The sequence below is a fragment of the Pimephales promelas genome, chromosome 2 (assembly GCF_988280905.1).
Source record: "Pimephales promelas chromosome 2, fPimPro1.hap1.1, whole genome shotgun sequence".
NCBI lineage: Eukaryota > Metazoa > Chordata > Actinopteri > Cypriniformes > Leuciscidae > Pimephales > Pimephales promelas.
In genome coordinates, this window is record NC_142770.1 from 45,249,611 (window position 1) to 45,393,789 (window position 144,179).

General features: G+C 39.4%; 1 protein-coding gene and 1 long non-coding RNA gene across 4 annotated transcripts; both read right to left on the bottom strand.

Moving 5' to 3' along the window:
* Positions 1 to 10,851: 10,851 nt before the first annotated feature.
* Positions 10,852 to 24,292, bottom strand: LOC148997609 (uncharacterized). Its single transcript, XR_016147441.1, has 3 exons — positions 24,039 to 24,292; positions 11,369 to 11,512; positions 10,852 to 11,135 (listed from the first exon to the last, which is right to left on the bottom strand). It is a non-coding gene; the product is annotated as an uncharacterized LOC148997609 (long non-coding RNA).
* Positions 24,293 to 31,039: 6,747 nt separating this feature from the next.
* Positions 31,040 to 113,930, bottom strand: LOC120487552 (NACHT, LRR and PYD domains-containing protein 12-like). Of its 3 annotated transcripts, XM_089122966.1 has the most exons (16): positions 113,775 to 113,930; positions 113,142 to 113,246; positions 95,054 to 95,158; positions 94,798 to 94,882; positions 94,360 to 94,555; positions 92,348 to 94,265; positions 87,713 to 87,883; positions 70,240 to 70,413; positions 69,178 to 69,348; positions 56,427 to 56,600; positions 40,549 to 40,722; positions 39,912 to 40,085; positions 38,102 to 38,275; positions 37,721 to 37,894; positions 33,332 to 33,486; positions 31,040 to 31,952 (listed from the first exon to the last, which is right to left on the bottom strand). In XM_089122966.1, exons 1-16 carry the CDS (start codon positions 113,831 to 113,833, stop codon positions 31,939 to 31,941), a joined length of 4,023 nt encoding a protein of 1,340 aa, XP_088979092.1. In that variant the 5' UTR covers positions 113,834 to 113,930; the 3' UTR covers positions 31,040 to 31,938. The 3 variants fall into 3 exon arrangements, with proteins under 3 accessions (XP_088979092.1, XP_088979095.1, XP_088979096.1); XM_089122969.1 differs by lacking the exon at positions 39,912 to 40,085; XM_089122970.1 differs by lacking the exons at positions 31,040 to 31,952; positions 33,332 to 33,486; positions 37,721 to 37,894; ... (3 more) ...; positions 56,427 to 56,600; positions 69,178 to 69,348 and having other exon boundaries at positions 70,236 to 70,413; positions 113,775 to 113,929.
* Positions 113,931 to 144,179: the final 30,249 nt, after the last annotated feature.

The window sequence follows — 144,179 nt, forward strand, 5'->3', positions numbered from 1 at the left end:
TCATTAAACCGAGAAAAATTGATTTATATATATATATATATATATATATATATATATATATATATATATATATATATATATATATATATATATAGTTTCTTATATATATATATATATATATATATATAGGCCTATATATATATTATATATATATACATATATATAAGAAACTCCTGTAACTTCAGTGCCCAACCCGTATCACGACGAGACGTGAAATAATCACGTGGTCCAATTTGGAAAACGTGTAGATGTCACGGTTTAGTTTAAACTCAAAACCATAAATAGGGCTATACTGCCCTCTTGTGTCAAATTATATTTCTATATTTATTTTTCCAACAAATAAAACCAAACCTGCAATAAAACCGCGTCCAATACACTCTTGACCTCAACAGATGCAGTGGCTCAGTTGATAAAGCGTTGGGCTTTAATCAAGAAGACCTGAGTTCAAGTCCCATTCTTGCGTTATTTTGTTGTGATTATATCAAACAAAAGTGGCCTAAACTATATTTTTTTCAACCCGGTATCGTGACAAGACGTGAAATAATCAATTTGGTGCACTTTTGAAAACGCATAGATGTCACGGTTTAAACCCCCTCAAACGTGAAACTTACACTTAAACTGAAACTTACTTATTGGTTTTCATTAAACTGAGAAAAATGGAATTTTGTTTTATTGACGATCACTGAGAAATGGTCTAATATTTAAAATGCAAAAAACATTTATTATTTTCAAGGTGAACAGGGTTCACTTGCCTCGATCCACGCTGAAAAAAACGTCTAAATGACACATTTTTAATGAAGCAGCCTAAATAGTCCACTTTGGAAAATGTGTAGATGTCACGGTTTAACCCCCTCAAACGTGAAACCTACACGTTTGCGTTAACACGCTCCATTGGAGAGATATCCGGATGTTTATTCGCCTCTGCCATAACGACCTATTGGTTTTCATTAAATCGAGAAAATGGAATTTTGTTTTATTTACGATCACTGAAAAATTTTCTATTATTTAAAATGCAAAAAAAATAAATAAAATAATAATAATAATAATAATAATAATAATATATATATATATATATATATATATATTCTTTTCAAGGTGAAAAGGATTCATTTGCCTGGATCCACGCCGAAGAAAACGTCTAAATGTCACATTTTTAATGAAGCAGCCTAATGAGTAAAATATGAAACAAAGTGGCCTAAACAATATTTCTTCAACCCGGTATCGTGACAAGACGTGAAATAATCACGTTAGTCCACTTTTGAAAATGTGTAGATGTCACGGTTTAAATCCCCTCAAACGTGAAACTTACACTTAAAACCATCACGACCTATTGGTTTTCATTAAACCGAGAAAAATGGAATTTTCTTTTATTGACGATCACTGAGAAATGGTCTAATATAAAATGCAAAAAAAAAAAAAAGAAACATTTTTTTTATTATTATTTTCAAGGTGAAAAGGATTCATTTGCCTGGATCCACGCCGAAGAAAACGTCTAAATGTCACATTTTTAATGAAGCAGCCTAAATAGTCCACTTGGAAAATGTGTAGATGTCAGGTTTTCATTAAACCGAGAAAAATTGAATTTTGTTTTATTTACGATCACTGAGAAATGTTCTATTATTTAAAATGCAATATATATATATATATATATATAGGCTATATATATATAGGCTATATATATATATATATATATATATATATATATATATATATATATATATATAATTTTCAAGGTGAAAAGGATTCATTTGCCTGGATCCACCCCGAAGAAAGCGTCTTAATGTCAAGTTTTTAATGAAGCAGCCTAATGAGTAAAATGTCTATTTTTCCGGCGTCCCCCAGCTCCTCGTTTAAGCAAAAGGTACGCTAAAACAACGTATTACATCGACGTTAAACCACGTTAACCGTGTTAACCATAACCTTTTAAATACTCGACCTAGTTCCATTGCTTAGCAACGGGAAGAAACTCCTGTAACTTCAGTGCCCAACCCGTATCACGACAAGACGTGAAATAATCACGTTGGTCCAATTTGGAAAACGTGTAGATGTCACGGTTTAGTTTAAACTCAGAACCATAAATAGGGCTATACTGCCCTCTTGTGTCAAATTATATTTCTATATCTATTTTTCCAACAAATAAAACCAAACCTGCAATAATAAAACCGCGTCCATTACATCCTCGAACTCAACAGATGCAGTGGCTTGATAAAGCGTTGGGCTTTAATCAAGAAGACCTGAGTTCAAGTCCCATTCTTGCGTTATTTTGTTGTGATTATATCAAACAAAAGTGGCCTAAACTATATTTTTTCAACCCGGTATCGTGACAAGACGTGAAATACTCACTTTGGTGCTCCTTTGAAAACGCGTAGAGGTCACGGTTTAAACCCCCTCAAACGTGAAACTTACACTTAAACTGAAACTTACTTATTGGTTTTCATTAAACTGAGAAAAATTGAATTTTGTTTTATTGACGATCACTGAGAAATGGTCTAATATTTAAAATGCAAAAAACATTTATTATTTTCAAGGTGAACAGGATTCACTTGCCTCGATCCACGCTGAAAAAAACGTCTAAATGTCACATTTTTAATGAAGCAGCCTAAATAGTCCACTTTGGAAAATGTGTAGATGTCACGGTTTAACCCCCTCAAACGTGAAACTTACACGTTTGCGTTAACACGCTCCATTGGAGAGATATCCGGATGTTTATTCGCCTCTGCCATAACGACCTATTGGTTTTCATTAAATCGAGAAAATGGAATTTTGTTTTATTTACGATCACTGAAAAATTTTCTATTATTTAAAATGCAAAAAAAATAAATAAAATAATAATAATAATAATAATAATAATAATATATATATATATATATATATATATATTCTTTTCAAGGTGAAAAGGATTCATTTGCCTGGATCCACGCCGAAGAAAACGTCTAAATGTCACATTTTTAATGAAGCAGCCTAATGAGTAAAATATGAAACAAAGTGGCCTAAACAATATTTCTTCAACCCGGTATCGTGACAAGACGTGAAATAATCACGTTAGTCCACTTTTGAAAATGTGTAGATGTCACGGTTTAAATCCCCTCAAACGTGAAACTTACACTTAAAACCATCACGACCTATTGGTTTTCATTAAACCGAGAAAAATGGAATTTTCTTTTATTGACGATCACTGAGAAATGGTCTAATATAAAATGCAAAAAAAAAAAAAGAAACATTTTTTTTATTATTATTTTCAAGGTGAAAAGGATTCATTTGCCTGGATCCACGCCGAAGAAAACGTCTAAATGTCACATTTTTAATGAAGCAGCCTAAATAGTCCACTTGGAAAATGTGTAGATGTCAGGTTTTCATTAAACCGAGAAAAATTGAATTTTGTTTTATTTACGATCACTGAGAAATGTTCTATTATTTAAAATGCAATATATATATATATATATATATATAGGCTATATATATATAGGCTATATATATATATATATATATATATATATATATATATATATATATATATATATAATTTTCAAGGTGAAAAGGATTCATTTGCCTGGATCCACCCCGAAGAAAGCGTCTTAATGTCAAGTTTTTAATGAAGCAGCCTAATGAGTAAAATGTCTATTTTTCCGGCGTCCCCCAGCTCCTCGTTTAAGCAAAAGGTACGCTAAAACAACGTATTACATCGACGTTAAACCACGTTAACCGTGTTAACCATAACCTTTTAAATACTCGACCTAGTTCCATTGCTTAGCAACGGGAAGAAACTCCTGTAACTTCAGTGCCCAACCCGTATCACGACAAGACGTGAAATAATCACGTTGGTCCAATTTGGAAAACGTGTAGATGTCACGGTTTAGTTTAAACTCAGAACCATAAATAGGGCTATACTGCCCTCTTGTGTCAAATTATATTTCTATATCTATTTTTCCAACAAATAAAACCAAACCTGCAATAATAAAACCGCGTCCATTACATCCTCGAACTCAACAGATGCAGTGGCTTGATAAAGCGTTGGGCTTTAATCAAGAAGACCTGAGTTCAAGTCCCATTCTTGCGTTATTTTGTTGTGATTATATCAAACAAAAGTGGCCTAAACTATATTTTTTCAACCCGGTATCGTGACAAGACGTGAAATACTCACTTTGGTGCTCCTTTGAAAACGCGTAGAGGTCACGGTTTAAACCCCCTCAAACGTGAAACTTACACTTAAACTGAAACTTACTTATTGGTTTTCATTAAACTGAGAAAAATTGAATTTTGTTTTATTGACGATCACTGAGAAATGGTCTAATATTTAAAATGCAAAAAACATTTATTATTTTCAAGGTGAACAGGATTCACTTGCCTCGATCCACGCTGAAAAAAACGTCTAAATGTCACATTTTTAATGAAGCAGCCTAAATAGTCCACTTTGGAAAATGTGTAGATGTCACGGTTTAACCCCCTCAAACGTGAAACTTACACGTTTGCGTTAACACGCTCCATTGGAGAGATATCCGGATGTTTATTCGCCTCTGCCATAACGACCTATTGGTTTTCATTAAATCGAGAAAATGGAATTTTGTTTTATTTAGCCTACGATCACTGAAAAATTTTCTATTATTTAAAATGCAAAAAAAAAATATAATAATAATAATAATAATAATAATATATATATATATATATATATATATATTATTTTCAAGGTGAAAAGGATTCATTTGCCTGGATCCACGCCGAAGAAAACGTCTAAATGTCACATTTTTAATGAAGCAGCCTAAATAGTCCACTTTGGAAAATGTGTAGATGTCACGGTTTAACCCCCTCAAACGTGAAACTTACACGTTTGCGTTAACACGCTCCATTGGAGAGATATCCGGATGTTTATTCGCCTCTGCCATAACGACCTATTGGTTTTCATTAAATCGAGAAAATGGAATTTTGTTTTATTTAGCCTACGATCACTGAAAAATTTTCTATTATTTAAAATGCAAAAAAAAATATATAATAATAATAATAATAATATATATATATATATATATATATATATATATATATTATTTTCAAGGTGAAAAGGATTCATTTGCCTGGATCCACGCCGAAGAAAACGTCTAAATGTCACATTTTTAATGAAGCAGCCTAAACAGTCCACTTTGGAAAATGTGTAGATGTCACGGTTTAACCCCCTCAAAAGTGAAACTTACACGTTTGCGTTAACACGCTCCATTGGAGAGATATCCGGATGTTTATTCGCCTCTGCCATAACCAGCTATTGGTTTTCATTAAATCGAGAAAATGGAATTTTGTTTTATTTACGATCACTGAGAAATTTTCTATTATTTAAAATGCAAAAAAAAAAAAAATAATAATAATTATATATATATATATACTATATATATATTATTTTCAAGGTGAAAAGGATTCATTTGCCTGGATCCACGCCGAAGAAAACGTCTAAATGTCACATTTTTAATGAAGCAGCCTAATGAGTAAAATATGAAACAAAGTGGCCTAAACAATATTTCTTCAACCCGGTATCGTGACAAGACGTGAAATAATCACGTTAGTCCACTTTTGAAAATGTGTAGATGTCACGGTTTAAATCCCCTCAAACGTGAAACTTACACTTAAAACCATCACGACCTATTGGTTTTCATTAAACCGAGAAAAATGGAATTTTCTTTTATTGACGATCACTGAGAAATGGTCTAATATAAAATGCAAAAAAAAAAAAGAAACATTTTTTTTATTATTATTTTCAAGGTGAAAAGGATTCATTTGCCTGGATCCACGCCGAAGAAAACGTGTAAATGTCACATTTTTAATGAAGCAGCCTATAGTCCACTTTGGAAAATGTGTAGATGTCAGGTTTTCATTAAACCGAGAAAAATGGAATTTTGTTTTATTTACGATCACTGAGAAATGGTCTAATATTTAAAATGCAAAAAAACATTTATTATTTTCAAGGTGAACAGGATTCATTTGCCATAGGATTGGCAAAAAAGGATTGTATTTTTTCCCGAAATCTAAGCGTTTTTTATTTTTCGAGTTTTTCCATTCAATCCAGATTACTTCTTTTCAAAAAAATAAATAAATAATAATAATTTAAAAAAACAATAAACAACAATATGAGGAACTCTTTTGCTCATTTGTCTCATTTCTGACATTTTGCAATATTTATAAATAATAATAAGACCATAAGATGAGGCATTGCGTTTGGACATAAACACGGCCAGATAAGGCAATTTGGAAGGTGACAAATTCAACTGAATATATTCCTTCATATAGCCCGTGAGGGGGGAGGAGGGGGGTTGCCCTTTTTTCAGGTCAGAGCAACTGCCCCTCAAAATTCCTGTGCACGTCCCTGATTCTGATGATGTCCTGTAGAGGGAGACACGTGACTGCACGACAGGGTCAAAGGGCAATCTCAGGGTTACTTCAGATTTTTATTTTTATTTTCACGTTTATTTGTAAAGTCATTATACATACTGTGACACAGTAATGTCCACACATCAGAAATGTACAGATAACTCAATCATGCAGTTACAGTAGTTAACGGCACATATTCATTTAGACAGAAACAATGAACACATGAAGGATGATTACAGAATATTATCTTACAGTGTAATACAGTATTGTTCAGATTACAGTAGCCTATATAGATGATAATGAGTTGATTCATCAGCCAATCAGTAGTGAGATAATGTCATTTCCCTGCAGCTCTAGAGTCAGTCATGTGACATTTCCAGCTCAGGTGATTGAAAAAAAGGGTTATGTAGCATAGGGTTGTTTACTCAACTGCAAAGGACGTTTTATGCAAAAAAATGATGATAATGACAAGAAAGAACCCTTTTGGCACAAACGTTCTTATATATATATATATATATATATATGAAGAGTTCAGATGCAAAAGCCTCTAAGTGCCATTTGAAATTTTCTTCTAGAATGATCATTTTAATCAAGCATGTATATTTAAGTTCAGTGATTTCACTTAAATGGCAATGATAATTACCTATTAATTGTTATTTAAGTGAAATTACTGAACTTAAATATACAAGTTTGATAAAAGTCATCATTAAAGAAGAAAATTTCAAATGGCATTTAGAGGCTTTTGCATCTGAACTCTTCATATATATATATATATGTGTGTGTGTGTGTGTGCGTGGGTGTGTGTGTATTGCGATTCTGAAACGGGATTGGCTGATTTTAACAGTGTGCGAGCTAACTTACCTGAGGGCATAAGACACGCTCTTACGCCGTTTTTTCTTTCTTTCAAAACAACAATGACATTTTAAGCTACATTACCTCAGACATGAGGCTTGTTTAAGATGAGCAAAATCTGCGCAGAACCGATCACCGGTGATCAGCGCGAGATGCATGCCGGTTAGAAATGTGTCCGAGACAAGTGTGTAATCCTTCAGCCGGAAGTTGAAGCCTCGCGGGAGCCGCCATTGTAGCAGAGCATCTCCTGCTGTTAGCATCCCATTGACTCCCATTCATTTTGGCGTCACTTTGACAGTGAATAACTTTACTTAAAGCAAGGAAATGTTGCTCCCATAATGTAATGTAATAGTTGAATGACAGTGGATTATGAACTCGCCAAAATGGAAAAGAAAGCCCAACTGGACACAGGATCAGTTACTGCTGCTGACCCAGTTGGTGCTAGAAAAAAAAAACATAATAAAAGTGAAATTCGGCGCTGGGATATCAAGCAAAACTAAGCGTGAGACATGGAAGAGGATTTGTTTGCAGATGAATGCAGCATTCCCGCCTGTGTCGCGGACCTCGGACGACTGCGAGAGGAGCTGGTATGCGCTACAATCCTTTGTGAAAAGGTCTTAGTGAGTTAGGAGTCCTCTCGACTTCTTTTAAGCCGTCCCAGACTTACCCACATAGCAACATTGTTTCGGCCCAGATCCGGCCCACATCTGGCACTTGAGGGATGCGGATCTGGCCCACATGCAGCAATGAATGACGGCCCTTGGGTGGCCCACTCCTGTTTGCCAGATCTGGGCCACAAGCAGGCCATAGCAATGCCACATGTCAGCCAAGAGCAAAGAAATAAACCAGAACTGGACTTTATCTGAGCCACAAAATGAGTGTACGTATATTAAACATGGAGTCATCTCAACCTTAAGCCTGTTAACAAGAAGAATCACTGAAGGAAAGAAGAGAATGGAAAAAGAGACAAGCAGAACAACTACAACTGACTTTAGACACAGTCTTAGATGAAATCACCTGAGGAGAAAAGAAGACATTAAATCTCTGAAGATCTCAGCAGAGGAGGATTAAACAACTCCACAAACAGTATTACCAGCTTCACTTATTACTAACCAGACTGACTTTATTTCTGTCAGACTTCTACAGAAGTTTTCATTGAGAACTAACAGAGGTTTAACTCTGTGTTTCATTTGAAGTCACCATAACATCAGAATCTCTAAAGGAGAAAATCGTAATTGGTTACCATTATGGAGATCAGTGGTATCCAGAGTAGGGCTGGGCGATATATCGAACGATATTGAATGTGCATCTAATCAGTAAAGCCGGTTCCTTGATTAGCAGTAAATCACCTTCATCTGCTTTCAGATGGAGCGGCATTTATTACAAAGAGCCGTGGATCACTGACAAGCTGAGCCAAATCGCCAGCGATATTTAATGCGATATGGCTCAGCTGGTCAGGTAACTATGGCTCTTCATCATGACAAACTCTCCCGTGTTAAATTAACACATCTGGGAGTGTATGTAAGTCCACACTCAAGAGTGTTAAAGTTAATGAGATAATTAAGTGATTAATAATGATAATTAAGTGATGATTGAGCATTATTGAAGACACCTAAAGGAGAATCAGAAGAAACAAAATCTAAAATTTTAAGCCACCGTTATGGAGATGAGTGTTTGCTTTAGTTGGGCTCTTGACCCTTATAATATATATTTTATATTGTAATTTGCTGTTGCATCTGAGTTATATCTGTCAGATGAACAAAAATAAACAATAATAAACTGATGTTGGTCATATAATGACTTTCATCATTTGATATGTGTGTCCATAATTTGTTCTGTTGGTTAGTGTATAACTGAGATTCTGCATAAATGTCCAGAACGTTAAATATAATTATAATTTTCTCAAAAGTTCTTTAAAAAAAAACAATAAACTTTCCTTTAGGCACACGCAGACCTCAAGATTCAGTCAATGCTTCTCAACAACGGTGACGAGTAGAATATTCAAGTAGGAAAAGTAAATTACATAGACAGTTCAGATCGTAATTTATTCATACAGCAATGCATGATGGGAGCCATTAATGAGTTGTGATTGGTGGCAACAAGGATTAATTTAGTCACCACAATTGAGATACACAGGCTGATTATTGATATCTGTGTTTCTAAATAAAGATGAGAGTGATTTGATCAGAATATATATTAAAAATTTTAAGTTATAAGAAAAATACAAATATGCAATTCAACCACAAAACTGTTCCTAATAAATTAAAGCAAATCACCTGAATAGAAATAATTTTTCAGATCATGCATGATTATGTCTAAGCATAATCAACACTATCAGACCACAGCTGTCTTATTTGGCTGCTATAAATCAATAGCAGCAGACATGCAAAATTTAAAGTGAAAGTAAAAGTGTCAGGAGCCCAACTAAAGCAGACACTGATCTCCATAACGGTGAATTACAATTTGTGATTTTCTCCTTCAGCGATTCTGCTTGTGATCATCAGGTGTCTTCAATAATGCTCAATCATCACTAAATTAATCACTTAATTATCTCATTAACTTTAACACTCTTGGGGGTTAATTTATTTAACACTCATATCGTCCATCTGAAAGCATGTGAAGGTGATTTACTGCTAATCAAGTAACCGGCTTTACTGATTAGATGCGCATAACAATATCGTGCGATATATCACCCAGCCCTAATCCAGAATACACTGCAAAATGCTTTATAATTGTCAACATTATTGAGATTAACAGGCTGATTCTTGGTGTCTTTTTAAAATTAAGTTTTTATAAGAAATTATCTGCATTACATTGTAAAAGTTAAGATAATTATGATTATCAAGGACAGTGTTGTAACAATTAACAATGACATAAATTTATCTCAGAAATTGGGCTCTACTCAGGTCAAATGATCATGAAATAATGATAATGTTAAACAGCATCAAATCACCTTTTCTCTTTGTTCATTTAGCTGTTATAACAGAAGTACAATAGCCGAACAAATTCAAAAATAAATGTCTTTAGGCTCAAGAGCCCAACTAAAGCAAACACTGATCTCCATAATGGTAACCAATTATGATTTTCTCTTTTAGAGATTCTGATGTTATGGGGACTTCAAATGAAACACAGAGTTAAACCTCTCTTAGTTCTCAATGAAAACTTCTGTAGAAGTCTGACAGAAATAAAGTCAGTCTGGTTAGTAAATAAGTGAAGCTGGTAATACTGTTTGTGGAGTTGTTTAATCCTCCTCTGCTGAGATCTTCAGATATTTAATGTCTTCTTTTCTCTTCAGGTGATTTCATCTAAGACTGTGTCTAAAGTCAGTTGTAGTTGTTCTGCTCGTCTCTTTTTCCATTCTCTTCTTTCCTTCAGTGATTCTGTTTGTTAACAGGCTTATTAAGGTTGAGATGACTCCATGTTTAATATACACAGATTTTGTGGCTCAGATAAAGTCCAGTTCTGGTTTATTTCTTTGCTCTTGGCTGACATGTGGCATTGCTATGGCCTGCTTGTGGCCCAGATCTGGCAAACAGGAGTGGGCCACCCAAGGGCCGTCATTCATTGCTGCATGTGGGCCAGATCCGCATCCCTCAAGTGCCAGATGTGGGCCGGATCTGGGCCGAAACAATGTTGCTATGTGGGTAGGTGCTACTTTTAGGGCTAAAATGCTTCATGAATTACTCTTAGTGAAAAAAATTAGGAGTCTTAAAGTTAGGAGTGACACGCCCCTTATTTTTAGGAGTTTCTCCTAAATTCGCCAGTTACTTTTAGCCTTAAAATTCTTTGTGAATACGGCCCCAGGTCTTCAACTGCTGATGGATGTCAGTGATGATGATGATGATGATGAAGATGTCAGTGATGTGTGTTCTTGAGAACATGATGAAGGGTTTGATGAGAATCACTCTTTACAGGCTCATCTGGATCACAGGACACTAGAAAAATACACATATATGCACATTATCCTCATATACATTGCTTTGAATTTTTATATGTATTGTGATCTTGATCAATAACACAATCTGTAAATGTTTAATGACTGCAGAAAGTCAGTCTGATGAATTTGTCTGAATGTGACACTTTATGACAGGAGAGAAAACAACAGAAATCTAACAGTGAAACTAAAAAATGTGTCAAAAGACTATAAAGTTAATGATCAAACACTCACAGTCTGGCTTTAGTTTCTTCATACTGTCACATCTAACACGTCTCTGGTTTGTGTGTCATTTCTGTCCTCCGTGTTTCTCTCAGTCTTCTTGTTTTCTGCTGATCTGTGATTTCTGCTGATTTTCTTCCTCCTCTTCATTTGAACCTGTTCAATCACACAGACAGAGTTTCATTAAAGTGATATAACATCATATCATGAGACATCAGATTAATCCTTAAAGGGATACTCCACTTTTTTTGGAAATAGGCTCAAACACAACAATTATAATACAATGACACCTAATGGTTACTCCAAAATACTACATCCGGTGTCAGAGTTAAAGGGATACTCCACTTTTTTTGGAAATAGGCTCATTTTACAACTCCCCCAGAGTTAAACAGTTGAGTTTCACCGTTTTCAAATGAATTAAGACGATTTTCTGATATTTAGAAGAATATCTGTAGCCAGACAGTTTCTGGTCTCATTGACTACCATAGTCCCACATAGCAACATTGTTTCGGCCCAGATCCGGCCCACATCTGGCACTTGAGGGATGCGGATCTGGCCCACATGCAGCAATGAATGACGGCCCTTGGGTGGCCCACTCCTGTTTGCCAGATCTGGGCCACAAGCAGGCCATAGCAATGCCACATGTCAGCCAAGAGCAAAGAAATAAACCAGAACTGGACTTTATCTGAGCCACAAAATGAGTGTACGTATATTAAACATGGAGTCATCTCAACCTTAAGCCTGTTAACAAGAAGAATCACTGAAGGAAAGAAGAGAATGGAAAAAGAGACAAGCAGAACAACTACAACTGACTTTAGACACAGTCTTAGATGAAATCACCTGAGGAGAAAAGAAGACATTAAATCTCTGAAGATCTCAGCAGAGGAGGATTAAACAACTCCACAAACAGTATTACCAGCTTCACTTATTACTAACCAGACTGACTTTATTTCTGTCAGACTTCTACAGAAGTTTTCATTGAGAACTAACAGAGGTTTAACTCTGTATTTCATTTGAAGTCACCATAACATCAGAATCTCTAAAGGAGAAAATCGTAATTGGTTACCATTATGGAGATCAGTGGTATCCAGAGTAGGGCTGGGCGATATATCGAACGATATTGAATGTGCATCTAATCAGTAAAGCCGGTTCCTTGATTAGCAGTAAATCACCTTCATCTGCTTTCAGATGGAGCGGCATTTATTACAAAGAGCCGTGGATCACTGACAAGCTGAGCCAAATCGCCAGCGATATTTAATGCGATATGGCTCAGCTGGTCAGGTAACTATGGCTCTTCATCATGACAAACTCTCCCGTGTTAAATTAACACATCTGGGAGTGTATGTAAGTCCACACTCAAGAGTGTTAAAGTTAATGAGATAATTAAGTGATTAATAATGATAATTAAGTGATGATTGAGCATTATTGAAGACACCTAAAGGAGAATCAGAAGAAACAAAATCTAAAATTTTAAGCCACCGTTATGGAGATGAGTGTTTGCTTTAGTTGGGCTCTTGACCCTTATAATATATATTTTATATTGTAATTTGCTGTTGCATCTGAGTTATATCTGTCAGATGAACAAAAATAAACAATAATAAACTGATGTTGGTCATATAATGACTTTCATCATTTGATATGTGTGTCCATAATTTGTTCTGTTGGTTAGTGTATAACTGAGATTCTGCATAAATGTCCAGAACGTTAAATATAATTATAATTTTCTCAAAAGTTCTTTAAAAAAAAACAAAAAACTTTCCTTTAGGCACACGCAGACCTCAAGATTCAGTCAATGCTTCTCAACAACGGTGACGAGTAGAATATTCAAGTAGGAAAAGTAAATTACATAGACAGTTCAGATCGTAATTTATTCATACAGCAATGCATGATGGGAGCCATTAATGAGTTGTGATTGGTGGCAACAAGGATTAATTTAGTCACCACAATTGAGATACACAGGCTGATTATTGATATCTGTGTTTCTAAATAAAGATGAGAGTGATTTGATCAGAATATATATTAAAAATTTTAAGTTATAAGAAAAATACAAATATGCAATTCAACCACAAAACTGTTCCTAATAAATTAAAGCAAATCACCTGAATAGAAATAATTTTTCAGATCATGCATGATTATGTCTAAGCATAATCAACACTATCAGACCACAGCTGTCTTATTTGGCTGCTATAAATCAATAGCAGCAGACATGCAAAATTTAAAGTGAAAGTAAAAGTGTCAGGAGCCCAACTAAAGCAGACACTGATCTCCATAACGGTGAATTACAATTTGTGATTTTCTCCTTCAGCGATTCTGCTTGTGATCATCAGGTGTCTTCAATAATGCTCAATCATCACTAAATTAATCACTTAATTATCTCATTAACTTTAACACTCTTGGGGGTTAATTTATTTAACACTCATATCGTCCATCTGAAAGCATGTGAAGGTGATTTACTGCTAATCAAGTAACCGGCTTTACTGATTAGATGCGCATAACAATATCGTGCGATATATCACCCAGCCCTAATCCAGAATACACTGCAAAATGCTTTATAATTGTCAACATTATTGAGATTAACAGGCTGATTCTTGGTGTCTTTTTAAAATTAAGTTTTTATAAGAAATTATCTGCATTACATTGTAAAAGTTAAGATAATTATGATTATCAAGGACAGTGTTGTAACAATTAACAATGACATAAATTTATCTCAGAAATTGGGCTCTACTCAGGTCAAATGATCATGAAATAATGATAATGTTAAACAGCATCAAATCACCTTTTCTCTTTGTTCATTTAGCTGTTATAACAGAAGTACAATAGCCGAACAAATTCAAAAATAAATGTCTTTAGGCTCAAGAGCCCAACTAAAGCAAACACTGATCTCCATAATGGTAACCAATTATGATTTTCTCTTTTAGAGATTCTGATGTTATGGGGACTTCAAATGAAACACAGAGTTAAACCTCTCTTAGTTCTCAATGAAAACTTCTGTAGAAGTCTGACAGAAATAAAGTCAGTCTGGTTAGTAAATAAGTGAAGCTGGTAATACTGTTTGTGGAGTTGTTTAATCCTCCTCTGCTGAGATCTTCAGATATTTAATGTCTTCTTTTCTCTTCAGGTGATTTCATCTAAGACTGTGTCTAAAGTCAGTTGTAGTTGTTCTGCTCGTCTCTTTTTCCATTCTCTTCTTTCCTTCAGTGATTCTGTTTGTTAACAGGCTTATTAAGGTTGAGATGACTCCATGTTTAATATACACAGATTTTGTGGCTCAGATAAAGTCCAGTTCTGGTTTATTTCTTTGCTCTTGGCTGACATGTGGCATTGCTATGGCCTGCTTGTGGCCCAGATCTGGCAAACAGGAGTGGGCCACCCAAGGGCCGTCATTCATTGCTGCATGTGGGCCAGATCCGCATCCCTCAAGTGCCAGATGTGGGCCGGATCTGGGCCGAAACAATGTTGCTATGTGGGGTATATAGTAAAAATTCCCCTCAAATTACCTACTATATTTTGCCGAACACCGAGGTTCTGTGATAATACTAGTCCCGTGCGAATCGACATCTCTGTGATTTGGCCCGATCGTATATAATTTTTTCAAGGTTTTTGTTTCATCTGCGGAGAATAGAGGCTGAGTTCCCACATAGCAACATTGTTTCGGCCCAGATCCGGCCCACATCTGGCACTTGAGGGATGCGGATCTGGCCCACATGCAGCAATGAATGACGGCCCTTGGGTGGCCCACTCCTGTTTGCCAGATCTGGGCCACAAGCAGGCCATAGCAATGCCACATGTCAGCCAAGAGCAAAGAAATAAACCAGAACTGGACTTTATCTGAGCCACAAAATGAGTGTACGTATATTAAACATGGAGTCATCTCAACCTTAAGCCTGTTAACAAGAAGAATCACTGAAGGAAAGAAGAGAATGGAAAAAGAGACAAGCAGAACAACTACAACTGACTTTAGACACAGTCTTAGATGAAATCACCTGAGGAGAAAAGAAGACATTAAATCTCTGAAGATCTCAGCAGAGGAGGATTAAACAACTCCACAAACAGTATTACCAGCTTCACTTATTACTAACCAGACTGACTTTATTTCTGTCAGACTTCTACAGAAGTTTTCATTGAGAACTAACAGAGGTTTAACTCTGTGTTTCATTTGAAGTCACCATAACATCAGAATCTCTAAAGGAGAAAATCGTAATTGGTTACCATTATGGAGATCAGTGGTATCCAGAGTAGGGCTGGGCGATATATCGAACGATATTGAATGTGCATCTAATCAGTAAAGCCGGTTCCTTGATTAGCAGTAAATCACCTTCATCTGCTTTCAGATGGAGCGGCATTTATTACAAAGAGCCGTGGATCACTGACAAGCTGAGCCAAATCGCCAGCGATATTTAATGCGATATGGCTCAGCTGGTCAGGTAACTATGGCTCTTCATCATGACAAACTCTCCCGTGTTAAATTAACACATCTGGGAGTGTATGTAAGTCCACACTCAAGAGTGTTAAAGTTAATGAGATAATTAAGTGATTAATAATGATAATTAAGTGATGATTGAGCATTATTGAAGACACCTAAAGGAGAATCAGAAGAAACAAAATCTAAAATTTTAAGCCACCGTTATGGAGATGAGTGTTTGCTTTAGTTGGGCTCTTGACCCTTATAATATATATTTTATATTGTAATTTGCTGTTGCATCTGAGTTATATCTGTCAGATGAACAAAAATAAACAATAATAAACTGATGTTGGTCATATAATGACTTTCATCATTTGATATGTGTGTCCATAATTTGTTCTGTTGGTTAGTGTATAACTGAGATTCTGCATAAATGTCCAGAACGTTAAATATAATTATAATTTTCTCAAAAGTTCTTTAAAAAAAAACAAAAAACTTTCCTTTAGGCACACGCAGACCTCAAGATTCAGTCAATGCTTCTCAACAACGGTGACGAGTAGAATATTCAAGTAGGAAAAGTAAATTACATAGACAGTTCAGATCGTAATTTATTCATACAGCAATGCATGATGGGAGCCATTAATGAGTTGTGATTGGTGGCAACAAGGATTAATTTAGTCACCACAATTGAGATACACAGGCTGATTATTGATATCTGTGTTTCTAAATAAAGATGAGAGTGATTTGATCAGAATATATATTAAAAATTTTAAGTTATAAGAAAAATACAAATATGCAATTCAACCACAAAACTGTTCCTAATAAATTAAAGCAAATCACCTGAATAGAAATAATTTTTCAGATCATGCATGATTATGTCTAAGCATAATCAACACTATCAGACCACAGCTGTCTTATTTGGCTGCTATAAATCAATAGCAGCAGACATGCAAAATTTAAAGTGAAAGTAAAAGTGTCAGGAGCCCAACTAAAGCAGACACTGATCTCCATAACGGTGAATTACAATTTGTGATTTTCTCCTTCAGCGATTCTGCTTGTGATCATCAGGTGTCTTCAATAATGCTCAATCATCACTAAATTAATCACTTAATTATCTCATTAACTTTAACACTCTTGGGGGTTAATTTATTTAACACTCATATCGTCCATCTGAAAGCATGTGAAGGTGATTTACTGCTAATCAAGTAACCGGCTTTACTGATTAGATGCGCATAACAATATCGTGCGATATATCACCCAGCCCTAATCCAGAATACACTGCAAAATGCTTTATAATTGTCAACATTATTGAGATTAACAGGCTGATTCTTGGTGTCTTTTTAAAATTAAGTTTTTATAAGAAATTATCTGCATTACATTGTAAAAGTTAAGATAATTATGATTATCAAGGACAGTGTTGTAACAATTAACAATGACATAAATTTATCTCAGAAATTGGGCTCTACTCAGGTCAAATGATCATGAAATAATGATAATGTTAAACAGCATCAAATCACCTTTTCTCTTTGTTCATTTAGCTGTTATAACAGAAGTACAATAGCCGAACAAATTCAAAAATAAATGTCTTTAGGCTCAAGAGCCCAACTAAAGCAAACACTGATCTCCATAATGGTAACCAATTATGATTTTCTCTTTTAGAGATTCTGATGTTATGGGGACTTCAAATGAAACACAGAGTTAAACCTCTCTTAGTTCTCAATGAAAACTTCTGTAGAAGTCTGACAGAAATAAAGTCAGTCTGGTTAGTAAATAAGTGAAGCTGGTAATACTGTTTGTGGAGTTGTTTAATCCTCCTCTGCTGAGATCTTCAGATATTTAATGTCTTCTTTTCTCTTCAGGTGATTTCATCTAAGACTGTGTCTAAAGTCAGTTGTAGTTGTTCTGCTCGTCTCTTTTTCCATTCTCTTCTTTCCTTCAGTGATTCTGTTTGTTAACAGGCTTATTAAGGTTGAGATGACTCCATGTTTAATATACACAGATTTTGTGGCTCAGATAAAGTCCAGTTCTGGTTTATTTCTTTGCTCTTGGCTGACATGTGGCATTGCTATGGCCTGCTTGTGGCCCAGATCTGGCAAACAGGAGTGGGCCACCCAAGGGCCGTCATTCATTGCTGCATGTGGGCCAGATCCGCATCCCTCAAGTGCCAGATGTGGGCCGGATCTGGGCCGAAACAATGTTGCTATGTGGGTTGGAGTGTTTTGATAGTATTTTGGGTGCGGGGTCATTTCGCGAGTACAACTATACAATTTGCAGAAAGAGAAAGCTGAAAACCATCAGAAACAAGAAAACAAAAAGAATGATGAACGTTAGATAGAGATGAATGACATGTTTAGCAGCATACGGTAAGGACAATTCTTCTGTTTATCATATACAGCTAATAATAACGACTAGACATTTCAAAGCTATAGCCTAATGACATCATATCCGGGAGATAAGTCAGTAAATTCGAGTAAAATCACAGGCTTTGCTTATCCCGTGCGAATGCGCCACATGCAATTCAGATGTGGGTGTGTAATTTCAAATTCACACGTGGTCCCCAGGTAATACTAATCCCGTGCGAATAGGGCTGATATTTCGCCAAACACAGAGGTCCTGTGATAATTAGTCCCGTACGAATCGACATCTCTGTGATTTGGCCGGATCGTATATCATTTTTTCAAGGTTTTTGTTTCATCTGCGCCTTTTTATCCGTCTTTCGTGAAGAATAGAGGCTGAGTTGGAGTGTTTTGATAGTATTTTGGGTGCGGGGTCATATTTTCCGCACTATAAGTCTTTAATTTTCTCAAAAAACGACAATGCGCTTTATAATCCGGAGCGACATACACGAACAGACACACTGACCCCGGCGCTGCTCGCGCGTCACAGAATGTTCATAAAGCGCTCCCTGTTCACAGTAACCGGGTCGTCTCATTCAAAACAGCCAGCTATTGCTGTCAGCGAGCCGCCGCACATTGAATACTCATATGAGTCAGGCTGCGAATGTAAGTTACGTGCAAGCCCCAGCGCGCTCACGCTTACTAAATAAACGCCTCACCTCCGGCGCCACGCACTCGCTACATTCCCTTTAGCCTTAGCACATCTAGTGGATGCATAACGCAAACCCAGTCAAACGTTTGACTGCAGTATCTTATGCGCTTTATAATCCGGTATGCCCTATATATGAAAAAAACATATCCTTGAGGCAAGTCAGTAAATTCGAGTAAAATCAAAGGCTTTGCTTATCCCGTGCAAATGCGCCACATGAAATTCAGATGTGGGTGGGTAATTTTAAATTCAGGTAATACTAATCCTGTACGAATAAAACTTTAGAGACAGATATTAGAAAGGCATTGAGTAATAAAGAGATTGTGCTAGCTTTGGTGTGGAGAGAAGGGTTGCTACTGAAACTGGAAAGTAGGGGGGTAGGAGGGAGAATGTATAATTGGATCAAAGAATTTCTGGAAGATCATCAAGGTAAGAGTGCATGTCATCAAAAGGTATGACAGAGAATGGTACTCCTCATTGTTTTTTATAATCATGATAAATGATGTATTTAAGAGGGTGGAGAAAAATATTTGCAGATCTTTGTTTGCAGATGATGGAGCTTTATGGTTCAGAGGGGGGAATATAAGTACATGTTGTGAGGAGAATGCAAAATGTGTTAAAAAAAAGTGGAGAATGGTCACTAAAGTGGGGATTTAAATTCTCAGTGGAAAAATATTCAGGTAATGTTTTTCACTAATAAAAGAATTGACGATGAAATAAAAGTAAAATTGTATAATATCAATCTACTGTAGAACGTGTATCCACGTTCTTGGAATCTGGTTAGGTAGTCGACTCACATGAAAAGAGTGTAAAAGAGTGTGAAGAGATGTGTGTCTGGGGGGCAGATAGGCTGGCACTGAAAACTATGTATGTAATGTCAATTAGATCAGTAATCGATTATGGAAGCATAGTATATGGATCAGCAGCAAAAACTCACGTGGACAAACTAGAGCGAATTCAAGCAAAGGCATTTAGGATTTGTTGTGGAGCGTACCCTTCTTCATCTGTTTCAGCATTGCAGGTAGAAGTAGGAGATATGCCTCTCAAGTTAAAGGGTACATATCATGCTTTTAAATCATTCATTTTTACATATAAATCATACATTTGTGGTCTATATAAAACATAACTGCAATGCTTGGGTCTGAATTCCTCATTATTATAGCTCCACAAGCCCCTTTTCTGACGTGCGTCTGTGAGCAACTCGTTTTGGTGCGGCCCCTTTAAATAAAAAGGAGATGCGTCACACCCCGCCCGCTCTCCAGGTCGATGAGTTCACACAAGGTTCAACTCCACCCCATTCGGCCATTCTTGTTAGTAGGGTAGGAAGGGGGGGTTCACCTGCACCCGAAAGATATATATTTTTTAACATAGTTTTTTGTAATCCTTAAGGTGTCTAGAAAAGGAATTTTGATGTTCCCCGTGCAAATTTTTGTCCCATATGTGATTTTTTGTATCATCTTTTGTGTCCGTGCTTGATTTTTGGCTGCGGAAAATGAAAACTTTAAATCTACATAGAATCTGAACAAAACATCCTACAGACACAATCTACCCCATTTTCTCTTCGTCTTTGCATGAGGAATTGATAGATATGAGGATTGTCTTGATTAGATGATGCATAGTGCATAAAAACTCAAATAAACACCAAAAAATGTCAAAAAAGGGTGACATTGGATCACTGGAACTCCTCCCCTATGGACCCTTCTGATATATGTTTTCTAACTTTTGTATTTTTACAGTCTTTAAGATGTCTAAGAAGCAAATGTTGATGATCCCCATCTGAAATATTGTCACATGTATGTATTTTCTGGCTATATTGGTTGCCACCCTGGATATCCAAAAAAGCAAAAAAGAACATTTATAGGCAGTCTGTTTTTCTCCTTTAGTTTTCGATTTGATAGATCTCCTCCATTTTTCATAACTGGCTATAAATTATTGTTGAGCACATGTTGAGCTTGTTTCCAACATCAATTTTTGCACATTAAAAATATAACGTAGATATTTTAATTAAATAATACATTTTAAGATACAAAGTGTTCAAAAATATGCATTAATTAAAAATCACATCATGTAATTAGGATTCACTGGTAATGTGATGTTTATTTAACATACATTTTTAAACTAACTACACAAATACATAGCCTACATGATGCACCAACACACAATTAGAAAGATATTCTTGGTGAAGAGCATTTAGCATTATGGAAGCCCACATTAACTGGCAGATAATGGTCTCTCCAGGTTTCTGTTAAGTTGAAAAAATAATAAAAAAATTGTTTATTGCTTATTAATTAATTAATTATACTTTCCTTATTATTACTACTACTACTGGTGAGGGAATGTGTTTCATCTTGAGTGGGACAATCTGAACAAAATAACAACAAACATTCATGGCTCAAATGTGGTGAACTGGACCGGTGGGATCATGATACAGGAGGTGAAACCTGGATTTGATGCCCCCAACTCTCTGGAAATTCCACGAATGCTCCCACTCTACGAGTGGAACAAGACACGCTCTCTTATGGTTGGATGATTAGATGATGTATAAACACTCAAATGAACACCAAAAAATGTCAAAATAAATTGTGACATATGGATCACTGGAACTCCTGCCCATAGGACCCTATTGATATCTGTTTTCTAACTTTTGTACTTTTACAGTCTTTAGGATGACTAAGAAGCAAATGTTGATAATCCCCACATGAAATAACTCTAAATTTAAATCTATACATCATAAAAGTGCATCTATCCATCATGAAAGTGCATCTGTCCATCATAAAAGTGCATCTGTCCATCATAAATGTACATCTATGCATCATAAAAGTGCATCTATCCATCATAAAAGTGCATCTGTCCATCATAAAAGTGCATCTGTCCATCATAAATGTACATCTATGCATCATAAAAGTGCATCTATCCATCATAAAAGTGCATCCATCCATCATAAAAGTGCATCCATCCATCATAAAAGTGCATCCATCATAAAAGTGCATCCGTCCATCATAAATGTGCATCTATCCATCATAAAAGTGCTTCTGTCCATCATAAATGTGCATCTATCCATCATAAATGTGCATCTGTCCATCATAAAAGTGCATCTGTCCATCATAAAAGTGTATCTGTCCATCATAAAAGTGCATCTGTCCATCATAAATGTGCATCTGTCCATCATAAATGTGCATCTGTCCATCATAAATGTGCATCTGTCCATCATAAATGTGCATCTGTCCATCATAAATGTGCATCTATACATCATAAATGTGCATCTATACATCATAAATGTGCATCTGTCCATCATAAAAGTGCATCTATACATCATAAATGTGCATCTATCCATCATAAATGTGCATCTGTCCATCATAAATGTGCATCTGTCCATCATAAATGTGCATCTGTCCATCATAAATGTGCATCTATCCATCATAAATGTGCATCTGTCCATCATAAATGTGCATCTGTCCATCATAAATGTGCATCTGTCCATCATAAAAGTGCATCTATACATCATAAATGTGCATCTGTCCATCATAAATGTGCATCTGTCCATCATAAATGTGCATCTGTCCATCATAAATGTGCATCTGTCCATCATAAATGTGCATCTATACATCATAAATGTGCATCTATACATCATAAATGTGCATCTGTCCATCATAAAAGTGCATCTATACATCATAAATGTGCATCTATCCATCATAAATGTGCATCTGTCCATCATAAATGTGCATCTGTCCATCATAAATGTGCATCTGTCCATCATAAATGTGCATCTATACATCATAAATGTGCATCTATACATCATAAATGTGCATCTGTCCATCATAAAAGTGCATCTATACATCATAAATGTGCATCTATCCATCATAAATGTGCATCTATACATCATAAATGTGCATCTGTCCATCATAAATGTGCATCTGTCCATCATAAATGTGCATCTATACATCATAAATGTGCATCTATACATCATAAATGTGCATCTGTCCATCATAAAAGTGCATCTATACATCATAAATGTGCATCTATACATCATAAATGTGCATCTATACATCATAAATGTGCATCTGTCCATCATAAAAGTGCATCTGTCCATCATAAATGTGCATCTGTCCATCATAAAAGTGCATCTGTCCATCATAAATGTGCATCTATACATCATAAATGTGCATCTATACATCATAAATGTGCATCTGTCCATCATAAAAGTGCATCTATACATCATAAATGTGCATCTATCCATCATAAATGTGCATCTGTCCATCATAAATGTGCATCTGTCCATCATAAATGTGCATCTATCCATCATAAATGTGCATCTATCCATCATAAATGTGCATCTATCCATCATAAATGTGCATCTATCCATCATAAATGTGCATCATCATGGTTGAAAGCTCCAAGAAATACTTGACAGTGAATTCACAAAACAGGTTATTCACATATAATCGTTTGCCCTTTGGAGTTGCTTCAGCTCCTGCTATCTCCCAGAGAACAATGGAGGGATTGTTGCAAAGTATTCTTGAAGTACTTGTTTATCTGGATGATATATTGGTGATTGGCATAAGTCAAGAAAGTCACTTGAAGACACTGAATGAAGTGTGAAGTGGAGGTATAATGTTTTATTCTTTAAGTAATATTATAGGTATTTAACTTAAGAAGGACGGGATGTAGTATCTTGGAGTAACCACTAGGTGTCAGTCTATTACAGGTGTTGTCCTGGAAAACAGTTGAAGAAGATGGTAGAGGGAGAGAAGACATGGGAGGAATGGTGTGTTTATGTCTGTTGCAACAAATTAAGTAAAGTATTCACTTGAACTAGTCGGCTTCTTGAAAAGATACTACACCGGTCTATTATGTAAACGAGCAATGGAATGTAATTAAAATTACAACTCTGATGGAATAAACAAACCGCCAGATAATTAATGTGGAATTGGTCTAAAATCGTTGATTGTAATGGTAACATTATAATTTCAACAGTCCACGCCCTTACAAAAAATGACTGCAGTTTTCAGAAGTAATACTGTAGTTTTACTGCAATACAACTGAAGGTTTGCTGTGAAAACAATCCAAAAAATCTGGCATGTCAAGACACATCTTCCCTGTTGGTCCTGATCCCACTGGAAGCACTATCAGCACGAGCTACACGACTCTTCAACCGGGAAATCATGGGAAATAAATATGTGGGCTGCTAATAAACTTATAACTGAATGAAGGCATGCTTTATTTTCAGTTTCTTACCTTTGCTGCTGTGATTTCATCTGGACTGGTTTTTCCAGGAGACTTGCACTGGAGGAACGTTACTCATCAGCCTCTCATCCTAACATGTTCTTGAAAATACATGTTTAAAATATCCTCTGAGAGCCTGTTTACTGAATGATTGACAAAAGAAGATATCAAAAATGTATCAGCTTTAAAAAAAAAACATAAACCGCTGATCCTGCTCACGTATAATCCGTTTTCTTTCTACGTTCAACCGTTTCTACCGATCCTCATTAACAGTGCAGTGGGTGTGTCGTGAATTTCTACCTGAACCAGTGAGAAGGAGGTCTCTGCAGAGCAATAAAAGGCGTGCCTCAATTTTGGGCCTCAAAACTCTCTGCCTGGTTTGCTAAAACTTGAGTGGCCGATTCCCAATACTTGAATACGCTTTTCCCATCAGATATGAGTGCGAAAGCGGTGAAATAAGAAGAGAGGTCACCTGTCCTGTGTATGGATGTAAATGGATTTGTGTAAACTCTCATTTTACGTCAGTTAACATTAATTAGTTTGTGTAAATTTATTTGCAACATGATTAAGAAAAGCTCCAAGAGGTCTGCCACTTACAATCTATCGCTAACCATTATTTGAAAACATTGCTCGACCGATACAGGATTTTGAAGGCCGATACCGATACAAATATTTGTTGGTTTTAAAATCCGATATTCCGATATATTGGCCGATATATATATATTTTTTTTTTCAGGAATGCACAACAAAACATTAACAGATTTCCCTAACATTAGTTAGTTATGAAGTGACTTTGCTGTCACCCGGTGTCTTATTTTGGCTTATTTTAGAATGCTCTAAATTACAGTTTTTCCCCATTCATTTCTATGGGTGCCCATTTTTGACCCAAATACAAGATTAAGAAGGTTTTTTTTTTTCCACCCACTTAACATTGTAGAATTGAGTCAAAAAAAAAATATTGTGTGTGTTCAGGAGACAAACTTAGGAAAAGCAGCCAAGTCTTGTACCGCTCAGATCAAGGGAAGTATTTCTTAAAAATAAATCAAAACTATTTTGATTTGTCCAGAATATGGTTTTAGGGTTAAGACGAACATTTGTTTTTATCTGGACGCCCTCCTGTGGTGAACTGTGTGAATTACACTGCTGTCATTTTACCCATAAACATTTAAAGATTTGAGTCAGCGAAATAGATAAATCGACTCTGCAAGAATTCTGGTGTGTGTTCACGTGAAATGAAAAAAGTTCAAACGAATATTATTCTCTCCACGAGCCAAAGGTAACGTTAAGTTAGAGTATAATTTAATATTGAACCAAACATGAATGACGAGTCACGCAGGTCCTGTGCTACTCCGCAGCGGTAAGACCAGAACCAGTATAAAATAGTCCGAATATAAACGCTTATTATAGGTGTACCACAGTGATTCAGGATAAGACAAAGCACGATTTGGACAACTGATACATGTACCCGCTAAATATATACACCTTTGAACATTTTGAACACAAAAAGCTAAGCACTAAAACTTTAAAACAAGACAACTTAGCCAGTCGCCCTCCTGTGGTGAATTGTGTGAATTACACTGCTGCAACTTTACAGCTGTGACTGCAGTCAGAGGAAAACTTTGAGTTACAATATTTTATAACATTTAATAAATTGTTGGTTGCCATGTGACGCAGTAAAACATCTGGCAATTACCTTTCAAATTTTCTATAAATATATTTTGCATCCGCGATCAGGAGCGGTTCTAGGGTGAGTGGATATCTGGGGCTTAACCCAGAGAAATCCATGTATGTGTCACGATACAAGAAATAAAATCACAATGCCACGCACCCTCTTCTTTCCTTGCTGACTCATCTCAGACATGGTTAGCAAGCTCAGCTCTATTATTGTTTTAATAAATAGCATTTACTTAACAACATGATTTTTGTGAGAATAGATAAAAAGAGGTGACTAAAGAACCTCTATAATAACAACAAAAAAATCTTGACCCATTCTTCATGCACACATTACATTTTAAAGTCTAATAAGACTGCCTACCTTACCTTTTGTGTGTGCGCCGCGCGTGCACGTCCTATTGACTGTGCTGCACAAAGTGTTTGACGATCAAAATGTATATCTGACAATCTAAAGAAAGAAATCTAATACTTCGATTAAAAGTTACAGATACCTGCTGAAGCTGTTGTATCTTGTTTTAGTAATGGCTGGGGGTGTTTTAATTCCTTTTTTCTTTTTTTTCTTTTTTTTTTTTGGAAGAACTTTGATAGCATCCATTTTACTCGTTCATTACTAACTTCTTGCACATCAACAAACACCTGGCTCCAAAATATTTAATTTCATTGGCTGGATCGTACAAGACCGCCGAGCTTCTCATCGATGGTTGGCCAGTTTACATGTCAGTCAGAAGCACTAGCCTGAGTGGGCGGTTCTTGTCGGTTGTGAATGACAATGCGTATGTTGACGGACGCTGTGATGCGAGAGTCGAGAAATATACATTTAATTAATTAAATTCTCTCAGTGATGGTGTGTACAATGCAAGGAAATAAAAACATTCGGGGCTTTACTGAAAACAGCCCCCTTAGCCCACCCCTAGCGCCGCCCCTGTCTGCGATATCCTGTTGAAAATGGAGTTTAATCGCCCTCCTGTGGTGAACTGTGTGAATTACACTGCTGAACCGTATTCAGAGCGCCAGAGGAAAACTGCACTAAACTCTGCACTTACTTTGCATTTATTTCACATTGTTTGATAAATTATTAATTTAAAGCGCGCATAATAAAAAAAATCTAGAAAAGTTTGATTTTGTTTAATGGAAATATATTCTTATATCTGTAATATAAATTTAAAGACTCACGTCTAAACGCCCTCCTGTGGTGAATTGTGTGCATTACACTGCTGTTAATTATCTAATTAAAACCTTTTATTAAATTATTTGCATTGATTAAAATCCTTTGATAAATAATTGAAAACCTCTGGCAAACATGTAGTTTTAAAATGAAATATATTGTTGGATGTATAAACTAAGGGAAAATTATGAAAAATTGATTGTATCATTCTCTGTGTATTGTATACTGCCTCCCGATTTGTTAAAATAAACAAATACATTATGTAATTTTAAAAAGTCCAATGTCTTGATCGAACTGTGGTGAATTCATGTGAATTACACTCCTGTTAATTATTTCTACCTAAAAATGTCTACCTACTTCTAGTTAATTCAAGTCAAAGGAAAACTTTGCATTACATTATTTTACATTGATTTCGTGTTAAATAAATCGTTCGTTACCACATGAAACATATGACCCCTTTTATTTATGGTATAATAATTGTACGTACTTTTAAATTTGAATTGAAAACGCCCTCCTGTGGTAAAATGTATTAATTACACCACTGAAACATTTTTTCTACAGCAGTAGGCTAACTCTAGAGGAAAACTAGCTTGATTAAGAATTATTCTTATAAAGCCCCGCTGATTCAGACGTTTTAATAACAGACAAAAATATAAGCGCAACAGAATAAAAAATGCAGCGAGAACATTTTAATGTTATTTTGTGTTGAATGTATAACAAAATTTGGACTTTAATCCACGATGTAGTATTTGTTGGCAAATGTAAAACCTAAAGATGAAGTGACTTTGCTGTCACCCGGTGTCTTATTTTGGCTTATTTTAGAATGCTCTAAATTACAGTTTTTCCCCATTCATTTCTATGGGTGCCCATTTTTGACCCAAATACAAGATTAAGAAGGTTTTTTTCCACCCACTTAACATTGTAGAATTGAGTCAAAAAAAAAATATTGTGTGTGTTCAGGAGACAAACTTAGGAAAAACAGCCAAGTCTTGTACCGCTCAGATCAAGGGAAGTATTTTTAAAAATAAATCAAAACTATTTTGCCCACATTTGTCCAGAATACGGTTTTAGGGTTAAGACGAACATTTGTTTTTATCTGGACGCCCTCCTGTGGTGAACTGTGTGAATTACACTGCTGTCATTTTACCCATAAACATTTAAAGATTTGAGTCAGCGAAATAGATAAATCGACTCTGCAAGAATTCTGGTGTGTGTTCACGTGAAATGAAAAAAGTTCAAACGAATATTATTCTCTCCACGAGCCAAAGGTAACGTTAAGTTAGAGTATAATTTAATATTGAACCAAACATGAATGACGAGTCACGCAGGTCCTGTGCTACTCCGCAGCGGTAAGACCAGAACCAGTATAAAATAGTCCGAATATAAACACTTATTATAGGTGTACCACAGTGATTCAGGATAAGACAAAGCACGATTTGGACAACTGATACATGTACCCGCTCATTATATAAACCTTTGAACATTTTGAACACAAAAAGCTAAGCACTAAAGCCATCTCTATCATCTGGTTGAGGTGTATTATGCCAAAAAATCCACTAGATTTCACAGCGTCAATCAACAGCACTTGTCACAACACTTCTTCTAACATGGATGTCTAACACTTTTTCTAACATGAAACAAATAAATCACCCCAGCCATGTGAACTGTTTTTGGTGAAATTTTGCAAGCTAAGCATTACATATTCCACTGCAAGAGCCTTAACTTTACAAAATGATGTTACTTGGTGCTATGAAAAAACTTTAGGATATTTTTAATCATTTTTCAAAAACATGCTCAACCAAATGGTTAATTTGGCACATAACGGTTAACCATCACCCCCTTTTGAGAATGGACATTACAATGCACTATTAAAACTTGGTTGTAATTCAAGTATGCTTTGGAATAAAGACCTAAGTTTAGTCTTGTTTTAAAGAAAACACTCAGCAGATTATTGCTGAAGTAAAAACACTTCAAAAAATAAAAGTATGAAAAGGTTATGGAAGTTTTAAATGTACATTATTAAATCAAATATACTTTACTAAATATTTTTTTCTTTTATATAAAATATATATTTTACAAAATATTTTTTCCTATAAAATTACTATAAAATCAAAGCCATATATCTAACAAAGTTGTGATCCAAATTTGAAGTTGATATCACAAAAATTGAAGTTCTCATGAGATTTTGTTTAGGCGTAATACCAAAAATGACATAAATTCCATTGAATTTAATTGTATGCATTCTGCTGTAGCAAATTAATATATTTCTGTCCAAATATCACTTCTGTTACAAAATATTGAACCTTGAGACCTTTCTGATAATGTGTTTTGTCAAGATTAGAAAAGGTTTTGATCATAATTTGAAAAAGTATGGCAAAGTATGTGTTGAATTCCAGTACCATTTATTACCATTAAAAGGTTTGTTTTTACTTACAATTATTTTTTGCAACACTTTTTCATTAAAGAAAAACACCCTCAATGACATCATCGTCATAAACCGACAGTCTGTAGACTGGTGGTTGATCTAGAATACACATTTTATGGTAAAAAATTCTTACATGTAGTTCTGTTCACAACCTTTGGCGAACGGTCCTCTCACACAATCCTGACAACATCGCTGACTTTGAAATTAAATGCAGGCTTCTCTGTCTGTATCACCATACAAGTTTTGAAACACTTGAACCTCATTTGTGTTTTATGGCACAATATGGCTGCCGTCTGATCATCAATGGGGATGCTGCATACTGGTGGTGGTTGAGGAGATTACCCTCTCTATGTAAAGCGCTTTGAGTGCTGACAAAATCGCTATATAAATGTAATGAATTATTATTATTTACTCTGTCTGTAACGGTCACCAGCTGGAGTGCCCTTTTGAGCCAGCAGAGGGCACTCCAGATAAGACTATTATCACTCACAAACTACAGTTCCCAGAACTCACTGCCCGGACTCATCATCACTGATCACATTCACCTGTACCTCATTCACTGATTGCATTCACCAAAAATCATAAACATGGTCTTGTTAGATTCAGGGCGTCATGCCGAATCGACTGATATCCAATTTTCCCAGTTCGGCCATTTTGGCTGTCAGCCATTTTGAATTATGTGATAAAAAGCTGTATTTTTGAACGCATGAACGAATTGTTACGAAACTCGGTATGGGTCATCAGTACACTGCCCTGAAGGAGCCTGAGAAGTTTCGAAACAGCGCCATCTAGTGGTAAAATAAAATTTTCAAATGCTTTTAACTCTGGCTGTAGTTGACTTATTTTGCGCTATAACAGAACATAACATGCTATACTTAACGAATGCATTGGTGTAACATTACGAAACTCAGTTTGTGTCATCAGCACCATCCCCTGAAGGTACTCAGAAGATCAAGACAGCGCCACCTTTTGGTCAAAGTTATAACAAAATTTTTGAACTTTTGAATAAATCTACGTATTTTAATGCGACTGGTCTGAAGGTTGTAAAAGGTCGATTTTGTAACTACGCCATCTATTGGTCGAAAGTGATAATCCATTTAATCACATTTTTAGTTAATTGTATGTGATTTTTCAGCCATTTTGCCTAAATTCATCTTTAAATGTCTTCAATTGCTATTTGCTGCAGTTGATCTGACACATGTTGACATGTTTTGTCGTCTGATTGTGCTTGGCCCCGGTAATTGCTCCTTGCAGCTATATTTAAAGTTTAACTTGCAATCCGACAATCTTACTCACCAAGAAGCAGGGCCGGCGCGAGGCATAAGAGAACTAAGCAGCTCCCAATCTATTTTCACTTTGTTATTACTATCATTTAGTATAACAACCAACTTTCCATTTAAACTGAGACTTAAAGTGGTAACTTCCGTCTGAAGACTGATCTCAGTTTGACCACCAGCTGTCCCGAGGAGAAGCATGAGGCGAATATTTGCCTCATAACCTTCATAAACCTGTTTAAAGAGAACTGAGAGATTATAGTTAAGCACAATAAATGAACAGTTATAACTTTCCTCAAAGAATTCCACCTTAAATATACTTGCATTTACTTAACCTCTAAGTTCAATCAAGGAGGATTTCAGAATAAATAAACATTATGTAAACTGGAGGGAGTTTGTCAGCTGGCCAATCTGGAGGAATTATGAGATACTGGATAACTTGTAGAGCGCATTATCAACACAAGGAAGACACAGGTGCAATACAATCTTTTTTATTAACAAAACAAGATTTTTTGTTCTTAAATGAATCAGCTATACAAAATATAAAATGCAAGTTTTTAAAAATAATTGTATACTAATAATATACACTAACATCATCTATTTGATGGTTTAGACTTACACAAAGCTTAATGTATAATTTGCTTGTCTTTTGCGAGCCGCTTCGGGAGGCACACACACACACACACACACACATAAGAGCCACCTTGAAGTTGAAAACAGCATCTCTCGCCGGTATTAGTTTCAACTATCACAGATTGAGCTGATTCTGACGTGAAGTTTGTGTTTTAGGAAGGAAGGAAAGCTCTCTGCTGTGAAGGAAAGGAAGCTGCGCTAGATGGAACGTGGATAGTTAAAGTTTGACCTCAAATATCTTCTTTTTATAATCCTTGGAAGCCAGAATCAAAAATAAAATTTGATTAATATCACAGTCCTAAAGTGTAACCAGACTATATATTTGTTTAGGGACTCTCTCTCTCTCACACACACACACACTCTCTCTCTCTCTCTCTCTCTGATTGAGAATATAACAAAAAACACACAAATGGTATTATCCCATGTCACATAGCGTCACATAGTCATGAAATCTGCATGATTCACGTGAGTCATGATTTTAGTCCTATTATTCCGAAAGAATCTCATCCCTGAAAATGTCCACAAATGGAAATGACAGCAAGGCATAAAGAAATCGTGTAGCACACAACAATGTCATATCACTTGAAACGTTGGAGTGGCAAATTTGGCAATGACAGTTATGATTAGTGATATTTTGTTTGCTTCAATATAGATGAGTTAAATTCCAATATCATCATGATTGAGCGCTTATACCAAAGACTTCTTTATTCTTGCTTCATCTCAGCTCCGACTAAGATCTTCTCAATCCATTTCACCTGTAAATAAAATAAAATATTCATTTGCAAGAGTACAACACCAACAATAATCATTCAATATCACTTAAGTGTACATGTATATTTCTAATAATGCTGTTTACATTACATAAGAGCTAGTACGATAAACTTTAAAGCAGTTTAAATTTGCCATTAAATACATGTTTTTCTGTATTATCACTTTGAATTCATAAGATGTAGGTTTTAAATGGTCTCGCCAAATCTCACCAAAATCCCTGTTCATTTTAAAGATATAAAACTGATATTGTCAGTTTATGTTTGAATATAGAATGTAAATTTTAGATTAAGTTGTACAGACATCAGATCCTCACATTTCTTAGAGTTTGTAAAGTAAAGAAAGCCTAAAGCAATGTGATGTGACGCTTGTCAAAGTAAAAACACACAATAGACGGGGACATTGATCATGTGAGGCTGGACGGCTGTGAGCTGAAGCTGGAATCTGCTCTGATTATTCCTGCGTTTTACAATCTCTGTACAACTATCAGTCTAATTTTGTTATAACAAATTCTAATGATTTTCTACTGATGCAATTCATAAAGCTTGTTCAATAAAGTTGTTTATTCTTTAGTTTTTCCTCCAGAAATCACTAAAGTACAAGCCCTGCCCCCCAGCTGATTCAAGAGATTTCATTGGTCAAGCCAAGTCACCTTCATTTATACAGCGCTTTTTACAATAGAGATTTTACAAAACAGCTTTACAGTCATAATAAGAAAATTAAAGCAACATTTAAACAAGCAGCTCTAGAAGAAAGCCATTGTCCAGTTTAAGTAATTTCAGGGGTGATTAATTTCGATTGTAAAAATAATTTATAGGGCCATTTACACGACACAGTTTTAACAGAAAACTTTGAATCAATTCTGGTCGTCCATTTCCATGACACAAGAAACCTGAGAACGCAAACTTTGAAACAGGTTTCAAAGGGCAAGTTTTTGAAAAAGATATCATTACCTCTGTGTAAACTTCAAAAACGTGAAAATAGTGACGGTGTGTACATGCATATATCATGTTTAGTCTAGGTATGTGCATATGAATGTTCTGTGCATGGCGCACACTCTTTCTTTATGAAGTGACATCGCCAACTACTTGTCTGGTCTGCATAATGCAGCGTTTTTTATCTTACTAAAAGTTATGTAGCACATCATGGTAGAGACCATTACTTTTTCTGATCTTTCTTGGCAGGAGACTGTGATTGGCCAATGATGTTGAATTAGCTGTGGGGTGGGCTTGTGCTTTACTGGTTTTCAATCAATTTAAATTTCCCCCACATTGTTTCAATAAAACTTAATGATATTTTCCTTGCACAAATGTTGAAAGACTGTCAGAGATAAAGAAAGTATCTTTAACATCTGATGTTTACTCACCTTTACAGTTTGAGTCTCGTAACACGTCTCTGAGCTGCTTTGAGTCTCTGATCTTATTGTCTCTCAGATCAAGCTCTTTTAAAAACTGCAGTGCATTTGAGTTCGTCAAAGACTGAGTTAAAGCAGAAACATCTGTAATGCCACAGTCCTTTAGTCTAGAACGAGACAAACAGACAAAGATCATCTTACTTTCACCAGATCACAAAACACGACTAAGGTGAATTATTTTCCACAAATACACTGTAAACAGTCTTTTCAGGAGAGACAGAAAATAAACGTATTGAACACTTTGTTGAAGTGTTTGTTAAAGAGATCTCCTCACAAGGTTACAGTTGGTTTATAGATGCTGTTATGGTTTATTGTTTATAAAGTTTCTCTCATCAACACCTATCGTTTTGCTTCAGAAGACTTTAATTTATCAACTGGGGTCGAATGGATAACCGCTGTGTTTGCTTTGTGTGGTTTCTGAAGAATCATCTTTGAGGTCCAGTACACTTGTATAGACTCATAGAGACAGATTATTTATCGAAAAATCTTGGACTTCATCTGAAGAAAGTCATATAAAGCTGAAATGGCATAAGGGTGTGCAAATGATAACATTTTCAGTTTTGGGTTGAGTATCTCTTTATTGCTACACTACACTACACTTTTGGAAAAAATTAAAGGGAACCCCGACTAGTGAGGCATGTTGGCCTTTTAAGATTAACGTGGGCGTCGGCTATTGAGAATGAGGAGTTGACGTCATTTTACAGTGCCCCTCCCCTTTCCGCCATGTTGGTAGGATTCCCACGGCAAAACAGTATTGATTATGTGTGTTTTTAGCTCGGTAGTAGAGGAGTTTCTCGCTATACCGCACTGTTTAACCATGCCTGGAAGTAACTGCTGCGTTTAAAACTCCTCCAGTAACTCACAAGAGACATATGGAAAACATAGGAATAATGGAATACAGTTTTTGGGGTTACTGAAATGGACACAGCAGAGAGAGTCTGATCTGACGAGGAGACGACGGGGATTGCTGGGTTTGCTGATGCCTTTAATATATTTTCACTGTTTGCTGTGCCTTAACGAACATATGCAAAAGTGTTGTTTGAGTGCCTTGTTCATTACTTTTTTATTTCATTGAAATAAATGTTTGAAACAACTTGATATGGCTTAACAATATTTATTGAGAACTGAAATATATAGGCTATTTGGACAACATAAGTTTCATGGACAACATAAGTAATAATAACAAAATAATAATACTGTTATTAGTGCAAAAGAACAAATATATTGATGCTGCTTCTCCAAATACAGCTGTTTTGCACTTTGTGTGAGTTTGTTCCTGTAAGGTCCCTTTTCTTTCGTCTTATCTTTTAGCATTGCTTTACTTTCTTCCTTTTTTTCTCGTATTCTTAGATCTGTCTCTGTCCTGCCAAAATAATAAATGCGCGAAAATTTAAGAGCTCTGGAATGTTTAGTCGCGTCTATGGGTTCTAAAGGCGTTGCCCCTGGTAACCGATAGCGTGTCCTACCATCATGGCCGACCGGCTCAGACCCCGCCCAAATAGGCACGTGACTCCTCATTCTCAATAAAAAGGTGATACAAAAACACTCCAAATTTTTTTAATTTTAATAAAAAAAAGTCGAAAATCCGTTCACTCGTAGGCCGCCATAGTTATTTACGTCTCAAAGCTAAAGGTTGATGCTGGCCCAGTTTTGACAGTAGCGAGATGAACACGTCTGCCGTTCAGCCTTTTCAGTTTGAACCCGAGCGCACCGTAGGCTTAAATCAAGAGAATAAATGCGGAAAACGACAGGCATACTCAAGAGTTACATGAAAATTAAGATTATCAGAGAGTTGAAGCGAGAGTGGGGCAAAATAGATGATGTCTGCGGCAGTGGCCAATGCCAAGCGAGAACGAGAGCGTTTGCTGTAAAGAGATCCACTTTTTGTCAGCAGCTGTCCAGGGTAGGCTGTATAGATCAGACGATCGTACTATGAGTATAAATAATTTAATAAGTCATAAGTCGTGTGCTTCCCTAAGCAGTCACTCACTATGTTGAACGCATATAGAAATAGCTGCTCTCGGACCTTGTTCAAAATCCTGCCGCGCCACAGAGCACCATTAGGTTACATAGTTTTATATTAAATTTAAATTATTTGTCTCAAATCGTTATTATGTATTTACTGACTTCACCCTGTGCAGCAATTAGGGCTGTAATCAACCAAAGAAATCCTTAGTCGACCAAAGTCGTGTCCTGCCCAATGATTAGGCTAGTCGACCTAAAAAAATAAAAAAATAAAAAAAGACGGGATGATTTGATTGAACATTTTTTAACAATTGTCATAGAGCATTTATAAAAAATTTGCCTCCTTTGCCAATTCTGTGGACTGCCCCCGGACCGCTATACGGCTCATTCTCTGCGCATCGGCGCAGCAACAACAGCATCCGCTCCGGTTTCAACCCTTAAAGCCATGGGATGGTGGTCTTCTGCTGCTTACGAAAGATACCTCCGTCCTGATGTTCGGGCTATTCTTAAAGCTCAGAAAGCCATGAGTTCAATTCTCTGATTTGTTTCGCTAAATAAATATTATAATCATTATTTTGCTATAGCACTCTCTTCATTAATGTCCCTGAATGCGCGACCAGTTAATTTTTCATCTAGTTCGTCTCGGATGTGGATATCTTCAGACACCGTAGTCCGTCAAGTAGTTCAAAACTGATAGCCTAATCTATGTAACAACATGTTTAAGTTTGCGGTCTGACGTCATTCCAATAATTAATACATTCTAATTGTAGCTCAGACGACACCGATCGAGACACTGTTTTTATTTATTTATTTATTTATTTTTTGGGGAATAGCTTGTCTAGTCAATTAATCATCCTCTGTATCACAGAGGATTGCCAGGTGTGGTTTTGTTTGGGGGGATATTTTAGTTCTCACAGTCCTAAACTGTGTGAGCGTTCCCTAATGCTGCTGCTGTCCTCTGACTCCCTGCTATTTCATGGTGCTCATGAAAGGTCAGAGGACTCCCTGAACAGAGCCATACCGCCAAATTTCAATTCAGGAACATCTACTATTGCAATCCATTTAATAATTTCTAAATAAAAAAAAATTTATTAAACATTTTTTTTGTCTGTGTGTTCTTGACTTAATGGACCTGACAGAACAATATTGCTGGCCATAAACTGACAAAGTGCGCGTCTGGTAATACCTCGAGATGTCATGGAAGCGGCGCAGCGCTTCTCGTCCGAACCCGGTGTGCAAAACCCCCTTTACAAAGTCAACACTATTCTACTCATCTACCTCATGTACATTTTCGATCTTACAATTAAGTTACAATATTTATAATTACCATTGCACCGAATTGCCTTGCACTATATATTAAAATCTTAAATCTAAGACTATAACGTTACTGAATACTGATCTCTTCACAGCAAACGCGGTCGTTCTCGCTTGGCACTAGCATGCAGTTGCCGCACAGACACTGCGTTATTCTCTTGATTTAGCCTACGGTGCGCTCGGGTTCAAACTGAGATGGCTGAACGGCAGACGTGTTCATCTCACTACTGTCAAAACTCATCTAGCTAGCCGGTACATTGGAAAAAACAATAAACGAAGCAGCTACAGCGGCTAGGCTCAACCGACTGCAACCATTACACGTCACTACCCAGAATGCATTGAGACGTAAATACTGTAACTATGGCGGCCTACCAGTGAATGGATTTTCTGCTTTTTTTTTATAAAATCAAAAACATTTGGAGTGTTTTTGTATCACCTTTTTATATCTGACGCCCACGTTAATCTTATAAGGCCAACATGCCTCACTAGTTGGGGTTCCCTTTAAAAATAACTACTGGAGTTACTTTTCTCTGTGTAAGTGTGTATGATGCAGGTAATTTACAATGAAATCCACACAAACAGCTCTAACATACAGTTCAATATTACAGGTTTATCAAAGTTTTTAAGGGTTATTTTGTAAATTAATAATAAAAAAAATGCATAGTGTAGCTTTAAAAATGTTGATTCTTTTAGTATGACCACCTGTTGATCTCTAAACTAGACAGAGCACTTCGAGCACTTCTAAACAGATGGGAAGAGTTTAGAAATAGACGAAATTGCTACAGATGTATAAATTTATTTATTTGGCTTTCAAAATTTGAAATGTTACTATTGTAGTGTGTGTGTCTCTGTGTGTGTGTGTGCATGTGTGTTTGTGAGTGTGAGTGTTATTAGATTCCACATATCTGCAAAAGGAAAGAGTCGAATAACAGATGTGGGTCTCATAAGCATTAGATTCTGAACTACAGGAATATTAATATTAAACAAAATATGAAATCCAAAATGTGGTTTATGTCCATAAGAGAAGTTTGAGAACCACTGTTGTGTGTGAATGTTACTGACCTCAATCTCTCCAGTTTACAGTGTGAATCCTTTAGTACATCACATAAGTGCTTCACTCCTGAGTCTCCTAGTTTATTACAGCTCAGGTACAGATGTCTCAGGTGTGATGGGTTTGATTTCAGAGCTGAAGTCAGGAAGAGACTCTGTTCCTCTGTAATACTGCATTCATACAGACTGAAGACAGAAAGAGAAAAGACTGAAATGCTTCATCAGGCACTTAGTTTATTAAGTTTTACTTAAGTTTACTAGTTAAAAGACATTTAAAATAAAGAGTAACAGAAGGTGCCAAGCTATAAACACTATTACTTGAGTCCTGTTGTCTTAAAATAAACTTAAAACTGTAATATCACAGTAACTGCTGTACAGTATAATGTTACTAACTGTAGTTTCTCCAGCTTGCACTGTGGGTTCATCAGTAGATCACTGAGGTTCTTCACTCCTGAGTCTCCTAGTTTATTCCAGCTCAGGCCCAGCTCTCTCAGGTGTGATGGGTTTGATTTCAGAGCTGAAGTCAGGATGAGACTCTGTTCCTCTGTAATACTGCAACTCCACAGACTGAAGACAGAAAGAGAAAAGACTGAAATGCTTCATCAGGCACTTAGTTTATTCCCCATACTCTGTTTTTAAGGCTTGTTTTATGTGGATGAAAATGAGGCAGTTAGAAAAAATTGTAATATATAGCAGAGTACTAAGATTATTTACATGTTAAAGGGATAGTTCACTTTGAAATACATTTTTGATATGTTTTAGGTTACCTCAAGGGCATCCAAGATGTAGGTGTCTTTGTTTCCACAGTATTTTCAATTTTGAAACAACCGTTGTTGTCTATCAGTCATATAATGGAGGCTAAGGAGGTCCACCAAAAAGCATGCACAGAGAAGTCCAAATTAAACATGATTTAATGACTCGTAAATGTAAGTACATATTGATGGCCTAAGACATGAAACGAGCGGTTTGTGTGAGAAAATGAACAGTATTTATATCGTTTTTACCTCTTGTAATCATAGCCATGACAAAATGATCTGACGGCACGGGCGCTTCGGTCTGCGCATGCGCCGGAAGTGATCGCTTGCGCGCCTACGTCACTCTTTGTTTATACAGAGTTTTCAGAAGTTTTACCTTTCACTAAACATATTTAGATATACGGGAAACCGCAATGGAAGACGATTTCGGTATATCTAAATATGTTTAGTAAAAGGTAAAACTTCCAAAATCTCAGTGTAAATATTGAGTGACGTCACACGCAAGCGATCACTTCCGGCATAATATTGAACTGATTCAGTTCGGTTCAGTTGGACATTGCACAACTGATTCAGATCACTTGGATTACACGAGGTAAAAACGATATAAATACTGTTCGTTTTCTCACACAAACCGCTCATTTCGTGTCTTAGGCCATCAGTGTGTACTTACATTTATGAGTCATTAAATCATGTTTAATCTGGACTTCTCTGTGCATGCTTTTTGGTGGACCCCCTTGGCCTCCAGTGTATGACTGATAGACAACAACCGTTTGACTGAAAAATGTCAAAATTTAAAATACTGCGGAAACAAAGTGTTACGAATCTGGAGACGAGATGAGATCCAAGTGCAGCTTTATTTAGAATAATCAAACAGGCAGGGGTCAGGAAACAGCAAAACAGGGATATCAGAGAGTGAGCGCAGAGAGTCGTCAGGTAACAGGCAGAGGATCAGGGCAGGCAGCAAACAGGCAGAAGTCAGGAAACAAACCATGATCAAAACCAGAGAAACCAGAAACAGGATAACACGCTCAGAAATTACAGGCAGTGGCAATGTAATACTTCGCACTGGGTGAGTGTAAGAGTGTGGCTTAAATAGAGAGTCTGATGAGGTGCAGGTGTGTGTGTAATCAGTCACCGGGATGAGGCATATGGGAAATGGAGTTCTGGTGGGAGTGATCAGTTCTGATGTGGAGTGCCCTCTGGTGATTCTCTGGGGCACTCCAACTGGTGATCGTCACACAAAGACACCTACATCTTCGATGCCCTTGAGCTAAGCTAAAACATATTAAAAATTAATTTCAAAGTGAACTATCCCTTTAAAAGACATTTAAAATAAAGTGTAACAGAAGGTGCCGAGCTATAAACACTATTACTTCAGTCTTGTTGTCTTAAAATACACTGTAAACTGTAATATCACAGTAACTGCTGTACAGTATAATGTTACTAACTGTAGTTCCTTCAGTTTGCACTGTGGGTTTATCAGTAGATCACTGAGGTTCTTCACTCCTGAGTCTCCTAGTTTATTCCAGCTCAGGTCCAGATCTCTCAGGTGTGATGGGTTTGATTTCAGAGCTGAAGTCAGGATGAGACTCTGTTTCTCTGTAATACTGCAACTCCACAGACTGAAGACAGAAAGAGAAAAGACTGAAATGCTTCATCAGGCACTTAGTTTATTCCCCATACTCTGTTTTTAAGGCTGTCACACTAGTTCTGTGTGCTGGAAGATGTCGATTCTCCTCTTTCATTTTTCTTCTATTTCTTTTATGTCTCTTTTCTTATGATTCTTTATCAGAGCAGTAGATTTCTTTTCAGCATTTACACAATCAGGACATTCTTCAAATTTAATGCAATAGACCTTAGTCAGGTTAGATGATATATTTTATTTATGTGGATGAAAATGAGGCAGTTTGAAAAAATTGTAATATATAGCAGAGTACTTAGATTATTTACTAGTTAAAATACATTTAAAATAAAGTGTAACAGAAGGTCCCGAGCTATAAACACTATTACTTGAGTCCTGTTGTCTTAAAATAAACTGTAAACTGTAATATCACAGTAACTGCTGTACAGTATAGTGTTACTAACTATAGTGTCTCCAGTTTGCACTGTGGGTTCATCAGTAGATCACTGAGGTTCTTCACTCCTGAGTCTCCTAGTTTATTCCTGCTCAGGTCCAGATCTCTCAGGTGTGACGGGTTTGATTTCAGAGTTGAAGTCACAGCAGAACAACCTTCATCCGTCAGTTCACAGCCGCTTAAGCTACATTTGGAGAAATGAGAAAAACAATATCTTCATTTTGCAAAGTTACAACATCTTCATAACAAATTAAGGACAAATCCCAAACTGATTTTCTGCGTCCTTCAATGGCCGAGGAGACACGATCTGTAGGGACAGGGATCTGCAGGGATCTGTGGTTTTATTTGTGATATATAGGCCTATAACACACATTTTCATCTTGAATTTCATATGAAGTTTAAATAACTTAACAGGTAAGACATGTTTTTAACAGTAGATATAAGGTAAATGTGACTATACCCGCAGTGTCCAAAGACAGGTTTCAGTGAGTCAAATTTAAGACCTTTAAGACATTTTAAGACTGTAGTGAACAGGACAGTCGAGGGGCGTGAGAGAGCGGCGTGAGGCCGTTGGTGTGATTGTTAATGAGCCGCACCTGTGAGCACACCGGTCTCGCATTTCTCACAGACGAGCGGAAGAATAAAGGGGAGCGACGACGTGGATGATCGAGAGAGGAACAGGCTTGCTTTTGTTTCTATTTTGTTATATTTTTTTTCGGTAGCCAGCAGTCGTCCGTGAGAGGCTGCTGGCAGGCAGGCTATTTTGTTTGTTTATTTCAGTTAAATAAAGTTTTATTTGATTGTCCTCCGGTTCTGCCACCTTCTTCCTTAAACCTTGCTACACTGGTGCCGACATAGATATCATATAGAGACTAGATGCCCTATTGGCCGCTGGGCACTGAGAAATCCGTCCGCCATCTTGAACGGGTCGTATTCCTATTGTGTTGTATAGCAGCAGTAGATGACAGAGCACTGTGCAGCATATTCCTCCTCAAATCGGCAGACTATCGCTCGGGAATTACTTTTCACAAGTAAGATTTAAGATTTAACATTACTGTACTATTGGTTGTATTTTGTGAATAAAATATCCCATGTGTCCTGTATCATCGCTACATGTATGACCTTTGCAGCAAAAAACCCCGCGTGAAAATCAGTTCGGTATTCAGTGAGATATGATTCATTTAATGCGCTGACAGCTCATATCACCTGCCAAACAGATTACACTGAGCCGAGCGGATGACCGGTTTAAGATGGCGGCCCCACGGATTGTTTGTGCCAATAGGCAGTAGCGGTCAAGAGGGCGTCTATCTATATGATGTCATGCCGAAACCCAGGAAGGAGGAGGCAGAACCGGAGGACAATCAAATAAAACTTTATTTAAATGAAAAAAACAAACAAAACACCATAAAAATTTAAGACATACCAAATTAACTTTGCATTACCAAAAAACATATTCAAATCAAAGAAATTCTGAAAAAAATATTTTATTTAAATGAAATCAGTCTTCAGAAAAATGATTACAGTTATCACAGAATTATGTTCAGAAAGTACTAACACTACACAGTGAAATCAATTCAACAAGTTTTATGTTGAAATCCAGCAAATAACAAAAATGAAATTGCTAATTAAATTAGCATCAATGTGCAGTTTTTGTTTACATAAACATTAAAATAATACCATTAAAAATGATGGCCAGATATCTTGCAAAATGTTATCTACTAACATGTACAAGTTCAAATTAAGTTTTGACAAAAAAGGCTTTATAAAAAGATAAACCTCACATATAATTTAAATCATTTTTTATAAGAATGAGACAAAAATAATGAATTACCGACATTTACAATGCACATTAGTTTATCTTTTATTATCAATAGTACAGTCGGTCTGATTTTCCCATTGCGTCTGTCTTTGCTATGCAACCATTCACTGACAAAGAAGTTTTAGTAGCTAATGGATTTCCACCACCAGAAAACGCTTGCTGTAGCTCTGCTACAAGACTGATTAACGGAGAAAAGAAAATCACCCGTAGTGTTTGGGTGCACACATAGACAGTAAAAGAAATGGACACAGCGACCCCATAGACTTCAACAGAGAAAAGTAAAGCCCATTAGAAACATCTCTTCCTGATGGCTGAGCGACTGCTCACACTCAGCTGGACGACGGAGATGTGACGTGAGCGACCGGTCTGACCTTCTAGTAGCTGTGCCAAAACAAATCTGAACTGAAATCTGAAACAAATCTGTTGTTGAAATATTTCATCTCGTTGCTTTTATGAACTCTCTATCTTTGGGCTTCTGCCTTGACTTTATGCCTCCATGTCCCCCAGATTGCCTCATAGACAGTAAAAGATTGCTTGAGCTTCTCCTCCTGTCTATACGGTAATTTCTCTACTGTGTGACAGAGTCGCTTGTTATGACGCAATCCTTAGCCTATTTTTACAAAAACGGCTTCTACAGGGTCCATAACGTAAGATACAAGGTAATGGAGCCTTTTATACATTGTCTTGTTTCTTTTAAAAAAAGAAAATGGACAAATGAAGTCTTTAAACGCCTCAGATGTAAAGTTATTCACTGTCAAAGTGACGCCAAAAATGAATGGGAGTCAATGTGATGCTAACAGCAGAAGTTCTGCTACAATGGCGGCTCCTGCGAGGCTTCAGCTTCCGACTGATGGATTACACACTTGAGTGCACACCATACTTCATGTTGACTGAGCTTTTAATGTTGTAACAGAAAGGGTGAAGCTGATTGATTGGTTCTTGTCACATGACCTGCAGTGCGTTTGCGGCATTCTGAAAGTATATATTTTCTCATCTCCCTGCACCAGAAAAAACGAGTGTGTTGCTTAAATTATGTGTGCTAACCGTGCGCCTACATTAGAACTAACTTGAGCACGCAAAAGGCGCAATATGGTAACGCCCCTTCGGTGAGCTGCCTCCAATCAGACACGAGCTCCTGGCCGCTCGCGAGCAACGTGTTGGAGACCCCTGTTCTACAGCTCCGCTCTGTAGGCTACGACTCAATGCTTTTTTGCTACTTTGTGATAATTTTTTGGGGCCAGCACTTCTGGAAAGGAACGAGGGTCAAAGACCTGACTTAATTAATTCTTTTTAGACCTGACCTAATTAAATTTAAAGTTTAAAGCCTTAAATTTAAAATGCATAATTGTATACTTTTTAAGACCCCACAGGAACCCTGCAAAGAAGAGAGGGCAAGTTTTTATACATTTGATAGAAGAGAGAACACCCATCACTCATAAAGCATATTTTAAAAGCTTCATTATAAAATGTATATTTATTTGCAACAATCATATTATCGTAAAATTGTTAATCAGGCATGTAATTGGCTAAGGACAAAAAAAAGCAGGAAAATATACCCCCAAATATACCCCCCCCCCCCCCGATCGATATCTATACTGATATCTTTTCTGCAAAGTGAGAGCAAATGTTGAATTTCTCAGTCAAGAGCAGTGAATGATTTCCTCTGTTTTGTTGTTTAATTAACATTAAATAGATAGTTCTCCCAAAAATTGTAATTGTCATCATTTACTCTCTCAAGTTGTTTTAAACCTGAATAAGTTTCTTTCTTCTGTTGAATTTATTTGGAAGAATGTGGGTAACCAAACAGTTGATGTACCCCAATGTTTCCAATTTCCAGATGTACCCCAATGTTTCCCTATGGATGTCAATGGGGACCAGCAACTGTCTGGTTACCCACATTCTTCAAAATATATTTTTTGTTCAGCACAAGAAATAAATTAATACAGGTTTGGAACAACATTACAGTGAATAAACAATGACAGAATTTTTATTTTGGGGTCAACTATCCTTTTAAGAACAAGCGGCTGCATGTTTATTATTAGGGCTACTGTCACTTTAAGACCTATGCGCGACGCGTCTAATATACACGGAGCATTTGACAAGCAGATTTCTCTCAATTTTCTCGGTTTGCTTTGAGTTTAGACATAACCAAATGTTTTATGCAAACCTTGTGTGTATTTGAGAGTATTAGCGAAATAATACTCGAAAGATAACTTAGTCCAGCAACCAGGTGCTGTTAGACAAGCTTTTAGTACATGTGCACGTCGGGTGTTCGCGCTTAGAACACTGCGGTCAAGTGGGCCGCGCGTGGAAAATACACGGTCAAGCTAGCCGCACAAATTTTTTTTTTTTTTTTGCATGCGCGTCAAATCCTGCAGTTACGGTATGGGTGCTGAAGGACGCCAAAATTGATTTTAAGACTCTTTTGCCTGATATTTTCCATCGTATTAGGACACAAATAATACAATTTCATGATCTTTTCCTAACACATGACTTTTAATATTGTTTGTTTGTTGTTATTGTAATGTTTCTAGGCTTAAATATTAATTATACCAATTATAATGTATTCATGTTCATATTATTAAACATTATCATACATTTTTATTGTTAATATTTACGATTTTTAGACACTACTTTCTGCTATTTTCCATCTTATTCGGAGACAAAAATATATATACTTTTTCATTTATTATTATTATTTTAATGTTTGTAGGCCTATATATGATTTACATTAATTTAAATTTTATTTTAAAGATTTAATTTATTCATGCTCGTGTTAATGTTAATTATCATACATCATTTTTTTTACATTTAATTGTTAATTTGAATGTTTATATATATATATATATATATAAATATAAACACACATATATATATATATATATATATATATATATATATAAACACACACACATATATATATATATATATATATATATATATATAAATATAAACACATATATATATATATATATATATATATATATATATAATTTGATTTTTTATTATACATTATTATTGCCTACTTTATTTATGTAAATTAAATTGAATATTAATATTAATTATCGATACATTTATTTAGCATTTTTTTGTTGAATTTAATGTTTGTATATGTATACACTCATTATTAATATATGTAATGATGATTATTTACTTATTTAATTATTTTACTTTTTATGTTAATGTAAATGACAAATATGATACAACAACATGCTTTTAGTGGCTTTTAATCTTTTAATTATCATATATAATATATATATATATATATATATATATATATATATGCGCTCCCATGTTCAAACTATATACACGTCCCATGTTGAAACACTCATAAAAAGTGTTCATTCATAGGTTTGCTCATTCTCTCAATTGATTTCTGTTCAGGAGGCTATTACTGTATTTATTATCAAGTCATTTTACTGTATATTTTTGGAGAAAAGTACAGGCAAACCTACCCCAAAGTGCATCAAAAAGTGAGTTCTATCACGTAAACCACGTCCCATGTTCAAACAGTCATAAAGTGTTCCTTCATAGGTTTCCAAAACTATAGACACCAGAGAAACGTGGGCGCTGTCATCTTTAGAGTATTGTCTTTGAACTTCAGGTTTTGCGGTCACTCTGTATATTTCTATGGCATCGCTGTCGAGGAGTAATTAGCTGGTGAAGTGGATTTACTTATTGTAGAGTTAACAAAAGATATCATGAGCATTGTAATGTTTATCATAAGCATTGTAAAGCAGATGTCTTAACAAATGTTGACCGGGAATTTTTTTTAGGACCAGTTCATTCATACGCTGTGAAAATACAGACCGGAAGTCAAAAGACAACGAGCGCGACGCTGAAAAGGGGCGGGGCTACATAAGGTCTACACAGTAAAATGACTTGACAATAAATACAGTAAATAGCCAGGGTCCCTCTGAACAGGACTCAGTTGAGAAAATGAGCAAACCTATGAAGGAACTCTTTTTATGAGTGTTTTAACATGGGACGTGGTTTAATGAAAACCAATAGGTCGTTATGGCAGAGGCGATTGTGTGTAGAATAGGTCAACACGGGTATCTCCAATCCAATCCAACTTTATTTCTATAGCACATTTTATAAACAGGAAGTTTCCAAAGTGCTGCACAGATGATTCATACATCCAGATCAATTAACATACAATAAAAACAAATAACAAAGTAAAAAACATCTCAGTCCAAGAATACAGTAAAATAATAACAGACATCAAAGGACCACACAACTCACGCGGGATTAAAAGCAAAGGAATAAAAATGTGTCTTTAGACGAGACTTAAAATTCTCAACCGTCGAGGCATTTCGAACATGGAGGGGCAGAGCGTTCCAAAGTTTTGGTCCCACCACAGAAAAAGCCCTGTCCCCTCGAGTTTTGAGTCTTGTCTTAGGAACAGCGAGCTGGAACTGGCTCTCCGACCTCAGTTTGAGGGGGCTAAAACGTGACATCTCTCCACTGGAGCGTGTTAACGCAAACGTGTAAGCCTAAGTTTCACGTTTGAGGGGGTTAAACCGTGACATCTACACGTTTTCCAAAGTGGACCATTTAGGCTGCTTCATTAAAAACGTGACATTTAGACGTTTTGTTTTGGCGCGGATCAAGGCAAATTAATCCTTTTCACCTTGAAAATAATAAATGTTTTTTGCATTTTAAATAATAGAACATTTCTCAGTGATAGTCAATAAAAAAAACCATTAAACCATTTTTCTCGGTTTAATGAAAACCAATAGGTCGTTATGGTAAGTTTAAGTTTCAGTTTAAGTGCAAGTTTCACGTTTGAGGGAGTGAAACCGTGACATCTACACATTTTCCAAAGTGAACCAAGTGATTATTTCACGTCTTGTCGGCTGGAGAAATGTTGTTTTGGCCACTTTGTTTGATAAAATCACAACAATTTAATGTAAGCAAGAATGGGATTTGAACTCAGGTCTTCTTAATTGAAGCCCAACGCTTTATCAACTGAGCAACTGAGTCTGTTAAGTTCAAGGATTTATTGGATGGGTTTTTATTACAGGTTTGGTTCCCTTTCGTAGTCACTTCGAGTTACGTCAGAAGTGACGGAGATTGGGGGTTTCGCATAGAAAGCCAATCCTCTTCGAGTATTTAAACACGAGCCAATGGCATGCAATGCCTTGGGGCTGCGGAAATTTGCATAGCGTACTCCGCCCTACTCCGTGAGTATAAAAGGAGGAAGTGAACGCAACCGCAGTATGTTTTCGCTTCGGAGCCAAGAGAACCTCTTCACTCCTGAAAGCTATTACAAGACTCTTCGAGACGAGCGTCCTCTTCAGTGTTGGTGTGACGGCGGTACCCAGCGAGTTTCTGCATTGCCTGCGATCTGTGCAGTGGTCTGCCAGACTTTGCGCTTCTCCCTGGTCGCCTCAGCGCTGAAAGAGTGAATTTCCTCCTCTCTGTAAAAGAGCTACACGCGGCACGTCTTTTTAAAGACGGTTCGCCCGTGTTCTTCTGGATGCGGTCGATTTCTGTCGTCATCTGATGGTCGCGATCGCTGCTCTGTATGCCTGGGCATTCAGCATGCAGCAGCAGCGTTCGTGGATGACTCATGTTCCTGCTATGGGGACATGACCATCTCCACACTGAGGTTAAAAAAAAAAAAAAAAAAGATATATATATATATATAAAAAAATTATATTTTATATATAGAATATATATTTTTATATATATAAAAAAAAAAAAAAAATCTCACTAGAGTGAGAGCCCCGGTCCCCCTTACTCGATCGGCTTCCTTCACGAAAGGGGGCCCGTCGACCGGGGACCCGGCGAATTAACGGTGACGGTGTGGCATAAGCCCCGACGATTTCTCGGGCCACACCTCCCGCCTCAGTGCGTGAGCCAGCGAGCGTTAGTTCGATTCAGTCGGCTGCCTCTTCAGTGGTACCGGCTGCTTCGAGCAGCGCTCCAGATGATGATGTGATGTCGATCGCAGCATCACTAGGTGGGCTACAGTCCTCGGGAGATGAGGATGCGGCTGCACTGCCCCCTTCGGGAGAGCCAGCGCTGCCCGTGTCGGATCCCGAGCTGACGGCATGCTGCCTCAAGCCGCTGGGAGTATTGGGTTAGAGTGGCATCCTCCATTCTCCCCCGATCTCTCACGGAGGGATAATTGGTTTTTGGACAAAGCTGCCGCCGCGAGGCCACGGCCAACTCCATTGCCTTTTTTTCCCCGAGCTGCATGCGGAGTTTTCGCGCTCTTGGGGGACTCCTCTGTCCACTCGAGAGCGCGATCTCTCCCCCGCCTTTCCCCCCTCGATGGGGGGGCCGCCCGTGGGTGCACTGGGATGCCCCCGCTGGAGCGTTCTGTTGCGATACAGCTGTGTCCACAGGGCGCCTCCTCCGTGGTCCTCCTAGGCACCCATCCAAAGCCTGTAGGTTCTCGTCTGCCATGGCGGCGCGTTCCTATAGAGCGGCGGGACGGGCGGCCTCCGCTTTGCATGCGATGAGCACTGTGCAAGCGCAGATGCTCAGAGATATGCTCGAGGGCGGGACTGATCCAACGGCATTCGAAGATTTGCGGTCCGCCACTGACCTTGCTCTCCAAAAGGGCAACGAAAGTGGCCGCTCGCGCCGTTGGTCAGGTGATGGCCACTAGTGTGGTCCAGGAGCGTCAACCTGGCAGACACTCGGAGCGCTGAGCGGATTCGTCTGCTCGACGCCCTTCTCTCCAAGGTTGGCCTTTTTTGGCGGTGCAGTCGAGAACTCTTGCCCAGCAGTCTCCACTGCCCAGGAGCAGACGGAGGCAATCAAACATGTTCTGCCCCGACGACCAGCTGCTGCCTCCACCCAGTCGTCGGCACAGATGCCTCCCGCTGCTCGCCGCCGAGGACGCCCCCCCGCGGCTCCCCTGCCTCCCGCCCCAGCAGCAGCCTTCATCCGGGCCACGGCGTGGAGGAGGCCGCCGGCAGGCGTCACAGCCCCCTCAGGCCGCACACCCCGCTAAACGCCAGGTAAGCGATGATCCTGATACGGGCTGCTCAGTGATGGAGTTGAGTTTTTCCCCAGGAGGCGGGAGCAGGCCCCCTCCTGCCCCCGGTGGAGGGCCGGGGGGAAAATCTTTCGTTTTCAGTTCCCGCTGCTCGCCCACGGGTGGGCAGCGCCCTGAGTTTGTTAAGAAAGACTTGACATCATCACTGAGCCCACAGACTGGAATGAGTGCGCTTGACGTTCCAGTGCGTCAGCCCACACATTCCTCTCTGTCTCTGAGGGTGCGGAAGGGTGCGAGTGTCGTCCCCGGGCTACGCCAATCCCTTCACCCTCTGTCGCCAGACCCCCGGCGGAACGGACCCCCGTGGAACGCTCCGCTTTCCCTGGTCCCTTCCGTCGGGGAGCGGGCTTCGACGCATCCGAGCGGGGTCATCCCTGCACGCGTGCCAGTCGACCCGCCACGCTGCCCCTCCGGGGGGACGTCTGTGGTTCACATGACCCCGTTGGCTCACTTCCTGGAAGCCTGGCTAGTGCTTCCCGGGATATCCCGCTGGGTCATCAGAACGATCAGATTCGGCTACGCGATTCAGTTCGCACGGTCTCCTCCCCGCTTCAGGGGAGTTCGCTCCACGATAGTTGGTGGCAATGCCCCACTCCTGAGAGCGGAGATTGCGACCCTGCTGGCGAAGGGTGCAATCGAGACGGTCCCTCCAGCCGAGGTGGAGTCCGGGTTTTACAGCCCCTACTTCATTGTCCCCAAGAAGACCGGTGGGTTACGACCGATCCTGGACCTGCGCATTTTGAACCGTTCTCTCCATCGACTACCGTTCAAAATGCTCACGGCCAAACGCATTTTCGAATGTGTTCGGTATCAGGATTGGTTTGCAGCGATCGACCTGAAGGACGCGTACTTCCATGTGTCCATCTTACCTCGACACAGACCGTTTCTTCGGTTTGCCTTCGAGGGCCAGGCATATCAGTACGCCGTTCTCCCATTCGGGTTAGCTCTGTCCCCTCGCGTCTTCACGAAGATCGTCGAGGCAGCCCTTGTTCCCCTTCGCGAACACGGGGTTCGCATCCTGAATTATCTCGACGACTGGCTATACTAGCACACTCTCGAGCTCAGCTTTGCGAACACAGAGACTTGGTGCTCCGGCACCTAGCCCGTTTGGGCCTTCGGGTCAACCGGGAAAAGAGCAAACTTTGCCCCGTGCAGAGGATCTCTTTTCTCGGCATGGAGATAGACTCGGTCGCCATGTCCGCGCAGCTCACGAACGAGCGTGCGCACTCACTGCTGACTTGTCTTCGACAGTTCGAGGGCAAGAGTGCGGTTCCACTGAAACTATTTCAGAGGCTCCTGGGGCATATGGCATCCGCGGCCGCGGCAACGCCGCTCGGTTTGCTTCATATGAGACCGCTTCAGCTGTGGCTTCGCGATCGAGTCCCGAGGTGGGCATGGCATCGCGGCTCGCTCCGAGTTCCAGTGACTCCAGCGTGCCGCCGAACCTTCTTCCCGTGGTCGAACCTCAGCTTCTTACGGACCGGCGTCCCTATTCAGCGAGTTTCCAGGCATCTCGTTGTCTCCACGGATGCATCTACCACGGGTTGGGGTGCCATGTGCAATGGGCATGCAGCCGCCGGTTCCTGGACAGGAGCCCAGCGCCTCATGCACATCAATTGCCTCGAGCTGTTGGCAGTACGCTCGCCCTACACCGCTTCCGAGCGTTGCTCAAGGGCCAGCATGTGCTTGTCCGCTCAGACAACACTACGGCAGTAGCGTACATCAACCACCAGGGGGGTCTACGCTCACGCCAGTTGTCGCAGCTCGCCCGCCACCTCTTGATATGGAGTCAGAAGCACCTGAGGTTCCTTCGTGCAGTTTACATTCCTGGAGACCGGAACTGGGCAGCCGACGAGCTGTCCCGGGTCCGCCCCATCTCCGGCGAATGGCGACTCCATCCCCAGTCGGTCCAGCTGATTTGGGACGAGTTCGGGGAGGCACAGATAGACCTGTTCGCCTCTCGGGACTCGTCCCACTGCGCCCAGTTTTATTCTCTGACCCGCGGCACTCTCGGCTCGGATGCGCTGGCGCACAGCTGGCCACGGGGCCCACGCAAGTATGCGTTTCCCCCTGTGAGCCTCCTTGCACGGGTGTTGTGCAAGATCAAGGAGGACGAGGAGCAGGTCTTGCTGGTAGCCCCCTACTGGCCCACCAAGACGTGGTTCTCCGATCTCTTGCTCCTCGCGACAGCACCTCCTTGGCCTATTCCTCTGAGACAAGACCTACTCTCTCAGAGACGGGGCACTCTGTGGCACCCTCGTCCCGATCTTGGAGGCTGCACGTGTGGCTCCTGGACGGCACGAGGCAGGTTTGAGTTCGCTGCCACCTGCGGTGGCGGCAACCATCACTTCCGCAAGAGCGTCGTCCACGAGACACCTTTATGCGTTGAAGTGGAACCTCTTCGTCAATTGGTGCTCTTCTCGCGGAGAAGACCCCCGGAGATGTTCGATCAGTGTCGTGCTTTCCTTCCTGCAAGAGGGGCTGGAGCGCAGGCTGTCGCCCTCCACCCTTAAGGTTTACGTCGCGGCCATTGCCGCTTCTCATGAAGCAGTGGAAGGTAAGTCCTTAGGGAAGCACGACCTGGTCATCAGGTTCCTGAGGGGAGCGAGGAGGCTGCATCCGCCTCGTCCTCCCCTCGTACCCTCTTGGGACCTCTCGGTAGTTTTTAGTGCTCTGCAGAGACATCCCTTTGAGCCTTTGCAATCGGTAGAGTTAAAGTTTCTGTCCATGAAGACAGCACTCCTGGTTGCATTGGCCTCCATCAAGAGGGTGGGGGACCTGCACGCATTCTCCGTTGACGAAGCGTGCCTGGAGTTCGGGCCGGCTTACTCTCACGTGATCCTGAGACCCCGGCCTGGATATGTGCCCAAGGTTCCCACCACTCCCTTCCGGGACCAGGTGGTGAACCTGCAAGCGCTGCCCCCGGAGGAGGCAGACCCAGCCTTGGCACTGCTCTGTCCGGTACGTGCTCTCCGCACCTATGTCGACAGAACGCAGTGTTTCAGGACCTCAGACCAGCTCTTTGTCTGTCATGGAGGGAGCCAGAAGGGAAGGGCTCTCTCAAAGCAACGGCTGTCCCACTGGATAGTGGATGCCATTGCTTTGTCTTACCAGCAGCAAGGCCTTCCGTGCCCCCTTGGTGTGACGGCCCATTCCACTCGGAGTGTAGCCTCCTCTTGGGCTTTAGCGCACGGCGCCTCGCTAACAGACATCTGCAGAGCTGCAGGCTGGGCGACACCCAACACCTTCGCCAGATTCTTAATCTGCGAATTGAGCCGGTATCCTCTCACGTACTCGTTTCGGCCAGTTCTGGATCCGCTCAGGTGTCTTCGCTTGCTCGCCACTCCACTCCCCGGACTGGATAAGTGCGATATTTCCTCAGTTCTTCCATTGAAGCCTTGAGTCCTCCAGCACCGACGATGCGGGCACCACTGCTGTGGCTCTGGATGCTGGCTAGGTGCCTCCATGCGTACGGTTCCCCCTTGGTAACCGTCTCATGTGTATTATCCACTGTAAGCCTCTCTGAGCGTGTGTCTTCCCTTGGCAAGCCATCTGCCACCCTGGAGCTGAAATTAGTAGCCACCTGCGGTTGGTGCTCCAGTGATTCCATATGTGTTCCTATGTGGCCATATGTGTATTCGTAAGTCCTCCCTTCGGTAGGCAGCTGGTAGCATGTCCCCTTCGGGATATGTTTCCCAGTGTACCTTGGTAATCCTGTGTCTAAGTCGGATCCCCTAAGGTAAACAGGTAAGGCTCAGGGGTTCAGACTTTCGCAGGGCACTGGAAGACAGCCTGAAGTTGGCGTGATGGCACAGACCCCCAATCTCCGTCACTTCTGACGTAACTCGAAGTGACTACGAAAGGGAACGTCTCGGTTACGTATGTAACCCTCGTTCCCTGAGTAGGGAACGGAGACGTTACGTCTCCCTGCCACTTCTGCTGTATCGCTGGGTAGATGCCGAGTTCAGTCTTGGCTCCTCAGCGAAGACATACTGCGGTTGCGTTCACTTCCTCCTTTTATACTCACGGAGTAGGGCGGAGTACGCTATGCAAATTTCCGCAGCCCCAAGGCATTGCATGCCATTGGCTCGTGTTTAAATACTCGAAGAGGATTGGCTTTCTATGCGAAACCCCCAATCTCCGTCACTTCTGACGTAACGTCTCCGTTCCCTACTCAGGGAACGAGGGTTACATACGTAACCGAGACGTTTTATTTGTTGGAAAAATAAATATAAAAATATAATTTGACACAAGAGGGCAGTATAGCCCTATTTATGGTTTTGAGTTTAAACTATCACTGCAGTTAAACCGTGACATCTACACGTTTTCCAAAGTGGACCAACGTGATTATTTCACGTCTTGTCGTGATACGGGTTGGGCACTGAAGTTACAGGAGTTTCTTCCCGTTGCTAAGGAACGGAACTAGGTCGAGTATTTAAAAGGTTATGGTTAACACGGTTAACGTGGTTTAATGTCGATGTAATACGTTGTTTTAGCGTACCTTTTGCTTAAACGAGGAGCTGGGGGACGCCGGAAAAACAGAGCCGGACAGTATCGGAGTACATTTACTTGAGTACAGTACTTAAGTACAATTTTGAAGGATCTGTACTTTACTCGAGTATCATTTTTGGGGAGTACTCATGACTTTACTCAAGTATATTTGAGAGTGAAATATTGTACTTTTTACTCCAATACATTTCTATCCATAACCGTGAGTAAAAAGTAACTACTTCTAAAAAAAAAAAAAAAAAAATGGAAATAAGAAAAATCTCGGAAACCCTCTAATTGTTGTTTCCCTCTCAAACGTGATTGGATTGTGCAGGATCCACTGATTGGGACAAACTATCAGCAATCACCTTCAGCTTTCTGGCAAAGTCAACTCCATGGTCAGATTTATATAAGAGACCAATGGATGAAGATGCAGCAGGTCCGAATGTGCCAGCCCGTGGCCCCACCTCGCCAGTCTGTACTCAATTTTCTGAATTTTCTGAAATTTTCTTAAATGTTAAATAAAGCAACAAATACGACTTGATTTTACTTTCAATTCCTTTTACATTCTCCAAGGTATTGACTTTAACATTTTTCATAACTCCATGTAGGACGTTTCTGTCCATAAATGTAAGCACTGCGGCAGTTGTAATGCAATATTTAGAAAATGTACTCTTGTACTCTTGATACTCTAGTACTTTTAAAAACAAGTACTTCAGTACTTTTACTCAAGTAAACATCTGACTGTAGTACTTTTACTTGTACTTGAGTCAAATTTAGCAAGGGGTATCTGCACTTTTACTCAAGTAATAAAGCTGTGTACTCTGTCCGCCTCTGCGGAAAAATAGACATTTTACTCATTAGGCTGCTTCATTAAAAACGTGACATTTAGACGTTTTCTTCGGCGCGGATCAAGGCAAATGAATCCTTTTCACCTTGAAAATAATAAATGTTTTTTGCATTTTAAATAATAGAACATTTCTCAGTGATCGTAGGCTACATAAAACAAAATTCCATTTTTCTCGGTTTAATGAAAACCAATAGGTAGTTATGGCAGAGGCGATTGCGTGTAGAATAGGTCAACACGGGTATCTCTCCACTGGAGCGTGTTAACGCAAACGTGTAAATTCCACGTTTGAGGGGGTTAAACTGTGACATCTACACGTTTTCCAAAGTGGACCATTTAGGCTGCTTCATTAAAAACGTGACATTTAGACTTTTTGTTTCGGCGTGGATCGAGGCAAATGAATCCTTTTCACCTTGAAAATAATAAATGTTTTTTTGCATTTTAAACAATAGACCATTTTTCAGTGATTGCAATAAAACAAAATCCAATTTTTCTCGGTTTAATGAAAACCAATATGGTAAGTTTAAGTTTCAGTTTAAGTGCATGTTTCACGTTTGAGGGAGTGAAACCGTGACATCTACACATTTTCCAAAGTGAACCAAGTGATTATGTCACGTCTTGTCGACTGGAAATGTTGTTTTGGCCACTTTGTTTGATATAATCACAACAATTTAACGTAAGCAAGAATGGGATTTGAACTCAGGTCTTCTTGATTGAAGCCCAACGCTTTATCAACTGAGCCACTGCATCTGTTGAGTTCAAGGGTTTATTGGATGGGTTTTTATTACAGGTTTGGTTTTATTTGTTGGAAAAATAAATATAAAAATATAATTTGACACGAGAGGGCAGTATAGCCCTATTTATGGTTTTGTTAAACCGTGACATCATTTTCCAAAGTGGACCAACGTGATGTACTGATGTAACGTTAGCCGTTCCTCTGCGTTAATATTGCGAGTATTTGTCGCGTTGTAAGTAACACTAATGCTGTTGAGACGGAGGTGTCAGGACTGCACTGAAAGAATGCACAATATATTTCTACAAAAGCAGTCATAACGAGGATTGGAGCAAGGATCATAGCGCAAATTTGAACTATATCGATATATCGCCCAGCCCTGGTGACCTAACTGTGATGTTCTTGTTAACTGACGACGATACTCAGCGCGAGAGCGACTGAGATACGAAATTGAGCAGGTGAACAAGCTGAACCAATTAGACATTCTCTCCATACGTCCTTGTTGATACTTTGAAAGGAACTTTCTGTACGTCAGCCAGTTATGGGTTCTGTGCTCATATTCTCTCCTTTTCACTCCGGCTGCCGACACCCGTCCCCCTCTTTTTTTTTTTTTTTTTTTTTTTAACAGATCTGCACGTAGGTCACATTTTCAGGTCGGAAAATACGGAATTCCGGATTAATCCGGAAAAATCACATCCCTGGTTAATGTAGGAAAAGCTAATGGGCTGCTGGATGTTATACTGCGTTGTCATGGTAACATTTCAAGTGAGGATAATGAGGAAAGTACATTGTGTTTGTCTTCATCGAGTCAAAACAGCTTCATTGCGACAAAAGCCTTGATGCCCTTAAAGTCTCCATTTCAAGGACAATCAGAGTAAGAAGGGCATAAGGACGCTCACCTCACCAAAACTGTGAACTCAGTGTCTTGATTTAAACTGTAGAAGTGATTTTAAGAAATATGATTGATGTATGTGAATGTTACTGACCTCAATATCTCCAGTTTACAGTGTGAATCCTTTAGTACGTCACATAAGTGATTCACTCCTGAGTCTCCTAGTTTATTCTCACTCAGGTACAGATGTCTCAGGTGTGATGGGTTTGATTTCAGAGCTGAAGTCAGGAAGAGACTCTGTTCCTCTGTAATACTGCATCTCCACAGACTGAAGACAGAAAGAGAAAAGACTGAAATGCTTCATCAGGCACTTAGTTTATTCCCCATACTCTGTTTTTAAAGGGATAGTTCACTTTGAAATTAATTTTTGATATGTTTTATCTTACCTCAAGGGCATCCAAGATGTAGGTGTCTTTGTTTCCGCAGTATTTTCAATTTTGACATTTTTCAGTCAAACCGTTGTTGTCTGTCAGTCATATAATGGAGGTCTATGGTCACCACCTCAAAGAGAATGCACAGAGAAGTCCAGATTAAACATGATTTAATGACTCGTAAATGTAAGTACACATTGATGCCCTAAGACACGAAACGAGCAGTTTGTGTGAGAAAATGAACAGTATTTATATCGTTTTTACCTCTTGTAATCATAGCCATGACAAAATGATCTGACGGCATGGGCGCTTCGGTCTGCGCATGCGCTGGAAGTGATCGCTTGCGCGCCTACGTCACTCTTTGTTTATACACAGATTTTCGGAAGTTTTACCTTTCACTAAACATATTTAGATATACGGGAAACCGCAATGGAAGACAATTTCGGTATATCTAAATATGTTTAGTAAAAGGTAAAACTTCCAAAATCTCAGTGTAAATATTGAGTGACGTCACACGCAAGAGATCACTTCCGGCGTAACATTGAACTGATTCAGTTCGGTTCAGTTGGACATTGCACAACTGATTCAGATCACTTGGATTACACGAGGTAAAAACGATATAAATACTGTTCGTTTTCTCACACAAACCGCTCATTTCGTGTCTTAGGCCATCAGTGTGTACTTACATTTATGAGTCATTAAATCATGTTTAATCTGGACTTCTCTGTGCATGCTTTTTGGTGGACCCCCTTGGCCTCCAGTGTATGACTGATAGACAACAACGGTTTGACTGAAAAATTGAAAATACTGTGGAAACAAAGACATCTACATCTTGGAGGCCCTTGAGGTAAACTAAAACATACCAAAAATTAATTTCAAAGTGAACTATCCCTTTAAGGCTGTCACACTAGTTCTGTGTGTTGGAAGATGTTGATTAATTTTCTTTCATTTTTCTTCTATTTGTTTTATGTCTCTTTTCTTTATGCTTCATCACAGCAGTAGATTTCTTTTCAGCATTTACACAATCAGTACTTTCTTCAAATTTAACACAATAGATATTAGTCAGGTTAGATAACATATTCAGGGGTTGAAGTGAAAAAAAAAATCACTTTTAAAAAAAGTTTAAAATCACTCCCAAATTTTAAACATTTATTAGGCTTCAAAAATATACAAACTTTTAATTTAAGTGAACTTAAAACAATCCTCAATTAAACCCATAATAAATGTCATATTTACCTGTCCTGTACCATACAGAAATTGAATGAAGTTATAAAACAGTCCGCACTGCCCAAATTATAAATGAAATGTATATTAATCCTTATTAAAGCTTCAAGCGTTCTTAGTCAAGAGCAGTGAGTAATTATCTCTGTTCCCTCTGTTCTTTAGGTTAACTTTACAGACAGACAGAATTAATGGCTCCTGTCACTTTTTGGTATGTTTTATCTTACCTCAAGGGCATCCAAGATGCAGGTGTCTTTGTTTCCACAGTAATTTCAATTTTGATATTTTTAGGTCAAACCGTTCTTGTCTGCCAGTCATATAATGGAGGTCTATGGTCACCACCTCAAAGAGCATGCACAGAGATGTCCAAATTAAACATGATTTAATGACTCATAAATGTAAGTACAGTATTTATATTGTTTTTACCTCTTGTAACCACAGCCACGTCCAAGTGATCTGAGGGTGCGGGTGCTTCGGTCTCCGCAAGTGCCAGAAAGCACCGGAAGTGATCTCTCGCGCGGTTGCGAAAACAGTTCAACGTTGCCCATTGATATATCAAAATCGTCTTCCATTGCGATTTCCTGTACATCTAAATATGTTTAGATCTTACAACTAAGTAACAACTACAAGTAACACTTCTGAAATCTCTGTGTAAATAATGAGTGACGAATACGCGCGAGAGATCACTTCCGTCAGAGGTCAAACCGAAGCGCCCGCGCCCTCAGATCACTTGGACGTGGCTGTGGTTACAAGAGGTAAAAACGATATAAATGCTGTACTTACATTTACAAGTCATTGAATCATGTTTAATCTGGACTTCTCTGTGCATGCTCTTTGAGGTGGTGACCATAGACCTGCATTATATGACTGACAGACAAGAACGGTTTGACCTAAAAATATAAAAATTGAAAATACGGTGTAAAAAAGACACCTACATCTTGAGGTAAGCTAAAACATTTCAAATTGAAATATAGCTGCGAGCAGCGATTGCGGGCCCAAGCTGGTGGCACCGCAACCCTGGTGCCTTTAGTTATTAGCAGAAAAATAAAAATAAAGAAGAAGAATAAGAAGAAGAATAATAAATGAAGAGCTCTTTTCCAAAAAGCGATAAACGCCATTTTTAAAAAAAATGAGTTTGTCGTGTCATTCTGCTGTGGACAGAACCCTTTCACTGCTCCATCAACGTTTCATGCCAAATCGCTATATTTCCTTGTTTAAAATGTACTGCAAGATACAGTTTCTTTCCAAGCCGCGATAAGCGCCAGCCCTGTTTTTAGCCTAAACACGCTAAATCCTCAAATTCAATGTGCGCTCTACACAATCCAGCACGGCGGCACTCTGAACAGAGGTTTATTATGTTCATTCATTCCTCAAAATGAGTCCTAGTTTTCAAGTCGACTAGTAGTAGATCATTTAAGCAATTTGTATTATCAGTAATCACATATATTGATTTAATTAAATGGGAGAGAAACCATATTCGTTTTTAATTGCCTATTCCGCATTTCAACGTATGCATAAAGCTTGCCACAAAGAACCGGCAAAAAGTAACGATTATGCATGAAACATTTGAATTGTTTATTAATAAACTAGTGTTTTCTGTCAGTGTCAGCAACAAAGATAAAGTTGATGATGCTTACTCGCCATCTTCGCAGTGAACGCGCATAGGCCTATAGAAACGCATACTTCGAATTAGCCTATATACGCAGAGAGAGTTGCCAATTTATTTTAGTTTTTAATTGTTTTGTTTAAAAGTAGATATTTAAAGCTTTCTGTAGCTTAGTTCTCAGGCCTGTGTGAGGCAAGCATCGCGGTGTTTCGGTTCATATTATGAGACGCGCTCCGGTTCACCTGCGCGCCTCTGTGTCCTGATTATATTGTCTGATATTTACTTCTAATGTATTAATCCAGTCAATTTGTCGATGAAACATTTATTAAAATGAAGATACAATTTATATGAAACGAAATTTACAAGCTTTCTACAAAACAAAACTTAATAAGTGGTCAAAATCATGTCTGACGCAAATATTTTCCGATATTGGGCAGCTTTTGAATTTTGATCCTATCTTACTCATCTCATGCGGTTCCCTTTTCATAGCCTACTCAACATAGATGAAATAATAAAAATAAGTAATGTAATATTATTAAAAACAAATGTGAAACGTATATTTTATGTTTATTTATTTATTTATTTTTTACTTATATTTAAGCGTCATGCTGCTCCGCTTTGCTCACATGTTATGTAGCCTGTGTGTGTGCATGTGCTGGAGGGGTGCCCATCCCTTTTTTGAATATCGTTATCATATATTGATCATTTTTAATAATTCGTTTTTTTTTCATGTATATGTTGAAATTGGTACTATTTGTTTGAGGTTTGACTCTTTACTAAAAATGACTTTACTAAAAATGATACAAAAAATGGATGGATTTATAGCGTTTTGGAAAAAAATAAAATTAACTTTTAAATTATCATTAACAATATTGTTGTTTGATTTAATAATTATTGTTCAAAATGTTCAGACTGAACCAATAAAACATTTAAACAGGATAATTTGAATATTCACAAAATGTGTGGGTCTAGGTAAAAAATGTAGTTTTCCTGAAAACTATTGAAATGGATTTATAGCGTTTTGGAAAAGAGCTCTTCAAATAATCCTAAGGAAAACAATAGGGCCTTCGCCCTTTCAGGGCTTGGGCCCTAACTATCCCTTTAAGATCTGCTGCTGCTGACAGAATCTCATCCATCTCATTCTCTCACTACTATTTAATTTCCTGAATCAACCAACTCACATCTCCTTTCTTTCTTTTCATCCATGATGACATTAGTCACCTGTTGTTGTTTCTGGCGTTTCATCACTGACTGTGTCGCAATCTATTTTTTTATAGTCTATGCACTCAACCGCTATATCTGATCATTAGAACTTTCAGTGAACTATTTTACACAGGCTCGATCCTGCTCCTCCGTGGCAATGACGGCGTACGGTTAAAAATCACAACAAACAAATTTGAAATTTCATGCTGACTATATCCAATTTTTTTCACTGCCCAATTACATCATCTTTTAAAAGTGAGCTGTAGACGTTCTGACCCGGAAAAGGAAGTAAATCACGATATGTAATGGATGCAGATGCAGACAAAATGATTATCCATGCTGCATTATCCACGCATACTATCCGTCTTAAATAGTATTCAAAATAGAATTAGTACGTCAAAATCGCGGTATGTTGAAATAAGCGTTTCAAAAATAACCAGATTTTCTACTATTTCCTGTCAGAATCTGAAGTGTAGATCGATGCACACTCTTGGGGCATTCAAGTCCTCCTGGGGAAGACGGCAGTGTGTTCAAGTCACTTTCGTCGGAGGAAGATGGCGCCACTGGCAATTTTATCATTACGTTGCACTGTTAAATTATAATGCCATCATATTCTATGCAGGCAATTCACTTAACTGCGCTGTAAATAAGAAAACCTTGACAATATCACTGCATAATATTTAAGTATTGTGGTATTCCGCCATGTTTCTCAGTGACACGGCCAAAATCGAAAAGATCGGGGCTTAGAGAAAATCCCGAGCTCCCCACTGGTACTTACGACATTGTGGTGGCGCACACATCAAGTGTGTTCAAATCGTAAATACGAGTTGAAAGTGATAGTTTCAACTGGAACCGAAGCGCCCGTACCCTCAGATCACTCAGACGTGGCTGTGGTTACAAGAGGGAAAAACAATATCACTACTGTACTTACATTTACGAGTAGGGCTGGACGATTAACCGAAAAATAATCGAAACCAAAATTCAGAGCCTATAACCGACGTGATTTTACCATGTCGGTTATTTCGGTTTTTGAATACTAATAATATATCCGCCCACTGTGTGTTAACGTACTTTGCCCTTAAAACATAGTAGTCACGTCACTTCACCCCGTCCAGTCTGCGACATTCATATCTCCTCTCTTAATGTATTTGGTATCATAATGTCTCCTTGTTTTGATAGATTGTTTACTGCTTGTATGTCTCGACTTGTTCTGTTTATTAACATTGCATTAATAATAATAATAAAAAAAAAAACATGAGCCCCTTTCACACAGCGAGTTGATCCCAGGAAATTGCCAGAACAAACACCTGTGTGAACGCAAACACGGCCCAGGATTGGTGCCGCCAGGTTGGGGACAGAGTAACAATTGCTGTGTTCAGTCCATGGTTCAGTCACGGAGCGCGCGCTGTGTGAACAAAAGCCGTAATCAATGTCGCGTTGCAACTGTGGTGGAAAATTTTAAACTGAATAATAAGCTAACCATGTTTTGACATTTGACCTCATTTAACCAGCTAAATCTCTGATACAATGTCCTGAGATGAATGTATGTGTGTCAAACACCTGACAGTGTATAAATAACAAATATGGGAAATGGAACTAGACAGATGACTAAGTTAGAAACATTAAAACAAAGTCTCCTCTACCCAGTAACAAAACAGTCTACCTATGAAGAACCAATGAAATTAATGTCATTAGGGCATGCCTCCATATTGTATAAAAACTGTTGTATCAGTGTTTTCGGGGGGATTCTCAATGGAATTTGTCTGAGATCCACCGGCCTTGTTTTTACTTGGGAAGTTCTCTGAGTATTGCTCGAGAACTCTCCTGGCCGTAATTAAAAGCAATGAAAGGACATTTGCTGGAGTCTGTCTGTTATTTAAGCTGTGCAGCAAGAACAAGTAAGTTAGAATTATTAGCACCCGGCGGACGTCGACTGTAGATGCGCTAGGGTTATAGGATTAGAACCCGGCGGACGTCGACTGTAGATGCGCTAGGGTTATAGGATTAGTACCCGGCGGACGTCGACTGGAGATGCGCTAGGGTAGAGGGTAGGTTTAATTGACTCAGCGGACGTCGATGTGTAGATGCGCTGGTAAAAGTATAAGACTTGGCCAACTAGAGTGAGTATTATTGTAGAGTAGTCAGGTTCAGGGAAAAAAAATCCATTACACAGCCTAATGACGCCGTTTAAGCCGGGATCGTTTGCCAGCGTGAAACTGTACATAATGCGCTAGTTTATTATCGAATCAGAGAAAAACAAATGAACAAGCGTGGTTTTTCGAAAACGAAATCGCAACTCATAAGCAAACTATACGCTGCTGAGACATGTCACGTGTCTTTGCGGGTTGTGTGTGTGAACGCACTCTCTGATTCCTAGAATCAGAAAACACGCGGAAAAAAAAGAGAGAGACAGACAAATGCCCAGCAACAAGTGCCTCCACTCCACAAAGCAGCTTTCGATAACACAAGCATTTACAGATGCTATACAATATGAAAAGGATTAGTTTTTCAGTTTTATACAAGTTATATTTTACTTTTTAGATGGCAATATTTACAATAATTTATTTTATTTACAAAAATAACTATTTTCTACATTTTTAATATTTTTAAATATTTAATAAACATTAAAAGCTATTTGTGTATTTCCTTAGTTTAGAATCTCAAAGATTATGCACTCTTTCATTAGAAAAAAAATACATACATATTTATTTACAGAATAAGCCTTGCCAGTGACATATGAGAAAGAAAAAAAATTAAAATAATCGTTCAATAATCATAATCGAGGTGACCTGTTCGATTAATCGTGATTATGATTTTAGCCAAAATCGTTACAGCCCTATTTACGAGTCATTAAATCATGTTTAATCTGGACTTCTTTGTGCATGCTCTTTGAGGTGGTGACCATAGACTTCCATTATATGACTGACAGACAAGAACGGTTTGACCTAAAAATATCAAAAATTGAAAATACTGTGTAAACAAAGACGCCTACATCTTGGATGCCCTTGAAGTAAGATAAAACATATCAAAAATTCTTTTCAAAGTGAACTATCCCTTTAATATCTATACGAGATGACTTGAACGCACCACATAACGACCGATATTGCCCACAACCCATCGCACGTTGGAAGAGGATTCGGTTAGAACTACAAACACGAGTGAAAAGTGTTACGAAACTACAGACATGGAGGATGCGTGAGTCCCGCGGTTATGTAGAGAGGTTTAGATAAAGACGTTTGAGTGATATCAGTATCTAACCTGACGAAAATGTTGTCCACATTATCTGCAGCAGCATTGTTAACTTCTGTAAAGATATGTTTAGTCATTACCCTTTCAATGCATCATTATATTCAAATTGGAAACACATGGAAAGTATCCGCCTGAAAGACCCACGACTGGCAGATGAACGTGCTCTCCGAAACGCTAGGAAATCAAATTAGATTGAATGGAGGATTTTAAACTGTGACAAGATGATTGACAGGGCAGTTTACGGTGACAGGATGCACGCAGCATGTGACAGAGCTGTCCATTAAAGATGACGTGATAGTATGTCCCAAAGCTTGCCTACTCTTTTGCTACACACTCAAAAGTATGTACTTTTTCTTCACAAAAAGAGTCCATAATTTTGGGCGTAATATAAGTAAGCGAATTGGGATGCAGCACCAGTGTTTTTCTTTCCGTACTATTTTCAAAGGTCAGCAAAACATTACTCTGGTAAAGTGGAGAAAAAAGAGGAGAGCCCTTGTTGCAGCCTGGGCGAATTTAGCGATGATCACTGCTACATCGGTTCATGTAGGAGCGAGAGTGAATGAACGGCACAGCGAGCGCACATCTGTACCATTCATTCATCCATTCATTCATTCACACACACAGACATGCATTTCAAGTCTTTGTGCAGTACAGAGATGTAGTAAGTCATTTAAGGAATAAATGACTTACTACATCAGCTGAATCCATGCTCCTGAAATGAAACAGCACTATGGAAGGAACTTTTTTTCCAAGATTATTAGATAGTATTATTCCTCACTGCACAGCAAGACGAGGTAAGATATGTATTAAAGTGGATGTTTAGGCTTGTTTGATGAGCAAAGTTTTGCGCAGATGAGCAAAATCTGCACAGAACCGAACACCGGTGATCTCACTGCAGCCGCCTACTCTCAACTACATTTCAGGCGAGGCAAGGCACATCTCAAACAAGCCTTTTTATTCAGCTGATATGGGCGTTTTGTTTATGGCTTGCCTCAACACTAGGTTTGTTTGAGATGAGCAAAATCTGCGCAGAACCGATCACCGGTGATCAGCGCAAGATGCATGCCGGTTAGAAATATGTCCTAGAACGGTCCGCCTGGCTCTGATGTCATGTCGACGTATGTCAAAAAACTCTCGCGAGCGCAAGGCACACCTGTCGGATTCCGCAGTCACGCGCAGTTGCTCTCCACCGACTGCGCTGATCAAAAGCATGATGGGAAACGACTTGCTGACGACACAGCTTAATGTTCATTGGTTTAAACAACCGTGATGTATTTTTCTCTTTTAACATGTTTGATTTTAAAACTCTGATACCATGTTTTATAGGACCTATACTGCTATGGAAAAAGAGCTAAAAAAACAATTGATGAGCAGCAGTACTTGTCAACAACTGCAGACATATGGACTGCCTACAACAGGAGTTTTTTTGGGGGTGACGGTCCACTGGATCGATTCGGAGACGTTGCAATGGAAGAAGGCTTCAATCGCTTGTCGTAGGTTCAGAGGAAGACACACTTATGACGCAATTGCATATGAACTTGAGGATATTTTTTTCCCAGTATGGATTAACTACTGAAAAAGTGACTGCATGTGTGACAGACAATGGCAGCAACTCTGTTAAAGTCCCTGTAAAGTCAAAATTAAGTATGTGTTCTGAGTCTGTCATACCACAGAAAAATTTGTTATTAGCCACCCAGCCAAATTTGAATGATAAAAAAAGCCGGCAAGTACATAAAATAAGCTATCAAAATCATTAAAAAAATTAGCAGATTCTCTGCTCTTAAACGCTGGGGGCGTGTCCGCTGGCTGCGCTGAAACCACGCCCACTAGCGGGAAAGCTGTTGACGGTGATATTAGCTGATTAGCTTTTGGAGACGGGAGGATGAACACTGAGGCGGGAGATCGTCGTTTCGGCCCCGTTCACCAGTAACAGCGGATTATCAGTGAATCCCAGTTGTCTCTGAGGAAAGTTTATAAAACGATCCAGTGTAAAATGATCACTAACAAGGTTGGCTCTCTAAAAACCTCTTCTTGATGTGATCGTTTTTAGGGGAATTTAAATGAAGATACCGATCTGTTTTGTACATGATCGCATCCAGGTAGTAGCCCATGCATGTCCGTGTCGAAGGCATAGCTAGCTAGAAAACTGTAGGCTCAGCTGTAGTAACTAATAGTACTGACAGTCACTCGCGATTGAGCGGTGAATGCGAATGTGCTCGGGGAGTGTGTGAGGAGAGAGGGAGATCAGACTCTGTGCGTCATCAAATAGGGGGGTGTCCAGCAGCTCATGGGCTCCAGTGCGTCATCGAGCCCTGTTTTAGCCCCGCCCAATTAATCCGTAAAAGTGCAATGGTGAAAAACTGTTTAATGGTCTAACTCCACATTTCAGTACTTCACAGTTCAGAGTCTTTGTAATATGTTTTAGCAATACATATGTAACATTTATAATGTGTTTAGAACTTTTTTTGTAGAATTGCCTTTACAAGGACTTTAAAGCTTTTAAGGAATACCAACAAGTCGAAACTGTGGAGGAGGAGGACGAAGAAGAAGAGGAGGAGGATGATGGGAAAGTGACCTTCACCGACCTGCAAAGCGTTCTCACTGAAGGAGACGATGAGGATGCACAGTGAGGGCTGTGTGTTGCCTGCACATCACAGATGTGCAGCTCACATGCTCAACCTCATTGCCAACAATGAGATTCATAAATGGTTGGTATCAAACCCAGAATCAAGGGCTGTTTACCGCAGTTCTACAGCTAAGTGTTCAGCACTATGGACCAAAGCTAGCCGGTCCACAGTTGCATCTGAGTGCCTAGAAGAAATCAGTAAAAGGAAGTTGATTGTGCCCTCAGTCACCCAGTGGAACTTATTTTATGATGCCTATGTATGGATCATAGAAATGCCACTAACTGACATTAACAATCTATGCACACAGGTTTAGATTAAATGCATGAATGAAAGGGAATACCAGTTTCTGAAGGAATACTGCTCCATTATGAAGCCTTTCAGTGCTGCACTGGACATCCTACAGGGTGAGGAAACTTGTTTTTATGGGACACTTCAACCAACACTTGAAGTTCTAATGGCCAAAACTTTAGCACTGCAAAATGGCCTTTCACAAATGATCACTGGGTTGCCTGAAATAATTGTGGGAGCAATTGAAGTTCGCTTTGCCACAACAATTGACTCCAAGGATGCCATACTGGCTGCCGTCTCACTACCCAAATTTAAACTGTGCTGGGTAAAAGAGGAAACCAGAAGAGATCACCTCAAGTACCTTCTCACCACTGAGTGCCGCACCCTAACAGTAGAAGAGCCTGCCACCCCAATAATTGGTGCTCCTCAACCTGCTACAGTCACCTCCCGTGATGATGACTACTTTTCATTTGATGAAAAGCCCAACGCCATGGCTGATACACCTATGTCAGTGGAAACAGAGGTAACCTCTTATTTCAATTCTGATCCAGTGATGGAAAGCCTGCATCAGTTTCTAAGAATTAAAAATTGCACTACGTTATAATGCACCAACACCATGATCCAGTGCACAGGTCGAAAGACTTTACAGTCTTGGTAGTCTGGTACTCACCCCAAAACGCAACCGTCTTGGTGATGAATGCTTTCAGCGCCTTATTGTGATGCGGTACAACAGATGTTTCAGTCAAATAGAATAGGCCCACCATAGTCGTAAGCAAGCACAGCTTCAATTTCCCTTTACTTGAACTTTTCCATGTTTAGCTGCACACCACCTCTGTTTTATATTTGGCAGGAAACAGAACTTTTTAAATCCAATTTTCCTGTTGGCAATATCTGACCATTACTTAAGTTTTGAAGATTTTGAACCATATTTGCTGTCAGGCCTTGTGGGCCCAAACACCTTAATTTCAGTTTTGTATTTCCAAAAGTTTTTATTTCCATTTATTTCTCGTATGACTTGCCTTATTACTGAACTTTTTTGAATTGGACTTAAATGACTGAGCCATATTTGCTGTTAGGTTCAAGCACTTTCATTTCATTTATGTGTATTCTAGAAAATTGTCTAGTCCTTTAGTTTCATAGAGACAATTGCAATCTGTCTTGTTGTTGTAGCCTAAGTGGATTTATTTGAACCTTCCTTTATTTGAAAGCCTGTTTTGTTTGAGCCTTTTTAGAGGCATATAGGCCTAAGGGTCTCTATTTGTTTTGTTTTTTTCTTCTAAGCAGCAGTTAGGCTATGTTTAGCCTATGTTCATTTTCATTGACTAAAATGACAGGCTGAGGGTTGGTCCTCCAATTGCACTTTATACTTCCAGAGAAAGCATAAGCTATGTTCATCATGCTCACTTTGTGCATGACAGTTTTGTGTTGTGAACCTCTTGAATTCAAAGAAAATAAATTAATGGCAACAATAAAAGAACAAATGTGCATCTTGTGGCTTCTTGTCATGGAATTAAAGTTTACATACAGTTCTGTTGTGTCTAATATGAATAGACCAAAGCTATTTCCAGATAATCACTTCACCTCTACTCTACCATACTTTTGACAGACTTGGATCGTTTGTGATTTTGTTTGTCATCCTCTCTTTTTCTCTTGAGCCTTCATTTTGCCAATTATATGAAATTGTTAGTAGCCTCCTGTATAGCCCACAATCATTATGCTACTGTACATCATATTGCCTTCTACTGGATGTAAAATGCTCTGTAGTACATTTTGTGTTTTTATTTTTTATATTATAACTAGGTCTACATCTGTAGTTATTTTGGTGAAAGTAACTCAAAAGTAATACAGGAGTAATGTAACGCATTACAATTCTGAGACAGTAATATTGTAAGGTAATGAATTACTTTTAAGTAACAGTAACAAGTAATCTATAATGTATTACAGTTTGGACGTAACTTGCACAACACTGCCCATGTCATGTCTGACAGAAGTTTATCATTTTAAAATCACTCATCATTTTAAAACACCTATTAACTGAAAAAAAAAAATATAAATATATATATATATATATATATATATATATATATATATATATATATATATATATATATATATATATATGAATAATCTAATGGGTTTCCTTCAACAGTCAAAAAAATATATATTATTAAAATCAATTTATTGTGGTTTTGTCTCCAGTGAAAATCAGTTCTGACTGGAAATAGTATTACAAACAACATTTCTATTAAAATACTATTTTTAACCATGTAAAATACTCACGTCAGTGTGTTGAGTTTACAGTGTTTATCCTGCAGTAGAGCAGCGATCTGATTCACTCGTGTGTCTCCTAGTTCACGTTTACTCAGATTCAGCTCTCTCGTGAGTAATGGGTTTTTACCCACAATTCCAGTCACATACTGACAGGCTTCATCTGCAGCAGGACTCAAAAACCTGCAGAAGAGAAGATGAAGCAGGATTCAGTTAAATTCTCAACTACACTTGGTATAATGACAAAATCCATTTTACATGATTTTTGTCTTAAAATCACTTAATCAACTTTGATGTAACAACATATTATGTAGCTTATTGTATTATTGAAATGACATTTCTATAAATGATTCGGCTATATGTAATGTATTTTTTGAACTGCAATTCGTTATACTGTGGCATTTCTAAGGCCCAAATTGCCCGTCTCCAGTTAGTGCAAAATGCTGCCTCACGATTTCTTTTGAAAAAGAAGAAATGGGATCACGTCACTCCACTAATTAAAGACCCTGCATTGGCTGCCAGTGCAATTTAGAATTCATTTTAAAATTCTTCTATTTGTTTTTAAATCCTTGCACTCTCAAGCACCTGGCTACCTTTCTGACCTGTTCCATCAGTATATCCCCTCTAGAAGCTTAAGATCTGGAGATCAGAATCTTCTTCTAATTCCACATTCGAGACTTAAACGCAGAGGTGACCGTGGCTTCTCAGTAATCGGTCCGCGCCTCTGGAATGAGCTGCCAGTGGAAATTCGATTGGCTCCGAGTTTGACCACTTTCAAGTCTCTTTTAAAAACCCATTTGTTTTCTATGGCATATTAGCCATTTTAAGATTGTTTATTGCTCTCTGGAAATCTGTTGGAACAGTCACTGCCTGCTTGAGAGTGGACTGTGCTCACTTGATTTTTATCTTTATTTTTATGTAATTATATGTTATTCTTATTCTTCCTTTGTTTCTTTTGTTGTGAAGCACTTTGGTCAGTCTGCAACTGTGTTAAATGTGCTATATAAATAAAGTAAACTTGAACTTGAATACAATAAAAATCAATTAAATAATAGTATTTCCATTGTGTCTCACCTCAGTGTCTCCAGATGACAGTTTGGATCCTGCAGTAAATGATTAAGCTGCTTCACTCCTGATTCTCCAGGATCATTTCCTCTGAGATCCAGCTCTATCACGTGTGAAGGGTTTGATCTCAGAGCTGAAGCCAGAGCTTTATAACCTTCTTCAGTGATACTGCAGTCTGAAAGTCTAGAAAAAAGACAATGTAATATTTAGATAATTAATCTGTTATTTTAGATAGTACCTGAACAAATTAAATTAAATAAACGTGTATGCGTATATGTCTACGCCATTAACGGCCGCATCATTCCGCGTGTCTCAACACGCAGTCAAATCTCTAGTCATAAATGCCATTAACCCCAGTGACGGTTAAGTTTAGGGATGGGGTTGAGATAAGTCATATCTTTTTTTTACCTAGGATGGTAAGGGAACAGTCATAAATGCCATTAACCCCAGTGACGGTTAGGTTTAGGGACGGGGTTGAGGTAAGTCATATATTTATATAACGTTAAGTCAACGGCGTTCATAAACACGCTGAAAGGCGATTATGCGTCTTGATAGCACGCCAAAAATGGAAATACGAATTGGCGTGTCATACACACGCTACTTCATGAGATCAGTCTGCCTGTCCAGTGTTTTGTGTTTGAGTTTGCTGCCCTTCTTGTCTCGGGCCTTGAGTTTATGACTGCTTACCTTTGCTGGCTGACCTGTGTTAATAAATTACTGCAAATGGATCCGTCCGCCTCTGCCTCTTCTTCACAAGCGCATTGACGCAGCACTACCTCTCTTGCTCGAACTCAATATTTTTACAAAAACTCAATATTTTTACACACTGTAGCTAAATTCATTTGTCAGTTCACCTTTTAGTGCTTAATCCTGTTTTGTACTCACAGAGTGTACAGAATGACAACCACATTCAACAACTGAATTAACTCCCTAAAAATGCAGGTAGTGACAACCGCAAAATGTTATGCAGTGTGTATAGAACAGAACTGAACAGCTAGTTGTTAATGATGTATTTTATCATGCATGAAAAAAAAAATCTTCTTATGCGCGAAGCAATAAATCACAACAAAAGCGGTTTGAACCCCATTTGTATTGTCACCAAAATATTGTGACCCGCACTTTAATTACATAAAGTCGACTGCTTTAACAGCAACCCGAAATATGCTTATAATAAGTGGACATGGCAACACTGCAAGAGCACACTCTTTCAAACAGCCTTTACAAGGATAAAAACACGATGCCTCCGTCGACTGTGCTTTAGTTAAAATTGCTTAACCTGTTAGCCAGCAACCCCACTTTTGAGAAATCCGTGCACATGCGTATTAAGAGTTCATTCTATAGGTATGAGTGTTTGAATTATATGTGCGCTGTTGTTGACGTCCCAGTCATCCAGAGAGACTACAGTTCGAGCGATCTCTTCCAAAAGGTATTTGAAGTATCTGAGAGAAGCCGGAGTTGATCGTTAACTCGTGTGAAGTCGTGGAGTGTGAGTAAAAGGATATATAAACTCATGAGCGGTTATTGCAGGACTAACTGACTTTGTGGTTTATTTGCTGCCCTTTGATACACTGTGGAAACCTTGATGGACTTTGACTGTTTCTCTGAACTCCTCTTTTCGCACAATCTTTCCACACTAAGACTATGTGAACTGTGTGAAGAAGGTTTGATATGAATGAAACCTGTGTTGTTTGCTGTATTGTTTATGTGTTGTGTGTGTTTATTATTCCTATTATTCCAATGGTGATGTGTTGTTTGATGAAATTGGTACTCTGTCATGGTGAATATAGCCTACTAAAATATTTGCATATTGAATCATAGTGGTTGGGTTTTCTTAGAGTCTACTCTTGCAACATTAAGGATTCATGTTAATTAGTTAATATGTGTCTTGTGCTTGCTTTTCCTTCTTGACGTGACTAACAACCCTAAACAAGATTGTATCTTGATTATATTTTGGGAGAATATATATCTGTCTGGCACCCCAACATAAAATGAAGTAGGAAAGTGTTACACAGGCATGTAGTCCCTCCCAACAAAACCAACCATCAACAAAATATTTGTCTGGCCTTAAAATGACTTTAGGGCATCACTGTAAGAGACTTTTCTCTGCGTCTGGCCATGGTAGATGTACCACAGAAATTTCGTACATGTCGGTCAAACATGGGTGCCAAATTCAAAATGGCCGACTTCCTGTTGAGTTTAGGGTATGAGTTCTTGAGGCTATTTTGTGTGTCTTCATATGATACACGTCCCCACCAAATTTCGTGCTTGTAGGTTGAACGTGGACGAGGGGATAATTTTTTGCAATTTTCTAGGTGGCGCTAGGGAGCCATTTTTCCACGCCCATCCGCGAAACCCACAAAATATGAAATTTTTCACCAGTCCTGACATGCTTGCCAAATTTGGTGAGTTTTTGAGCATGTTGCGGCCCCGAAAATGGCGCTTACTTTGCAGAAAAAAGAAAAAAATATTAAAGCTGCAAGTAGCGATGGGCGGGCCCTCGCACCAGTAGCACGTCGGGGTGTGAGGCGGCCGCGTTGCATACTCTGCAGCTCAGCCAGTGCGGCTGTATATTTGCTACGTTGCTTCGCTAAAGGTCACTTCCTGTTGCCACTAGGTGGCACTATGACTGTGGGTGAATATCGGCATGTAGATTTGTTCAGGGCGGGATTCTTGTCAAATGTGTAAAATTTCGTGCAGATCTGGGCATTTACAGTCAAGTTACTACAACTTCCTGTTTCATGGCGAATCATCGACGCCACGGACACGCCCATCGATGAAAACGCGCAGATAGCACAACTTTACATCGTCAATGCCTTTAGAAGGCACAGCAGAAATGTGAAGTCGATCCGACTAAATGCCTAGGAGGAGTTCGTTAAAGTACATAATGAGTAAATCATCCAAAAATGGCGGTAAAATTAGAAATGGCCGACTTCCTGTTGAGTTTAAGGCATCGCTCCAAGAGACTTTTCTTTGCATCTGGACATGGTAGATGTACCAAAGAAATTTCGTACATGACGGTCAAACATGCGGCGGGGGCTGCTTCGTTAAATGTTATTTCCTGTTGCCACTAGGTGGCGCTATGACTGTGGGTGAATATCGGCATGGAGATTTGTTCAGGGCAGGACTCTTGTCAAATGTGTAAAATTTGGTGCAGATCTGGGCATTTACAGCCAAGTTACTACAACTTCCTGTTTCATGGCGAATCATCGACGCCACGGACACGCCCATCGACGAAAACACGCAGATAGCACAACTTTACATCGTCAATGCCTTTAGAAGGCACAGCAGAAATTTGAAGTCGATACGACAAAATCCCTAGGAGGAGTTCGTTATCGTCAACTTTTTATCGTCAATTTTATCGTCACAACTTTTTATCGTCAATGCCTTTAGAAGGCACAGCAGAAATTTGAAGTTGATCCGACTAAATCTCTAGGAGGAGTTTGTTAAAGTAAGGAGTGTGTAAATCATCCCAAATCGGTCGCCAAATTCAAAATGGCAGACTTCCTGTCGAGTTTAGGGTATGGGTTCTTGAGGCTTTTTTGTGCGTCTTGAAATGATACACATCCCCACCAAATTTCGTGCATGTAGGTTGAACGTGGACGAGGAGCTAATTTTTTCCAATTTTCTAGGTGGCGCTAGCGAGCCATTTTGCCCCGCCCATCCGCGAAACCCACAAAATACGAAATCGCACAATACCAGAATAAAAAACATTTCTGGACTTAATAAGATAAATACATAAAATTAATAGAAATACATAAATAAACAAATAATCTGGCAACATAGGGTCATCATGTCCACCAAGCCATGTTTTATCAGCCTTCAAAAATCTGTATGGTTTTAAACCCAATACATATTAATATTTCATATAATATTCATATTCCCATTCGTAAAATCAACGTTTGGGGGTTTGCGTCGTTGTAGAATTTGTAGAATGTATTGTATTGTTGTATTGTTGTATTGTATTGTAGAATTGTATTGTTTGTAGAATTTGTCAAATTCTTATTTTTACCTGGGTGCGCTTTCCCATACTGTTTCCTTGTGTAAGCAGTTGGAACATTTATTACATTTATTAAACATGTAGAATACTTTCCAGAGCATTACATATAGTATTATAAATTCAGATGTTTGTGATATATATAAAAATAAAACATAAGATTATCTTTTTTAAATTAGATAGAACACGGAGCAGTTTTTTCCTGTGAGTGAGACTGGAAAACCCGTAGTGGATTAGAGCGGAGTGATAACAGAACGCTTAGAGTGCAGAGAGGAACGGGCTTTTGCTCCAGTCCTGGTTTTGCGTCCGTGCCGTTAGGAGCTAAGCTCTAGATTAGTGTATTTTTTAACTAATTTGCGGTAAAACTAGTCGATCACGAGATCATCAGGTAGATCTATAGATAAACTCATCTTTCAGGGATTTGACCGGCCGGATTCACACTTCAGCGTGAGAAATCGGTGGTGTGTGTGGCGTGAGAGCGTGAGAATTGGCTCAATTTTGCGTGAAACTCACGCTCAATGCGTGAGAGTTGGCAACCCTGCAATCATGTGTTTGACTAGAGATCTACGGCATTAGACGCTATGCTGCGTCTCAATAAAGATTCTAGAGCGTTTTTTTTTTTTGGCCGATTCAGATCAACTCCAAAAAGGAGGACAAATGAGTTTCCGGCTTGAGGCTGCGCCGGACACGGAGCTTAAATCCGGACTGTCCGGCCAAAATCCGGACGTATGGCCACCCTAACTTCGACGCGCGCGCCTCTCTCAAGCCGGAGTGTGTGTGTGTGTGTGTGTGTGTGAACAGTGGAAACAGGAAACATAATCCGTTATTTTGTTCATAAAGGACAACATTCAGACTGCAAACTGTTTACCTATATTTGTGTACACTCGCAATAAAATAACATCCTCTGTCACATACGTAATAAATATAGAAAAATAATGACACAAGAGTGCATTATAGCCCTATTTATGATTTTGAGTTTAAACTATCGCCCAAAGTGATTCTGAAAGAATGGTAAAGTTTATGCCACAGCAACAGTATCAAAGATATCAAGAATCCATTCACATGTCTACATCTGCCATGTATTTACATTATACAGATGAAGTTTGAAGCAAATCAGGTAAAAATAAAAGGGTGAGTTCAAAGCATTTTGAAAGTGACGCACTTTCTGCTGCCAGTTGGTGGCGCTATAACTTTGACTCACAATAGTCACATCCATGTGATCATCCTTTTACAGCGAACACACTGCTGAAGTTTCATCAGGATCAGTTAATGTATGCAGAAGTTATAACACTTCCTGTTTCATGTTTCTCGCCATAATTTTGTTTCCTCGCCACGGCCAAACCGTTCGAGGTATCAAAAATCCCCAGGCAATTTTTTATCCTCAATGTCTTGACTTCACGCTGATCGAGTTTTGTGGCATTTCTTTGAAATCTCTAGAGAAGTACTTTAAATTATTCCATTGCATGTTTTTTTACAAACAACCCTATATAGCCAACTTCCTGTTGGGCTGGGGTAAAAAGTAAGAGTGTGAAGGATACATGAACCGATGAGATCCATATGTTTACCGAGTTTCATATTATTACATGCAAGTGTGTTTGATTTATGGACCAAATTTTCAGACCAGGTTTATTGACCAAGTTAATCTGATTAATAAACTAATTATATAAAACTATTGTCAATGCACTACAATTAAACTAGTTATATGCCTTTACTTATAAAAAAATAAAAATAAAAACTTATTTAAAAAAATACCAGGCTTAAGAAATGTATTTTCTTTATGCAGGTCATACACACAGCAGTGAAATGGTTAAGCCCCCTCCCCCTGCACACACACACACAAACAGGCACACACACACACACACAGACAGCCAAAGACACAGAGACACCGAGACATGTAGGCTCAGAGTGAGCATGACCATATTCAAACATAAATATCTGACTTTCTGTGGGTCCTAGCTAATAAGTGTAAATTAGAAAGTTGTCCGGCTCGAGGAGTACAATATACATACCAATTTTTGTAACTCTAGTTAAAACTAAAAACCCCACTTTTGTCAAAAGGTGGCGCTACTGAGCCCTCACCACGCCCGTTTCTGAAACTTTGCACATGTCTACTGGCTAATAAATGTGATGTGTCTGTCGAGTTTCATGCAATTTGAAGCATGCTAAGGGTCTCAAAAGCATCCTAAAAGAATGGTAAAGTTTGATGTGTTGCCACGGCAACAGTTTCAAAGATATCAAGAATCCATTCACAAATCTTCATCTGCCGTGTATTTACATTATACAGATGAAGTTTGAAGCAAATCGGGTAAAAATAAGAGAGTAATTTCAAAGCATTTTGAAAGTGACACACTTCCTGCTCTCAGTTGGTGGCGCTATAACTTTGACTCACAATAGTCACATCCATATGATCGTCCTCTTACAGCAAACACACTGCTGAAGTTTCATCAAGATCAGTTAATGTATGCTGAAGTTATAACACACTTCCTGTTTCACGTTTCTCGCCATGATTTCGCTTCCTCGCCACGGCCAAACCGTTTGAGATATCAAAAATCCCCACACAAGCTTTCATCCTCAATGTCTTGACTTCACGCTGACCGAGTTTCGTCAAATTTGGATCAAAGCTCTAGGAGGAGTATTTCACATTCCATTGCGTGTGTTTTACGAACAACCCTCAATAGCCGACTTCCTGTTGGGCTGGGGTAAAAAGTAAGAGTGTGAGGTATAGATGAAACGATGAGATCTTCATTTGTACCGAGTTTCATATTATTACATGCAAGCATGTTTGAGTTATGGACCAAGTGTTCGGACCCCGTTCCAGGGGGTGCTGACGAGCCGCCCTGCCACGTCCGGGTACCAGCTTCAGCCCGGCTCTGATGGGTTTCAAGAGTTTTCGAGCATGGTAAGGGCTCCAAAAGTGCCAAAAAGGTAGTAAAATAATAATTAAATGCGAATTAAACGAATTAAACGAATCATCGACGCCACGGACACGCCCATCGATGGAAATGCGCAGATAGCACAATTTTACATCATCAATGCCTTTAGAAGGCACAGCAGAAATATGAAGTCGATCTGACTAAATCCCTAGGAGGAGTTCGTTAAAGTACAGAGTGTGTAAATAATCCAAAAATGGCGGTAAAATTAGAAATGGCCGACTTTAGGGCATTGCTCCAAGAGGCTTTTCTGTGCGTCTGGACATGGTAGATGTACCACAGAAATTTTGTGCAATTCGGTCAAACATGCGGCGGGGGCTGCTTCATTAAAGGTCACTTCCTGTTGCCAGCAGATGGCACTATGACCGTGGGTGAATGTCGGCATGTAGATTTTTTCAGAGCGGGACCCTTGTCAAATGTGTAAAATTTCATGCAGATCTGAGCATTTACAGCCAAGTTACTACAACTTCCTGTTTCATGGCGAATCATCGACGCCACGGACACGCCCATTGACGAAAACGCGCAGATAGCACAACTTTACATCGTCAATGCCTTTAGAAGGCACAGCAGAAATTTGAAGTCGATACGACAAAATCCCTAGGAGGAGTTCGTTAAAGTAGTTAATGAATAAATCATCCAAAAATGGCGGTAAAATTAGAAATGGCCGACTTCCTGTTGAATTTAGGGCATTGCTCCAAGAGACTTTTCTGTGCGTCTGGACATGGTAGATATACCACAGAAATTTTGTGCATGTCGGTCAAACATGCGGTGGGGGCTGCTTCATTAAAGGTCACTTCCTGTTGCCAGCAGATGGCGCTATGACTGTGGGTGGAAGTCGGCATGTAGATTTGTTCAGGGCGGAACTCTTGTCAAATGTGTAAAATTTCATGCAGATCTGGGCATTTACAGCCAAGTTACTTCAACTTCCTGTTTCATGGCGAATCATCGACGCCACGGACACGCCCATTGACGAAAACGCGCAGATAGCACAACTTTACATCGTCAATGCCTTTAGAAGGCACAGCAGAAATTTGAAGTCGATACGACAAAATCCCTAGGAGGAGTTCGTTAAAGTAGGTAATGAGTAAATCATCCAAAAATGGCGGTAAAATTAGAAATGGCCGACTTCCTGTTGAATTTAGGGCATCGCTCCAAGAGACTTTTCTGTTCGTCTGGACATGGTAGATATACCAGAGAAATTTCGTACATGTCGGTCAAACAAGCGGCGGGGGCTGCTTCGTTAAAGTTCACTTCCTGTTGCCAGCAGGTGGCGCTATGACTGTGGGTGAAAGTCGGAATGTAGATTTGTTCAGGGCGGGATTCTTGTCAAATGTTTAAAATTTTGTGCAGATCTGGGCATTTCCAGCCAAGTTACTACAACTTCCTGTTTCATGGCGAATTATCGACGCCACGGTCACGCCCATCGACGAAAACGCGCAGATAGCACAACTTTACATCGTCAATGCCTTTAGAAGGTACAGCAGAAATTTGAAGTTGATTTGACTAAATCCCTAGGAGGAGTTCTTTAAAGTACGGCGTGTGTAAATCGTCCCAATTTGGTCGCCGAATTCAAAACGGCCGACTTCCTGTCGAGTTTAGGGTTGTGCGTCTTCAAATGATACACGTCCCCACCAAATTTCGTGCATGTAGGTTGAACGTGGACGAGGGGCTAATTTTTTCCAATTTTCTAGGTGGCGCTAGCGAGCCATTTTGCCCCGCCCATCCGCGAAACCCACAAAATACGAAATTTTTCACCAGTCCTAACATGAGTGCCAAATTTGGTGAGTTTTTGAGCATGTTGCGGCCCCGAAAATGGCGCTTACTTTGCAGGGAAAAATAAATAAATTAAAGCTGCAAGCAGCGATGGGCGGGCCCTCGCACCTGTAGCGCGTTGGGGTGTGAGGCAGCCGCGTTGCATATTCTGCGGCTCAGCCGGTGTGGCTGTGAATTTGGTTCGCTGCTTCGTTAAAGGTCACTTCCTGTTGCCAGCAGGTGGCGCTATGACTTAGGGTGAATGCGGGCATGTAGATTTTTTCAGGGCGGGACTTTTGTCAAATGTGTCAAATTTCATTCAGATCTGGGCATTTACAGCCAAGTTAGTACAACTTCCTGTTTCATGGCGAATCATCGACGCCACGGACATGCCCATCGATGAAAACGCGCAGAGAGCACAACTTTACATCGTCAATGCCTTTAGAAGGCACAGCAGAAATTTGAAGTCGATCCGACTAAATCCCTAGGAGGAGTTCGTTAAAGTACGGAGTGTGTAAATCGTCCCAAAATGGGCGCCAAATTCAAAATGGCGAACTTCCTGTCGAGTTTAGGTTATGGGTTCTTGAGGCTTTTTTGTACGTCTGGTCATGGTAGATGTACCACAGAAATTTCGTACATGTCGGTCAAACAAGCGGCGGGGGCTGCTTCGTTAAAGGTCACTTCCTGTTGCCAGCAGGTGGCGCTATGACTGTGGGTGAATGTCGGCATTTAGATTTGTTCAGGGCGGGACTCTTGTCAAATGTGTAAAATTTCCTGCAAATCTGGGCATTTATAGCCAAGTTACTACAACTTCCTGTTTCATGACGAAACATCGACGCCACGGACACGCCCATCGACGAAAACGCGCAGATAGCACAACTTTACATCGTCAATGCCTTTAGAAGGCACAGCAGAAATTTGAAGTGGATCCGACTAAATCCCTAGGAGGAGTTAGTTAAAGTACGTAATGAGTAAATCATCCAAAAATGGCGGTAAAATTAGAAATGGCCGACTTCCTGTCGAGTTTAGGGCATTGCTCCAAGAGGCTTTTCTGTGCGTCTGGACATGGTAGATGTACCACAGAAATTTTGTGCATGTCGGTCAAACATGCGGCGGGGGCTGCTTCGTTAAAGTTCACTTCCTGTTGCCAGCAGGTGGCGCTATGACTGTGGTTGAAAGTCGGCATGTAGATTTGTTCAGGGCGTGACTCTTGTCAAATGTGTAAAATTTTGTGCAGTTCTGGGCATTTACAGCCAAGTTAATACAACTTCCTGTTTCATGGCGAATCATCGACGCCACGGACACGCCCATGGACGAAAACGCACAGATAGCACAACTTTACATCGTCAATGCCTTTAGAAGGCACAGCAGAAATGTGATGTCGATCCGACTAAAGCCCTAGGAGGAGTTAGTTAAAGTACGTAATGAGTAAATCATCCAAAAATGGCGGTAAAATTAGAAATGGCTGACTTCCTGTTGAGTTTAGGGCATCGGTCCAAGAGACTTTTCTGTGCGTCTGGACATGGTAGATGTAGCACAGAAATTTCGTACATGTCGGTCAAACATGCGACGGGGGCTGCTTCGTTAAATGTCACTTTCTCTTGCCACTAGGTGGCGCTATGAATGTGGGTGAATGTCGGCATGTAGATTTGTTCAGGGCGGGACTCTTGTCAAATGTGTAAAATTTCGTGTAGATCTGGGCATTTACAGCCAAGTTACTACAACTTCCTGTTTCATGGCGAATCTTCGACGCCACGGACACGCCCATCGACGAAAACGCGTAGATAGCACAACTTTACATCGTCAATGCCTTTAGAAGGCACAGCAGAAATTTTAAGTCAATCCGACTAAATCCCTAGGAGGAGTTCGTTAAAGTACGGAGTCTGTAAATCGTCCAAAAATGGCCGCCAAATTCAAAATGGCGGACCTCCTGTCGAGTTTAGGGTATGGGTTCTTGAGGCTTTTTTGTGCGTCTTGATATGATACACGTCCCCACCAAATTTCGTGCATGTAGGTTGAACGTGGACGAGGGGCTAATTTTTTCCAATTTTCTAGGTGGCGCTAGCGTGCCATTTTGCCCCGCCCATCTGCGAAACCCACAAAATACGAAATTTTTCACCAGTCCTGACATGCGTGCCAAATTTGGTGAGTTTTTGAGCATGTTGCGGCCCCGAAAATGGGACTTACTTTGCAGAAAAAAGAAAAAAAAAAAAAATTAAAGCTGCAAGCAGCGATGGTCGGGCCCTCGCACCTGTAGCGCGTTGGGGTGTGAGGCGGCCGCGTTGCATATTCTGCGGCTCAGCCGGTGCAGCTGTGAAATTTTTCGCTGCTTTGTTAAAGGTCACTTCCTGTTGCCACTAGGTGGCGCTATGACTGTGGGTGAATGTCGGCATGTAGATTTGTTCAGGGCAGGACTCTTGTCAAATGTGTAAAATTTCGTGCAGATCTGGGCATTTACAGCCAAGTTACTACAACTTCCTGTTTCATGGCGAATCATCGACGCCACGGACACGCCCATCGACAAAAACACACAGATAGCACAACCTTACATCGTCAATGCCTTTAGAAGGTACAGCAGAAATTTGAAGTTGATCCTACTAAATCCCTAGGAGGAGTTCGTTAAAGTACGGAGTGTGTAAATCGTCCCAAATCGGTCGCCAAATTCAAAATGGCGGACTTCCTGTCGAGTTTAGGGGATGGGTTCTTGAGGCTTTTTTGTACGTATGGTCATGGTAGATGTACCACAGAAATTTCGTACATGTCACTCAAACAAGCGGCGGGGGCTGCTTCGTTAAAGGTCACTTCCTGTTGCCAGCAGGTGGTGCAATTACTGTGGGTGAATGTCGGCATGTAGATTTGTTCAGGGCAGGACTCTTGTCAAATGTGTAAAATTTCGTGCAGATCTGGGCATTTACAGCCAAGTTACTACAACTTCCTGTTTCATGGCGAATCATCGACGCCACAGACACGCCCATCGACGAAAACACGCAGATAGCACAACTTTACATCGTCAATGCCTTTAGAAGGTACATCAGAAATTTGAAGTTGATCCTACAAAATCCCTAGGAGGAGTTCGTTAAAGTACGGAGTGTGTAAATCGTCCCAAATCGGTCGCCAAATTCAAAATGGCGGACTTCCTGTCGAGTTCAGGGTATGGGTTCTTGAGGCTTTTTTGTACGTCTGGTCATGGTAGATGTACCTCAGAAATTTCGTACATGTCGGTCAAACAAGCGGTGGGGGCTGCTTCGTTAAAGGTCACTTCCTGTTGCCAGCAGGTGGCGCCATGACTGTGGGTGAATGTAGGCATGTAGATTTGTTCAGGGCGGGACTCTTGTCAAATGTGTCAAATTTCGTGCAGATCTGGGCATTTACAGCCAAGTTACTACAACTTCCTGTTTCATGGCGAATCTTTGACGCCACGGACACGCCCATCGACGAAAACGCGCAGATAGCACAACTTTACATCGTCAATGCCTTTAGAAGGCACAGCAGAAATTTGAAGTCGATCCGACTAAATCCCTAGGAGGAGTTCGTTAAAGTACGGAGTGTGTAAATCGTCCAAAAATGGCCGCCAAATTCAAAATGGCGGACCTCCTGTCGAGTTTATGGTATGGGTTCTTGAGGCTTTTTTGTGCGTCTTGATATGATACACGTCCCCACCAAATTTCGTTTATGTACGTTGAACGTGGACGAGGGGCTAATTTTTTCCAATTTTCTAGGTGGCGCTAGCGTGCCATTTTGCCACGCCCATCCGTGAAACCCACAAAATACGAAATTTTTCACCAGTCCTGACATGCTTGCCAAATTTGGTGAGTTTTTGAGCATGTTGCGGCCCCGAAAATGGCACTTACTTTGCAGAAAAAAGAAAAAAGAAAAAGAAAAAAATAATAATAATCCTAACAGTTTCAATAGGGTCCTCGCACTGTTAGTGCTCGGGCCCTAAAAAAATAATCCTAACAGTTTCAATAGGGTCCTCGCACTGTTAGTGCTCGGGCCCTAATAAATAAATAATCCTAACAGTTTCAATAGGGTCCTCGCACTGTTAGTGCTCGGGCCCTAAAAATAACCCTAACAGTTTCAATAGGGTCCTCGCACTGTTAGTGCTCGGGCCCTAATAATCCTAACAGTTTCAATAGGGTCCTCGCACTGTTAGTGCTCGGGCCCTAATAACCCTAACAGTTTCAATAGGGTCCTCGCACTGTTAGTGCTCGGGCCCTAATAACCCTAACAGTTTCAATAGGGTCCTCGCACTGTTAGTGCTCGGGCCCTAAAAATAACCCTAACAGTTTCAATAGGGTCCTCGCACTGTTAGTGCTCGGGCCCTAATAATCCTAACAGTTTCAATAGGGTCCTCGCACTGTTAGTGCTCGGGCCCTAATAACCCTAACAGTTTCAATAGGGTCCTCGCACTGTTAGTGCCTGGGCCCTAATAATCCTAACAGTTTCAATAGGGTCCTCGCACTGTTAGTGCTCGGGCCCTAATAACCCTAACAGTTTCAATAGGGTCCTCGCACTGTTAGTGCTCGGGCCCTAATAAATAACCCTAACAGTTTCAATAGGGTCCTCGCACTGTTAGTGCTCGGGCCCTAATAAATTTCAATGAAGGTTGAATAACCTTTGAACTACAGTAGTTATCTGCAATGTCTCATCCATGAAGGTGCAACAATGTTGGGGGAGTTGAGAACGAGAACCAAGCTAACTGAGCAAGTTGAACTTTAGCTATAGTTTGTGCCCCTTTATTAATATGCCTGGAGTAATAATAATAATAAAACGATCAAATTAACTCAGTATTCCATGATTACTAATTCACTACTATCTCATTTACAATTAAGTACAAATGAACTGTATTGAGTTATGTAATATTGTGTAGGTAGTGTAGGTGTAGGTAGGCACTAAAACAGTCCAATACATTGTTTAAACTTATGTTAAAATAATTAAGATCTGTGTACCACCCTAAAACCTTGGTAAACTCTTGCCAAGGTTTTAATGGTGCACTGCTTAGTAAATGTTTATAATGTGTTAAACATAACGAATTAAATGTTTAACAAGATTGATATATACTGTATAGGCTACAGAAGGCTATATTAGAGATAGACATGCATAGATTTTTTTAGTTTTGTCGACTGTATATTCAAGTTTCAGCTCAGCACACACAGGCCTATGCTATGGTTCTCGAGTCGAGAACTGGTTGTTGCAGTTCTTGAATCACCAGTACAGAACCGAGAACTGTTTCTTTCGGACACGTTCGATACGGAGAACAGATGAGCTGGAGATACTGCGCATGCGTGATAGCACCGTCTCTGAACAGAACTTTCTTTCGGCCGGCTGATCCTGTGCTGATACATGAGCACGCAGTACGGGTGAACCCAAGACTTAAATGAGAGGGCGAATCGGCGAAATGTACGTTTATTTAATAACAAATAAAATGATGAAGACCATTTATGCATTTTATATATTTAAAACATGTAAAACATCCGCGTGAGCACATCGCCTAGGCTGCAGCAGGGTTCGTTTTCAAAATGTAAATGTAAGAAACTTATCCAAGATGATTATGAGGATGCGTACTATTACTTGACTGAAGTTATGATTACAAATGCCTTTAATTTAAAGTATTTTTATCCGCCAGGATGATAGAATTGACGTCATTACGTGATGACATAAAAGAACTGGTGAACCGTTTTTTTGAACCGGTTCATTAAAACGAACTGTCCGAAAGAACCGGTTGGCGGAAAAGAACCGGACTTCCCATCACTAATGTCAACGCCATTAACGTCCACGTCATTCCGCGTGTCTGTACACGCAGTCAAATCTCCAGTCATAAATGCCATTTACCCCAGTGACGGTTAAGTTTAGGGACGGGGTTGAGGTATGTCATATCTTTTTTTTACCTAGGATGGTAAGGGAACAGTCATAAATGCCATTAACCCCAGTGACGGTTAGGTTTAGGGGCGGGGTTGAGGTAAGTCATATATTTATGTAACGTTATGTCAACGGCGTTCATAAACACGCTGAAAGGCGATTATGCGTCTTGATAGCACGCCAAAAATGGAAATACGAATTGGCGTGGCATACACACGCTACTTCATGAGATCAGTCTGGCACAGGAGTTGTTTTTTCAGATTTACCCTCTGATGTCTAAAATGTTTTTGGGGTCCTTGAGGTGTTTTGACATGCCCTGACATTAGTGCTTTTTGTAGCTGCTTATAAACATATTAATGGAAAATGTGTCATTACACTCTATTCAGCACAAACAGGGCTACCATAATATGGGAGCAACATGTATTTACATGTTTGTATTTTTAGAGAATTATGTTTATGCATGGCACATGTTTATTAAAAAAAAAAATCTGAAAATCATCCTGCCCAATCATTCACATAAAAAAATACATTGATTGAAATTTTGTAAGAAACGTTTTGTTTGGAAAGGCAATATACATGGGGGCGTGAATGATCATGAATAATGATGTGGTTCACACCAGGAAGACAATGACCTGCATAATAAGCCTTTCATTCAGGTGTTGAGACCACAAGAAAGAATGTGAGGACTTATTTTGTATGCATGCAAATTGTCTAGTAACTATGCAGTTCATTCTCATACTGTATTTTCATAAAGTTTTGGAATATACCCTCTCCCCAAATACGTCACTTAAAAAAACCCAATAATAAATAATTTAATGAGAAGGCTTGTATCTTGTAAATATATATTTTTTGCTATTTTATTAAAATGTTTTAATGTATTAAAATGTAAATCAACAACAATTACAATTTTAACAATATTTTAAGTGTAATCTTTTTTTAAAGTATACATTTTATCATACGCTTTTCAAAGTTAAGGAATCATTAGTTTGAATATAGCCTACACTGGAACAAACACTATAATAACATCTTAGTTGATGAGTTTATTTTTGACAAAATATTTTTGTTCCTTGAAATGAAACTAAACCAGCACTTCTGACATAAATTTTTACCAGGATTATTATTACAATAGTATTATTCCTCACAGCGTCGCAAGACGACTTGAATGTGTTTTATCGAGCTGATGTGGGAGGAGGATCATCTCAATTCATTTGATTTGAATAGTGCGCGCTCTCCATGGGCATGTTCACATTAGCAATTAATGAGCTGTAATGAGAACGACTGACATCACTCTCTTTTCATACAGATTACACAAACAGAGAATATTTGTTTTCCTTTTGAATTAGATAATTTAATAGTAGACACTTAAATGATTATAAAGATATTGCTGGTGCCTGGGTGAATAGTATTCACTGAGTTTTGTTTAAATTTATAGATGTGAGATTTAAATTTAGAGAAAAAAAGTTCACGGGGATGGAGAGGCAGAAAGCACACCCTGTTTATTTACTTTATTTTACAAAAGCACAATGTTGTATTTTAATTGTAAGTGGTCACATAAAAAAGTAGATATTGAACAGTTTCTTTTTTTCACATATCTGAAGTCTTTATAACCATAACCGACAGAGTATTTTAAGTCTATTTTGCTGCTTTGTGAAAAAAACAACAAAAAAAAAACGAGCAAAACGCACTGGTGTGTTTGCCGACCCCAGAGGGTTAAAGGTATCGACAGATTTTTTCATTACATAACTCCTGACACAAATTAATAGATAACTGTAACTATAAGTTTCTCAAAATAAAAGTGGTGAAATACTGAAACTTATATTTAAGTTTATATACTTATACTTATGAAGTCTTATATTTTTGTAATGATGTATAGTTTGTCAAAATAATAACATTAAATCAGACATTAACTTTGACATATTTCAACCAAGAATGATTCAGTGCATCGGCGTCCTCATGAAGGCTAACAGTTAAAGTCCCTGTAAAGGCAATTCTACAAAAATGTTCTAAACACATTATAAATGTTACAAATGTATTGCTAAAACATATTACAAAGACTGTGAACTGTGAAGTACTGAAATACGGAGTTAGACCGTTAAACAGTTTTTCACCATTGCAATTTTACGGATTGTTTGGGCGGGGCTAAAACAGGGCTCGATGACACACTGGAGCCCATGAGCTCCTGGACACGAGTCTGATCTCTCCCCTTACACACAATAACACTCCCGATCATGTACAAAACAGATCGGTATCTTCATTTAAATTCCCAAAAAACGATCACATCAAGAAGAGGTTTTTAGAGAGCCAACCTTGATAAAGAGCTGAGGATCACCGCCAACGCCCGCCTCTGTAGTGATAATTTTTGGCTGTGGTTTCAGCAGAGCCAGCGGACACGCCCCCAGCGTTTGAGAACAGAGATAACTGCTCATTTTTTCAAGATTTTGATAGCTTATTTTATGTACTTGCCGGCTTTTTTTATCATTCAAATTTGGCTGGGTGGCTAATAACACATTTTTCTGTGGTGTGACATACTCAGAATACATACTTAATTTTGACTTTACAGGGACTTTAACATACTAAGAGTCTTTTGTCGCTTTAATATTTTTTTGCGGTCAGAATAGAGGATACTAAAGACGCAAGATGTCAGAACATTATGGTTACCACAGTGCCATTCATTGCAATTTTGGGAGTGAGTCGTGTTCTGTATATACATGGAAAGATTATTTAGGAAACGATTAATTTACAAGCATGGAAAGATAATTTACGGGACTCACTCTCACATTTAAATGCAGTTGTCAATCCTGAAACTTTACAGTGTTTATGTGGCCTTACATCCACACAAAACATTCGTATACATATATTTTGTAAAGAGAATATCTAAAACAAATCACACCTTTTATTTTGGTTATTTATTTATTTATTTTTTTTTCCTGTTGTTCACACCACTTACCTCAGTATCTCCAATATGCACTTTATATTCTTCAGTCCAGTGCAGAGCAGCTTCACTCCTGAATCCTGCAGATTATTATTGTTCATGTTCAGCTCTTTCAGATTGGTATCTGATCCAAGAACTGTAGCCAGAGCTGAACAGCTTTTGTCTGTTAAGTCACAATCATTTAACCTACAATATAAAGAAATCACATAAAATAATTGGATGGAACATATAGAATACATTCTCTGAATAAAATAAATAAATGTTTTCCATTATTTATTACATTAACAGTAAATATACAGTGAGGAGTGTGAGCTACGCGGACATTAGAGGTTGTGGGTGGTGATGGCGCAGAGGATAAGACACATGCCTTTGGTGTGAGAGACACGTTTTGAATCCACTGTGAGACACCAATGTGTCCCTGAGCAAGACACTTAACCATAATAAAGGCTAGATGTCTTGTCCGTGCTGCTGACCAATGGAGGTTGACGTCCGAACCTGCCGGCCAGTCACAGGCAGCTTGCTCACTTGTAACGTGTTTTAATGGTGTATACACTTTTTAAATAACCATAACTTGCTCAATTTTCTACCGATTTTCAAATGGTTTGGTTTGTTATAAACGTCAGAGATGTAGTTATGACACTGCATACTTATGAATAATAAGTGTATAAATAAATAATCATCCAGATTTATAGCCATGTTAAAAACATTTGTAAGAAACCAAACATTGTGTTCGTGCTGATCACTCATCTTACATCAGGAACCACAGAGCCCAAAGCTTGCCTGTGACAAGATGGCCGCCGGTGATGACGATATAGACTCTGCCGTAAGACTAGACCCCGAAGCCGCTGCCAGGCGCCGCCATTAGCGCCATTTAGAATATCAGCCGCCGCCAGCCAATAATCTCGTAAGCCAAATTGAGCCGCCAGCTGATAAAGTTTGGCTAAGCCGGCTAAAATTATTTGCATCAAATAATATTTCTATCACATAGAGACATACACACATGAAATATATAAACAATACACGCTATCTATTTTCCCACTGGATTCACAACAGCACAGTCTTGTGCTCGTTGCTACGATACGCAGACAGACTCAATGAATTGACGACCAATTAAAATTGCTCATTTTCCATAAAGAAGCTATGTTTTTTTCCCTCGCACTTGAAGTTGAGGTGAAATGGCGGAAAGAAGCAAGAAAGGTAATTTTGATAGCAATACTCTCACATACTTTCCGGTTGCACAAACACCTGAATCAAAGATTGATGTTATGAATTAAATATTCTGGAACGGAGAGATTTATAGCACTTTGTCCATATTAAAATAATTTGTCCATATTAAAAACTTTGTCCATATTAAAATAATACTGATAATAAGGCGAGACACGGCTGTTTTTTTTTTTTTTTTTTTTTTTTTTACTGGTCAATTTTGAGATTTTAGGGATTTTGTCTTCAGGTCCTTTCAGAATTGTGGTAAAAAAAATCTGAAATATACATTTAGGTCTTTATTTTACTTCACTTCGTCTGCATCTGTAGAAATCTCCACTTCAGTAGAACTAGTTATTTTATGAAGACATTACAGAGGGATTTATAAATATATTATTTGTAGCCTGATATGTATAACATTTTTTTCCAAAAAACATGGCGAAAATCATTATATTCTGATTTATAGGATAACAAAAGTAGATATCCATAATTCCCTCTGTAATTTTTTTCCAATCTAACATGTGAACACAATGAAAAAAACATTTTTAACCTGGCTTTACCAAATACTCAGATTTCGTTTTTTAAAATATATGCAACTTGGCACATATTAAATTATATATTGCCCAATTTGCATATTTAAACATTAAATTAAAGAAAACTTGTGATGCATTCTGTGATACACCCTATTCATCAGTAGTGTCTCGGCTTAACTAACAGTTATAAAGTTGAACAGCGAATTACTGTACATGTCATAAATATATGCATAACGTTACTCCGTGAAGAAATAGGCTAGTTCTAAATCTTCACTTTAGGTGTTTTGTGCAACCGTTCTTATAAGTAAGAATGCCTTTTTTCAGGACTATAATGCCATTTTGTCATTGAGTCAGGACTAGTGTTTTATGGATATTTTTGTTCTCTTTTAGGACGCGGAATTAACAAATATATCAGCACATCACGAACACATCTGCTTAAGGATTCTGGTGTGACATGGAGGCCTCACAGTGTTGATTCTGTTCGTAGCGTTCGTTCACATTTTTGGACATATATGGGCGATCTGTATGTGAAAAACAATCGCATTGATGACAAACTCTATACTGCAAACTCTGCTTTGAAGCAGAAATGACAAAATAACATGGAATATTGTCAAAAGTGTACAGCTAGGGAGAAAAAACATCAAGTGGAAACTTCCTTGCTCATGCCAAAGCTGCGCATAAAGAGAGTACAATATTTCTCAAAGAACAATCAAGTAAACTGACCAACTGGGTCCAAACTGTGCCGAAAAGGAAGCCCAGCTACTTCCCAGTTTGATGTTAATTGCGACATCGTGTTGTGGCTGTGCCAGGAGCTGCTCCCTTTTGAATTAATAGAAAAGGAAGGTTTTCAAGCATTCAACAAGAAAAATATTCATCTCAATTTGCCAACCAGCCCTTGCAACAACAGCCCTGGCAGATGTCTACATGGGTTTGAAGTCCAAAGTCAAAGAACAACTGGCAGACATTGTCAGTGGTACTATAATGTTAGATGGCTGGACTGAGGCTCATTATTGATACCCATATGTTGGTGTGAGAATCTGCACTGTAGATGCGAACTGGAATTTCCTTCTGTTTACACTTTGTGTTAAACCTGTAGAAAATCCCACATCAGAAAACCTTACAATGTTTGTAAGGGAACTACTCGAAGAATTCCTTCACAAAGATAAAAATGTGTTGCTCTTTGACACAACAGATGGGGCAGCGAATATGATTAAGTTGTCCCGTTTACTGGGCCATGAGAGAGTAACATGTGTGGCACACTGTTTACACAACTTACTCATAACAGACACTCTTAACAAAATCCCTGAAGCCCAAGTCTTAATTGCCCAATGCAAAGATATTGTCAGTGCACTGCACTTCAAGGCCCATATAATCGAGGAATTTGTGTTGGAGCAGAAAGTGGCAGACATATTTGCCAAAATTGAAGACCTGCAGGATGAAATTGATGCAGATTCCAATGATCCTATTGATGAAATGGATGATGCAGAGGATTGGTAGCTGGGAACTAAGAAATCAAAACAGGACTCACAGACACACAAAACACTGAAGACCACTGTGCCAACACGTTGGAACAGTGTCCTCAACATGTTCAGAAGCTTAGTCAGTATGGAGACAAGTCACTGAAATATTGAAGAGGATAGGAAAGCTCTTGTTATGCCTGCTACCTGATGACATCAAGCTGCTTTGTAACTTAGTTAGTTTTTTGGAAGACTTTGAGAAATTCACTCTCATTTTAAGTGAAGTCAGTCCAAACCTGAGTGCCATACCACTAATAAGGGCTCGAATCAAGAAAATCTGTGCAGTGGCTCCCAGAGATCCACTACTAATGAAGAGAGTCAAAGAACTAATAGTGAAAAACATGGACAAACGAATCCCCATGTCAGATCTGGTTAGAGCCACCGCAGTGTTTGATCCAGCTGTCAGAGATATCACTATGATGAAAGATGAAAGCAGAGCTGCTGCAGAATCTCCACGAGAAAACCACGAGATAGATGCTTTTCTGGCAGTGAGAACAAGAGACCAAGGAGCATTAGACTTTTGGCGAACCCATAGCAATACTTTCCCCACACTGTCCGCTATGGCCCGGCACTACCTCTCCATTTCACCAGGTAGTGTGCCGGTGAAATGCCTGTTTAGTTCCACTGGCCTTCTGCTCAATGGCAAACGATCATCACTTGCTCCTTCAAGGTGTAATACGATAAGCTTCATCCATGATAATGCCAAGTTATTGTATACAATTTAGCCTACATACATTTAGCCTAAACACAACACATCGTTGGCTATTTGAAAATGTTTAGTAGCATACATCAATCGATATACAAAATATGTAAATATGTTGTGAAAGTAAAATCGGGTGTTTTCTTTATTACATTGTATTGCATTTTGTGAAAATATAGTGTAAGCCATGCATTGCTTTAAAATATTTAGATCTAGTAAATCAGTATAACATGGACATCTGTAGACATGAAGTGGCAACTTCAGCCGTTTGCAGCTATGAAAAGTTTGGCGGCTGCAGCAGCCATTTAAGTTTTGGCTGAGCCGGCTAGCCAGCCGAATAATATCATCAGCCAGCCATTATTCTCAAAACAAATGGCTTCGGGGTCTACGTAAGACATCTAGCCTTTATTATGGATATCTATGCACTTAACCCTTAGTTGCTCCAGAGGCGTGTGACCTCTGACATATATAGCAATTGTAATTCGCTTTGGATAAAAGCGTCAGCTATATGAATAAATGTCAAATGTAAATGTAGAGGTTAACTAGTCTTTTCTATATTTTAGTATAGTGTGCTTCATCCTTTGCTAACTGAAGTTCATGTTTTGATGAAAATATGTGGTATATGGTTAAGAATCACTATAGAGCAGTGTAGATAAAGGAGATGAGAGCTAAACATGACTAATTACATTAAATTACTTACAGGGCTCTTTTGGCGGTTTTGATGACTGCTAATAATCTAATGAGACACTCGTCTGATTTCTTGAATTTCTGAAGCTCAAACTCCTCCAGCTCCTTCTCTGATGTCAACAACACAAAGGCTAAAGCAGACCACTGGGCAGGTGAAAGGTCAGCAGATGAGAGACTTCCTTTGCTAAGGTGGGTCTGAATCTCGTTCACCAGAGTTTGGTCGTTCAGTTCATTCAGACAGTAGAACAGATTGATGGATCTCTCTGCAGGAAGATTATCCTCTAATTTCTGCTTGATGTACTGAACTATTTCCTTGTTGCACTGAACTATCTCCTTGTTGCTCCGGTCAGTGTCGTCTCGCTGTGTTAACAGACCTCGTAAGAGTAGTTGAACTATCCCCTTGATGCTCCGGTCAGTGGCGTCTCGCTGTGTTAACAGACCTCGTAAGAGTCGTCGATTGGACTGGAGTGACAGACCGAGGAGGAAGCGAAGGAAAAGGTCCAGGTGTCCATTGTCACTCTCCAGCGCCTTGTCCACTGCAGTCTTGAGAAAATCAATCATGGTTTCATTTCTGTTTTTCTGTTCTGTAGACTCATGATCAAACACACTTGTCTTGTTGATGTCTAGAAACAGATGTGCATAAAGGGCTGCAATAAACTCTTGAATGCTCAAGTGAACAAAGCAGTACATGGTACCAAGAACGATCCCTGTTTCCTCCTTAAAGATCTGGGTACACATGCCTGAGTACACTGATGCCTTATAGACGTCAAGACCACAGGCTTCCAGGTCTGTGTCATAGAAGATCAGGTTGTTTCTTTCCAGCTGATGAAATGCCAGTTTCCCCAGTGAAAGGATGGCTTCTTTATCCCAGGAAACATCTGGTGTGTATTCTCCATCATATTTCCGGCGGCTCTGCTGGATCTGAAAGCGGAGAAAGTGTGTGTACATTTGTGTCAGAGTCTTGGGAGTGTCTTCAGTGTTTGATTCCTGCAGTGTTTTAGAGATCTCATCAGCCTGAGTGTTTCTCACATCATTATTTCTCTTCTCCTCCAGAATGTTCTGGAGAACAGTGGCTGAAATCCAGCAGAAGACTGGGATGTGGCACATGATAAAAAGACTCTTTGATTGTTTAACATGATCTATGATTTCATTGGCCATTTTCTCATCTTTGAATCTTTTTCTGAAGTACTCTTGCTTTTGTGCGTCGCTGAATCCTCGTATCTCTGTCAGCCGGTCGATACAGTCAGGAGGAATCTTACTGGCAGCTGCTGGTCTGCTGGTGATCCAGACGAGAGCAGAAGGAAGCAGATTTCCCTTCATGAGGTTCGTTAGGAGAACATCCAGAGAGGCTGGTGACGATACATCACGCCACATCTCATTACAATCAAACTTCAGAGGAAGGCGACATTCGTCCAGTCCATCAAGGATGAACAGCACTTTGAACTGATTCCTTCTTGTAAGGTTCAGTCCTTTTGTCTCTGGGAAAAACTGAGTTATAAGGTCCATCAAACTTAGTTTTTCTGTCTCCTTTAAGTTCATCTCTCTGAATGGAAGAGGAAATATGAAGCTGATATCTTGATTTTCTTTTCCTTCAGCCCAGTCCAGAACAAACTTTTGCACAGAGACTGATTTCCCGATGCCAGCGACTCCTTTTGTCAGTACAGTTCGGATCTTCTCGTCTTGTTCAGGCGCTTCAAACAAATGTGTGCATTCAACCTGTATCTCTTGTGCTTCATGACGTCTGGAAGCAACTTCAATCTGTCTCACCTCATGTTCAGTATTGACCTGTTCACTGCCACCCTGAGTGATGTAGAGATCTGTGTAGATGTTATTCAGGAGTGTGGAGTCACCTTGCTTCGCCATTCCTTCAAACACACATTGATACTTCTTCTTTAGGCCACATTTCAGCTGATGAATGAAGAACAACTCATCTAAACACAGGAACAGAAAATAGATAGTTTTAGTCTTCATTTTCTCTCCTACATTTATAAGAGACAATCAGACAGATGATGACGAGTCTCTTGCCTTCTAGAGCATCAGCAGCTTCATCTTGCTTCATCTCTCTCAGGTAATGTAGTGTGAGATCAAGAGCTGCTGATTTGATACTGGATCTGTTCTCATTAAAGTCCTTCACAAAGTGTTGTGTGTTCTCATGTTGTAGTATTTTCTTTAACTTCTCCAGTTCATTCTTCAGAAATGTGATTATTTTCTTCTCAAGATCCTACAAACAAAGTAAGCGAAAAGACAGAATAACACAATAAGCCAAATTCTACATTTTGTCAACACTATTTACTGTATTAATAATTATAATTGATGTACATAAAAAATCCAGTTAAAAGACTAACATGCTAAGAAAGTTGTGCTAAAATGTTTTTAAAATGAAAAAAAAAATGAGATGAAGAAAAATGTATTAAATTTATTTTTTAGATATTTATTAAACATTTATAAAAATGTGTTTTCTACCTGGAAGATCCCAAGAAGATTGTCTTTGAAACTCTTGTGGTTCCTGTGAGTCTGAAGATCTGAGTCTAATGTCTCATATTGAAGCCTGTAATCACATTAGTAAAATAAAATACTAACTGATATTTTACAGAAAGGGAAATGAGCATTAGGTGTGAATACTCTGACAAATATTTGATCTAAACTTGTTTCATGATTGGTATTCACTGATACAACTTTTAAACAGTCAACGTGTGACAAAATGAGTAACACAAAATACCTTTTATTAGATGATGGTGTTTTCTCACTGAAGTTTAGTGGACAATCATTAGACTGATCACTCTTCAGAGACACAGAGCTGGACACATATGAGCCTGATCTTACACTGATGACACAAAGAACAGTTGAAAATTTTTAATGTTGCAAATGGTAATTAAATGCAGCCTTTTTTTCATTATTTCAATTTGTTCATTAGAGAAATACCATTCGGTTATAAGGGAGGGTCATATCTTTTTATTTTTTGTTGAGGGGAGAGTGATCCAACTTTTTTTGTCTAGGGAGATGGTCACCCAATTTTTGCATTCATGAAAACAGCAAAATTTCAAAGTGGTTTGTTTGGTGCATATTTTTTCCATGTAGCTCTCTCGGTCTCGGCCCCACATTGCTATCAGATGGGTCTTACCCAACAAAAATCCAGTTTGCCACTGTTTGACAGTGAGCGCGCTTCAGTACGCGCTCAGAAAAAGTGCATTAGAACAGAACGCCAATGAAATGTTTACCCGGCAAAGTTTTAAAGCACGAGCAAATAATGAGCTTTTGTGATTGCGAATAAGTGCAGTGTCCTGTGAGTGTAACTCTACCGCCGCATTAACACGTGATGTGAATGTACGTTGAGTTTTACAGTATTGAGACTGAGGCGCCAGAACTGCAGCTGATATAATGTGCGCTGTAGCACAATAATACCATATTTTAGTTCCCTGACATTATTGTGTTCCCAGAACAATGTAATAATGAGTAAATCTACTGAAATTACCATCATAACAGTGGAGTGTGATGTGTTAGATGTAGGGCTACCACACTTTTAAATTACTATTAGTATTATTTGGAGTTAACATAATAAAATATACACAAAGGCTTTCTTTAAAGTGAATTTCGTTTTTTATTAATTGTCTCTTAATTTTAATCAAGTTTTTACCAATTGCCTGGATATAATAAATAAGTAAATAGTAGAAAATAGGTCATCATGAAACGGAGGTCCCGGCACGTGAACTGGACTCTTGTCTCAAATGAACCGAAAAGTATAGCTTACTTTTCGGTTCATTTGAGACTGCTCTCTGCTTATGTAAACCTATGAAATGTGCATTTCTCTCTGGCGTGTCATCGTCAACTCTTTATATTTGCAGGCAACACTAACAAAGACTTGTTTATTAATAAACAATTAAAATGTCTCCTTGCTATATTTAACATGTTCATAATCATTACTTTTGCCGGTTCTTCGTGGCAGCTTTTAGATAGGCTACTTTATTTGCAGCGCCACCCTTACATGTTACATGAACGCCTCACCACTGTATCAGTACTGAAAACATGTTTGTTTGTTTGTTTTTTTCAACTCAAAAATCTTGAAGCGAACCAAATTGTAGGTTTGGTCTATCGTTACAGCCCTAGTAAGATGACAAAGCGGGAGTTTAGTCATTTGTCATGGTCGTAAAAAACAATGGCTATCTGAACATCTTTTAAGCGCAAATCAGCACAGAAGTAATCAATAAATTATCATGGAGGGTCATGCTTTTTTCACAGTCATTTTGGAGGATCATAGAAAAAACGTCTCGGTTACGGATGTAACCCTCGTTCCCTGAGTAGGGAACGGAGACGTTACATTAGAAGTGACGGAGATTGGGGATTTCGCATAGAAAGCCAATCCTCTTCGAGTATTTAATCACGAGCCAATGGCATGCAATGAAATTGCGGAAATTTGCATAGCCCACTCCGCCCTACTCCGTGAGTATAAAAGGAGGAAGTGAACGCAACCGCAGTATGTCTTCGCTGAGGAGCCGAGACTGAACTCAGGCGTCTACCCAGCGATACAGCAGAAGTGGCAGGGAGACGTAACGTCTCCGTTCCCTACTCAGGGAACGAGGGTTACATCCGTAACCGAGACGTTCCCTTTCGTAGTCACTTCGAGTTACGTCAGAAGTGACGGAGATTGGGGATCAATGCCATCACGCCATCTTACAGCTGTCTTCCAGTGCCCTGCGAAAGTCTAGACTCCTGACTGAAGGCTTAATCCAGGAATCCTACTTTGACACAAGAATACCAAGGTACACTGGGAAACATATCCCGGGAGGGAGATGTTACCAGATGCCTGCCGTAGGGAGGACTTACAAAAACACATATGGCCGCATGGGGACGCATATAAGAATCACTGGAGCACCAACCGTAGGTGGTACTTAGGCTCCAGGGGTGGCAGATGGCTTGCCAAGGGAAGACACATGCTCAGAGAGGCTTACAGTGGATAATACACATGGGACAGTTACCGTAGGGAACCGTACACATGGAGGCACCTAGCCGGCAACCAGAGCGAAGCAGTGGTGCCCACGTCTTGGGTGCTGGAGGACTCAAGGCTTCAAAGGAAGACTACTGAGGAATATCGCACTTATCCAGTCGAGAGTGGAATGGCGAGCAAGCGAAGACACCTAAGCGGGTCCGGTACTGGCGGAAGCGAGTACGTGAGAGGACACCGGCTCGACTCGTAGATTATAGAATCTGGCGAAGGTGTTTGGTGTCGCCCAGCCTGCAGCTCTACAGATGTCTGTTAGCGAGGCGCCGTGCGCTAGAGCCCAAGAGGAGGCCACACTCCGAGTGGAATGGGCCGTCACACCAAGGGGGCACGGACGGCCTTGCTGCTGGTAACACAAAACAATAGCGTCCACTATCCAGTGAGACAGCCGCTGTTTTGAGAGAGCCCTTCCCTTCTGGCTCCCTCCATGACAGACAAAGAGCTGGTCTGAGGTCCTGAAACACTGCGTTCTGTCCACGTAGGTGCGAAGAGCACGTACCGGACAGAGCAGTGCCAAGGCTGGGTCTGCCTCCTCCAGGGGCAGCGCTTGCAGGTTCACCACCTGGTCCCGGAAGGGAGTGGTGGGAACCTTGGGCACATATCCCGGCCGGGGTCTCAAGACAACGCGAGAGTAAGCCGGCCCGAACTCCAGGCACGCTTCGTCAACGGAGAATGCTTGCAGGTCCCCCACCCTCTTGACGGAGGCCAATGCAACCAGGAGTGCTGTCTTCATAGACAGAAACTTTAACTCTACCGATTGCAGAGGCTCAAAGGGAGGCCTCTGCAGAGCACTTAAGACTGCTGCCAGGTCCCAAGAGGGTACGAGGAGAGGACGAGGCGGATGTAGCCTCCTCGCTCCCCCCAGGAACCTGATGACCAGATCGTGCTTTCCAATGGACTTACCTGCAACTGCATCATGGGACGCGACATACACCTTGAGGGTGGAGGGCGACAGCCTACGCTCCAACCCTTCCTGCAGAAAGGAAAGCACAACACTGATCGAACATCTCCGTGGGTCTTCTCCGCGAGAAGAGCACCAGTTGACGAAGAGGTTCCACTTCAACGCATAAAGGTGTCTCGTGGACGACGCTCTAGCGGAAGTGATGGTTGCCGCCAGGGCCTGAAATTAACACCCGACCACCTGCCAAATGCGGGTGAATTTTTCTATTGGCGGGTAACACTGTCAATCTACCTGCCACATTGGACGGTAGCCAATGAGAATTGAGTGATTCATTAGGATTTTTACATTTCAACTAAGTCCGCCATTGCGTTTGACTTTAGCTAAAATGTGGCGGCACATTACTAGGGTAAAGAGGCCAGCTGAAACAAACAACCAACAAAAAGATGAGGATGAGAAAAAGAAAAGTAAAAGAAGAAATTTTAATACAAAGTGAACAATCGGCGGCAATGGCAAGGTTCGTGAGCAGCTGACCACGCTAGTGGCCATCACCTGCCCAACGGAGCGAGCCGCTACTTTCGTCGCCCGGAGAGCGAGGTCAGTAGCCGCTCGCAGCTCGTTAAAAGCCGCTGGGTCAGTCCCGCCCTCGTGCATGTCCCTGAGCAGTTTGGCTTGAAATACTTGCAAAGTGCTCATGGCATGCAAAGCGGCGGCCGCCTGTCCCGCCGCTCTATAGGATCGCGCCGCCATAGACGACGAGAACCTACAGGCTTTGGATGGATGCTTGGGAGGCCCCCGAAAGGAGGCGCTCTGCGGACACAGTTGCATCGCGACAGAGCGCTCCACCGGAGGGATCCCAGCATACCCACGGGCGACCGCGCCGTCGAGGGGAGGAAAGACGGGGGAGGCTGGAGCGCGCTCTCGAGAAGTCAAAGGAGACTTCCAAGTGCGCGTCAGCTCCACATGCAGCTCGGGGAAAAATGGAATTGGGTTCGGCTGTGGCCTTGCGGCGGCAGCTTTCCCCAAAAATTAATTATCCATCCGTGAGAGATCGGGGCAGGCCGGAGGGTTCCACTCTAACCCGATGCTCACGGGCGGCCCGAGAAAGCATGGCCGTCATCTCGGGATCAGACACAGGCAACGTCGGCACTCCCGAGGGAGGCAACGCAGCCGCATCCTCACTTCCCGAAGATTCAAGCCCGCCCTGTGATGCCACGATCGACATCGCGTCATTCTCTGGAGCGCCGAACGAAATAGACGGTACCTGCGAAGAGGCAGACGCCTGAATCGAAGCAGCGCTCGCTGGCTCTAACACTGGGGCGGTGGGTGTGGCCCGAGGTTCTTTCGTCGGGTTTTTGTTCCACACCGTCACCGTCAAATCACCCTGTCCACTAGTCGAAGCGCTTCTCGAGGAAGAAGCGGATCGAGTAACGGATGCGGGGACTCTCACTTTAGTTAGATCATTGAGTCTCGAACGCAGTGTAGAGATGGTCATCTTCCCACAAAAGGAACATGAGTCATCCACGAACGCTGCTGCTGCGTGCTGAATGCCCAGGCACACAGAGCAGCGATCGTGACCATCAGAGGACGACATGAATCGACCGCATCCAGAAGAACACGGGCGAATCGTCTTTAAAAAGACGTGCCACGTGTAGCTCTTTTACAAGGAGGCGTCCAGGGAGAAGCGCACAGTCTGGCAGACCACTGCTCAGATCGCAGGCAATGCAGAATCTCGCTGGGTATCGCCGTCACACCAACACTGAAGAGGAAGCTCGTCTCGAAGAGTCTTGACAGTGAGAATGGCTTAGGAGTGAAGAATTCTCTCGGCTCCGAAGCGAAAACATACTGCGGTTGCGTTCACTTCCTCCTTTTATGCTCACGGAGTAGGGCAGAGTGCGCTATGCAAATTTCCACAGCCCCAAGGCATTGCATGCCATTGGCTCGTGATTAAATACTCGAAGAGGATTGGCTTTCAATGCGAAATCCCCAATCTCCGTCACTTCTGACGTAACTGGAAGTGACTACGAAAGGGAACTATTGCTTCCTAATTCGTCCAACCGAGGGCAGAGACTACATTACCCATACACCCTTGAGTTTTACAAGTGAAGAGAGCATGCGTCGCTTTTGCCTGTAGCTACGTTTACAAGCACACAATCGGAATGAAATCAATACGATTGATGAATCTGAACAATGTGTTTCATGAAGGATAAATAAAGAAATCGGATTGATGTGCGCGTTTATATGTCACAAGTTTTAAATCGGATCTGATTTTTTGAGTTTTCCCGCTGTTCCCGCATAAATATTCTCCTCTATTGGTTCTTTATTTGTTTTCAGCAGCTGACGTAATATTAATTTGTCTCTGGTCATCTCTGCCGTGCTGATTATTAATATGACACTTTTTTCAACAGGAAAAACCATACACAGTAAAAAACAACCAGCTCGTTCCGCTCGTCATCCATCATTGCGTTTATTTAGCGTCATTTTCTTTTATTTATTTATTTATTTGACAGGGACAATGCAAACAAACATAGTGTCAAGACCAAGCATGTCACTGAAGTGTTGCGTATAAAGTTTATAGCTATTGCTAATTTTCAACTCCTGTCCCTGGAAGGGCTTTTATACACAATAAAATTTACATGATTAACTACTTCAATAAAAAAAATAATAATAATAAAAGAAAATACAAAAAAAATACAATAATAATAATAATACTAATATAAACATACATACATATCATATACAACTCTACTAATTAAATATAATTAAAAATGAGTACACTTTTGGTTTATTTTTAACCAATTTTTAAGCCTGGAAATGAACTTAATCTTAATGTCAGACACAGTCTTGATTTCAAAAGGTAATGAGTTCCAGAGTTTAGAACTCTTCACAGAGAAGGTTGTCTGTCCAAAACTGGTCCTGCAGTATGATAATTTACAGTCAAGATTTGTGGAGCTCCTAGTGACTCGGATGTTGTCCTGTCTCACAATAAATTTACTTAGAGGCTCAGGTGCTAGATGATTAATGCACTTATAAAGGAAAGAAAGGAACATTTTATAAAACTATCAAAATTCATTAAATTATATTTCTTAAAGATGCTGCAATGATGATAACGTAATGGTTTTTTATCCAAAAGTTTTATTGCTTGATTATATAAAGAATTTATTCGTTTGATTGCAGTGGGAGCGGCTTGTGCCCATGTTGTCATGCAATATGATATGTGAGAAAATATCATAGCATGTATGTACATTAGGGCTGTCTGGTTTGGAATGTAGCTTCTAATTAATTTAAGACAATTGAGATTACTTTGTAATGTTTTCTGGATTTTCTTTATATGTTTTTCAAATTTAAGTTGAGGATCTAAAACTAATCCTAAATATTTAAATTCTGTAACTGGATGAATTTCTTTATTTTGTAATTTAATATTAAACCTTCATTTTATATCTATTTTTTAATGGAAAAGCACATGGAAACTGATTTCGAGAAATTTAAAACTAACTGATTTTGAATGAGCCACTGTTGAATGTCAGACATACTAGTGGACAGTACAGCTGCAGCCTGCTCAGGTGACTTGACGGGTACGTAAAGAACTGCATCATCCGCATAGAGCTGATAACTGGCACCTGAGCAGTGCAGAGGTAAATCATTTATAAAAAGACTAAAAAGCAAAGGGCCAAGCATAGAGCCCTGCGGGATGCCCATTTTTATAAAAAAAAGTTCTTATCTCTAAGTAGTTCTTAACCTATTCCTTAACCTCTCTCTTAACCTTATGGCACGGTTCCCGAAACGTTCGTACGCTAAGTATATCTTCTGTAAGTCACACTTTCGTAAGGTTGGTCTGGACCATTCGTAAGCTCTCTCTTAGTGTTGTTTGAGCTCAAGACGCTAGTTGCCGCCACTGTGCAGCAGTCTTTAGAAACTTTCACACATTTTCAAAACTATTTCACCTTTTTTCAAAACTCTACACACAATTCCCAAAACTTCACACACAAAATGCAAAATGCCTCACATCTCCTTCAAAAATGTAACTGCATTCAAAATGCCATAAACACATGTCAGAATGAAGCATTTCCAAATGGCAAACACTTATTAGTGCATTTTTTGATACACCATGTAAACTAGGGCTGAACGATTTTGGAAAATAATCTAATTGCGATTTTTTTAACCAATATTGCGATTGCGATTTAATATGCGATTTAAAAAAAAGTTCTTTACCTTCTGTATTAGTCGACAAAGACAGGCAATAAATAATTGTACAGTAGGTATGGGAATCTTTAGATAGCTCATGATCAGATCTAATTAATTAATCTTAATAACTCTTAAAATATGTATTTAATTACATGTGTAAAAACACATACTTTAAAAAATAAAAACATTTAATTAAACCAATTACATGTTAAGAATTTTAAATAGGCTATATAAAATAATATAGCTTCAAAATATAAAAGCTAGTAAATAAAGAGAAACAAAAAAAGCATTACAAGCAATAAACAAAGAGTGGTCTCAGTATTTAAAAGTAACGGTAGGCTGTCTGAATGTTTTTCATTCAAGAGCTGGAGTGATTTCCCCCCGAGTTGATATGATAAGCTGCATTCACACTAATGCATATATCTCTTTTGAAATTGTAAATGTGGTTTGTCCTGTTGGTTTAAGATATAACTGACCGTGTTTACATTAATTTCGCGTCATAAAAGCATTTTGACATGCAAACATTTAACCAATGAGTCGCTCACGGCCGCATGCACGAGCGCTCTTCACAAAGTGCGCGTTAGTATTTTAAAATGAAAGCAGCCTTCTCAGTGATTTTCATAGTTTTAATATATAAGCCAACTGCATTCCAAAAGACATAAATAATGCCTCTGTGAAGCATTTGTAAGGAAAATTCCCGCGGGAGAGAACGCGCACTGCAAGTGTAACGTTATAACATCAAGCAAAGCGGCAAAACCTGTTCAATGAAGCCCGCGAATGTCCTTGTAATTCGGTTCAACCCCGAACTTTATGAAATAACGTTACTATGTTTCGGAAGGTAGCGGTGTTGTGTGTGTGTGAGTGAGGAAGAGAGAGAGCGAGAGAGAGAGAAAATAGAAGCAAGCAGAACACGGTTCGTTTCTAAAGCACGCGCAGCGTCATCACGCATCTGTGTTTAAAAACTAAGCTCAGACTCGATTCTGAAATTCTCTGAATCGATCCAGGATTGTCGAGGAGAGAATAAATAACGTCTCGGTTACGTATGTAACCCTCGTTCCCTGAGTAGGGAACGGAGACGTTACGTCAGAAGTGACGGAGATTGGGGGTTTCGCATAGAAAGCCAATCCTCTTCGAGTATTTAAAAACGAGCCAATGGCATGCAATGCCTTGGGGCTGCGGAAATTTGCATAGCGTACTCCGCCCTTCTCCGTGAGTATAAAAGGAGGAAGTGAACGCAACCGCAGTATGTCTTCGCTGAGGAGCCAAGACTGAACTCGGCGTCTACCCAGCGATACAGCAGAAGTGGCAGGGAGACGTAACGTCTCCGTTCCCTACTCAGGGAACGAGGGTTACATACATAACCGAGACGTTCCCTTTCGTAGTCACTTCGAGTTACGTCAGAAGTGACGGAGATTGGGGGTCTGTGCCATCACGCCAACTTCAAGCTGTCTTCCAGTGCCCTGCGAAAATCTGAACCCCTTTTTTTTTTTTTTTGGGATCTTACTTTGACACAGGATTACCAAGGTACACTGGGAAACATATCCCGGAAGGGACATGTTACCAGATGCCTACCAGAGGGAGGACTTAAGAATACTCATATGGTATAGGAACACATATGGAACACTGGAGTACCAGCTGTTGGTGGCTATACAATTTAAACTCCAGGGTTGGCAGATGGCTTGCCAAGGGAAGACACATGCTCAGAGAGTCTTACAGTGGATAATACACATGAGACGGTTACCAAGGGGGAACCGTACGCATGGAGGCACCTAGCCAGCATCCAGAGCCACGGCAGTGGAGCCCGCATCGTCGGTGCTGGAGGACTCAAGCCTTCAATGGAAGAACTGAGGAAATCGCACTTATCCAGTCCGGGGAGTGGAGTGGCGAGCAAGCGAAGACACCTGAGCGGGTCCAGTACCGGCCGGAACGAGTACGTGAGAAGACACTGGCTCAATTCGCAGATTATAGAATCTGACGAAGGTGTTGGGTGTCGCCCAGCCTGCAGCTCTGCAGATGTCTGTTAGCGAGGCGCCGTGCGCTAAAGCCCAAGAGGAGGCCACACTCCGAGTGGAATGGGCCGTCACACCAAGGGGGCACGGACGGCCTTGCTGCTGGTAAGACAAAGCAATGGCATCCACTATCCAGTGGGACAGCCGTTGCTTTGAGAGAGCCCTTCCCTTCTGGCTCCCCCCATGACAGACAAAGAGCTGGTCTGAGGTCCTGAAACACTGCGTTCTGTCGACATAGGTGCGGAGAGCACGTACTGGACAGAGCAGTGCCAAGGCTGGGTCTGCCTCCTCCAGGGGCAGCGCTTGCAGGTTCACCACCAGGTCCCCTTGGAGGGGAGTGGTAGGAACCTTGGGCATATATCCAGGCCGGGGTCTCAGGAATACGTGAGAGTAAGCCGGCCCGAACTCCAGGCACACTTCGTCAACAGAGAGTGCGTGCAGGTCCCTTACTCTCCTGATGGAGACCAATGCAATCAGGAGTGCTGTCACATAGGACAGGGCAAAAACTCTACCGACTGCAAAGGCTCCAGGGGAGGCCTCTGCAGAGCACCCAGGTCTACTGAGAGGTCCCCAGAGGGCAGGAGGGGAAGGAGGCGGATTTAGCCCCCTCACTCCCCTCAGGAACCTGATGACCAGGTCATGCTTCCCATAGACTTACCTTTCACTGCATCATGAGACACGGCAATGGCCGCGACATAAATCCAAAGGGTGGAGGGCGACAGCCTACGCTCCAACCCTTCTTGCAGGAAGGAAGCACGACTCCGATCGAACATCTCCGGGGGTCTTCTCAGCGAGAAGAGCACCAGCTGACGAAGAGGTTCCACTTCAACGCGTACAGGTGTCTCGTGGACGACGCTCTAGCGGAAGTGATGGTTGCCGCCACCGCAGGTGGCAACGAACTCAAACCTGCCCCGTCCCATCCCGGAGCCACACGTGTAGTCTCCAGGATCAGGACGAGGGTGCCACGGAGTGTCCCGTCTCTGAGTGAGTAGATCTTGTCTCAGAGGAATAGGCCAAGGAGGTGCTGTCGCGAGGAGCATGAGTTCGGAGAACCACGTCTTGGTGGGCCAATAGGGGACTACCAGCAAGACCTGCTCCTCGTCCTCCTTGATCTTGCACAACACCCGTGCAAGGAGGCTCACTGGGGGAAACGCATACTTGCGTGGGCCCCGTGGCCAGCTGTGCGCCAGCGCATCCGAACCGAGAGTGCCTCGGGTCAGAGAATAAAACTGGGCGCAGTGGGCTGAGTCCCGAGAGGCGAACAGATCTATCTGTGCCTCCCCGAACTGTTCCCAGATCAGCTGGACCGACTGGGGATGGAGTCGCCATTCGCCGGAGATGGGACGGACCCGTGACAGCTCGTCGGCTGCCCAGTTCCGGTCTCCAGGAATGTAAACTGCACGAAGGGACCTCAGGTGCTTCTGACTCCATATCAAGAGGTGGCGGGCGAGCTGCGACAACCGGCGCGAGCGTAGACCCCCCTGGAGGTTGATGTACGCTACAGCCGTAGTGTTGTCTGAGCGGACAAGCACATGCTGGCCCCTGAGCAACGCTCGGAGCGGTGCAGGGCGAGCCGTACTGCCAGCAGCTCGAGGCAATTGATGTGCATGAGGCGCTGGGCTCCTGTCCAGGAACCGGCGGCTGCATGCCCATTGCACATGGCACCCCAACCCGTGGTAGACGAATCCGTGGAGACGACGAGATGCCTGGAAACTCGCTGAATAGGGACCCCTGTCCGTAAAAAGCTGAGGTTCGACCACGGGAAGAAGGTTCGTCGGCACGCCGGAGTTACTGGAACTCGGAGCGAGCCGCGATGCCATGCCCACCTCGGGACTCGATCGCGAAGCCACAGCTGAAGCGGTCTCAATGAAGCAAACCGAGCGGCGTTGCCGCGGCCGCGGATGCCATATGCCCCAGGAGCCTCTGAAATAGTTTCAGTGGAACCGCACTCTTGCCCTCGAACTGTCGAAGACAAGTCAGCAGTGAGTGCGCACGCTCGTTCGTGAGCTGCGCGGACATGGCGACCGAGTCTATCTCCATGCCGAGAAAAGAGATCCTCTGCACGGGGCAAAGTTTGCTCTTTTCCCGGTTGACCCGAAGGCCCAGACGGGCTAGGTGCCGGAGCACCAGGTCTCTGCGTTCGCAAACCTGAGCTCGAGAGTGTGCCAGTATCAGCCAGTCGTCGAGATAATTCAGGATGCGAACCCCGTGTTCGCGAAGGGGAACAAGGGCTGCCTCGACGATCTTCGTGAAGACGCGAGGGGACAGAGCTAACCCGAATGGGAGAACGGCGTACTGGTATGCCTGGCCCTCGAAGGCAAACCGAAGAAACGGTCTGTGTCGAGGTAAAATGGAGACATGGAAGTACGCGTCCTTCAGGTCGATCGCTGCAAACCAATCCTGATACCGAACACATTCGAAAATGCGTTTGGCCGTGAGCATTTTGAACGGTAGTCGATGGAGAGAACGGTTCAAAATGCGCAGTCCAGGATCGGTCGTAACCCACCGGTCTTCTGGGGACAGTGAAGTATGGGCTGTAGACCCGGGCCTCACCTCGGCTGGAGGGACCGTCTCGATTGCACCCTTCGCCAGCAGGGTGCAATCTCCGCTCTCGTGACCGGGGCATAGCCACCGACCACCGTGGAGCGAACTCCCCTAAAGCGGGGAGGAGACCTCGCGAACTGAGTCGCGTAGCCGAATCTGATCGCTCTGATGACGCAGCGGGACAGGCCGGGGAGCCCTAGCCGGGCTCCCAGGAACTGAACCAGCGGAGTCATGCGAACCACAGACGTCCCCCCGGAGGGGCAGCGGTACAGGGAGACCGGCATGCGCACAGGAGTTACCCTGTGCGGATGCACAGTCGATCCCCGTTCCCCGACAGAAGAGACCAGGGAAGGCAGAGCGTTCCACGGGGGTCTGTTCTGCCGGGGGTCTGGTGATAGAGGGGGAGGGGAGTGGTGTAGTCGGGGGACGGCACACGCTCCCATCCGCACCCTTAGAGACAGAGCGGAATGAACGGGGCGACGCACTGGACGTCGTGCACGCTCATTCCAGTCTGTGTGCTCAATGACAGTGTCAGCCTTTCCTCAACCAGCTCAAGGAGCTAGCTAGAACAAAAGATTCTCCACCGGCCCTCCACCGGGGAAGGAGGGGCCCTGCTACCGCCTCCTGAGAAAAACCATGACACTATCACTGAGCGGCCCGCCTCAGGAACATCGCTTCGCCTGGCGTTTAGCGGGGCACACGGCCTGAGGGGGGGGGGGGACGCTTACCTGTGGCCTCCTCCACGACGCGAACCGGCTGAAAGCTGCTGCTGGGGCCACGTGGGAGGGAAGGGAGCCGCAGGGGGGCGTCCTCGGCGGCGAGCTGGCGGAGGCGTCTGAGCCGACGGCTGGTTGGAGGCAGCAGCTGGCCGTCGGGGCAGAGAAACCGCCTTCGTCTTCTCCTAGGCGGTCGAGAAGTGCTGGGCAAAGTCCTGGACCGCACCGCCGAACATCATGATGCTCCTGGACCACAGCGGTGGGCATCACCTGACCAAGGGAGCGAGCGACCGCCTCCGTGACCCGTTTAAGGGCAAGGTAGGCGGCAGGCTCGCAGCTCGCTTGGTCCGTCCCCTCCTCGTGCACATTCCTGAGCAGCTAGCTTTGTAGGGGCTCATCATATGCAGGGCGGAGGCTGCCTGTCCCGCCGCTCTACAGAATCGCGCCGCCATAGACGACGAGAACCCATAGGCTTTGGAGGGGCATCTGAGAGCAACCGCCGGTTGACCGGGGGAGCTCCAGCGTACCCACAGACAGCCGCATCGCCGAGGGGAGGAAGGGCGGGGAACTGAAGCACGCTTTTTTTTTTTTTTTTTTTTTTTTTTTTTTTGCGTGTCAGTTCCGCATGCAACTCGGGGAAAAAAAGGAAATTGGGGTTGGCCGTGGCCGTAAGGCGGCAGCGTTACCCAAAAACCAATTATCCAGCCGCGAGAGATCGGGATAGGGCGGAGTTCCACCCCCACCCGATGCTCACGGCGGCCCGAGATAGCACGGCCATCATCGCGGGATCAGACACGGCGACGCCGACGCTCCCGAGGGAGGCAACGCGGCCGCATCCTCACTTCCCGAGGAGTCAAGCCCGCCTTGTGATGCTGCGATCGTCATCGCATCATTCTCTGGAGCGCCGAGCGAAACAGACGGTACCTCAGAGAGGCAGACGTCTGAAGCGATACAGCGCTCACTGGCTCTAACACTGAGCGGTGGGTGTGACCCGAGGAACTAACGTCGGGGTTTTTTGTCACACATTCACCGTCATATCACCCTATCCGCGAGTCGAACAGCCTCTATTTTAAGAAGCAGAACGAGTAACGGACACGGGGACTCTCACTATCAGATCATTGAGTCTCGATCACAGTGTAGAGATGCTCATGTTCCCATTCAGAAGGAACATGAAACATCCGCGAACGCTGCTCTGCATGCTGAAGCCCAGGCACACACAGAGCAGCGATCGCGACCATCAGAGAATGACATGAGACGAACGCACCCAGAAGAACACGGGCGAGTCGTCTTTAAAAAGACGTGCCGCGTGCAGCTCTTTCACTTAAAGAGAGGAGGAAATTCACTCTTTCAGCGCTGAGGCGACCAGGGAGAAGCGCAAAGTCTGGCAGACCACTGCTCAGATCGCAGGCAATGCAGAGTCTCGCTGGGTACCGCCGTCACACCAACACTGAAGAGGACGCTCGTCTCGAAGAGTCTTGAACAGTGAGAATGGCTTTCAGGAGTGAAGAGTTCTCTTGGCTCCGAAGCAAAAAACATACTGCGGTTGCGTTCACTTCCTCCTTTTATACTCACGGAGTAGGGCGGAGTACGCTATGCAAATTTCCGCAGCCCCAAGGCATTGCATGCCATTGGCTCGTTTTTAAATACTCGAAGAGGATTGGCTTTCTATGCGAAACCCCCAATCTCCGTCACTTCTGACGTAACTCGAAGTGACTACGAAAGGGAACACAATATCACATACATTAAAAATAAACTGTTCTTTTCTGAACGCCAGACCGCGTAGCGTGGCAAGTTGATGCTTAATCTTGCAGGCTACTTTTCTCTCGCGTGTCACGTGACCAGTGTAATCGCAGCTCTTGCGATTACAAAATCGCGTTTCATCATATCGCGATTTTATCGCAAATGCAATTAATCGTTCAGCCCTAATGTAAACATTGTTTTTTTTTTGTTTTTTGTTTTTTTTCTAAATCTAAAGCTCTTTGGTCTTCCATACGCTTATATCAACACAATGTTCTACAGTGAAAGTAGTCTTCTGAGATTGGTAACAAGTACACTGACAGTATTCACCAATGCAATTTAGAAACAGAAAAGATTCATTAGGCCAAACATTACTGTTGTGTACACTATACAACAAAACCATAAACATATGTAAACCAAAAGTATATTCTTTATAATACAGTAAAGGACACACTTGAGTCTGTGGGGGTCTCTGTCCATTGTTGGCATCTATTGTTCAAAACAGGTAATCTGACCTTTGACCTATCATAGGCTAATACTACAGTAAAGCAGTGATTGGTTAGTGATCAGTAAAACAATTAGAGTTTGCACATATGAGGAGTGTTTGTGTGACCTGGTGAATAATTGTAGCATGTTGTTTGGTGTGTTTGGAAAAGAAAAGCAAGTCAATTCCTACTAGATGTTTTGTGTTTTAGTCAAAGGCTGAGAAATAGCTTATGGTTTTGGAGATTTGGTGTGTAGGTTTGCACTTTGAGTGAGAGGTTTCAGGGCTGGAGTGAGACTCATTTTACCCACATGCCCACTTTAGTTCCCCACTGACTATTACAGTAAAATAATATAATTAAAACCTCAGTATATAAGTCTGCAATAGTGCACTCTACTGTACAGCCTTTTAATTCATTGTATTTTGCAAAAATATAATTTTCTATTCAGTGCAAAAGTAGTACACAGGGTTTTATAAATACAGAGGTCCCAAAAGTGATCTTGGGTTCGGGGGCATATTATTTTTCCACAGTAATTGTCAAAGAACTTGGGATATGTATATTTGTGTTAAATAGGAATCCATTGCAATAAAGTTATTCTCATTCTGGGCACAGTATGCAAGGCTATTGCTTTACCTCTCCTCTCTTATCTCCATCTCCTTCTCTCGTTCTTCTTCTCTCAGTCTCTTTATCTTTACCTGTAAACATCCCCTACCTGAAGCTGAGCTTTGATAGATGATTAGTTTTGCCACTTGCATCCTATCTCGTGACGCTTTGCATTGGGATTCCCGCGCGGCTCGTGCTTCTGTGTACATTCTGCTTTGATCGTCATCTCAAACATTTTGACATATCACAATTTGATAATTTAATTAATAGTCTCTATTTTACTGATAACTAAAACAATGTTAAAATAAATGTTACTCGAATAATTTGAGGAATTTTTAATTTGCATAGAACGTGTTATCTTTCTTAACGGCGTAATAAACCTTCGCGTGAAGTGGAAAATCGATTCCTGAGCAATCAATGCCAACTAATTCAGCACCTTCACTTGGGACAGCGCCTTTGTGACGTCGAACGTAAGAGGAGCGAGTTAAGAAGCTTCCTAAGGGACACTTCGGGGAACACACTTAGGAACGTAGACAACTTCGGTAAGATATATCTTTTTGAGTCTTCTTAGTGCGCTAAGAGTGAGCGTTATCGGGGAACCGGCCCTGGTTCTTATGGAGAGATTAATGAGGTGAGTCAATGGTTTGACAGGAACATCTTTATAATTTTCAAGAAAACCACTATTCATCATAAAATGTCATTAGACTTGGAATTTGAAAGTTCATTAATTATTTCTACAACTTTTGTTTCCGACACCTCTTTAATATAAAATGAATGTGTTGTGGTGTCTCTCAATGAAAGATTAAAAGGATCAACGGACTGGAAGTCTTTTGATAATTATTCAACTGACTGTACAAAATAAGAATTGAATTCATCAGCTATTGGCACGATCGGTTATGCTATTGCCATTGATATTAAGTTCTGTGATCTTTTTATGTTTATTTGATTTATTAGTCAAATTGTTTGAATGCTTCCATAGTGAGTTATTTATGCCTTTGGAACTATCAATTAAATTAGTGTAATATGCTACTTTTGCTTTCCGCAACTCAATTACAACTTTATTCTTCAAACCTTTATAAATCAAGAAATCTGTATTGAGTTTAGATCTTAAAGAAGTTTTCAAGGCTAAATCTCGCTTCTTCATGAGAATTCGTAATCCAGTATTTATCCAAGGCGCCGTATAATCTTTTTTTTTTTTTCAAATTGATTTGCTTTGTAAATTTTTCCATAAGACATGTAATAGCTGTAGTCAAGGAATTACAACATTTCTCTACATCATCTAGTGTCATAATTTGTCCCCAGTTTATATTTTTAAGTTCTCTTTCAAATTGTGCAGTTTTACATTTAGGAAGAATGAAATGTGTTTTTTCATGATCAGATTTACCAAAGTACTGTAGACGCTTCTTCATCAGTTTCCTAACAGTCAAAGTCATGTTATGGTCGGAGAGTCCGGTAATCAAAATATACGTCCTTGTAATTCGTTCTGGTCTATTAGTAAATGCCAAATCAATGAGGGTCTTAGTCTGTCTTCTTATTCTTGTAGGTCCTTCAATCATTTGTCTATAGTTACATTTTGTCATAAGTGCTTTGAGTTTATGTTTACAGTTTTTATCAGACCAACAAATATTGTAGTCTACATACCATATTGTCATTGCATATTCGCAGTCCTTTCAGTTTCATTTACATTTTACATAACATTTATTCATTTAGCTGAAGCTTTTATCCAAAGCGTCTTACAATTGCTATATATGTCAGAGGTCGCACGCCTCTGGAGCAACTAGGGGTTAAGTGTCTTGCTCAGGGACACTTTGGTGTCTCACAGTGGATTCGAACCCGGGTCTTTCACACCAAGGCATGTGTCTTATCCACTGCGCCATCACCACCCCAGTTTCGGTTTTCAATCTGATCAAGTGTTTATATGTTTCAAGAATGAAATTTCGATTGGATTGAAAGGGGTGGTTTACCCCTTTTGTAATCCGATCGAAATTTAATTCGGATCAAGCTTATTCGGATCGATTAAGGTGAAGGTTTTTTAGTCCGATCTAGCCGTCAGGGTGTGTGTGTGTGTGTGTGTGTGTGTGTGAAACGAGTAAAGAAATGAACCATAGCAAGACTCATGTTTATGTTCTACTGTTCTAATTGGTTATTATGTTATTATGTTTTATAATTTATTTTATGTACATGTACGTACATTTGTTCAAAATGTTTTCAATACCCTTTTGCACATTTTTTTTTTAATTTTGTTTAGTAGCTCATTCTAGCTCAAGCAAATCCACAATTAAATTATTTTTTTACAACAGACGATATATAACAGTCGTCTGTTGAATGCTGTATATAAAACCCTTCAATATAGTTGTTGTTACCTCAGGGGAAGAGGGGAGTCAGCAAAAAATCAATAAATAAAATACAATAAAAATAATAAAATAATAAATAATAATAAAAGCACTGGATGGATGAACATGTTTAGATGCATGATTTATTTTCCATTGTGAATTTATGCCTCCTTGTAGCTGCCTGTGTAACTGTGTTACTGGAGTGAGTTTCATAAATCCCCTTACACAGTCAAGTTCAATCACACACACCACTGTGGACAAATAATACAACCCTATAATGTAATATAAACACACACAATACCTTTCATTAGATGATGGTGTTTTCTCACTGAAGTTTGGTGGATGACCTTTAGACCAATCACTCTTCAGAGACACAGAGCTGGACACATGTGAGCCTGATCTTACACTGATGACACAAAGAACAGAGAGAGAGAGAAAACACTTTAGTAAAGGAGGATCAACTGTGTCTGAAACACATCTGTGTCTTTATCTAATCCTCCACAGAAACACACACACTCACACAATTTACAGTTCTTTAGTTAACCATCATTTTATTTACTGGCTCACATTAGTTTAACAATTTATTTAATATACATGAATGAGATTAAATCTGTTGAGAATCTGTTAAATTAAATTAAATTAAGTGTATAATTGTTTTCTAATGTCTATCAATAATTTCATGATCTAAAAACTAAAGTCATTTATTTGGATTAATTCAGCATCTAGAAGGTTATTAACAAATTATTAACTGTGATATTTTCCATATAGCAAACAGCGCTTTATAGACAATGTCAGAGTTAATTTAAGAAGTTCAAATTGAAGTTGGTCAAAGCATTTGCAAATATAGAGCAATGCTTAAAGTTGTGTTATTGACAGAGAAACACAAAGTCCAGTGGAGTTTAAAGTGAGAGTGTGAAAACAGACGCAGTCTCACCTGTGTTTCTCTGAGAGACTCATCTGAGAGAGAGAGTCCTTTCCTCTTTCCTCTGACATACTGCAGCTAAACTGACCCTGAAAACTGATCAGAAAACACTCAATCCTTCAGCATCACCTGCAAATCACAACATTTACACACATCAACAACATCTTATTGAAGAATAAAGAGTTATCATCAACAACAGCAACAGCAAAAACAATGTATCAAATAAAGTGAGTTACAAACAAATATATTGCCATGTAAAATAACCGAATGGTCTTAATCATTTCTGATTGTTTAATAACTGACTCTAAATATGAATTCATTGGGGAACAGAAATGCACACTGAGCTAAGAAAACTGAACTCAATTTGATATATTCTCTATTACAGTATAATATCATTTTACAATTATATTCAAGTTCACAATGATCATTGATTTCAAATAAAAAATGTCATTCTTCTAAAATAGTATAACTACTATTCATTATATATATATATATATATATATATATATATACACAGTATATAGGCTATATCAGATTGTTGTTGATTGACGTTTGGCTTCATCTGCCCACATAGCAACATTGTTTCGGCCCAGATCCGGCCCACATCTGGCACTTGAGGGATGCGGATCTGGCCCACATGCAGCAATGAATGACGGCCCTTGGGTGGCCCACTCCTGTTTGCCAGATCTGGGCCACAAGCAGGCCATAGCAATGCCACATGTCAGCCAAGAGCAAAGAAATAAACCAGAACTGGACTTTATCTGAGCCACAAAATCTGTGTATATTAAACATGGAGTCATCTCAACCTTAATAAGCCTGTTAACAAACAGAATCACTGAAGGAAAGAAGAGAATGGAAAAAGAGACGAGCAGAACAACTACAACTGACTTTAGACACAGTCTTAGATGAAATCACCTGAAGAGAAAAGAAGACATTAAATATCTGAAGATCTCAGCAGAGGAGGATTAAACAACTCCACAAACAGTATTACCAGCTTCACTTATTTACTAACCAGACTGACTTTATTTCTGTCAGACTTCTACAGAAGTTTTCATTGAGAACTAAGAGAGGTTTAACTCTGTGTTTCATTTGAAGTCCCCATAACATCAGAATCTCTAAAAGAGAAAATCATAATTGGTTACCATTATGGAGATCAGTGTTTGCTTTAGTTGGGCTCTTGAGCCTAAAGACATTTATTTTTGAATTTGTTCGGCTATTGTACTTCTGTTATAACAGCTAAATGAACAAAGAGAAAAGGTGATTTGATGCTGTTTAACATTATCATTATTTCATGATCATTTGACCTGAGTAGAGCCCAATTTCTGAGATAAATTTATGTCATTGTTAATTGTTACAACACTGTCCTTGATAATCATAATTATCTTAACTTTTACAATGTAATGCAGATAATTTCTTATAAAAACTTAATTTTAAAAAGACACCAAGAATCAGCCTGTTAATCTCAATAATGTTGACAATTATAAAGCATTTTGCAGTGTATTCTGGATTAGGGCTGGGTGATATATCGCACGATATTGTTATGCGCATCTAATCAGTAAAGCCGGTTACTTGATTAGCAGTAAATCACCTTCACATGCTTTCAGATGGACGATATGAGTGTTAAATAAATTAACCCCCAAGAGTGTTAAAGTTAATGAGATAATTAAGTGATTAATTTAGTGATGATTGAGCATTATTGAAGACACCTGATGATCACAAGCAGAATCGCTGAAGGAGAAAATCACAAATTGTAATTCACCGTTATGGAGATCAGTGTCTGCTTTAGTTGGGCTCCTGACACTTTTACTTTCACTTTAAATTTTGCATGTCTGCTGCTATTGATTTATAGCAGCCAAATAAGACAGCTGTGGTCTGATAGTGTTGATTATGCTTAGACATAATCATGCATGATCTGAAAAATTATTTCTATTCAGGTGATTTGCTTTAATTTATTAGGAACAGTTTTGTGGTTGAATTGCATATTTGTATTTTTCTTATAACTTAAAATTTTTAATATATATTCTGATCAAATCACTCTCATCTTTATTTAGAAACACAGATATCAATAATCAGCCTGTGTATCTCAATTGTGGTGACTAAATTAATCCTTGTTGCCACCAATCACAACTCATTAATGGCTCCCATCATGCATTGCTGTATGAATAAATTACGATCTGAACTGTCTATGTAATTTACTTTTCCTACTTGAATATGGGGGTGAATAAGAGGTGGGGGTGTTGCACTATACATAAATACAGATCTGGGGTTTATGAAGATTAATAGTGAGTCAACCACCATTGATGATGTTTTGGAGTGTATATCATGTGAAATTATTTTAGAAAAATCAAAAAATATAGTTGTTAGTTGTGTGTATAGAACACCGGGATCTAGTCTAGACATCTTCAATAAAAAAATGGATAGTCTTTTTAATAATCCAAATAAGGTCCATATTGTATGTGGGGACTTTAATATTGATCTTCTGAACCCTCAGAAAAATGTGAAAATAACAGATTTTATTAATATTATGTATAGCAACACTCTATTTCCTCTTATTGTTAAGCCAACCAGAATTACTTCAGATACATCAACATTAATAGATAATATTTTTACTAATCAATTAGCAAGTCAAATAACTGCTGGAGTACTTATCAATGATATCACTGACCATTTTCCTATTTTTAGTGTTTTCAAAGAATTGCGAAATAACACAACCAAAACAAATGATTTTAAAGTTGTAAGACATAGAACTCCCGAAGCTATTGCTGCTTTCAGGGATGACTTATGTTCACAAACTTGGCATGAAGTGTACACAACTACTGATCCTGATAGGGCATATAATGCCTTCTTACTTACCCTAACTCAATTATATGACCAGCATTGCCCACACAAGAAATACTTTATTAAAAATAAAAACAGTCAGGATAAGCCATGGCTGACTAAGGGCATAATTAGGGCCTGTAAAAGAAAACAACAACTCTATAGAGTTTATTTAAAGAAAAGAACTAAACAAAATGAAGAAAGGTATAAAAGGTATAAAAATAAGTTAATTCAAATAATAAGATTTAATAGAAAAATGTATTATTGTAATTTGCTGGAGCATTATAAGACTGATATCCAAGGTACTTGGAGGGTTTTGAATGGTATTATCAGGAATGGGAAAAAAAAGGAAGAATATCCTAATCACTTCATAGTGAATAATACAACCATCAGTGAAAAAAATGAAATTGCAAATGCATTTAATAATTTTTTTGTCAATGTTGGGCCTAAGTTAGCCAATGAAATTGTGCAATCTAACAATGCAAAAGAATTCAAAGAAATTCACAATAAAAATAATTTAAACTCACTTTTCATTGAAAGTGTTAGTGAGAGAGAAATCATGAATATTGTACTTTCCTTTAAGACCAAAAAAACAACAGATGAATCGGACATTGATATGGTCCTTGTGAAAGATATCATTGATTGTATTGTTTCTCCGCTAACATATATATGTAATCAGTCTTTCTCAACGGGTATCTTTCCGAGTAAGATGAAAACTGCTAAAGTGATACCTATTTTTAAAAATGGAGATAAGCAACAGTTTACCAATTATAGACCGATCTCAATACTTTCGCAGTTTTCAAAAATACTGGAAAAATTATTTGTGAAACGACTTGATGATTTTATAGCTAAGCACAATTTGTTAAGTGAACATCAGTATGGTTTTAGACCCAACAGGTCAACTTCAATGGCAGTTACTGAACTAGTAGAACAGTTATCAACATCAATTGAAAACAGTGAGTATGCTGTTGGTGTCTTTATTGATCTTAGTAAGGCCTTTGACACTATAGATCATTCATTGCTTTTAAATAAATTAGAAAAGTATGGTGTCAGGGGCGTAGCACACACCTGGCTCAAAAGTTATTTAAGTGATCGTAATCAGTATGTACATATAAATGGTATCCGTTCACTGGAGGCAAAAATAACTCACGGTGTTCCTCAGGGCTCCGTTTTGGGGCCTAAACTATTTATTCTGTACATTAACGATATTTGTGAAGTCCTTGATAAATTGCAATGTATATTATTTGCTGATGATACTAGTTTGTATGCTTCGGGAAAAGACCTTCAGCTACTTTTGAATTCAGTAGAAACTGAACTTGAGAGTCTTAGAAAATGGTTCGAAGCAAATAAACTCTCCTTAAATCTGAAAAAAACTAAATATATTGTAATTGGAAACAAGGTAGCAAACAAACTATGTCGACTCAAAATAGGGGAGGTAGAAATTGAAAGGGTGTATGTAATAAAGTTTTTGGGAATTAATATTGATGATAGGTTAAATTGGAAGGTGCATATTAATATATTAAAGAATAAAATTTCAAAAGTTATTGCCATACTGTGTAAAATAAAAACCTCGGTGAATCAAAAAGCCTTATATATATTGTATAATTCTCTCATTTTTCCATACCTTAGTTATTGTGTGGAAATATGGGGGAATACCTATAAAACTATCATACAACCGATTTTTTTATTACAGAAAAAAGCTATTAGAGTGATTAGTTATGCTGAATATCTTGCTCCAACAAATCCACTTTTTATCAGATTAAATATATTAAAATTGCACGATCTTGTTGATGTTTACACAGCAGTTGTGATGTACAAGGCTTACAATTTCAAGCTTCCTCACTGTTTACAAGAGATGTTTCGAATTAGAGAATCGAGATATAGCCTCAGAGGAACTGAATTGTTACAAAAACCCATGGCTAAGAGTAATACCAAGAGAAGATGTTTATCAGTTAAAGGAGTGGATTTATGGAACAGTCTTCTTATTCAACTTAAGAGCTCTAAAACTATTAAGGGATTCAAGAAAAGATATAAGTTGAACATTATGGAAAAATATAGAACACTTGAATGAAGAATATAAGAAAAGTAAGCGATAGTGGAAGTATGACATAATTTTGATTGTTGAGGATTAATTTTTTAGTGTCTACATGTTATTGTAATAGTCAGGATAAGTTGTTGTTGTTGTAAAAGGGGTTAGGCAAAATAAGTCTTGACTTCAGCCTAAACCCCTTCGGTCAGTATTTATGTGTGTTATTTTTTTTTTATTTTTTATTTTTATATTTTTTTTCTTTCTCTCTTTTGTGTTACGTGTTTATGACATGATTTCTAAATGACTGACCGAAGAAATAAATAAATACAAAATAAATACAATACAATACAATATTCTACTCGTCACCGTTGTTGAGAAGCATTGACTGAATCTTGAGGTCTGCGTGTGCCTAAAGGAAAGTTTTTTGTTTTTTTTTAAAGAACTTTTGAGAAAATTATAATTATATTTAACGTTCTGGACATTTATGCAGAATCTCAGTTATACACTAACCAACAGAACAAATTATGGACACACATATCAAATGATGAAAGTCATTATATGACCAACATCAGTTTATTATTGTTTATTTTTGTTCATCTGACAGATATAACTCAGATGCAACAGCAAATTACAATATAAAATATATATTATAAGGGTCAAGAGCCCAACTAAAGCAAACACTCATCTCCATAACGGTGGCTTAAAATTTTAGATTTTGTTTCTTCTGATTCTCCTTTAGGTGTCTTCAATAATGCTCAATCATCACTTAATTATCATTATTAATCACTTAATTATCTCATTAACTTTAACACTCTTGAGTGTGGACTTACATACACTCCCAGATGTGTTAATTTAACACGGGAGAGTTTGTCATGATGAAGAGCCATAGTTACCTGACCAGCTGAGCCATATCGCATTAAATATCGCTGGCGATTTGGCTCAGCTTGTCAGTGATCCACGGCTCTTTGTAATAAATGCCGCTCCATCTGAAAGCAGATGAAGGTGATTTACTGCTAATCAAGGAACCGGCTTTACTGATTAGATGCACATTCAATATCGTTCGATATATCGCCCAGCCCTACTCTGGATACCACTGATCTCCATAATGGTAACCAATTACGATTTTCTCCTTTAGAGATTCTGATGTTATGGTGACTTCAAATGAAACACAGAGTTAAACCTCTGTTAGTTCTCAATGAAAACTTCTGTAGAAGTCTGACAGAAATAAAGTCAGTCTGGTTAGTAATAAGTGAAGCTGGTAATACTGTTTGTGGAGTTGTTTAATCCTCCTCTGCTGAGATCTTCAGAGATTTAATGTCTTCTTTTCTCCTCAGGTGATTTCATCTAAGACTGTGTCTAAAGTCAGTTGTAGTTGTTCTGCTTGTCTCTTTTTCCATTCTCTTCTTTCCTTCAGTGATTCTTCTTGTTAACAGGCTTAAGGTTGAGATGACTCCATGTTTAATATACGTACACTCATTTTGTGGCTCAGATAAAGTCCAGTTCTGGTTTATTTCTTTGCTCTTGGCTGACATGTGGCATTGCTATGGCCTGCTTGTGGCCCAGATCTGGCAAACAGGAGTGGGCCACCCAAGGGCCGTCATTCATTGCTGCATGTGGGCCAGATCCGCATCCCTCAAGTGCCAGATGTGGGCCGGATCTGGGCCGAAACAATGTTGCTATGTGGGGTGATGAGTTTTTTCATTACACCCAGGCAGGCTTGGTGCATGTGGTCAATCGGAAACTGCTCTACCATGTCCAATGGGAGGCTCAAAAACGGAGACATTGGAATGTCCTCATTCTCCTGACGTCTTGTCATTTCACCACGGTATGTGTCATTGGTGCGTAGAGTGAGGTTGTCCACCTCTGGGTAAGTCACTCGTCCAGAAACCCATGTGCCCTTCTGGGTGCACTTTTCACAACCATAATACCCGGAATACTGTTTGATCTGTTTTATCATGGCTCTAGTGGGTGCGTCACACACAACACATCTGATTTTTATTTGTTTTCCATCCAAACCATTGTCGAGGATTTCCTGAATGTCCTTTATTGCTTCCTCAGCAAAATCCAGATTTGATGGTTTGGTGGGACCGAGTGTCAGTGTTACAGGAAAGACACTGATGGGTGGGAGGTGAATGGCACAGAGGATGGGCCAAAGATGTGTCCTGCTGCTTTTAAAATTGGGCAGGCCATCTATATTAAATGATAGCTCCAATGTGCTAACTCTTTCCATTATCTCCCTTGGATAGCGCTGCAGCTGCTCATGAAGGCTCTCTCTTAAATTAAAGTGGACGCACTCCATTCCAGACTTTACCACTGATTTAACGTTTCTTGGAGTTTTCAGCAATGTCCTTGCTGTTGATGGTAGGTCTGAGTGTCCATTTTGTTTAAGTCCTTTAAGGAGATCATCAATGGCATTATGTTTGATTAAGTGTTTTGTTGCCCATTTTTGTAGGAATGTTGTGAGTGAAGTTGAGGCCATTTCGTTTTCACTCTCAGTTTCTGAAATGCACTTTTCCTCACTGAGACCTTCGTCCTCCACATGGTCCGGTCCCGAACTGCAGCTCTGCCCACTGACACTAATTTCTACGCTTTCAATAACACTTGAGATATCTTCATTGATGTAATTGATGTGTTGAGGTGTTATTGGTTGAGGTGTTATTGGATGAGGTGTTATTGGATCATCTGATGATTCTGATGATTCCTCTCCAATAAACCTTTCATCCAATGATCTACGTGCATATTTCCACTGCCTTGTGTAGCGTTGCCTCTTTGATTTCGAATCCATTCTAAATTCAAAATAATGAACTTGATGAAAATGTGGTACTGACACATCATGGAATATTTCACTACACCTAGGCCTACACTACATGGCCAAAAGTATGGGGACATAAATTGGCACAGTGAATCGCTCAGAAGTTCTTATTGAGAGTTTTAGATGTTCATTTTAGGTTGAAAATGTTTCATTTGTTTGTTTGCTTTAGTGGGGCTCTCGACACACGACTTTTCTCATATTGTTTTTCCTTTAGCATTGCAGGTTTTAGATATTTATTCAATTTTAGAAAACGATATAGAAGCATCAGTCTGGCTAACACATATTTTTCCATAATCTGTTTTCTTTTTCTTTTCCATAATCAGCCTTTTTGTGTCACATATCCATTAATTTATATCTAGGCCATATATGAACATTTTTGTCATTATATTGTATTACATGTACATGCAACTTGGGTAAATGTGTAAGTTTTATGCCTATTTTTCCCATCATCATGGACACAACAATGATTTCCCTCATGTTTATATATTTTTTTCTTATAATAATGTATCATTTGCAAAAAGTAAAATGCATCTGTGTAGATGAGAGAATCATCTACTGTCGTATTCTCTTATTTACTGCGTGAGTAAAACACACACTCACTCGTTTCTTCTTCGAAACCTATAGACTTTATTCAACAACCCGACAACGCCCATGGTACTCATAGCCTGAACCTTGTAACACATTGTAATGTTGCACTAATAGATTATCCTACATCTACAGTGTATGTGCGTTGTTCACTCTCTGGATGTGATTGGTATTATGGCCAAGCAGGCGCGCTTAAAATAACATCTGAATGTACGCGCAACGCACCACTGACTTTAGATCAGGTTTTTTCTGGTAATTGGCGCAATTGTTTTCTGGAACTGCAAAATTGCACTAGGGATTGTTTGCGCCGACACACGCCTCCTTTTTGCGCCAACCCGCCCAGGGAGCGCAAGTTCATTTCCTAGTTTACCGACGTGTGTCTGTGGAGGAAAAAAACCCGCTTTGCGCACATGCAAAATAGGAGTGATAAATGCGTCAGTGTACACTCTAAAAAGAGATGTGTTAAAAAACAACACACATCATGTGTTGATGGTATTTTGACACAAGTTGTGTAGTTTTAACACACAATGTGTGTTAAAATGTAACTGGATAGAATTTTAATGGGTGGAGGGAAGTTTGTGTTTATGAACCTAATTAGAGGTAGTATATTTTATATGGTATCCCATAACAAGCTCTAAAATAAACGAAACAATACATTACAATAAATAAATAAAATCTTAATTCATAAAAAAACTTCAGATTAATGAGTGTTTTTGGCAGCCAATCACATCATGCCTCGGTTTCAATGTTTTTTTCAAATGCTGATTTCACTTGTTATTAATAACTAATTTATTATAACAAACAATGTATTTCTGTCAGACGTCTACAGAAACACTTATTGAGAATTACCAGGTTTTGTGTTGACGATTCATTGAATGTTTGTTTTGATGTCACCAGAATCGTGATTAGTAGCAGCTTTATTTGGGGTCTTGACCCTTCAACCTTAACATTCGTTTCTCTGTTGGCTGTTTCTGTGTATTTATATTGCACATCTGAAACAGTTGAAATTATCTTGAGGAAAAAGATCATTAAATGATCATTTTTCAACATGATGTTTTTTAACATAGCAAGAGAAGTTTAATGTTTAAGAGATAACTTATATTTGATCACTCATATTTGATTACAGATACTCAGTGTTTACATGATATTATGGTGTATGCTACCTTATGCTGTAATTTTTAAAAATATATGTTTAGAGAACGTTTAAAGCTGCAGCAGAAACTAGTCAAAAACAGACATCAAGAATCAGCATATGACTCTCAACAATGGTGGCAAAGCTTCATGTCTCTAGTATAAAGCTCATCTATAAGTCCCAGCATGCATTGCGGCATGGAACTTTTCGTTTGTCACCATTATTGAGATCCATACGCTGATTCTTGATATCTGTGTTTGACTGGTTTCTGCTGTAGTTTTAAACTTTTTTTTGTCATTCTGCACTTTTGGATAGCTGGATGTAGTTTCACAAAATCTTTAGAACTAACAATAAATCATTAAAATAAAGCACACCATCCATATACTCAAAAACTTGATCATAACTTGCTGATTATGACATCTTCAAGAACCTTCTGATCATATTTTCTGTCACCATAACAGATGTATTTTATTAAAATACAGTTACAGCAGGCAGAGAAACACTAAAACAAGAGTAAAGGGTCAAGAGCCCAAATAAAGGAGCCATTAATCACGATTCTGGTGACTTGAAATAAAACTGAAATGAAACATCAAACCTCTGTTAATTCTCAATAAGAGCTTGTCTATGTAGATTAATGATGTTTAAAACATCCAAATGTTCAAACAAACTCTATTAAACATCACTGGACTACATAAACACAAGTTACCAATACGTGTCAGTGTTCATCCAAACACTTTTGTAAGCACACGGGAAGTAACTCTGGCAAATACTCTCCGACTACAGTCACATGTGACGCATATCTGACACAAGTTGTGTTACTATAACACATTAGTGTGTAAAAGGTTTCAACAACACACTGCTGCTGTCTAACACATTAGTTGTGTTAAACGTAACACAAAATGTGTAATCCTTATAAACACAGAGATGTGTAAAGAAACGACACAGGTTGTGTGTTAAATTTGACACAACATGTGTTGTCCTTGAGCAAACACACTACATGTGTTAAAATCTACAAAACGGGTTAAAATCTACACAACATGTGTTAAAATCTACACAAAATGTGTTGTCCCTGAGCACACACACTACATGTGTTAAAATCTACACAGCATGTGTTAAAATCTACACAAAATGTGTTGTCCCTAAGCACACACACTATATGTGTTAAAATCTACACAGCATGTGTCATTTTTAACATCTCTTTTTACAGGTTGTGTTATTTACAAAATCATTTTATAAGAGTGCACCAGTGTAAATAAAACTTATTTACACACAATATTTTGTCAGTTGCTACATTTTAATTAATTCAAAGTGCAAACTTAGTGAAATCACACTCCCTGTGTTAAGAACAATAACACACTGGTTGAGTTAAAAGTAACACAAAATGTGTTGTCCTTAACTAGACACACAGGTGTGTTAAGATATAACACAGGTTGTGTTGTTTTTAACACATCCATTTTAAGAGTGTATAAAGTCATTTGCGCCGGGTGCAAGATAGAGCCCATTGTGTTCAAGGCTCAAGGCTCTGCCGCGAGCCGCTACGAAACTAAAAATAGATCGCTTTGTCATAACTAAAAAAAAAGATTTTAATTTCATAACCGTTTATCATAATTTGGTAACACTTTACAATTAGATAAAGTTTGTAGACAAACTTTAAGTTCTCTTGAAAAAGCCTTACTAGAAAGTTTGCAGTGCTAGAATTTTCATTTGGAAATTAAGTTTTAGTTAAGTAAGGCTTTGTTTAGGCAAGTAAGAAAATGTAATTTTGCCAAAAGAAGAACTTTTATTTTTAGTAAATGTTATTTTTAAATCTGCTTCAGTGTGACATTTAACCATATTATCATGCACTGATAATTCGAATAATTGTAAATGCGATGATCAGATATCTAAACCAGAGAATATCATGTGTTTGGGCAGTTGGATTATAGTTGGATTATTTATTTTTAACAGCAGATTTGGGGGACTCAAAGTGCACCAGATTAATGAATTTATCTTTAAAATGACCCCCTGACCCTAGAGGTACCGATATCCACCTACTGTGGGAAAGTAGACTATGATGGTCTACGAAAAATACACATTTTATTATCTTATTACAATACATGATCAGGATTTTACCATGCATCTCCGCCTCATTTTAAGCCAGGAAAAAACCTGCATGTGCATGTAGCACTTACCTTTCGCTAAACTGTGGAGACCAGAGCAACTGAGCACACAGTGCTTGCTGAAGCCTGGGCACTGATGGATCCAGAGGCTGGGGGGAAAGGGTAGGGGAAAGCAGAGAATTATTAGTATTCTTACTCAACTGTTATTATGGAAACCTTCTGTTAGCGTACACTGTAAAAAATAAAATCGTAAAAAAGGGTCAAATGACTGGCAGCAAAGGGTGCCAAACAAATACCGTAAAAATAAAGTAAAATATTCTAATTTAAATTAAGCGCAAAAAAAACATTTTACAGATATTTTTCTTAAATGTTTTACAGAAAAACAATGTTATTTTGCAGCTATTATCTGGATTATTACAATCAAACACTAACTGTAAAAACAATGCATTATTTTGATCAAATACCTTAATTGTAAAAAAAAAAAAAACATAGTAAAAAACAGTCAATTACTGCCAGCAATGGCTGCCATACAAAAACCATAAAATTGATGTAAAATAATTTAAATAATACATTTAAATAAGTGCAAAAGTAGAAATCCTCAATAAGCTTTTTAACAGAAACACAGTTGTTTCACAGATTTGTGATGTATAAGTAAAAGTGATGTATAAGTAAAACAAAGCTATAAAGTAATATTTAAAAAAGTTATTTTAAGAAGTTTAAGTTTATGAAAATTTTAATATATATATAAATTGTTCTATTTTATATATATTTACAAAACATTTTCAACTCCAGAACTTTGAGAAAATCAATGCTAAATATCTGGACAAGTTCTGGACCAGATTTTAGGTTGATGTCTCAATAAATGAGCATTAGGAAAGATTTTTTTTTTTTTTCACTAGATGACATCCAGACTCTTTGATTTACATATATGTTTTTAGTGATCTTACCTTATATTTGCATACTATTTTAAAATATTTATGAAGTAGACATCCTATTCAGTGATAGTTAGGGCAGTAATGTTAATATTTGATTTTAATTCAATCTCTAAAACATAAAAATGTGGAATCAAAGTGTGTGTTATAGTTTGCCTCAACATCACAAATGAAGACTGCAAGACAGAAAAATGTTGTCTCAAGTGTATTACTTGTTAACATGTAGCACTTACCTTTCGCTAAACTCTCCACAGTTCCACCAGAGCAACTGAGCACACAGTGCTTGCTGAAGCCTGGGCACTGATGGGTCCAGAGGCTGGGGGGAAAGGGTAGGGGAAAGTAGAGAATGATTAGTATGCTTACTCAACTGTTAGGAAACCTTCTGTTAGCGTAGACAATATCAACATCAACATAGTTTATGTCTGTGAACGTAGCATGGCCAGATAGGTAATCCATAATAAAAAACACATGAACTTATACTAAAAAGTCTTAGATGACTTCATAAATAATAAAAATAATGAACAAATCTTGAAGTGAAGCTAAAGAATATTTCTTACCTTCAAATAAAATAACTTTGAGGAGGAGGCAGTTGAGAACGATGCAAAATCTAATAAATTAAAAAAAGATCATCATCAGATTCAGTTGGTTTAGGTTGGTTCTATATCTCACGACCAATTCGTACGAATTCGTAATTAAAAAGTGGCTAATTTGCACTAATTCGTACGACCACTCGTGCGAATTCATCCGATTTGTCTAAACCCACGTGATGGTTAGGTTTAGGGGCGGGGTCAGGGGTAGGTAAAATACATGACCAGGATTTTACCATGAACCTCTGCCTCATTTTAAAATGGAAAAAAAAAAAAAATATATATATATATATATATATATATATATATATATATATATATATATATATATAAAGTATATGAAGTATTTAAAATCTATCAGTCCCCAGCCCAACATCCGACTTAAAACCTTTATCCACAAGTTTCCGAGGGGCGCTCCTGTAAAAAATAAAGTGGGTGAAACTTCCGGTGAGGCGGCGGAAGTAGCATTCCAATGGTATTTTGTGTGTTAGTTAGCGAAGAGGCTAGCTGTTTTTCGGAGAATTATTTTACTATTTAAAGACGCAAATCTTTATGAGAGATGTCGTTACTGAGCTCATGGACAACATGTGCTGTTCGCGGTTGTATGTATAACCTGACTAAACTAGTTCAGTGGCTTAAACGTGATTGTTTTGAACATAAGCTGAAAACGAAATCAGAGTGTTCCTGCCAACGACTGTAGTTTCCATCACCTCCCAAAAGACGACGAATCTTCCTGTGTACATTTGTTTAAATTCTTAATATTCTATCAAATTTTATCAGCATGTGTTTGGCTGTTCACTACTGATGTTACACCTAAACTCAGGATCAAAGCCTGTGTTGACAGAATACCAAATGTGCCAGTTAATGTATTCAAGCAGCACATTCATTTATAATTTTGAATAAACTCCAAAGCACAATGACTAAGTGTGTATTTTTTATTTTAATTATTTGTCAGCTCGCACAACTGTCTGTCACCATGCCTTGATGAGTATTGATTATTAGGGGTTCAAGCACGAAGTGCTGAAACCCTATTGTTTTTGTATTGATTTTTATTATTAGGGGTTCAAGCACGAAGTGCTGAAACCCTATTGTAATTGGTAGGATTTTTATTAGGGGTTCAAGCACGAAGTGCTGAAACCCTATTGTAATTGTATTGATTTTTATTATTATTAGGTGTTCAAGCACGAAGTGCTGAAAACCTATTGTAATTGTCCTGATTTTTATTATTATTATTTTTCTGCCGTAAAACGCATCGTGCAGCCCAAACCGTAAGTGCTGGAACTCTGAAACTTTGTCATATGGTAGTACAAAAATCGAGGAGAGGTTATCAAATTATGAGCCCGATTGGCCAATAGGTGGCGCTATAGCAACCAATTGCGCGAAACTGCTCATAACTCCTAGACCGTAAGTCGTACACTCAAGTGTCTTATATCATTGGAAAGCTGGTCACCTGACGAAAAAAACGTATATCTCCGATTTCATTTCCGGTATGCAAATTTTTCCGCCATTTTGAATTTTGTTGAAAAACTACTTTTGCGAACTAGTCCCTGGATTTTTGCCCGATCGGAACCAAACCAGTACAGAAATGTTCTCTGGAGACTGAATATCAATAATCATTGAAAAAAGTGGAAATTTCGATTTCCGGTCGCTAGGGGACGCAAAATAAACGTTAAAGGAGGAGCCTATTTTACTAAAATGGCTATAACTCAAGAAGTAAATGAGATATCTTCACCAAACTCAGAACACATCTGTAGAAGGTCAACTTGAGGTCACAGTAAAAAAATTGCGACGATTGAAACCTAGGTGGCGCTATAAAACGAAAAAAACATAAAAAGGGCTCAGACCAGCTGACCGTTAGTCCGATTGACTTGAAAATTGGTATGCAGTGTCTTGGTCCAAGGTCCCATGTATGTGTATGAGGACATTGGCGTATCTCAAAAAACATGGCCGCCATCGGCCAATGAAGTTTGAGCACCTATGAAACAAGGTTAACGAAGGCCGATCGGAACGAAACTCGATGGGCATGTTTGACTCATGGCCCTAGAGGTCTGTAAGAATTTTGAAAGAAATCGGCCACTAGTTGGCGCTAACGAGTTTTATGGCTCTGTAATCACGTGGTGTTGCACACACCCCCACAATATGCATATCATTTGATAGATCTCCTCATGATGAACAACTTTGCCTCAAGAACCATTGCTGTCAATCAAATCGTTCATTAAATATTCATGAATATGTTGAAAACCTACTTTTGCGAACTAGTCCCTGGTTTTTTGTCCTATCAAAACCAGACCAGTCTAGGACAACTCTCTGGAGGCTCTAGATAAATAATTATTGAAAAAAAGTTAAACTTTTAAATTTTTCGCACAGTATTAAAGGGATATTTTGAAAAGTGGTGTGGCAAAATGCACCAAAAAGCCTATAAATCCTAAAGGAAAACTCAGAACTTCACAAAAATTGATGAGCATATGTGTCATAACATGCTGAAGAAGCATGCACAGTTTCATAGAGATCGGACCATAGGTGGCGCTATAACTGTTAAAAAGTTTCAAAACCATGTATTTCCAATGGTAAATTGCCTTTATTGGCTGTAAATGGTTTTTTCCATCTATTATGTCAGTGGATAAATGTATGTTAAATAAAACTGAATGCCTTTTGATGCTTTTGTGCTTAAAGGCCTTAAAGGTCTGAACTGCTTGAACACCGATAAATGCTGCTTGCAGCTTTAATTATTATTATTATTATTATTCTGCCGTAAAACGCATCGTGCAGACCAAACCGTAAGTGCTGGAGCTCTGAAACTTTGTCAGATGGTAGTACAAAAATCGAGGAGAGGTTATCAAATTATGAGCCCGATTGGCCCATAGGTGGCGCTATAGCGACCAATTGCGCGAAACTGCTCATAACTCCTAGACCGTAAGTCGTACACTCAAGTGTCTTATATCGTTGGAAAGCTGGTCACCTGACGAAAAAAACGTATATCTCCGATTTCATTTCCGCCATGATAGATTTTCCGCCATTTTGAATTTTGTCGAAAAACTACTTTTGCAAACTAGTCCCTGGATTTTTGCCCGATCGGAACCAAACCAGTGCAGAAATGTTCTCTGGAGTCTGAAGATCAATAATTATCAAAAAAATGTTGAAATTTCTCGTTCCGGTCGCTAGGGGAAGCAAAATAAACGTTGTGGGGGGAGCCTATTTTACTAAAATGGCTATAGCTCGAGAAGTAAATGAGATATCTTCACCAAACTAAGTACACATGTGTAAGAGTTCAATTTGAGGTGACAGTAAAAAAATCGCGACGATTGAACACTAGGTGGCGCTATAAAATGAAAAAAACAGATAAACACCTGACCGTCAGTCCGATTGACTTGAAAATTGGTATGCAGTGTCTTGGTCCAAGGCCTCATGTATGTGTATGAGGACATTGGTGTATCTCAAAAAACATGGCCGCCATCGGCCAATGAAGTTTGAGCATCTATGAAACAAGGTTAACGAAGGCCGATCGGAACGAAACTCGTTGGGAATGTTCGACTCATGGCCCTAGAGGTCTGTAAGAATTTTGAAAGAAATCGGCCACTAGTTGGCGCTAACGAGTTTTATTGCTCTGTAATCACGTGGTGTTGCACACACCCCCACAAAATGTATATCAATTGATAGATCTCCTCATGATGAACAACTTTGCCTCAAGAACCATTGCTGTCAATCAAATCGTTCGTTAAATATTCACGAATATGTTAAAAACCTACTTTTGCAAACTAGTCCCTGGTTTTTTGCTCGATCGGAACCAGACCAGTCTAGGATAATTCTCTGGACTCTCTAGATCAATAATTATCAAAAAAAAGTTGAACTTTGTCTTTTGTTTTGCTATAACAGGGTCATTTACAAAAGGGGACATGACAAAATGCACCCAAAAGCCTATAAATCCTAAAGGAAAAGTCAGAACTTCACAAAAATTGATGAGCACATGTGTCATAGCTTATTCAACAAGCATGCAAAGTTTAATGGAGATCGGACTATAGGTGGCGCTATAATTGTTAAAAATGTTAAAAACAATATATACCCTATGGTAAATTGCCATTATTGAAACTTAAAACTTAATGTCTTTTGATGCTTTTGTGCTTAAAGGCCTTCAAGGCCTAAACTGCTTGAACCCCGCTAAATGCTGCTTGCAGCTTTAATTATTATTATTATTCTGCCGTAAAACGCATCGTGCAGACCAAACCGTAAGTGCTGCAGCTCTGAAACTTTGTCAGATGGTAGTACAAAAATCGAGGAGAGGTTATCAAATTATGAGCCCGATTGGCCCATAGGTGGCGCTATAGCGACCAATTGCGCGAAACTGCTCATAACTCCTAGACCGTAAGTCGTACACTCAAGTGTCTTATATCGTTGGAAAGCTGGTCACCTGACGAAAAAAACATATATCTCCGATTTCATTTCCGGTATGCAAATTTTTCCGCCATTTTGAATTTTGTCGAAAAACTACTTTTACGAACTAGTCCCTGGTTTTTTACCCGATCGGAACCAAACCAGTGCATACATGTTCTATGGAGTCTGAATATTAATAATTATCGAAAACATGTTGAAATTTGTATTCAGGGTCGCTAGGGGGCGCAAATTGATCGTTGTGGGAGGAGCCTATTTTACAAAAATGGCTATAACTCGAGAAGTAAATGAGATATCTTCACCAACCTCAAAACACTTGTGTAGGAGGACATTTTAAGGTCACAGTAAAAAAACGGCGTTGATTGGCCACATGGTGGCGCTATAACATTTAAAAAACATAAAAAGGGCTATGACCACATGACCTTTACCCCAATTGACTTGAAAATTGTTATGCAGTGTCTTGAACCAAGGCCCCATGTATGTGTCTGAGGACATTGGCGTATCTCAAAAAACATGGCCGCCATCTGCCAATGAAGTTTGAGCACCTATGAGACAGGGTTAACGGAGGCCGATCGGAACGAAACTCGATGGGCATGTTCGACTCATGGCCCTAGAGGTCTGTAAGAATTTTGAAAAAAATCGGCCACTAGTTGGCGCTAACGAGTTTTATGGCTCTGTAATCACGTGTTGTTGCGCACATCCCCACGAAATGCATATCATTCGATAGATCTCCTCATGATGAACAACTTTGCCTCTAGAACCATTGCTGTCAATCAAATCGTTCATTAAATATTCACGAATATGTTAAAAACCTACTTTTGCGAACTAGTCCCTGGTTTTTTGCCCGATCGGAACCAGACCAGTCTAGGATAATTCTTTGGACTCTCTAGATCAATAATTATCAAAAAAATGTTGAACTTTTTAAATTTGCGCATGGTGTTAAATGGTCATTTAGAAAAGGGGCGTGAGAAAATGGACCCAAAAGCCTATAAATCCTAAATGAAAACTCAGAACTTCACAGAAATTGATGAGCATATGTGTCATAACATGCCGAAGAAGCATGCAAAGTTTCATTGAGATCGGACTATAGGTGGCGCTATAACTGTTAAAAAGCTTTAAAACCATATGTTTCCTATGGTAAATTGCCAGTATTGGCTGTAAAAAATTTGAGCACCTATGAGACAAGGTTAACGGAGGCTGATCGGAACGAAACTCGATGGGCATGTTTGACTCATGGCCCTAGAGGTCTGTAAGAATTTTTAAAGAAATCGGCCACTAGTTGGCGCTAACGAGATTTTTGGCTCTGTAATCATGTGGTGTTGCTCACATCCCCACGAAATGCAATTGCATTTGATAGATCTCCTCATGACAAACAACTTTGCCTCCAGAACCATTGCTGTCAATCAAATTGTTCGTTAAATATTCACGAATATGTTAAAAACCTATTTTTGCAAACTAGTCCCTGGTTTTTTGCCCGATCGGAACCAGACCAGTCTAGGACAATTCTTTGGACTCTCTAGATCAATAATTATCAAAAAAATGTTGAACTTTGTTATTTGTTTTGTTATAACAGGGTCATTTACAAAAGGGGGCATGACAAAATGCACCCAAAAGCCTATAAATCCTAAAGGAAAAGTCAGAACTTCACAAAAATTGATGAGCACATGTGTCATAACTTATTCAACAAGCATGCAAAGTTTCATGGAGATCGGACTATAGGTGGCGCTATAACTGTTAAAAATGTTAAAAACAATGTATACCCTATAGTAAATTGCCATTATTGAAACTTAAAACTTAATGTCTTTTGATGCTTTTGTGCTTAAAGGCCTTAAAGGCCTAAGCTGCTTGAACCCCGCTAAATGCTGCTTGCAGCTTTAATTAGGGGTTCAAGCACGAAGTGCTGAAACCCTATTGTAATTGTCCAGATTTTTATTATTATTTTTCTGCCGTAAAACGCATCGTGCAGCCCAAACCGTAAGTGCTGGAACTCTGAAACTTTGTCAGATGGTAGTACAAAAATCGAGGAGAGGTTATCAAATTATGAGCCCGATTGGCCCATAGGTGGCGCTATAGCAACCAATTGCGCGAAACTGCTCATAACTCCTAGACCGTAAGTCATACACTCAAGTGTCTTATATCATTGGAAAGCTGGTCACCTGACGAAAAAAACGTATATCTCCGATTTCATTTCCGCCAGGATAGATTTTCCGCCATTTTGAATTTTGTCGAAAAACTACTTTTGCGAACTAGTCCCTGGTTTTTTGCCCGATCGGAACCAAACCAGTGCAGAAATATTCTCTGGAGTCTGAATATCAATAATTATTGAAAAAAAGTGGAAATTTCTATTTCCGTTCGCTAGGAGGCGCAAAATAAACGTTGTGGGAGGAGCCTATTTTACTAAAATGGCTATAGCTCGAGAAGTAAATGAGATATCTTCACCAAACTCGGTACACATGTGTAAGAGTTCAATTTGAGGTGACGGTAAAAAAATCGCGACGATTGAACACTAGGTGGCGCTATAAAATGAAAAAAACAGATAAACACCTGACCGTCAGTCCGATTGACTTGAAAATTGGTATGCAGTGTCTTGGTCCAAGGCCTCATGTAAGTCTATGAGGACATTGGTGTATCTCAAAAAACATGGCCGCCATCGGCCAATGAAGTTTGAGCATCTATGAAACAAGGTTAACGAAGGCCGATCGGAACGAAACTCGTTGGGAATGTTCGACTCATGGCCCTAGTGGTCTGTAAGAATTTTGAAAGAAATCGGCCACTAGTTGGCGCTAACGAGTTTTATGGCTCTGTAATCACGTGGTGTTGCACACACCCCCACAAAATGTATATCAATTGATAGATCTCCTCATGATCAACAACTTTGCATCAAGAACCATTGCTGTCAATCAAATCGTTCGTTAAATATTCACGAATATGTTAAAAACCTACTTTTGCGAACTAGTCCCTGGTTTTTTGCCCGATCGGAACCAGACCAGTCTAGGATAATTCTTTGGACTCTCTTGATCAATAATTATCAAAAAAAGTTCAACTTTGTCATTTGTCTTGCTATAACAGGGTAATTTACAAAAGGAGGCTTGAAAAAAATGCACCCAAAAGCCTATAAATCCTAAAGGAAAACTCAGAACTTCACAAAAATTGATGAGCATATGTGGCATGACATCATTAACAAGCATGCAAAGTTTCATGGAGATCAGACTATAGGTGGCGCTATAACTGTTAAAAATGTTAAAAACAATGTATTCCCTATAGTAAATTGCCATTATTGAAACTTAAAACTTAATGTCTTTTGATGCTTTTGTGCTTAAAGGCCTTAAAGGCCTAAACTGCTTGAACCCCGCTAAATGCTGCTTGCAGCTTTAATTATTATTATTATTATTATTCTCCCCTAAAACGCATAGTGCAGACCAAACCGTAAGGGCTGCAGCTCTGAAACTTTGTCAGATGGTAGTACAAAAATCGAGGAGAGGTTATCAAATTATGAGCCCGATTGGCCCATAGGTGGCGCTATAGCGACCAATTGCGCGAAACTGCTCATAACTCCTAGACCGTAAATCGTACACTCAAGTGTCTTATATCATTGGAAAGCTGGTCACCTGACGAAAAAAACGTATATCTCCGATTTCATTTCCGGTATGCAAATTTTTCCGCCATTTTGAATTTTGTCGAAAAACTACTTTTGCGAACTAGTCCCTGGATTTTTGCCCGATCGGAACCAAACCAGTGCAGAAATGTTCTCTGGAGTGTGAAGATCAATAATTATCAAAAAAATGTTGAAATTTCTCGTTCCGGTCGCTAGGGGAAGCAAAATAAACGTTGTGGGAGGAGCCTATTTTACTAAAATGGCTATAGCTCGAGAAGTAAATGAGATATCTTCACCAAACTCGGTACACATGTGTAAGAGTTCAATTTGAGGTGACAGTAAAAAAATCGCGACGATTGAACACTAGGTGGCGCTATAAAATGAAAAAAACAGATAAACACCTGACCGTCAGTCCGATTGACTTGAAAATTGGTATGCAGTGTCTTGGTCCAAGGCCTCATGTAAGTCTATAAGGACATTGGTGTATCTCAAAAAACATGGCCGCCATCGGCCAATGAAGTTTGAGCATCTATGAAACAAGGTTAACGAAGGCCGATCGAAACGAAACTCGTTGGGAATGTTCGACTCATGGCCCTAGAGGTCTGTAAAAATTTTGAAAGAAATCGGCCACTAGTTGGCGCTAACGAGTTTTATTGCTCTGTAATCACGTGGTGTTGCACACACCCCCACAAAATGTATATCAATTGATAGATCTCCTCATGATGAACAACTTTGCCTCAAGAACCATTGCTGTCAATCAATTCGTTCCTTAAATATTCACGAATATGTTAAAAACCTACTTTTGCGAACTAGTCCCTGGTTTTTTGCCCGATCGGAACCAGACTAGTCTAGGATAATTCTTTGGACTCTCTTGATCAATAATTATCCAAAAAAAGTTCAACTTTGTCATTTGTCTTGCTATAACAGGGTCATTTACAAAAGGGGGCGTGACAAAAAGCCCCCAAAAGCCTGTAAATCCTAAAGGAAAACTCAGAACTTTACAAAAATTGATGAGCATATGTGTCATAACATGCTGAAGAAGCATGCACAGTTTCATGGAGATCGGACCATAGGTGGCGCTATAACTGTTAAAAAGCTTTAAAACCATGTATTTCCAATGGTAAATTGCCAGTATTGGCTGTAAATGGTGTTTTCCATCTCTGATCATATCATAATGTTAAAACCAGTGCAGTACAATTCTCTGGACTCTCTAGATCAATAATTATAAGAAAAGGTTGAACTACTTCATGTGGATGGCTTCAACATGTACTGTGTTGAAGCCATCTATTACTACACTTTCAGTGTCCCTGAAAGCGTTGATCTCTTCAATAAACAAGTCAGAACACGTGACATTAAATAATCATGAACATTTTCAGACAGATCGGACAAAATATGCCTGTAGAACAGTTAAAAAGGTGAAAATGATGGTCTGTTAAGCCAATAAGTGGAGTTTTACTGCCACCTGCTGTTCAAAATAGTAAGTTGTCATGTATAATTCATATTATGACTTTATCAATTCACTAACTTAACATTTTCAATCACATTTAGTCAAAAAGTACTATGACAACTGTCATATTGAATTAAAATCTACACACACTCATTCAGTTGTAGATAAATGATATGAATACCTACCACTGTTGATTACCTACAACATTAGATTACAAAGAAATATCCCAAAGGTGTGTGTGTGTGTGTGTGTGTGTGTGTGTGTTTGTGTGCGTGTGTGTGTACATCTCTGATCATATCATAATGTTAAAACTAGTGCAGTACAATTCTCTGGACTCTCTAGATAAATAATTAAAAGAAAAAGTTGAACTACGTCATGTGGATGACTATAATAGGATGGCTTCAACATTTAGTGTGTTGAAGCCATCTATTTCTACACTTTCAGTGTCCCTGAAAGCGTTGATCTCTTCAATAAACAAGTCAGAACATGTGACATTAAATAATCATGAACATTTTCAGACAGATCTGACAGAATATGCCTATATAACAGTTAAAAAGGTGAAATGATATCAATATGATGGTCTATTAAGCCAATAAGTGGTGTTTTACTGCCCTCTGCTGTTCAAAATAGTAATTGTCTCACTACTCAACTATAATTAATATTATGACTTTATTAATTAACTATTTTAACATTTGCAATCACATTTAGTCAAATATTGAACACAATCATTTTTTTTTTTGTCAAAGTTTATCACTTCAGTTGTTCTGAATCTTCACATAATTGCTTAACGTGGTAAATAGCTATACTATATTCCTAGAATCACATTAAAATCCAATCATCCAAGCCCCAATCACTGTAAATAATGATAAATCATGCTAGAACGTGGTAAATTAATGTACACTATGGTCAGAGGTGTAGTGGTAAAAAAAGAGGTGGGTAAACTATAAATTCTGGTGTATTATTTCGAATAATAAGACACTATGGGCTGTTACTCTAGGGGCTGATCAAATTAAATCATTTACACTGAAAAATCACAATTGCATAAAATAATGTTATGACATTTATTTAAATTTACATAAGAAACTGGGAAAGAATGATACTACTTTTAAACATTTAACACTAAACCGCCAGTAGGTGGTGGCAGGCGACCGTCTTAATGAGTGAGTCATTCAATTCATTCATTCAAACGATTCGTTCAAACGGCTGATCATTCAAGAATGAGACCGATGTTTTTGAATGTGTCTTTGAATCTTTGACTCAATCGATTCGTTCAAAATGCTGAATGATTCAGTAATGAAAACACGTCGAGTGTTCCTGTGACATGTGCCGTGGTTCTGCTGTGATTATTGTTTGGAACTATTTTCGCTGCTGAAACACAACAAAAACAGCCAATATAGCATCTAAAATGTAAGTGATTTAATTTTTTACTGTTTATTGAACTGTTGTAGGAAATCAATGTCACATTTTCAATCGTGATGGTGTTCAGGAAAAATAAGAGACCCCATTTACACCTGGTATTAAAATGCGATCTGTATCCAGACAAGTTATCCGGATAATAAGTACCGATTCCATTTACACCTGGCCACATACATGTGTTTTTGCAAAACGGATATAAATCCGATCTTAAACTCCCGCGTATGCAGATTTAATGGATTGAACGACACCAAAAGCAACAGATATGAGCTGCATTTCGTTGATCATCAGCTAATTTCCAAATCAAAGACATCAATAAAAGAGTGGCAACAGCGCTGGTAAGATAATTTCGTTTCTTTACTTGAAGATGATTGTGTGTTAAGCGTCTGTGACTTACTTTCACTTTTATTTGCGATGTTTGCACGTTGGCTCGATGAATAGGCGCTCAGCTGCTCATCTGCGGTGATGGGTGATCCGTGTCGCAGTAGCGCCGTCATATCTGACTATAACATGACATATATAGCCTATATAACAAGCTCACTCGTTTATTTTTTTGCCTTTTTGGGAGGAGTAAAATATACATATGTGGTTTCAACAACCAGATTGCGTTTACACCTAGTAAAGATCCGGACACAATGCGAGCCAGACTACCTCCAGATGTGGTCAGGCAGATCCAATCGCGATCCGATCACAACGCATTTACACCTTGCATTAACATGCGTTTTTTATTATCCGGATAACTTATCTGGATACAGATCGCATTTTAATACCAGGTGTAAATGGGGTCTGAGTGTGTTCTGCGCTCATTTGTGTAGATTTCTGCTCGAGAGGCTGCGCGAGGGTCAACAGTGCAACCTTACCGTCAGTAATAGTCAACAACACAGTAATGTAGCGAAAATATGAAAGAGTTCGTCTTAGGTGCCTGTTGACTTTGGATCAATGCATTGTTTGTGTGTTGTTGCATAAGGAGATAAAGAAATAACACAATTGGTGACAGTGATCAATCAACACAAAAGGAACAATGATATAAATGAACAAAGATATGAGTACTAATCACAATAAAACAGGCAGTAAAAAAATCATTGAAACAAACAATCTTACAACATGGCTCAGGGCACATGTCTGGCAAACAAATTAATCAATTAGCAGCGCACAGGCTGACAGTGACATTAAATCATAAAAAGGCATAAACAATGTAAACACAATCAAATTAATAGATGGACTCACGTAATTCATGAAGACACACACAGTGTGCCAGGAAAGAGTGCAAAGAATGAGCCAAAGGGTTCACAATCAATTTATAGGCAACAGGTGAGTCGAATGGTGAAGTGGCAGAGTCTCATTGAAAAAGCGAAATGGAGTTGAAAGAGATTAGAAAGGAAATCTTTTCAATTACTATTAATAGTCGTGTGTGTGTGTGTGTGTGTGTGTGTGTGCGTGTGCATGCATTTGTGTGTAAGCATGCTTTATGAAGTTAACGTGAAAAAAATGGTTTGCTTTAGTGCAGAATATTGGAGAAACAAAGTATTTCAAAATGGAAGTGTGCCAATAAGTGGTCTTCTACTGCCCTCTGCTGGCCACTTTTCTTATTAATAGTCTTTTCACTTGCTATATTGTGGTAAACCATCCTATAACATGGTATATCAAGGTAAACTATGGAAAATCATGTTAGATTCATGGTAAATCATACTAGAACATGGTAAATCATGAAAAATCACATTGAAATATGGTTTATCATGGTAAATAATGCTTGCTACATAAAACTTAATGTCTTTTGATGCTTTTGTGCTTAAAGGCCTTAAAGGCCTAAACTGCTTGAACCCCGCAAAATGCTGCTTGCAGCTTTAATTAATAATGTTACTGCCAATCAACTACTGCGGAGGGTACTGTTATTTCACCCTTTTTAATTTCGTTGAGGTTGTGTTCCCACATCGTTAGCTAGTTTGGATCGCTATAACTTGAATGACTGTCAACTATTGAATGAACGAGTGTCAAGCATGTCAAATCGTGCTTTGTTTACTTCAAAACGGAAGTCGCGCGCACTTTTTCACATTCACTCTCCCGGTCGCTCCTTGAGGTCTTCAGGCCAAGACCTTTTTACTGTTCCTAGAACTCGTTTTAAAACAAGAGGCGATCGTGCGTTTTGTGTGGTGGCTCCAAGGCTATGGAATTCTCTTCCATTAGTCTTGAGAGCTTTGGACACTGTAGAAAATTTTAGTAAACACCTTAAAACACATCTTTTTAGACAAGCTTTTAACTAGCTATATGGTGGTGTTGTAATGTGTGTTGTGGTTTTTATTTCTTTTATTATTTGTTTTTTGTTTTTTTTTTTTTTTTTTTAATGTAAAGCACTTTGTGACCCTTCATGTCTGTGAAAAGTGCTATATAAATAAAGTTTACTTACTTACTTACTTACTTTTGACGCAAGGCCTCATGGGGCGTAGGAAACTTGTGGTAGGTATGTGACAGGCATTCAAAACATACTTACAAAAGCCAAAAGTCGCTCTCTGCTAGGGCTCTTAAAATGAAGTTTTGTTAATAACTAAGTTCGGGAGGAGCACGTTCAGATAATTAACACGAGTGGACGGCAATCAGCAATCAGCAACCAATGATAAGAGGGTATATATAGACTCAGCAGTCTTACCTCGATCCATTGGCAGTTTGCAGCATCCCTCCTCCACCCCTTCTCCACACTCCTAGTCCTGCACACTCCTCTTTCTAAAAAATCACTTGCATACGGGGGGAGTACTCTGGGTTCGGGCAGAATTCCGAGCACGGAGCCCTCCCTCCGGACAGCACGCCAAATACGCATTGAATCTTACTCACTCAAAATTATATGTAAGTGTGAACTCGTGAAAGAGCCTTTGGGGTGTAGTATAGCTGCTGTTGACACATAAGGAAAAGGGAGAGAAAGTAGAAACATGTCTGAATATGAGTGCAATGTATACGAATTAAAATTGATTAAATTTCGGAAATGATTTTTGACTAATCAAGATGACTGCTATAGATTTATCACTTACAAAAATCATTTGGCAAATGATGCTGAAAAAGATAGAAGTGAATAATTATTTTCATGGTATAAATTCCAAAAGTTAATAAAGTATCTTTATTTATTGATAAATTAATTTATCTGATGCGACTTTACAACCCACAAAGAAACCATATTAAGTCAGTAAAATAGCCTACATTTTCATAGCCTACATTGAAAAATATACTACTACTGATTTGTATTATTATAAATGAAACGATATATTATTACATATTTAAATAAACGTAGTAATATTAATAAAATGACTAATAGATGGCCGATTTCATAATCTGATCTCATCTTTACAAGACCCGTCTCTCTCTCTCTCTCTCTCTTTCTCTCTTTAGTGCGCGCCCTATGGTGCGCGCCAGCGATCACGCGCTCCCAGCCAAGCCTGTGACGGTCTTTCCATAAAAAGTAACTAAGCCTATTATAACAAACAATTATATAATTATTTATTTAAAGTAACGATATACTTTGTGACTTTTAGCTCATAGCTTACTGTTTAGCCGGGACAATTTCATAGTGGTTGGTGTAAACGGGACTTCTGGTTACCCTACTAGCTACCCATGGCCACAGCGACACTTAAAATTGAATGTAAACCTTCGGACAACTTTGCACTTTGATAGATTAACGTTAGGCGAGCCAACCGGTCCGGCACATGATGGATTTAAACAATGGATGTGTCTTCTCAATGGATGTTGTTTTCCATGGATTTTGACCATGTTTTAAAAAAAAAGAACCGGCCGAAGCGCAGCGGAGGACGGTTGCCTCCGCCGAAGTTGCCTTATTAGTTGCCTCCGCCATTAACCCGCTTATACCATGGTCACTTGCCAAATAAAACATTTTTAAAACATTAGCTGCTAGTTCATATTTTAATTAGGCTAAATCTAGTTTTCACAAATAAACTTGCCTGGTTTATTTAGCAACCGGAGATATTTATAGTCCGCTCAGCTTGTAGAACCCTTCAGGTTCAAAAACGCATTTTTTTTTTCATGAAACACAAAGGTAGGCATGGTTATTTATTTTTTTTAATTACACATAAAACAATTAATCAAACAGGCTTCTTAGGCTTGAAACGCTGTACTCTCCTCCTGCCTTGGTTGTCTGGACAGCTGCGTAAAACTCCCGCAGGGTCTCATTCAGAGCAGCAGCGGTGTCATTTTCTTTGCGACGTTTCTCCGTTTTATTTACATTTTTTCTTTCTTCAGCAGCATACCAGTCGTCAAAGTTGTCATATTCTCCATAAATGTTAAGAAATAACGAAGTCGCTCATTGTTGTATTAGTATTCTATGTAATAGGGGCGCGGGGCACAACCTATAACGCGGGGTTAAATGTAACACGGACCACATAGTTCGTCAGGATCAAGCAGGCTGTCTTTCCGCTATTTTTCTCTTGCTGCCAGGAGACGGTCTCCCGCGAATTTGCGGAAAGTTTTGATTATATTTCGTGAAGATGCTGGACAAAGAGTGTTTTGACACCATGAAAGTAATTTTTTTCATCATAGGTTTTTTTTCGGTTTCTGAGTTGGGTGTATACGTTTCCAAATCTAACTTTATATTGCCTTAATCACTGTCTTGTTGGCTCAAACACAGCACCGTTTTGAAACATGTCAGCAATTCCTAGCGACTGTTAGCTAGAGTTAAAATATGTAATACACAGCGGGGTTAATTCTAACAGAGCGTTACAACTTAGCCGCCAAGTGTACAATGATAATCAAATGAAAACAGGGAGACACACAACTTTTCAGGTTTGAGTATACATTTAACTTTGTTAGACTTTCACAAACAATGTTGTAATTTAAAATGTTTAAAATTTAGTGTACTATGATAACTTGTTTATTTATTAAAAATATGGCCTGTTTTTAATGCAATAAACCCTTTAAAATTTCTATTTTAAGCTCATTTGTGTTATTATTACTGTTGTTATTATTATTAATAATAATAATTGTACATGCAGCTGCCACATACGAATCTAATTTAATTGCAATTACAATATTTATAATTTATTTATTATTATTTATTGCAAAAATATGCAGCCCTTTTCTATGTCTCTATCCATGATATTTATCCACAATAGAAGGATGATTGGATGAGGGATGGATGTATGGATGTACAGATGCACAAACAATATCAAACTATTCAAATAAAATAGTACTGAATTTTATGTGTTACACACAAGTGTTACAACTAACCGCTCTGTCTGTTAGAATTAACCCCGCCTATGGGGTAAGTTGTAACATTTGCACTTCTGTCACTTTTAGTGCAACTGTACGAAAATGGTAGGTCCTAGAAAAAAACTTTAAGTGGTCATTTGTAGCAGCTGTGTATGTTGCTTGTGTAAAAAAATATTAATCTAACCTAATTATTTTTTAATTAATTTAGCCAAAACCAAAATGCGTTAGGTTGTGCCCCGCTCTCCCCTATCTAACTAACGTTAGATGTTTGTTTTGATAGAGCAAATTGTTAACGGATACTTTGACTGCCTGTTGCTATGGTTACTCACAGCTGTTGTAGGCAGCGCATTTATTTATTCATTTCGAATGGTCAACAGGCAGTTTCACCAGAACTACTTTACTAGGTGTCCTCTATCACTTTTTAACGGACACCCTGCAGCCAATCAGAATCGAGTATTCACCCAGACCATGGTATAGGAGCGATATTGAGAAGCACCCATAAACAGCCCATTCCTCCCATGTCTTCACTCTCTCTACCATCTTCTTCAACTGTTTTCCAGGACAACACCTGTAATAGAATGACACCTAGTGGTTACTCCAAGATACTACATCCCCTCCTTCTTTAGTTAAATACCAATAATGTTAGTTACAGAATAAAACAATATACCCCCCCAAATTCATTTATTTATTCATTTATTTACTCTTCAACAACTATATCAGTTATTTTGTTTTAATTGTCTGTCACTGACTTAACTTATGCAACATAGTCTTTCAAGTGACATGAACCCAAGGGGTTTCTCCACACTCTCTCCTTTTCTACGCTGCGAGAGCAACTGCACCCACCCCATAGGGAGAGGCGTCACAAGCCAGAACCAGTTCAGAATCTGAGGAATAATGAACAAGCACCTCTGCTGATTTAGCAGGGATTTAGATTCTTTAAAAGCTTCTTGTTGTGGCTTTTTCCACATCCACTGAACATCTTTTCTTAGCAGCAGATGTAGGGGAGCTAGCAGCGTTGCCAGGATTGGAAGTAACTTATTATAATATTTCAGAAAGCCCAGATAACTTGGTTCTGGTGCTTATTCAATAGCTTTCACTTTAATTGCCATCGGATATAAACCCTGGGCATCTACTCCTACTCCACCTCATCTGCCAGGAACATGCATTTCCCCATTTCATTCGCAAACCATCTTCTTTCAGTCTCGCCAGCACTTCATTCAGTGTCTTCAAGTGACTTTATTGAATTACGCCAATCCCCAATATATCATCCAGATAAACAAGTACTTCAAGAATACTTTGCAACAATCCCTCCATTGTTCTCTGGGAGATAGCAGGAGCGGAAGCAACTCTGAAAGACATTTGGAGTCTAAACAATTAT

Coding starts and splice junctions, on each gene's coding strand:
- LOC120487552 (XM_089122966.1), bottom strand. CDS start 113,833: ATGTCAGAGGAAAGAGGAAAGGACTCTCTCTCTCAGATGAGTCTCTCA. Junction 87,884..92,347: donor AAAACCGCCAAAAGAGCCCT/GTAAGTAATTTA, acceptor TTTATATTGTAG/GTTAAATGATTGTGACTTAA. Junction 33,487..37,720: donor TGTAAACTGGAGAGATTGAG/GTCAGTAACATT, acceptor GTCTCGTTCTAG/ACTAAAGGACTGTGGCATTA.